The sequence below is a fragment of the Chenopodium album genome, chromosome 5 (assembly GCF_948465745.1).
Source record: "Chenopodium album chromosome 5, dcCheAlbu1.1, whole genome shotgun sequence".
In the NCBI taxonomy this organism is placed as follows: domain Eukaryota; kingdom Viridiplantae; phylum Streptophyta; class Magnoliopsida; order Caryophyllales; family Amaranthaceae; genus Chenopodium; species Chenopodium album.
In genome coordinates this window covers 5,451,181-5,587,556 of record NC_137838.1, presented here as the reverse complement: position 1 = coordinate 5,587,556, position 136,376 = coordinate 5,451,181, and the positions used below count along the sequence as shown (strand labels likewise).

Here is a 136,376-nt window from a genome sequence, read left to right as displayed (position 1 = left end):
TGTGGGATTTGAGTCTGAGTGACCTTGAGGGCTTGTTAGAATATGAACCCAATTCATGATTTGGTGTCACAAAGGTTAATTTCAAAATTATGTTAACTTGCTAAAGTTGCAATGGTCAACATTAACCATACATTAGTTTCTTCCTATCCCCTATTGGCCTATTTTCACTCTTATATTATTCCTCAAATATTTCACCATTAGTTCACTTAAAAAAAGAATCACAATTAAAAAAAAAAAAAAAAAAAAAAAAACTCTTTATTTTTCTTAAAACAACACATATTTATTAAAAATTTTAACTTTATTTAATCCTGAAGATTAAAAATCTCTTCCAAACTCTTTGATAAAGAAAAAAAAAACACTTTCAAATTAACCACCAATCATAAAAAGTATGAGAGATGTCAAAGAATCATTTTAGAGGGTTTTTATTATAGAGAGTGGGTGATAGATTAAGTGATTAAAGTCCCCCCCTCCCGGCCCGATTTAAGAACATTATGGAATCGACATTTGTTGGATATTTATGTTGTAAATATTTTAATTAGTATTAATGAAGAATTATGAAGAATAGTGTTGTATGACAAATTGTATGTTTGGATAATTGTAACTCTTCATTGGTAATTGTTAATATGGATAATTGCATTATTTCATTATTTACTATTCATTAATTATGATGGATAATTGTATCTTTTCATTACTTGCGTCTTTTCATCCATGTTTCTTTGTCTATAAATAGTTGTTGGTTGTTCTCATTTATTAATACAGAATATAAGTTTTATTTACTCTCTCAAGATATACATGCATATAGTTGCGGTTACTCTAATCTAGTTTGTTCGCTGGTTTCTTATAATTACAATACCATTTTATAAGAAACGAAACCCGTTCTATCCTGGGAGACAATTGCTTAATAACCTTGGGTATCGTAGAGGGAGCAAAATTGTCTTAAGGACACAACGCAATTTGTTGGGCTCGGGTTATAAAAGTTATATTTTGAATCAAGTATAAAGGTATGTGTAATGTTCATTTAATCTGTTTTATACACTAGATATATATTATTTGATTTTTTGATACTAGTTTTGTGTAGTAACTTTAACAATCTTAAGACAAGTTTTTTTTTTTTTTTTTTTTGTTCTTTTGCATTTCGTATTAAAGTGTCATGAGAGTTTAGAAGTAAAGTTCTAAACTTTGTTCCGATTATTATTCATGCAACTTGTTTGGGATTTGGATGTATTAAATTATTAAGAAGTAAAGTTTTTATGTTTATTTAATTTTTTCTTTTATTGTTTTATTATTGTCGGTCGTTGATGTTGCGTAAAATACTACAATCTAAATTCTTGGTTAGGTGGAGTTTATTTATATATTTTTTAATTAATTAACTCTTATCTAGTGTGGTGCATGTGATTATTTATTTAATCATATTTTCTATTTTTGTGATAGAAATGGCTACAAACACCAATTTGGTTACTCCTTTGCCTAGTGTCAACCACGGGGAAAAGCCAGAAAAGTTCAATGGAACTGATTTTAAGAGATGACAACAAAAAATGTTGTTTTATTTGACTACATTGAACTTGGCGAGGTTCCTCACAGAGGAAGCCCCTAAGTTGAAGGAAGGAGAGGCCGACAAAGATAAGGTCGCCGCCATAGATGCTTGGAAGCATTCCGACTTTTTGTGTCGGAATTATGTACTTAATGGTCTTGACAACACACTTTATAATGTGTATAGTCCGATTAAAACGGCAAAAGAATTGTGGGAAAGTCTAGACCATAAGTACAAGATAGAAGATGCCGGTTCAAAGAAATTCATTGTCGGAAAATTTTTGGAGTTCAAGATGGTGGATAGTAAGACTGTAATGAGTCAAGTCCAAGAACTCCAATTAATTATCCATGAAATACATGTTGAAAATATGACTTTGAGTGAGTCTTTCCAAGTGGCTGCTTGTATAGAAAAATTGCCACCGTCTTGGAAAGATTTTAAGAATTATCTTAAACATAAGAGAAAGGACATGTCACTTGAAGATCTTATTGTTCGGTTAAGCATCGAAGAGGATAATCGAAAAGCCGGTGGCAACACTATCATGTCTTCCAAGGCCAATGTGGTTGAAGGTTCTTCAAAAACCAAGAAAAGAAAGCGTACTAATGATGACTCCAACCAAAGCCACAAAAAGAAGTTTAAGGGTAAATGTTATGGGTGTGGTAAACTTGGTCACAAGGCCAAAGATTGCAGGAATCCCAATAAGAAAAAGAAGAATGCCCAAGCTAGTTTTGTGGAGGTTGATAAGATCTCTGAAGAACTTGATGATGTACATCTTTCAGCAGTGATATCGGAGTGCAACATGGTAGGGAATCCAAAAGAATGGTGGATTGATACAGGTGCAACCCGTCATGTTTGTGCAAACAAGTCAATGTTCTCATCCTATACCCCTGCATCGGAAGGAGAAAAATTGTACATGGGAAATTCTTCAACTTCTATAGTTGAAGGAGTTTGAAAAATAGCACTAAAGATGACTTCTGGCAAGACGGTGACGCTAAATAATGTGCTCCATGTGCCTGACCTTCGCAAGAATTTAGTGTCTGGATCATTACTTAGTAGGAATGGTTTTAAATTGGTCTTTGTATCTGATAAGTTTGTACTTTCTAAGAATGATATGTATGTAGGCAAAGGCTATCTTAGTGATGGCTTATTTAAATTAAATGTAATGACTATTGTAACTAAAGATGACAATGTTAATAAGACTGCTACTTCTGTTTATTTGCTTGAGTCTTCTTATTTATGGCACTCAAGATTAGGCCATGTTAATTATAATTCCTTACGGAAATTAATTAGCATGGAAATATTACCATATTTTGATTGTTCAAAAAGGAAATGTCAAGTGTGTGTTGAATCTAAATTTACTAGACAACCGTTTCATTCAATTGATGGAAGGAATATCGAACCTTTAGATTTAATACATACTGATTTATGTGACATGAAATCACTGCCATCTAGGGGAGGTAAAAATTATTTTGTAACCTTCATAGATGATTGCAGTAGATATTGTTATGTCTATCTTTTGAGTAGTAAAGATGAGGCTATCGGTGCCTTCAAAAACTACAAAAATGAAGTTGAAAATCAATTGGGTAAGAAGATTAAAATAATCAGAAGTGATAGGGGTGGTGAGTATGAATTTCCTTTTGAGGAAATTTGTTCAGAATTTGGTATTATACACCAAACCACTGCTCCTTATGCACCGCAGTCTAATGGAGTAGCGGAAAGAAAAAATAGGACATTAAAAGAAATGATGAGTGCTATGTCCAATAGTTCTGGTTTACCAAAAAATTTGTGGGGTGAGGCTATTCTAACTGCTAATTATATACTTAATAGAGTGCCTCATAAAAAGACACAAAAAACACCCTATGAATTATGGAAAGGAAAGAAGCCATCCTTGAAATATTTTCGAGTGTGGGGGTGTTTAGCTAAAGTTTCAGTTCCTAAGCCTAAAAAGGTGAAATTAGGACCGAAAACTATAGATTGTGTTTTTATTGGATATGCACTGAATAGTAGTGCATATCGGTTTTTGGTATACAAATCAGAAATAGAAGATATACATGTCAATACAATTATTGAGTCAAGGGACGCTGTGTTCTTTGAAGATATTTTTCCGTATAAATCTGAAAAGGGTGACAATAGTCATAAAGATGGGTCAAATAGGAAAAATAAAAGACCTCGAGATATAAAGAGTCTCGAAATAGAGGAGCCTAGACGTAGTAAACGACGAAGGACTTCTACGTCATTTGGTCCAGATTTTCTAACTTTCATGTTAGAAGACGAGCCAAAAACTTTTAAAGAGGCTATGTCGTCTCCAGAATCCTTTCATTGGAAAGAAGCTGTCAATAGTGAAATTGAATCCATAATGCATAATAATACTTGGGAATTAACAAATTTGCCATCTGGTGTTAAGCCCTTGAGTTGTAAATGGATTTTTACGAAAAAGAGAAAAGTTGATGGATCTATTGACAAATACAAGGCAAGACTGGTTGTAAGGGGTAATAACCAACGAGAGGGACTTGATTATTTCGATACATATTCTCCGGTTACCCGAATAACATCCATTAGAATGTTAATTGCTTTTGCAACATTAAATGGCCTTGAAATACATCAAATGGATGTTAAAACAACATTTTTAAATGGCGATCTAGAAGAAGAGATTTATATTCAACAACCGGAAGGGTTTGTTGTTGCCAGACAAGAAAATAAAGTTTGTCGACTTGTTAAATCTCTTTATGGTTTAAAACAAGCACCGAAACAATGGCATAAAAAGTTTGATGATGTAATGTTGTCAAATGGATTTAAAATCAATGAGTGTGATAAATGTGTTTATATTAAGACCACTCATAATGGATATGTTATTGTGTGCTTGTATGTTGATGACATGCTTATAATAGGTAGTGATATTAATCATATTAATGTCACTAAGTGCATGTTAACTAATAGATTTGAAATGAAAGATATGGGTGTTGCAGATGTGATTTTAGGGATTAAAATTCATAGGACATCTGATGGTTTAGCTCTTTCTCAATCTCATTACATTGAAAAAGTTTTGAGCAAGTTTAAGGATTTTGGCATAAATCCCATGAGAACACCCATAGATATTAATTTACACCTTGCCAAGAACAACGGCCAAAGTGTATCTCAGAAAGAATTTGCTCGTATTTTAGGCAGTTTAATGTACATCATGAATTGTACTAGGCCTGATATAGCTTTTGTTGTTAGCAAATTAAGCCGTTTTACGAGTAATCCAAATGGAGATCACTGGAAAGCGCTAAAACGTGTATTGGGTTATCTAAAGCAAACTCAAAATTTTGGCTTGCATTACACTAAATATCCTGTTGTACTTGAAGGTTATAGTGATGCAAATTGGATAACTGGCTCCAAGGATACGAAATCTACCAGTGGATATTTATTTACACTAGGTGGAGGAGCAGTATCTTGGAAGTCATCTAAGCAAACTTGTATTGCTCGATCTACCATGGAGTCTGAATTTATTGCTTTAGATAAAGCTGGTGAAGAAGCTGAGTGGCTTCGAAATTTTCTAGAAGATATTCCTAATTGGCCAAAACCTATTCCTGCTATTTGCATACATTGTGATAGTCAAGCAGCTATTGGAAGGGCAAGGAATGTCATGTATAATGGAAATTCTAGACATATACGTCGTAGACATGATACCATTAGACAACTACTCTCTAGTGGAATTATCACGTTGGACTTTGTAAGGTCAAAGGATAATATTGCGGATCCGTTAACAAAAGGCTTAACTAGAGAGCTAGTGGATAAGTCATCAAAGGGAATGGGGTTAAGACCTATCAATTAGTTATTATAGCGGCTACCCAACCTAGTTGAATGGAGATCCCAAGATCTAGGTTCAAAGGGACAACCAAGTTATGATAACTGTAAAAGCACAATAGAGTACAAAACTCTAATCCATTCCTATATGTGACAATGGTGCTTATACATGAAAGGTTAAGTTTAAGCTTAATATTAAGCTTAGATTTTTAATGATTTCTATTGGAAGGTATAGAAGTCACCTATGTGAGTGTGAGGACGGGCCGCCTCTATGAGAATTTAGAGGTCGAATTCTCTAACACACTTGCTGAACCAGGAGTGTCCATGGCCAAAACGGTCACGAACGTGAGAACAAACTGTTTTAGAGAAATATTTGTGTGATTTCTATTGTCTTAGCTTACATTTCAGAGTTGGCTGTTCAAAGTTGAAAAATACTACTGATCGACTGAGTAAGCTCGATGGACTTCACTAGGGGTGGTTCAAAGTCTTTGACTACTATTCCCAATGCACATATTTTTCGTTGAGTAACCGCAAATTGCATAACATACCTTGATGTTTCATTATGAGTCTTTCTCATTAATGTGGGGGATGATTGTTAGATTTCAGTTGTTTGTGAATGAGAAATTCTTCATTAATGTGGGGGATTGTTGGATATTTATGTTGTAAATATTTTAATTAGTATTAATGAAGAATTATGAAGAATAGTGTTGTATGACAAATTGTATGTTTGGATAATTGTAACTCTTCATTGGTAATTGTTAATATGGATAATTGCATTATTTCATTATTTACTATTCATTAATTATGATGGATAATTGTATCTTTTCATTACTTGCGTCTTTTCATCCATGTTTCTTTGTCTATAAATAGTTGTTGGTTGTTCTCATTTATTAATACAGAATATAAGTTTTATTTACTCTCTCAAGATATACATGCATATAGTTGCGGTTACTCTAATCTAGTTTGTTCGCTGGTTTCTTATAATTACAATACCATTTTATAAGAAACGAAACCCGTTCTATCCTGGGAGACAATTGCTTAATAACCTTGGGTATCGTAGAGGGAGCAAAATTGTCTTAAGGACACAACGCAATTTGTTGGGCTCGGGTTATAAAAGTTATATTTTGAATCAAGTATAAAGGTATGTGTAATGTTCATTTAATCTGTTTTATACACTAGATATATATTATTTGATTTTTTGATACTAGTTTTGTGTAGTAACTTTAACAACATTTAGTTCTCCGTCCAACAAAAGAATTATGACAACATTAAAAACCAGAAAAGCCATGTCTAGACCTGTCGATTCGGGTCATAGGTCGGATTCGGGTCAAATTTTGGGTTGTTTGGGTCATTTTCAAATGCTTTGAATTGCTTGGATCATTACAAATTATGATAAATGAGTCAATTTCGAGTCATTCAGGTCGGGTTCGGATTTTCTCTCAGTAGAACGAGTTTGGAATCAGATCGGAGTACCAATTCGGGTTAGGAATTGACAGGTCTAGCCTTGTCTAGTAGGTTACTACGTTCCAAATACGAGATGGTTTACATAAAGATTATTATCTTGGGTACTTAAAAATCTAGCCATCTTATTTTATGGATCCAAATCATAAACCATATTATTGGCAGTCCAATTTATATGACCCAACAAGCCCAATACAATGAACTACCATGTCCCAACACGAACAACATTAGTTTAATCGTCACCAACAATTTTTAGTTTCCAGAAGATTTCTCTCTCCTCTTCTTTTCTTTTCCTCCAAGAACCTCTTAAGCTTCTTCTATTTATCCTTCTCCCTCGAATCATCCCCAAAATCATTCAAATCCCATTTTTAATTTCTGGGTAACAATCTCCTGAATATAAATAAAATACAACAATAATTTAATCTGGGTTTTTGAGATTTTGGGGGAAATGGGAAGGAATACAGAAACAAAGTTAATACAAGAACTGGTGTTATATGCAGCAAGTGCAGCTCTTAGTTGTTTGGTATTATTTGTTGGGCTTAGACAATTAGACCCTAATCGTGAAGCGTCAAAGAAAGCCCTTGAACAGAAGAAAGAAATTGCTAAGCGTTTGGGTAGACCTCTTATTCAAACTAATCCTTACGAGGTAATCATACTTTTTTTCGGTTTTTATTCTAATTTCTCTTAGTTTTTATGATTTTATTATTGTTTTTCTATCTGGGAATCTTAATTTTGGGTTAATTTTGTTTTTGATTGTGAATTTGGAATTTTCGAGTTAGGGTTTTTGCTGGGGATGATTTTGAATCATGTGTAATATATTGTTTGTATGGTTTTTGTTGGGATAATGTAATTTCATGGTTTATAGGTTGAGAATGTTGTGTATAAATTTCCAATTTGTGTTCTTGTTCATGTCACTTTGTTATAACTTTGATTAAATTGTGCTTGATGTTTAGATGGGTTTTTGTTAATTTTTTTGGCTATTTTGACTTGTGCTCATTTGCTATGTTTGTCTTAAACAATTAGTATTGATGTTAAGGTATGATTATTTTGAATCTTCTGAAAAAGTCAGCATTGGATTTTAAGGGACTAGACTTTGAAAATTTCATTAGGTATCTTGAGCATTGCAGTAAATTTCTTGCCTTACTTAGGGTAATGGAAATCCCTGAGGTCATTGAATGCATCTAGATTCGGAACTTTGACCTAGTACAACGCCTTTACACTGTGAGATAAACTCTTACGTAGAATGTGAAACCATCATTCTTTGATTTTTTTTTTTTTGTAAAAGGATTGTTAGATTTAGTGTTCCCTAATTGGGGTAGGTTACAGATTTTCCTTGAAAAAGTAGGTTTTTTTCGTCATGTGTTAGTATAGGCTGGTTACTCAGGTGCAAGTGATTTAAGTTTCTGACACGTCAAGATTAGAAGCTTCATATATGGGTACAGTATTCTTAAATTGGACATGGGTGCGAGGATGATACGTGTGCAGGGATGATACGTGTGCGGATATACAACATAAATGGAACGTAATCTTGTTTTTAGAAGACTTTCTGCATGCATTGTAACGTATTATTGTTTTTTTGTTGAGATGTTAATGTGAAGCATATTTGTGAGTTGTGGGCATGTATACCACATATACTTCTTTTCCTTCATTCACTTCTTGCATTTTTTTTAGTGTTTGAATGAGCATTGAATTATCGGGTAAGGAAACATGATTGTTGGTGTGTTGAGTTTTGACACGGCTATGAAATGAAGTGTTGTAGTAACATATTGCATCATATAAAAAATTAGAGAGTGCTTAATGACTCATAATGTAGGCATATTTTGGCTTGTAGATTTCAGGGGTTAGCCTTTTTTGTCTCATTACATTTAAATTTTAATAGAATACCCAATGCAATTTCTGACTTTTTATTTTGTAAATTTTTGGTCGACTCTGCTGCAGGATGTTATCGCATGTGATGTTATAAATCCTGACCACATAGAAGTCAAGTTTGACTTAATTGGGGGTTTAGATAGCATCAAGCAAGCACTTTATGAGCTTGTCATTCTTCCATTACGGAGGCCTGAGCTGTTTACGTATGGGAAATTGCTTGGTCCTCAAAAAGGTGTTTTACTTTATGGTCCTCCGGGAACTGGAAAGACTATGTTAGCAAAAGCTATTGCTAAAGAGTCTGGAGCAGTTTTCATAAATGTGAGGATTTCAAATTTGATGAGCAAATGGTTTGGTGACGCACAAAAACTCGGTAAGTTTTAAGCTTGAATTTGCGTGCAGTTTATGGACTTGATGATGCTTGCATCCTTGTGGTGGTCAAGAAAACAACTTTACTTGGGTTAATATTCTTTTTTTGGTGGGAGGGAGGGGGCAATAGACTTGTTTGCATTGTGTGAAGGCATGGCAAGTGCTAATGCTATGTTCTTTGTAGATATCTTGAACATTTAATGCTTTTGGTTTGTTTTAGAAACCATGAGATGAATTTAAGTAATCACAAAGAAAAAAAGATTGAGAAGAAACTTTGAATGTGTCTGTTCACCATTAATTTTGGTAAATTATGACAATCTTAATGTACCATGTGCTTCACTGAAGAATTAAGTCCTTGATATTTTAGAAAAGAGTAATATATATGGGAAAACTAGATTTTGTCTGCTACAGTAAGTGCTTTGGCAGACTTTTTTTATTTTTTTATTTTTTATTATTGACATTTCTTATAGTTGCATAATATCTTTTTAAAATTTTTGCAGTTTCTGCTGTGTTTAGCCTGGCATACAAACTACAGCCTGCTATCATATTCATCGATGAGGTTGATAGCTTCTTGGGACAGCGTAGAAACTCTGATCATGAAGCATTGACAAACATGAAAACAGAGTTTATGGCTTTGTGGGATGGCTTCACAACTGATCGTAAGTTTATTGCATCTGATCTGTAATGATTAATTTTATACATTAAATCATATGCATCTTTACTGAGGACCTTAATTCTTCAATTCATTAGATATTGAATTCACCCTAAGTTGACCACTTGGCTTATGATGATTTTGTCTTGTTTGTATAGAGAATGCCAGAGTGATGGTTCTTGCTGCTACAAATCGTCCATCTGAACTTGATGAGGCTATTCTTCGCCGATTTTCTCAGGCATTTGAGATTGGAATGCCTGTTCGCAAGGAGAGGGCAGAGATATTGAGAGTAATCCTGAAGGATGAGAGGGTAGAGGAAAACATTGACTTTGATTATCTAGCCAGCTTATGTGACGGAAGTACCGGTTCTGATCTATTTGAGCTTTGTAAAAAGGCTGCATATCTTCCAATCAGGGAGCTTTTAGATGATGAGAAGAGTGGGAAACCACATCATGTAAGCAGCCTTTTATGTCGCCCTTTATTGTCATGTTGTTCCTTTCGTTTCTATACTGGACAGGTTTAATTTTATAATCAGTCTAGGATATATGAATCATATGATATGAATGGTGTTTATAATTGGAACTTTTTCATCGTAGTGGGTTAGGGCATGGCTTTTGAGTAATTGACAGAATAAACAAGTATATATTACCCTGTCACTATATATCATGTTTTAGGTCATGAAAAAATAATATGAGATAGATTAAGAGTCTCCCCATATCACCCTTCATGATGTTTAAATTTAGGATTACTGCAAATAAGGACTACTTTGATATGGTGGAGATATGAGGCTCTTAACCAAATAACAGGAATATGGAGAGTTTAATACAATTCCGAAAAAGTAGCCACTGATCAAATGTGGCCTATTTTTTAGGGACAGAGTAAGTCTCATAGTGCATACTTAGTTTCATATCCTCCCTCGGACTAGTTGGTTAGTTCTTGGTTGTTGATTTATAATGCTGGCAAAAAATATTGGAAGTGTAAAATATCCAGCAATTGCTCAAGGAAATGATTTTCCTTTCATGTTTGAATGCTTTTCACCCTTGATTCGGTAATCAAAATTTGATACTTGTAATTTATGATGAAAGGAAGTAGTTGCAGAAAATGGCATTTACTTGATTGTTAACTTGCTTTGCTGCTAAGAAGAGTTTTGAGTGTTGGTTGACTGGTGTTCTATACTTTTTCAGGCTCCAAGGCTGCTGACACAAGCTGATTTAGAGAAAGTCCTTACTACGTCAAAAAAGACCAATGTGGCTGCACATGAATACTCGAGGCTAATGTCGCAATCGTCTTCCTGGTCAACACAAGAGGATGGAGAGGGAGTACCAGTCCAAAACATGATCAATGAGCTCTCAAAGCTTGTTCTCGCCCAAATGTTGAATCTGCAGTCTGATAATCAAGAGAGCTAAGCTGCAATAATTACTGTCTTACTGAAGCTTAGTAGCTAATTTGAAATTAGTAGTCAGGTGGTTGGTTAGATTCTCCACTGATCCAAAGTTTTGTCGAATATCTCAGTCCTTCCTATATCACTATACTACACCATATGGGATGCGATTATATGTATAATTTCTTATTTAACTTGCTTCTTTGGGTGCCTCAAATTCATTTATTGCTGATACAGAATTTACTCCTGTCACTCTCAAAGATACCTTCTGTCAGCCTGTCGCTTGTTTTTGGGAGTGAAAGCTTCTTGAAATCATTGATGTATGGAAGGCTTGCAATATGCTACATATTGTGAGATATAGGGTTAACTTTAAAATTTCAGTGGTTTATATGGTATGTAGTTTTGTTTTTTCTTTCTTGTATTCAGGTAACATAATGTTCATCTAGTAAGCTGTACTCGTAATAATCACATGTAAATGTTCATAGTAAATTGACCTTCAATTCTTTACCACTCATTACCATTTTGGATCCCGACATTGGGTCGAGACAAAAATTTGAGTTCAATAACTTGTGCTTAAATAAGCTTTGTTTGATAACTATCAAATGGTATTTACGTAGTATATGTTTTCCCTGAGATCTCCCATATGGCATGTAATCTAACTATGTAAGCTCCAAGTGTTGAGCTATGCATATCAACCTTGGCCATACCCTTGTATAACATTAACCTGCAATCATCTGATCTTTCTAACTCATCTCATGAACTCGAATTCGCAATTAGTTGTATCTCACCAAGGAGGATGTCATTGTGGAAGAATAAGATACAAATTCAGATCACCTCAAAGTGTGACTGCTTGGAAATGCAATTGTTCAATGTGCTCAAAGAGGGGTAATATCTCTTTTAGTGTTCCTTCTCATGACTTTGAACTAATTTTAGGTGAATCAAACATTACTACATACACTTTTGGTTCTTGCACTGCTAAGCATACATTTTGTAACATCTGTGGCATCACCTCCTTCAACATCTCAAGGTCGAACCCTGATGCTGTTTCGGTTAACTTTGCTTGTGTTGATCCAGGGACTCTCAGGCATGCTGAAATTAAGAGTTTTGATGGCTGTAATTGGGAGCATTCCCATCTCTTGCAAACAGGGAATAGCTCCAATTAGTCACTGTTATTTATCTTTTATGTCTGTTTTTTGAAATGAGAAAGTAAAATCAATAAAACATAATGACATAATTCGAACAGTGTAGTTTAATTTTGTTGTCTTTCTACTCATAAATGACATGTTTCTTCTTGAAAAAAAAAACATGTATTAGACAGAAATATTTCATCATTATTGTTGGCTTGTGCTTGTTTAATTGTTACTGATTTGTTGTTTGCAATTGTTCTCCATATACTTTGATATTATCCTTGATAGGTTTAGTCAAATTAGGCGTCTTACTGATCAAGAGTGTTCAAGTTGTATAATGCTTCTTCCGTTTATTTTAATCATAACTTCCGTGGATGTCATTTATGATATCACATTAATCGTCTTTTGTGATCTCTACATATGGAATAAAAAGGATACCTATACGAATTTTGATTAGATTCGTCTTATCTTTTTATAATTATAACGTACAATTAATCTTACTTTTAGCAGCTGTCAAAAGTTGACCCGATCCGACCCGAAATTGCAACTCAAACCCGATTATAAACTGACCCATCTGAATCTGAAAAAATGGTGACCCAAACCTGACCTGAAACCAAGCCTAGACCCGAGTTGACCCAAGTATGTGAGACCCGAACCCGAACATAAACTGACCTGGAGATGACCCGACCCGAATATAACCCGTAAATTATTGACATGAACCGAGCCCAACTTGAACGGAAATGGACCCAAACCCGTTTTAACCCGTCAAAACCTGAATTTAACCCGACTCGTTACTAACCTGACCTGAATTCAACCCGATTCGTTCCTAACCCGACCCGAATTTAACCCAATTTGTTACACACCCGACCCGAAATCAACCCGACTTGTTATTGACCTGACCTAAATTCAACCCGACTTGGTATTGACCTGACTCGAATTTTACCAAAACAATTACTAACACGACCTAAATATTCAACTCGATCTGTTACTAACCCGACTCGAAATCAACACGACTTGTTATTGACCCGACCTAAATTTAACCCAAATTGTTCCTGACCCGATTTCGAATCACCTTAAATGCAATTTAGACCACCTTATTATTGTTGATCAAAGCATTTTGTCTAGGGAGACCAAGTAAGCCCAAGCCAACAAAAGAAAGGAGCATTATCCTCAAATTTAAGTGTTAAATATAGTATATATTTGTTGTATGGTCAAAGGAGATAATTATCTTCCTAAATTATTGACTATAGTTCCCTAGTATATTGTCATATATATATTATAGTAAAGGAAATAATTAGCTTGATAAAAATGATAATTATCTATTTATAGTTAGTTGAACCCAAATATCACCTAACTTGGAAATTACCCGACCTGATTGTAACCTGCAAATTATTGACTTGAACATAACCCGACTTGACTTCGAGAATGACCCAACTTGGAAATGACCCAACCTGATTATAACCCGCAAATTATTGACTTGAACCGAACCCGACTTGAACCCAAGAATGACCCGACTTGAAAATGATCCGACTAATTATAACCTGCAAATTATTGACTTGAACCGATCGAACCCGACTAAAACCCGAGAAAGACCCGACTTGATTCTAAATCGCAAATTATTTACTTGAATTGAACCCAACTCAAACTCGAGAATTACCCTAACCCGTTTTAACCCGTGAAAACCCGAATTAAACCCGACCTATTGTTCACCCGACCTGTTATTAACCCGACCTAAACCCGATAAAGAGTATGACCCGACATCACTCGACTCAAACATGACTCAACCCAAACCCGACCTGCATAGGTTATGGAATTAATCCGAATTAACCCGATCCGAGCTAACCCGACCCACTCTTACCGACCCAAACCCGATCCATTTACCCGGATTGATAGCTCTATCCGAAACCTCCAAAATGTCTCAAAAAGCGTGGATATTAGCCTTCAATTTTAGAATTTTTTGACTTTTTTCACTCGTAAATAAAAATTGTCGAAATGTTAACCATGGTCCCTAGCTCATACCCTCCAGGAGTCCAATTGGCAGGGTGGAACCATCCAATTTGCCTTTAAACGACTAATTTACCGGTTTACAACTTGTACCGATTTCATTAACTCAAGCTTACCACGAACATTTATGACAACAAATAATGAACAAATATGGTTCCAAACGACATTATATGACCCCAGATGTATCCCCTATAATTTCAAGACTTTTCGACACCGGGACCTGAAGACTCCAAAAAGTCTCAAAAAGCGTGGATATTAGCCTTCAATTTTTGAATTTTTTGACATTTTTTCACTCAGAAATAAAAATTGCCGAAATGTTTACCATGGTTTCTAATATCCTATGGGAGTCCAATTGGGTGGGTGGAACCATCCAATTTGCCTTTAAACGGGTAATTTACAACTTGTGCCGATTTCATTAACTCGAGCCTACCACAAACATTTATGACAACATATAATGATCATATATGGTTCCAAACGGAATTATATGACTCCGAGATGTATCCCCTAAAATCTAAAGACTTTCCGACACCAGGCCCCGAAACCTCCAAAATTTCTCAAAAAGCGTGGATATTAGCCTTCAATTTTGGAATTTTTTGACTTTTTTTCGCCCGTAAATAAAAATTTTCAAAATGATTTCCATGGTTCCTAATACCCTCCGGGAGTCCAATTGGGTGGGTGAAACCATCCAATTTGCCTTTAAACGACAAATTTACCGATTTTCAACTTGCACCGATTTCATAAACTCTAGCCTACCACAAACATTTGTGACAACATATAATGACCATATATGGTTCAAAACGGAATTATATGACTCCGAGATGTATCCCCTAAAATTTAAAGGCGTTCCGACACTGTAGACACCTAAAAATGTCTCTCCAAAACCAAACTCGATGATAAACAACCTTTCACCGCCATTATTGGTCGGGCTGAGTATTTAATCTTGGAGTGATTAAATCCATATTTACATTTCATAAACCATAACTTATTTTCCTCTTTTCGTGCCTTTAAACCCAAAATAGTTCATTTCGTATCCTTTAAAATCATTCATTTCGTGTCCTTTTTATAAAAACGTTTAATCCAGTTTATTTTGGTCCATAATCTGGGTTCAATGATTGAATAGTTGGATGGGGATTTAAAGAGCTTTCCAAAGATATATTATAAGCCCAAATCCGAGTTATTACGAATAAGTTATGGCCAAAATATTAATTTGAGCCCAAACCGAACCTAAGCCCACCTTACCTACGACCTAATGATCATGTGGAGGGTCCAAATTATTTTATCCCATTCCTAAACCAATTAGGATTAATTGGAATCTTCTATAAGTTTCTAAAAGATCTTAATTATCCTTTTTGAAAAGATAAGATTAAAGAGTTTGAAATTGAATAAATTTCCTCCTTTTGAAAGTCCTACTTCTATTTGAATTGAAAGACGTTCAAAGATAGACAGATATTATGTTCGTGCCTCATATTTTTATCCAAATCTTAGATGGTTGGATATCCCTTGAAATTATCTTTCCAATGATATATTATAATATCAATTCCGAGCTATAATGGAAAAGATATGAATAAAATATCAAACCCTATCCAAAACTGACACCGTCTCACTATTTCGGTCATATCTTTTATTATACAAAATATTTTAATTTTATTCTAATTGTTTTAGAACTTAGATTTCAAGAGCTTTCCAACGATATCTTATTTATCTTATTCCTATTTTTGGACAAAAGATATGATAAAAACAAAAACCGCAAAAAATGCAGTCTATCGCAAGAGTTTTATCCGATTCGAATTCTTATCTTTTCTTAATTATTCGACCCTATTTTTTTTTTTTTTTATCTATAAATAGAGGTCATATCACCCCTTTTCCAATCATCAATAAGATTTATCACTAAATAATTTTCTCTCCCTATTTAGCCTAAATTCTAGCCACCCTATTCTCTCATAATACTTCCCCTAAGCACTCCAAGGAGTTCATACAGTACCCAAAGTTATATACTTAAACCAAGGCGTGAAAAGTATAATTAACTGAGGGTTTGGACCAAATAAACTCTACTTTTTATCATTTTTAATTATTTCAATTTGATTTATATTTTTATTGAAGTTACTAACAGTTTATTCATGATGTAGCAATTCAAGGAAATGCGGAATGTGAGTAATTAATCACTTAATTACTCTTATTTTTATTCTTATTGCTAGTATCATGATTAGGGTTATTATTATTATTTGATTTGAATTACGCTATTTATTGTTAAATTGCTTCCAATATTAATGTTAATTCTATTTTATTTATTGATCACCATATTGCATGTTTAAAGGGAATATGTAATTGAAAATCACGCCTAATAAGATAATTTAGACAACCAGCTTAGGTTCCTTTTTAATCCTGTTGTTAATCTAGTGATCATAAATATTTTAGAATTATATGTTGCATTAATATTCAACCAATTTAGCTTAATAATAGTTTGGAGCAAATTGAATTTTTGTTTGTATGCCTTTGAGATCGCAGGAATCACTTTTCACTATAATTTAAGAATCGAGTAGAGGCCAATACGAGCGAATGTGACTCCATGACTCACTTCGTACCATCATCCCCGATCCTCATTTCATGGTTCCAAACCATATGGAGTTAGTAATCTCATGGATTATGAATGGGGTGTAACCTTCACGGGTCAATCGTTGTCCCTTTATCGTGGTTGCCTTTTATGATCCGTGAACGGTTTAAAAACTTGTTGGTGGCTCCCTACTTTCTTTGTCCCTAACCGTATATGTCAATTCCCACTTCCTATGAGTGTCAAGCCTATTCACACATGCTTTAACGTAGGCGCACTTCAAACGACGCCTACAGACACCAGGCCCCGAAACCTCCAAAATTTCTCAAAAAACGTGGATATTAGTCTTCAATTTTGGAATTTTTTGACTTTTTTCGCCCGTAAATAAAAATTGTCAAAATATTTACCATGGTCCCTTATACCCTCCGAGAGTCCAATTGGGTGAGTGGAACCATCCAATTTGCCTTTAAACGACCAATTTACCGGTTTACAACTTACACCGATTTCATTAATTCAAGCCTACCACGGAAATTTATGACAACAAATAATGAACATATATGGTTCCAAATGACATTATATAACCCCGAGATGTAACCCCTTAAATTTCAAGACTTTTCGACACCAAGACCCGAAAACTCCAAAAAGTCTCAAAAAGCGTGGATATTAGCCTTCAATTTTTGAATTTTTTGACATTTTTTCGCCCGGAAATAAAAATTGCTAAAATTTTTACCGTGGTCTCTAATATCCTATGGGAGTCCAATTGGGTGGGTGGAACCATCCAATTTGCCTTTAGACGGGCAATTTACCGATTTACAACTTGCGCCGATTTCATTAACTCAAGCCTACCACTAACATTTATGACAACATATAATGATCATATATGGTTCCAAACAGAATTATATGACTCCGAGATGTATCCCCTAAAATCTAAAGGCATTCCGACACCGGGCTCTGAAACCTCCAAAATTTCTCATTAAGCGTGGATATTAGCCTTCAATTTTGGAATTTTTTGAATTTTTTTCGCCCGTAAAGAAAAATTTTCAAAATATTTACCATGGTCCCTAATAACCTCCGGGAATCCAATTGGGTGGGTGGAACCATCCAATTTGCTTTTAAACGACAAATTTGTCGATTTCCAACTTGCACAGATTTCATTAACTCAAGTCAACCTCAAACGTTTATGACAACATATAATGATCATATATGGTTCCAAATGGAATTATATGACTTCGAGATGTATCCCCTAAAATTTAAAGGCTTTCCGACACCAGGCCCCGAAACCACCAAAATTTCTCAAAAAGCGTGGATATTAGCCTTCAATTTTGGATTTTTTTGACTTTTTTCGCCCGTAAAAAAATGTCGAAATGTTTACCATGGTCCCTTATACCCTCCGTGAGTCCAATTGGGTGGGTGGAACCATCTAATTTGCCTTTAAACGACAAATTTGCCGATTTCCAACTTGCACCGATTTCATTAACTCAAGCCTACCACGAACATTTATGACAACATATAATGATCATATATGGTTCCAAACGGAATTATATGACCCCGATATGTATCTCTTGAAATCTCAATGCTTTTCGATACCGGACCCCGAAACATTCGAAATTTCTCAAAAAGAGTGGATATTAGCCTTCAATTTTGGAATTTTTTTACATTTTTTCGCCCGGACATTAAAATTGCTGAAATGTTTACCATGGTCCCAAATACCCTCCGGGACTCCAATTGGGTGGGTTGAACCATCCAATTTGCCTTTAAACGACCAATTTACCGGTTTACAATTTACACCGATTTTATTAACTCTAGCCTACCACGAACATTTTTGACAACAAATAATGAACATATTGTAGGAGTTTATAGGTACGAATGCGGAAAACATGAATCATATTCATATAGCACCTAATCCCAAGATCATGCATAACACATAAAGAATTAGAATTAATACCTTTGAAGCGTGATTCCACGTGCGATCGAACAAGAACAAGGGAGATAAAGAACCTCAAGCGTGATTCTTCTACTTGGTCCACAGGCACAGATTAAGACCTCCACTAATGCTAGTTAGTCGCAATCGAACACTTCAATTAACCTTCTATGGAGAAGAACGAGAAACGAACAAATCACGAACCACCACGAATCACCACATGCGCCACTATGGTGGCCGGCCGTGAATCCAAGGGGGTAGGAGAGAGGCGTGGGACCGAGAGAAAGAGAGAGAAGGGTTTTGGGATTACTGGTTTATTGATGCACAATTAACTGTTAATTGTGTTGTGTCATACAACCCTAGGCATGGACCTTATTTATAGATCTCATCTCTAAATAAGAGTACATGACAAAGCCCAAATCCTAACTCTAATCTAACTATGCTAGCCCAATCCAATTCATGATTAGTCACTTGTTCATGATTCCCATAAATGGACCACTAACTTGCTTAACCCAAAACCTTTGTTGTGTGACCTCATAGGATCCATGCTAGTGGGCTTTGGACTATTTGACTAGACCAAAGATCAATGATCATAGTCTAGCAACAGATAATGACGACTAAAAAGAACGAACTTATTATCTCCATAATAGTGATCCTTGATATATCTAGTAATTTCACTTATCGAAGACATAACTCCTTTACATATATGTTTCCAAACGACATTATATGACCCCGAGATGTATCCCTTAAAATTTCAAGACTTTTCGACACCGGGACTTGAAGACTCCAAAAAGTCTCAAAAAGCGTAGATATAAGCCTTCAATTTATGAATTTTTTGACAATTTTTCCGTCGGAAATAAAAATTGCCAAAACCATGGTCTCTAATATCCTATGGGAGTCCGATTGGGTGGGTGGAACCATCCAATTTTCCTTTAAACGGGCAATTTACCGATTTAAAACTTGCGCCGATTTCATTAACTCAAGCCTACCACAAACATTTATGATAACATATAATGATCATATATGGTTTCAAACGTAATTATATGACTCTGAGATATATCCCCTAAAATCTAAAGGCTTTTCGACACCGGGCCCCGAAACCTCCAAAATTTCTCAAAATATTAGTCTTCAATTTTGGAATTTTTTACCATTTTTTCGCCCGTAAATAAAAATTGTCAAAATGTTTACCATGGTCCCTAGTATCCTCTGGGAGTCCAATTGGGTGGGTGGAACCATCCAATTTGCCTTTAAACGACAAATTTGCCGATTTCCAACTTGCGCCGATTTCATTAACTCAAACCTACCACGAACATTTATGACAACATATAATGATCATATATGGTTCCAAACGACATTATATGACTCCGAGAATTTGAGATGTATCAACTGAAATCTCAATGCTTTTCGACACTGGATCTCGAAACATTTGAAATTTTTCAAAAAGAGTGGATATTAGCCTTCAATTTTGGAATTTTTTTACATTTTTTTGCCCGGACATAAAAATTGCTGAAATATTTACCACGGTCCTAAATATCCTCCAAGAGTCCAATTGGGTGGGTGGAACCATCCAATTGGCCTTTAAAGGACTAATTTAGCGATTTACAACTTACACCGATTTCATTAATTCAAGCCTACAACGAACATTTATGACAACAAATAGTGAACATATATGGTTCCAAACGACATTATATGACCCCGAGATGAATTCCCTAGAATTTCAAGACTTTTTGACACCGGGACCCGAAGACTCCAAAAAGTCGCAAAAACGTGGATAATGCTTTCAAATTTTTTAATTTTTTGACATTATTTCGCTCGAAAATAAAAATTGTCGAAATGTTAACCATGGTATCTAATATCCTCTAGGAGTCCAATTCGGTGGGTGGAACCATCCAATTTTCCTTTAAACGAACAATTTACCGTTTTACAACTTGCGCCGATTTCATTAATTTCTCAAAACGACGCCTACAGACACCAGGCTCCGAAACCTCCAAAATTTCTCAAAAAACGTGGATATTAGCCTTCAATTTTGGAATTTTTTGACTTTTTTCGCCCGTAAATAAAAAATTTTAAAATATTTACCATGGTCCCTAATACCCTCTGGGAGTCCAATTGGGTGGGTGGAACCATCTAATTTGCTTTTAAACGACAAATTTGCCGATTTTCAACTTGCACCGATTTCATTAATTAACTCAAGCCTACCACAAACATTTATGACAACATATAATGATCATATATGGTTCCAAACGGATATATGACTCCGAGATGTATCCCCTAAAATCTAAAGGCTTTCCGACACCGGGCACCGAAAGCTCTAAAATTTCTCAAAAAAACTTGGATATTAGCCTTCAATTTTGGAATTTTTTGACTTTTTTCGCCCGTAAATAAAAATTGTCAAAACGTTTATCATGGTCCCTAATACCTTCCGGGAGTCCAATTGGGTGAGTGGAACCATCCAATTTGCCTTTAAACGACAAATTTGCCAATTTCCAACTTGCACCGATTCTATTAACTCAAACCTACCACGAACATTTATGACAACATATAATGATCATATATGGTTCCAAACAACATTATATTACCCCGAGATCTATCCCCTGAAATCTCAATGTTTTTCGACACCGGACCCCGAAATTTTCGAAATTTCTTAAAAAGAGTTGATATTAGCCTTCAATTTTGGAATTTTTTTTACATTTATTCGCCCGGATATAAAAATTGCTGAAATGTTTACCATGGTCTAAAATACCGCCCGAACGTCCAATTGGGTGGGTGGAACCACCCAATTTGCCTTTAAACGACCAATTTACCGGTTTACAACTTACACCGAATTCATTAATTCAAACCTACCACAAACATTTATGACAACAAATAATGTAACACCCCAATAATTCTCTCTTTAAACCTGTGAGGACCCTGAACAATATTCAAGAGAATTACTGGCGTGCTACCGCCACGTGTTCAAACGTTAAGGCTTTATCAGAAAATAGCAGCGGAAAAACTAAATCAGTTATAAATAAGTTTCAAAACCAACGAATGAAACCAAATTAAGTCATACAACTTGGAACCATTAAGACCCTTATTCAAAACCCAATAAAAGTAGTAAGTGATTAAATTCAGTGTTCAAATAAATTCAAACCCAAAAGAAATAGTGTCGAATAAAATCGAATTAAAATAAATTCAAACTTGCAAAAGAAATAAAATGCAAACAACCAACTCTCTACTCAAGATCCCACAACCCTGATGAATGCTGCATGTGTAAGAACCTGTGGTAATTCTGCTCCCCAATATTACAAGTGTAAAAATTGGATCGTCACAGGGTCATTGAAAGGCGAAGGCCATGACCAAAGAAAGACACACAAAACACGCAATCAGCAAAGCTGAGTACATACAAGCTGCAAAATAAATTAAGAAATCCATAACATGCTACTAATAATCAATCATCATGCATCATTAAATTATAGACTCAACACACGACTCAACTATTTATATTACTAAGACTCCATTAACTAATAATAGGTAAATCATTATTTTTATTCATTGGATTACGCAATAGACAAGGTTGTCCAACCCATGCTCCATTTGGAACATCAATAAAAGAAAAACCCCATGCCTCCTTTCGGAAACATCAATAAACACCAACGACCACGGGCGCGACTCCGTGACCGTAGTTAGTATGAGATCTCACCTAACTCCTAGTTTTGAAAAATATTTGAAATAAGAGACTCGTAGATCAGACGGCCTCGAGAAAAGTACACGGCTAATACCCCATGTACCCCAACCCCTGATTGTCATTACTCCAGAAGTGCACCAATTCAGAGTTTTATTGCTCATCCATATTTCACTTTACGTGATTTACAGGTTTAGACTTGGTGATGACTCGTATGCATAACAATACAATCAATCCAATATCAATTCAATAAAGTAAAACAACTTTTCAATTTCAATTATTGATTTATTAGTGGCAAGAAACATTTATTATTTATTCCTTTACTACCTCGGTGTATAAACACCTTGAGTGCATAAGACACCCCAAAACCTTAATATCGTCTTAGAAGACTTAAATTCTTCCTTTACTCATCCTGCTTGCATAATCATGAATGAGTAATAAATTAATCATTACACCAATCATATACCTTTTCCTCTAAGCGCACCTTGCATAATTAGAGCACAAATAATACTTGCAATATAAAATAGTGCACGTCATACGAAATTCACAGTGTATAACAAAACAATTTAACTCAGTCATCCCTATACATGATACTAAGTTCTCGATCCGTCGTCCTTAAACATGCACCTAAAAGAAAGGTTTCGTAACTTGTACGTACCCTGAGCAAACGAATTGGTATGCCACTTTACTAACTAGAAATCACCTTCAATAAACTCCTCTCCTAAGCCAAATAATAACATCTCAATCAATACCCAATCAATCAAATTTACAGCAATACTAACTTACTTTAAAACCTTCAAAATCCAAATCAAACAACACTTTAAAACCTTCCCTTTAGTTAAAATTAAAGGCTTATATATAGTTCTTTAAATTTTCTTCATAAAAACCTTAAAATACACTCTTATACATGAAATTACAGCAAGTTCAAAGTCTAATAAAAATCTGAAAATTATATAAAAACCCCTAAAAATCTCCCTTTTTAATGGGTGATTAAACCCTCTTTATAAAACATCAAAAGTAGTACTTAGAAACTATTTCCAACACTTAAAACTTCAATAAAAACATATATTTATGCTTAACTAACTTTAAACATAATTAATTTTATTAATCAAACTCAAGGATAATATTTTAAGTATAAAAAAACTTCGTTAAAATAAAAAACTGCCCGAAAATCATATTTAGAGGCTGAATTTGGCCACGAGAGGGTGGTGCTCACTACCATGGGTAGTGAGTCTTTCTTAAAACGTTGTTTCAACATGGAAAACACTACTTTTTCATCAAAATCGGATGAGTTCAGAATCGATCGGGATTAAAATGGGATTAATATTAACGAACGAAAATCTAAAAATTAAAACACGAATTTACATGTTCAAAATAATCTGGAATTAAGTTAAACTAATCATTAGTTATAATCACCAAAATTTCAAAACATCATTACTATAAAAGCCCTAAATCAATTGTTCATAAAAACCCTAAAATCATGATTTTTAATAATTAAAAACCCTAGGTTATAAAATTTACAAAATCTGAAAATTATGATACTTAAAAAATCTGAAATTATAAAGTTTAGTCATCAAATTAACACTTGATACTAATTAAATTACTTTCAAACAATAAAATCAAAATCCAAAGGAGAGAGAAAATAAGACTAACCTTTTTGTGTGGGAAATTTTTGGGGATTAATGGGGTATTTATAGGAGAGAATGTTGTAGGGTAAGTAAGAAGATTGGGCCTCATAAAATTATTGGGCCAATTAGGTAAATGAAATGGACTAGGCTTTGTTTGTATGATCATGAATTGTAGAACATAGGTTCATAAAATAGTTTGTGCTAAAATAATTTTTGAACAATATTAATAATTTGAAACTTTTGAAATTAAATTATGAAAAATAACAAATAAATATTATAAATAAAATAAATTTTCATTTATAAAATATTTAAAAATACGGGGGATTACAAATAATGAACATATATGGTTTCAAACGAAATTATATGACCCCGAAATGTATTCCCTAGAATTTCAAGACTTTTCGACACCGAGCCCCAAAGACTCCAAAAGGTCTCAAAAAGCGTGGATATTAGCCTTCGATTTTGAATTTTTTTGACATTTTTTCGCTCATAAATAAAAATTGCCGAAATGTTTACCATGGTCTCTAATATCCTCTGGGAGTCCAATTGGGTGGGTGGAACCATCCAATTTGCCTTTAAACGGGCAATTTACCGATTTACAACTTACACCGATTTCATTAATTCAAGCCTACCACGAACATTTATGACAACAAATAATGAACATATATGGTTCCAAACGACATTATATGACTCCGAGATGTATCATCTAGAATTTTAAAACTTTTCGACACCGGGACCCGAAGACTCCAAAAAGTTTAAAAAGCGTGGATATTAGCCTTCAATTTTTGAATTTTTTGACATTTTTTCGCTCTGAAATAAAAATTGTTGAAATGTTTAGCATGGTCTCTAATATCCTCTGGGAGTCCAATTGGGTGGGTGGAACCTTCCAATTTGCCTTTAAACGGGCAATTTACCGGTTTACAACTTGCACCGATTTCTTTAACTCAAGCCTACCACAAACATTTATGACAACATATAATGATCATATATGGTTCCAAACGGAATCATATGACTCCGAGATGTATCCCCTAAAATCTAAAGACTTTCTGACATCGGGCCCCAAAACCTCCAAAATTTCTAAAAAAGCGTGGACATTAGCCTTTAATTTTGGAATTTTTTGACTTTTTTTCGCCCGTAAATAAAAATTGTCAAAATTTTTACCATGGTCCTTAATACCCTCCGTGAGTCCAATTGGATGGGTGGAACCATCCAATTTGCCTTTAAACGACAAATTTGCCGATTTACAACTTGCACCGATTTCATTAATTTATGTCTACCACGAACATTTATGACAACATATATTAATCATATATGGTTCCAAACGGCATTATATGACACCAAGATCGATGTATTCCCTGGAATTTCAAGACTTTTCGACACCTAGTCCCGAAACTTTCAAAATTTCGCAAAACGCGTGGATTATTAGTTTTCAATTTTGGCATTTTTTGACTTTTTTTGTTCGGAAATAAAAATGGCCAAAATGTTTACCATGGTCCCTAATACCCTTCGAGAGTCCAATTGGCTGGGTGAAACCATCCAATTTGCCTTTAAACGGCCAATTTACCGGTTTACAACCTGTGCCTATTTCATTAACTCAAGCCTACCACGAACATTTATGACAACATATAATGATCATGTATGGTTCCAAACGACATTATATGACCCCGAGATATATCACCTAAAATCTCTAGGATTTTCGATACCAGGGCTCGATACCTCAAAAATTTCTTATAAAGCGTGGATTTTAGCCTTAAATTTAGGAATTTTTGAATTTTTTTCTCCCGAAAATAAAAATTGCCGAAATGTTAACCATGGTCCCTAATACCCTCTGGGGTAGGGATGGCAATGGAGCGTTTTGGATGCGAATGATGGTACCTCCATACCCATACCCGCCTAAAATTTTTATACTCATCCCTGCCACACCACCCGTGGGCCGTGGCAGGTACAATATCTACATCAATACACACCCCCACCGGGTACAAGAAAGGATCCGTCCCCGCTCTATCACCTTAGTTGGATATTCATACACACCTCATACCCGCCCCAAAATCGTCTCAAACCCTTTTCCATGATGCTCTATTGTATCACATTAATGACGATAATACCAAATTAGGTTAAGAAAATTGGGACTTTCACTATTCAATCTTATTGGGTTTTAGGGGATATCAAGTTTCATAAATTCTCAACTCTTCTAAATAAATATGGTGCGGGTATAAGATGGGTACGTGATGGGGCGGGTCTACTCTAAAATCCATACCCGCCCCATCACCCATGGCAGGTACACATTTTATACCCATCTCCGCCCTATCACCCGCCAAACCTCCCTCCATCCCCGCCCCACTTGGGTGGGGATGGGACGGGTCTCCCATTTAACCCGACCCACTGCCATCCCTACTCTGGGTCCAATTAGGTAGGTGGAACCATTCAATTTGCCGTTAAACGACTAATTTACCGATTTACAACTAGCACCGATTTCATTAACTCAATCCTACAACGAACATTTATGAAAACAAATTAAATAACGATACACATATGGTTCCAAACGACATTATATGACCCCGAGATGTATTCCATAGAATTCCGAGACTTTTAAACACGGGCCCCGAAGACTCTAAAATTTCTCAAAAAGCGTGGATATAAGCCTTCAATTTTTTAAGTTTTTGACTTTTTTCACTCGTAAATTAAAATTGATGAAATGTTTACCATGGTCCCCAATACGCTCCGGGAGTCCAATTGTGTGGGTGGAACAATCCAATTAGCCTTTAAACGGCCTATTTACCGATTTACAATTTGCACCGATTTCATTAACTCAAGCTTATTACCACGAACATTTATGACAACATATAATGATCATATATGGTTCCAAACGGCATTATATGACCCCAAGATGTAATCCTAAAATTTTAAGGCTTTTCAACACAGGGCCTCAAAATCTCCAAAATTTCTCAATAAGCATGGATCTTAGACTTTAAATTTTTGAATTTTTTGACTTTTTTTTTTTGCCCGGAAATAAAAATTTCCGAAATGTTAACCATGGTCCCTAATACCCTACGAGAGGCCATTTGGATGGGTGGAACCATCCAATTTGCCTTTAAACAACCAATTTTTAATTTTGAAATTTTCTTAAAAAGCGTGGATATTAGTTTTCAATTTTGAAATTTTTAACTTTTTTTTGCTCGGAAATAAAAATTACCGAAATATTTACCATGGTCCCTAATACCGTCCGATAGTCCCACTGGGTGGGTGGAACCATCCAATTTGCTTTGAATTGAACAATTTACCGGTTTACAACTTGCACCGATTTCATTAACTCAAGCCTACCACGAACAATTATGAGAACAAATAATGATCATATATGGTTCCAAACAGCATTATATGACCTCGAGGTGTATCCCCTAAAATTTCAAGAATTTTCGACCCAGGGTCCGAAACCTCCAAAATTTCTCAAAAAACGTGGATATTAGTCTTCAATTTTGGAATTTTTTGACTTTTTTTCGCCCGGAAATAAAAGATTTCCGAAATGTTTACCATGGTCCCCAATACCCTCTGGGAGTCCTATTAGATTGGTGGAATTATCAAATTTGCCTTTAAACGGCTAATTTAGTTACCGATTTAAAACTTGCACCTATTTCATAAATTCAAGCATACCACGAACATTTATGAAAATATATAATGATCATATATGGTTCCAAATGGCATTATATGACTCCGAGATGTATCTCCTAAAATCCCAAGCCTTCAATTTTGGAATTTTTTGACTTTTATTCGATCGGAAATAAAAATTTTGACTTTTACCAGGTTCCCTATTACCCTCTGGGAGTCCAATTGGGTGGATGGAACCATCCAATTTGCCTTTAAACGACCTATTTATCGATTTACAACTTGCACCGATTTTATTAATTCAAGCCTACCACAAATATTTATGACAACAATTAATGATCATATATGGTTCCAAACGACATCAAATGACCCCGAGATGTATCCCTTAGAATGTCAAGACTTTTCGACATCGGGCTCTGAATTCTCCAAAATTTCTCAAAAAACTTGGATATTAGCCTACAATTTTGGAATTTTTTGACTTTTTTCGCGTGGAAATAAAAATTGCCAAAAAAATTTCCATGGTCCCTAATATCCTCCGGGAGTCCAATTGGGTGTGTGGAACCATTCAATTTGCTTTTACGGCCAATTTACTGGTTTACAACTTGCACCGATTTACCGGTTTACGACCAATTTAATTAACTTGCACCGACCCCGACTTGAATCGAAATGGATCCGAACCTGTTTTAACTCGTCAAAACCCGAATTTAACCCGACTTGTTACTAACCTAACCTTAATTTAACTCAACCCGAATTTAACCCAACATGTTACAAATCTGACCCGAAATCAACCCGACTTGTTTATTGACCCGACCCGAATTTTACCATACCTATTATTTACTAACCAAAAAATTCAACCCGATCTGTTATTAACCTGATTCAAAATTAACCAACTTGTTATTGACACGACCTAAATTCAACCCAAATTGTTCCCGACTCGATTTTAATTCACCTTAAATGCAATTTAGACCACCTTATTATTGTTGATCAAAGCATTTTGTCTTGGGAGACCAAGTCAGTCCAGGTTAGCAAAAGAAAAGAGCATCATCCTCAAATTTAAGAGTTTAATATAATACGTAGTATATATTTGTTGTATGGTCAAAGGAGATAATTATCTTCCTAAATTACAAACTATAGTTCACTAGTATATTGCCATATACTATATTATAGTCTCAGGAAATAATTAGCTTGATAAAAATGATAATTATCTATTTATAGTTAGTTAAACCCGAATATGACCCGACCTGATTGTAACCTGCAAATTATTGACTTGAGCATAACCCGACTTGAATTCGAGAATGACCCGACTTGGAAATGACCCAACCTGATTATAACCCGCAAATTATTGACTTGAACCGAACCCAACTTGAAAATGACTCGACCTGATTATAATCCGCAAATTATTGACTTGAACCGAACCCGACTTAAACCCGAGAATGACCCGACCTGATTGTAAACCGCAAATTATTGACTTGAACCGAACCCGACTCGAACCTGAGAATTACCCTAACTCGTTTTAACCCGTGAAAACCCAAATAAAACCCAACCTATTGTTCACTCGACCCGAATGTAACCCGACCAGTTATTAACTAGACTTAAATCCGACCCAAACCCGATAAAAAGTATGACCCGACGTGACCCGACTCAAGCATAACCCAAACCCGACCTGCATAGGTTATGGAATTAATCTGAATTAACCCGACTCGAGTTGACCCGACCTGCTCTTACCCGACCCAAACCCGACCCGTTTACCTGAATTGACAGCTCTACTTACACTTTAGCAAACTTGAAAGTAAAAAATATTAGCAAAAGCATTATCCTAACCCCTCTCTTTAACTATAACAAACCAATCAACTTATTGATAATTAAAGAAATTAACGATTGAATTCATCTCTATTTGTTTCACTAGATTATTAAATTTCTTCCCTCCCTTTTGACAAAGCCTACTTTATGTAAGCTCGTGCAACGACCCACTAATAAAACACCCAAAATCATTAGAAATAGACCCTATATAAAAACGAGGAAATACAAGTTGATATCCTATATCAACATAACTTGTTGATATAAGGGCATCAGTGTCTTTTCAGTCATTAAATAAGGGGCAAAATCGTCGACACAAGGACTGCCCACACATCCCGTTGAACAATACCCCGTTTCGAGGACAGACGACGTTGGAGAGCTGTCAACTATTGCTCTCTGCAATTCACCATCTCTGAAATTGCTCCAGCTCACCCACCATCAATAACTCAGCAATTTCGCAGCCTTCAATCCTTTAATCACTCAGTAGTTTCACTTTGTTCAGCCCATTTCACCATCTTCAATTACGAACAACTTCAATTCAGCTCCGATACGTCGATTTCACGAACCCATACCACACAATAATAAGTTAAAGGAGGGATTCGGATACCGAGGTCGAACTTTGCAAACGGGCGACCAGAAAATCAAACCGGATCTATCGGAAAATCGCCATGAAAGTACCCCTCTATCTCTGTATATTTGTTTCTCTCTCTTCTTTTCTTTCAAGCAAAGGATTGGCCACAATAACACTTGACGGCGTTAACTTCATTTGACACATTTGACTCATATAAAAACATCGACCAATTTTTTTTTCCCAAATTCATTCATCATTCATTCATTTCCCTTTCTTTCTTTCTCCTCTGCTCAAATGAGCTCAAACCCAGAACCAACCTTAGTAACCCACAATGGAGGATGCCATTGCAAGAGAGTAAGATGGAAAGTAGAAGCACCCACCTCTTTAATTGCTTGGAAATGCAATTGTTCAACATGTTCAATGAGAGGTAACACCCATTTCGTTGTCCCAATGAATCATTTCAAATTAATTTCTGGAGAATCAAACATTACTACCTATACTTTTGGGATCCATATTGCTAAGCACACTTTCTGTAATGTTTGTGGAATCACCTCTTTCTACACTCCTCGATCGAATCCAGATGGTATTGGGGTTACTCTGGCTTGCCTTGATCCTGGGACTGTAACCCATGTTGAAATTCGGAGCTTTGATGGTATTAATTGGGAAGACTCTTACTCTCAATCTGGGATTTCTGCTTGTTCAAAGCTCAAATCTTGAGGTTTGTTTCAATTTTTGGTTGGAATCATAATAAAAAAGTCTGTTGGTGATTTGTTATTGGATTGTGTTTTTGAGAAATTTCGGGTTATAATTGAATTGGGTTTTTGTTAATGGGTTTGAATTTTCAGGAAATGTTATCAACAGGAGCAAATAAATGGAGTTGGAGATGTTTACTGTATACAGTTGAACCTCATACTGTGCACATGTGAGTTGTTTTACATCGGAGAAAATAAGTGTTACTGTATTATGATACCCGTATTATCTATTGTACTCCATATCTTATAAGTTAGAGGAGTTCTCGTCTTGGGTTTTATTGCCTTATGGCTTCTGCTTTGTATTACTATAGCAGCTTCAAAGACAGATATACAAAAGGTAGTGCTTATTTTATTGCCATGATTTGGGTGAAATTATTCTTGTAACTCGAAAAGCAGTTAGTCAATTTATTATATTTTCAAAATTGGAATAGCAATTTATTACTACTACTATTAGTTTGTTTTTTTTACCAACTGTTGATTGCAGATATTGCTGTTTGAAATCCATTAACAAATGTGCCTTAAGAATTGTATAAACTGATGAAACAGAGCAAGTACTAATATAGAATAACTTAGTGTATACCTAACAAGCCTTTTCCTTCAGATTTAAACCAATTATATGAGAAATTATAGACATAGCGTTCAGAACCCCAGGAGGCCGAGAAGAACTAATTTTCTAAATTTTAACTAGTTCCAAACGTTCCATACTTCCATCACCAAAATTGAAAATTAAAATTACAATACAATTTTCCACCATAAGATGGCAGTAGAACCAAAAATAATTGGTGCATATACAGAACCCATAAAAAACAAACCAAATTTAAGATCACAACAAAGGACCTGCCAGCAGAAAACTTGCAGCAACCAGGTACATATAACATCTCCTGCTAATTTAAGAGAAAAACAGTGACCGTCAAGCAATATCCCATTGGTCATCGTCGTAAAGCACATATTTGCTGAAGTGGCTGACCCTAAATTTCCACTCTCCTTTAATAGGGTCGTAGGACAAAAATTCAGCACCTTGATCCTCTGCTTTCTTCTTCAGCATTTCCTTGTATTTTTCAATTCTTGGTCCTTCTAAGATTTGATTACCAGTTTTTTTGTCAAAGCACTTGATGTTAAGAAGTGTTACCTCAGCAGACTTGTTAAGTCCTTGACCTACTGGGGGTTTCTTGCTATCATCCATATAGACAATTACCTCTCGATTGTTGAATTGGATAAGCGTTTCGAGATCAAGCCGCCTTACATCAGTTTCCCCCAGGAATCTAATGCTTCCATAGCCATGTCGTCCCACTACAAAATCCTTGACATGTCTGCAGAACCCTGGTTCAGCCCTTTCTTTAGCAGCCAGCTCTTGGATACGGGGCTCTGTGTAATAATCAGAGTGCCGAAGTTTAGGCATCATTGCCTCAATATCAGCCCCATGCTCATAAACTATAGCCGCCTCACCAGCTCTGTGACCTGAAAGTGTAATATAAGAATCTCCTTTATGGTTTGAAGCATCATCAGAGGTAGCACCGGGTTTCTGGCTGATTCTAACAGGATGACTTCGTTCATTAATCAATCCATTTCCATTGGGCACGCCTGAAAACATTCATATTTATGAGAATTGAAATAATAAAAACACAACGAAGAGATGATCTTAATTTTAACACACAAGGCGCAGCCCAGGACTAATCCAGCATCCAGCCATCCCTGGAAAGACATTCATTGGACACTAAGAGAGTTGTGGCGTCAACCATCTCATGCAAGGCAAAAGGCACAGTGATAGAGAGATCTAACTTATACACCTAAAAGGTCACAATTAAATTAAAACTCGACATCTTTAAAATCATGTAAGAGAAAAATGCCCACAGCCCTGCACTTAATTGCATAAAATAGCTTCAATTTGAACCCTAAATTAAGCTGAATTTTAAAAGAAGCCCAACTTGCAAGTCAACAAGACATAATGTCACATACTTGTCAGAATTCAAAACCATCCATCGACTGTATCCTTACAACCTATCCACCCTTTCTGTCCTTGGTTTATCTTTCCCCGCCCCCTCTTCATTTACAGTAGGTCCCTTTAAAATTTCAAATGGGTGTAGCTAAAATTATTGGAAAGAGTTCTGACTTAATGGGAGATTATATGTGGTTCAGAATGGTGGCAAAGAGGAGCAATCACCTAGTATGAATCGAAAGGCAGGACCACCGCTATCAGCTCTTCAAACTGTAGTGATGGTGATATGGTATGAATCAAATGACAGGACTGCTTAAGATAATGTTTCTAATAGAGCTTATTTATGAGAACAACTGTTTATAACTTTTAGTTGGATTCAAGTTTTCCCCAAAAAAAAAGGAAAAAAAAAGAGGTATTTATTGTTTAAGAACATTTTTCTTGAGAGCCAAAAGGTCCAAGGAAGACCAAAAAAAAAACCCTCCTCCATTCTCTTTTACTTTTAACACTGTCTCATAGTAAGCAAACAAATCAATCAAAATAATTTATACCATAAAAATTAACCCTTCCATACTCTTGCTGTTAATATTATATCGATAAATTTATTCGTTTTCTTTCTCTAATCACCTCCAAAAAGTGTGTTGCAAGTAAAAGAAAATAGAGGAAGTATATACAACTAGAAAACTGGCAAAAAAGGAGGTTGAGGGGAAGGGTACTGCTACTTAAAAAGAAACTGATGTGGGTGAATGCTTCAAAATTGTGGCCACTATCTTATCCCCTGTATTACCAGTTTACCACTAAACTACCTTAGGTTATAGTGGACTTAAACCAATACAACAGATGATATAGCATATTATATGTATCATGGGTGAGCAGTACATGGCCTAGATAGCCTGACACCCCCCCCCCCCCCCAATTATATGGATCATGGGCGAGCAGTACACTCTCTCAATCTGTCCTTGCACACACACTCATATGCAATATGATACAATATCAAATAAAAATTAATACTAGTAATAATAATAATAATAATAATAATAAACATAAATAAAGAGCAATCAACATATTCAAAGCATCATCATACTTTTTCTGAACAATAAAAAAAATTTATTAACAAAACCTCGAGCATAGTGTAAACTCCTAATGGTTCAAATCAGGAAAAAAGAAGTCACTTACTACCATTCCCTTCAGCAAGGGATCCATTCTGAAGATGCTCATTCTCATTTGGTGTATTACCTTTCAAAGTATAGAAAATAGAAGGGGGAGCGTTAGACAGAGCAATTAAAACATTAAACTCTAACCAAATCATTAAAACTGTGCAGATATGAATCATAGCCTACAAATTACATAAAATATGGCTTCCCAGTAAATATACCCCTTTCCATTCTGGTATGTTTCAATTTTTTTTATTTTATTTTTATTTTTTATTATTCATCTCTTTAACACATCTAGAATTTATACTGCTCCATTCGAAACAATTTCTACATTTTCTTTCCACTATTAAAATTACATCAAAGGGAAAAGGTAAAAACAATAAGAAATGGAGTCAGAAAGACGATATTTAGAAACAGGCATATACATACGCAAATATCTAAGTTCTGACTCTTTCTGAAAATCTAACTTCTCTTATTATTATCCCTTATCATCTCCCAAGGGCATCCTACTTCCACAACCTCATTGCAAAAGCAAAGTCAATAGAACAGTGATGTGAAGACAGCAGAAACAGCTGTCTAAAAAGGAATCACCAGATCAATGAACCAAAATACTTATTCTAACTCTTACAAGATGTAGAAATTCAATACCATTTTCATGCACTAAGACACACGCTTCCTTCATTGAAGATTTTGGCCATTGATCAATCGGCCGAATTATCAATGCTCTTGGGTTTTCCCTGGGAACAAATAGAGCATCTGCCTTAGGAGTGCTAGGCGCCTCATCATCATCACTGAAGAAAGGAACCTGCATGCAACAACTATTAGTTTATGGAAAAAGTTTGCAAGTGCATGAAATAGCAATGAGATACACTCATAAACACACCCTTGAACCATCATTCTTAGGATGATATTTCCTTGCGGGTAGCCTGATCCGCCTCTGAGACAAATGTCGTGACGTTAAAAAGGATGATATTCTGACAGGGGTAGGTTTATCAACAACCTGGAAAGAAGATAATAGCATCAAATACACAAACATCACTAAAAATTTGCAGCATAATTTTAAACAAATGAGCTGGATAGAAATGTTTACAGGCATGCTAGAGATCCCATATTGAATGGATGGTGAGGTTCCAGTATTTCCAATTGACATATGAGGCATAGCTGGAAGGGTCCCAAAAGGATTTGTGACTGCAACTGGTTGGGCAACTGCAGATATCTGGTTTGAAGATCTGTGGCATGATGCGAAAAGTGTACATTAGTAATCAACTTATATGTTTGCTGTTGTGACTTGTGAGTAATCGATTCTATATAAGCACTGGAAGTATTTCAAATTGAAGTGCTAAATTGCACATAATTATGCGCACAAATGAGTAACAAGATGTCCAAATACTTAAAAAAATAAAAATGGTATGACAAGCTAATCATATTTTCTTTTCTTTCTTTCTTAAAAGTTACAATAAAATCAGACTACCAGAGAATTCAAAATCCTTTGTAACCAACCACACAAACAAGTAAAAAAACCCATACTATTATATACCTTAATGAAAAGGGAAATATTTCGCATAGACAAAATTGATAATATAAGTACAAGGACAAAACTATGAGCTATATCAACAAAAAAAACAGATGTAGAATTTACAATTACAGCACTGGAGTCTGAAGAGCATGAAAATAAAAAATTGCATCTGACAACAATACATCTGTTTTGTTTAACATGATTCATACATTAAATTATATTTGTTAATATCTTACTTCAGCCTAATTTCGTAGAACATGGATGATGGATCACAACTTAAGTTCAGTCTACTATTGTTAAATTATCCCTCCTTATACCCTAAAAGTGCTATTTATTTGAAATTATGACTTTTTTTATCTTTCATTTAGATTCAAAACACCCTAATTGCTTCGCACAAGATAATACGAAGTATATGTATTGCAGAAAAGTCAAAGTCTAACAGAGTAACAGGAGAAGCTAAGGTATTCTGTGATTCTCATATGTAGGCACAGACGCACAGTTATCCTTCCATATTTATATTAACCTACTTTTCATCTTCACTGAATTCTCTCCAACAAAGGCAGAAGTGAAGCTCAGAGGCATAAAGACGTATTTTATCTTAACTTTCAGACAATCAAAGCTAAATCTGCCTGCATATCCTTCAACCTTATTCAGGGTGATGTAAGCCTGAAACACTTTGCTTCCCTATTAAGAAGGAAAAGGGCATAGATAATTGTTGCCTCCTCTCATCCCATCCCCATATGATGGAAAAATAAAATAAATCACATGCAATTGAGAACATTCATTTTTGCACAGATGTTTATCAGGCATGAGTCATACAAGCATCTATTCCATGTTAAATAAGCCAAAGACTCCAAAGCTTGTTGCCAAAATCAAATAAACAAAGCAGGTGCAACATAATTGAGAAGAAATAGCCAACAGAAGAAGAGCAAAGTAAACATACAGCTGTCCAGTATTCTGTGCAAACATGCCAGATCCACCAAAGCCACTGCCCACACCTAACACATGGAATACATAATAAGAAAATATGCATAGAAACCTAATATACAAAAGGAGAGATAAAAATTGACTAAAGTACCTGCTGGCGCCTGACCAAAGGTGCTCATGTTAAAAGTACTAGTTGTCTGTGTAGGAAGACTGGATTGAAAGGGAGATGAAAGAGAGGGCTGCAAATCAACCAAATAAAAAAAATAAGAATAGCATTCAGGCAGCACAAAAATTAACTCTCAAATATTTTCATCACGGAAATTTCATTAAACAATAGAATACAGACTGAATTGTCAGCTTTAAAAATCAATATTCTTTAACAAGGGGTGGAAGTCTGTTTAGTCCCTCGTCACTTTGTCAGTTATCCTCTCTATATAGTTAGGAAATTAGGATCTTCCCGCAAACCTAAATTCTAGCTAATAACATGTATTTCAAATAGCTTTCCTTCCCAGTTTACATTATCAAATTGACAACAGGAAAGGAAAGGAAAAAAAAAAAAAAAAAAAAAAAAAAAAACAATACTCAAGCACCAGCGTTGAATATCTTAAGAAGCAAAAAGGAAAATAGTCATAATTCCTTTAAAACATACTACCTCCGTTTTTAAATACTTGCTCCAATTTACTTTTGCGGCCGTTTTTAAATATTTGCTCTATTTCCTTTTATAATATTTAATTCATTTCTCTCAACTATTGGGACCCAATTTTATTACTTTTACATTCTCTCTCCTCCAATTTACCTTCCACTAACCCCACTATCTCTATATTTTGTTACTTTCTCCAATTTCTCCTAAAACACCGCGCATAGAGAAATGGAGCAAGTATTTAAAAACGGAGAGACTACAAGTCTACAGCATAAACATATACATACATTTTATGTCAGACTAGAAATGGCAACAGATAATTTTATGTAAAATTATATAAAATTTCATACATAGAAATTTAAAAACACAATAATTCAACATGGACTTACAGTGCTTTGAGAAAAATTAAACTGGTTGCTTGTGGTGCTTGAAAATACATTTGACCCAAAGGCAGATGATGAATTATTAAACATATTTTGTCCGAAGTTAGGACTCTGTCCAATGGAGGAACTAGTTTGCCCAAAAGTAGTTCCTGTTCCAAGTGAGGAAGATGGCTGAAACAGGGAAGATGGCTGAGAATTCCCAAAAGTGGAACCAAATGCTGCAGGAGCACCTTGAGTAGGTGCAGAATTAAATGTAGATGTAGATCCAATTGCGGAAGACATTCCACTAAACAGAGAAGGGGAAGTGCCTGAACCAAAGCCTGGAGTCGATGATCCAAACAAGGAAGGTGTTGATGCTGGAGTTGACCCAAAAACAGGCGTTGTGTTAGAGCCAAAAGGTGAGGAACCAAATGTTGAGGTAGTAGTTCCAAAACCAGAAGGTTTTGAAGCAAATGGATTTGCTTGTACAGATGTTGAAAAAGGATTTGATGATGTCTGTCCAAATGCTGGGGTTGAAAAGGGGCTTGACTGTGTTGGTGTTTGTGTCGGTGCTGGAGTAGACATGCCAAAGTTCATCCCTGGAGTAGATTGACCAGCAGGAGCAGGACCACCTAGAATAGACACCAATGGATGGTAATAGAACATTAACTTTTTTAATACAAACAGCTGAAAAAACGTAGAGATTACTATAATGTATTATGTTCAGTCAAAATCATGACAGTCAACCAACTTAGCAAACATCAACGGAGCATACTTGGAGTATGTAGCCAGCAGCCTTGCCCATAAAATTGAAAGTAAGCTTTATCTAATAAAAAGATGAACCAAGGACTTAATCATAGCAGAGTGAAAGACATGCACTGTAAAAAGATCGAAAGAGATATACAAAAAATAACACGGCTTTCTTTTTACAAGGAAAAAAATATCAAGATAAGATTTAGCCAACAGAGCATACACCGCTAATAAGATACCCTTAAAATAAAATTTTGTGCATAATCAGCCACAGATGCAAAATGAGAAAACAAATTATTCGCTTGGAAGTTTTAATTGAGTAGAATCACATGGACTTATTTCATCGTCTTTGAAAGAATTAGTGAATACACCACTCATTAACATCTACCATATTGGTATTCCCACAGAAAATAAACATTTTATTCAATATGTTCTTCACTTTTTCCTCCCTACATCAGAAATTGAGCTACACGCACCCCTAAACGCAAACATCTCTCCTAACCTTTATACAAAACTAAATGTTCCATTACTTGAGGATAGGAGTAAATAAACAGATGACCTCAATCCTTGTGATTCAACAACCAAAACCAAAGAAATGCCGTATTCCATTTCTCATTAAATCACTTGCAGTAAAACCCTTTTTTCAAAAAAGAAAAAAGAAAACAAAATGGAGAGCAATTAATTGATTTATGTGGAATGAAACAATTAGTCAATTACTTCCGACTCGCCACTCTCTTGGTTAATTTGGTATATGATGATACAGTATAACATTATTATTTAGCGGGCACGGCCTCTCATCAACTGACTCCAATTCCCATGTTGGATAAAAGTGCAACCCTATAGCTGCAGAACAAAAGAACTAAAACATCCTCAAAGTAATACTCTACCTCCTCCTATTAACATCAATGACAATTAAGTCATAATTTTGATATAGTGTTCCTCAACTCCAGTACATCTCATTATCTCAATCAAGTTCTTTTTTCCTTTCAATCAATCAAAGCCTTAATCCCATAAGTGGGAACCAAAATTGATTTTTCCAGATAGTCATCTACAAAAAACTTCCTCCTCCATCCCTTGCAATCCAATGCTTCATCCTCATGCAAATCCATATACTTCATGTCCTTCCTAACCATAGTATAAAAATGCGGTCTCAGTCGCGATCGCGGGAAGGTTGTGGTATCACGGTAACGGTATTGATGCATTGATCGCGGACCGGGTAGCGGTTGTAGCAGTAGAATTTTATTTAAAATTTATTAATCCAAATATTATAATTTAGGATTTTTAAATTTTTCTATATGGGTTTTGAATTAAATTATTATACTACCTCCGTTAACTATTATGTGCAACAAAGGGGTATTATTTATGAGACATAAAACATTCCTTTGTTGCACATAATAATTAACGGAGGAAGTACTTTATGGCCTTTAAACCAATACCATAAGTCCGTATTACTCCTAACATTGTTTGTTTTTTGTTTACCCATTGACAACAATTTAAAAAACAAATACCAAACATAAATGGCCACCTGACATAGCAAGTGACCATTGGCCCACTATTGTCCCACCAGTACCCACCAGCTTATATTACTCTATAATAAAATAAAATAAATAAATAAAGCCTACCAAACCCAATTCAACTTACACGTGATTACCTTGTTACAGCTGTCCCACTATTTACTTTATCTATCTTCCTTTGGTTCTGATATAAGAAACTCATCGGTTTTAATGGAGTTTCTCCATTTTTTTTCTTTTTTCCCTTTCTTTTTGCCTACAAACTAGGTAATTCTTCTGAAAATTAACCAAATTTTGAGTCAATAACGTTCGATGCGGGCGAGATTCATTTCGTATTGGCTGTATCGGCCAAAATCTCGGCCTTTTGAAAAAATTCCGTGCTAAAACGGTAAATATCGGATTGGTAAGTTCAAAATCCGTTACAAACCGGCCGGTTCGCGACGTAACGGCCGCATTTTTATACCATGCTCCTAACTCCTTCCAACCGAGGAGTTAAATCTTTTTTCCTTTAAATGAAAGGCTTAAATCTCACAACACATTTCTCAATCTCATTAGCTTAATTCCTAAAAGTAAAAAGCACCTGAACAAGCTACTCCTGTCAGCTACACTTAAGTTTTATTGAATATGGTGCTTGATATCAATTCATACTTCTGCCTACTCCAGAAGTTGTAAAAACAGAAAAAAGAAGACTTAGAAAATTAACAGTTTATATCTCCGTAGAAAGAATTAAGTTTGTGCATGAATAATGTTTTACAGAAAAAATTAAACCTTGTATCTTCTGTAATACTATCTCCGTTTTTATTTAGTGGACACCATACTATTATCAAGCTTGCCAACGCACTTTTTTAACCATTAATATCTCTAATTCTCGACATTGTAAAATTATAAAAAGTAAATACTAATAAGTAATAACATATACATTGAGACGATTCAAGCAAGATCCCACTTGACTATGTTTTATCGTAGCCATAACTCATAAAAGCTAGTCAAAAGTGTAATGTGTGAATAGTGTAAAAGTTAAAACGATATCAACTAAAAAAAACGGAGGAAGTAGTTTATATAATTATGAACAGTAACAAAATCGATAGTTACTGAATGATTCTGGAAAAAGCTCCAGCATCGTTTCAAATAATAGTCTTATAATAAAAAAAAATTCGAGCAATGTGAACAATAGAATAAGAGTACATTAAATAACCACATGTCTTTTTTAGTTGCAGTTTAGAGGGTGAAGGGAGCAACAGACAAACCTTTATCACCACGCTGGTAATCCTCCCATCTCAGCTCTTCATGGCTTTTGTCTTTGTAAACTGGCATGGCAGATATTGATTCCAACTTTCCAGCTTGGGTACCAGATGCATCAGCTTCTAAAGTTGGTGTGTAGGAAGCAACTCTACTTCCTCCCAAATTTGACTGCCCAAAGCCACCACCAAAAGTAGTGGAAGTTGACGCTCCTACAAACAAAAAAATCTAATCATCAATGCTGAAGCCATATAATTATACAATTAAAGCCACACCTGTTTAGTATAAAATAGTTATCAGACCAAAATTTACCAAATGGAGAAGAAGAAGGTGTAGACCCGAAACCGGAGCTTCCAAAAGTAGACGTAGTTTGACCAAAGGCAGGGCTGGAGCCAAAATTAAAAGATGGGGAACTGGAAGTTGCCGTGCCAAATGCTGGAGTGCTAGTGCTAGCCCCAAAAGCTGAAGAAGGAGCAGCACCAAAGGCTGAAGTGTTAGGAGTAGCCCCAAAGGTTGGAGTAGTAGCAGCACCAAATGCTTGGGTGGTAGTGCCACCAAATGCAGAGGTGCCGCCAGCGCCAAAGACAGGAGTGCTGGAAGACCCAAATGCTCCTCCTGACCCAAAAGCAGGCGAACTTGACACACCAAAGGCAGTTCCTGTGCTTCCAAAAGTTGGAGTAGGTGTTGAGCCAAAGGCAGGGGTGCTGGTAGCTCCAAAAGCAGGGGAACTTGTAGCGCCAAATGATGATGTAGTTGATCCAAAGGCAGGGGAGCTAGTACCACCAAATGCAGGTTGACTTTGTGCACCAAATGGTGATGAAGAAGCACCGAATACATTACTGCCAAATGAAGGCTGTGATTGTTGAAATGAGCTTCCAAATGGACTTGTTTGAGCACCAGCACCAAAACCTCCAAAAGCAGGCTTCTGCCCAAAAACAGATGACCCTGTAAAAAAAAATTGAACTTTTGTTAAACAAATGAGTAAAAAAAATCAATAAGTGGGTAAATCCACACATACAAGCTATTTAGTGAGAGAGCCTACAAAACAAAATTATATGGCTTATCAACTTTCTATGAACAAGGAATGGAAGGACACTATCATTAGCAAAATACATAAGCATTTAACAGCCTATGCTCACATAAGAAAACATTTCTGACCATAACAACTAGTGCATTCCCAGTAACCCTGAAAACTTATTCCATCCATAGACCCATGCAACCCAGACTAAGTGATAAATGTTACAGATGCAACATCAGTTAAGATGAAAGTACCACATAACTAAATAAAAAGACAGTCTGGAAAATATGGAGACATCAGTGAAGATGCAAGTACGTTTGAAGAATGGACTGTCATTCGAGACATTAAAAATCAGCCAGATAAACAGAGAGCATGATTTATAAGAAGCAACGTTTCTAGTAAATTATAACTGAACACTTCACAATCTTAGTCTAAAACCCTTAATTGACTTGGAATGTGTGTACCAAGAATTAGAAATGGTGCTGCAAAACAGGTGAATTAGGAAATTACGATTTCCACAGTTAATATTCCAGCCAACGAATAATCACAAAGCAAAACTGATAACCTTCATACTGTACCACACGTTCCACTCTAACATTTGAAAGAGGGGCATAGTAATGAATGTATAAAGAAATGACACATCAACAACATACCTCCAAAGGCTGATGATGAGGCTCCAAAAGCAGGATTGGAACTCCCAAATGCTGGTGATGAAGCTGCACCAAACGCTGGTGTTGAAGACAGTGGTGATGATGATTGACCGAAAACACCAGTTGAGGTGCTACCAAACATTGAAACTCCTGTCTGTGCACCGAAAGGATTAGCAGCACCAAAAGGATTAGCAGAAAAAGGATTACTGGTTGGATTGCTTTGCCCGAAAGGTGACTGGGATCCAAAGGATGCACTAGGTGACTGCCCAAAAGCTGATAGATCACAAAACAAACAACTTATTAAGAAAATATTTTACAAGACCCAGAGAGAGAGCATAATAAATTAATCTTTAAAAAAAAAAAAAAAAAAAAAAGAACTATGAAAGATTGAAAGTAATGAAACCCAGAATGTTCATCTACATCAGGAAAAGATGCCATAGTAGATGGTACGAGCAGCAAAGACACCAAGACCAAATTTGGCTCCAGCCATTTGTAAATAAAACCAATTGGCAAAAATCCACAAGAAAAATGAAGCAAACAGCCAGCTGCCCAGCCATTACTTATTATAATCAATATGATTACCATGGCCTGAAAACAAGGTAGAACTGTTTTATCTACTCTGTAAAGATTTTTTTTTTTAATTCTTGTTCTGTAACAGCTGTTCTAAAACCACATTGTGACTACCATTATAAGCAATTTTGTTAAAACATCAGCCATCACAATCTGTAATTACAGAAATAATGTGCTTCTGCACTTCATAAAGCCATACTATTAAAATTCACATACAACATAGCACTTATGTCATATTTGTAGATTTTAAGAGGTTGAAAACATGTTATCTTCGCCAAAGAAAGGGCTATAAAAGAATATTCTCCGGCATAACTTATTATCCAAAGATCTAAGATTACAACGATGAAGTGAAATTTTCCAATTTGTCAATTCACTCTATGATGGAAACAAAGCAAGACATCAATCACAAGGTGCTGCTTCCACATGAGTGCCATGGCCATTTATGCTATAGCAACCTCAACCAAACTTAACTTATGAAGATTAGAAGTTAAATCACATCCACAAATATGCAAGCACATCCTCCTAACATTCACAGGATCGACATAAAACAATTGAGGGCTTAGTTGAAGAAGATGCAAAGATGATCCATAGTCAGAAAAAGTAAATAGTTCACAGTCAAAGGATCCCACCATAGATGAAGGTCTTGGAAATCTATGAATCTAAAAGTATGCAGAGATGATCAATACCACACTAATAGTGCACAAGAAACGAAAATTTAGAGATAATGATTATGGATCAAGCTAAATAAAAGGTATCGCATGGATATTAAGTCTAACTAATAGATCTTTGCACAACCCAAATAAATAAGAAAAGAACAGTTGACCACAAATTAAAATTTGAATGAAGGATAAGCAGGCTTAAAGAAAAGACTTCTTGTTACCAGCTGGGATTTTTCATCTTAGCTAGTCAGCAAACATATTTTACAGGTGTAATAAATACCACTCAAAATAAAGTGAAAAGGTGGAAATATACTCTCAGTATCACACTATCAAGCTTCTAGAAGATAGATAATGCCCCTTTACTTCTTAAACAGTGAGCTTATAGAGCAAATTCAAGATATACTTGTAGTAGTCAAACCTAAAGCATAGCAAGGGGATGAGAGGACCACTCCTCCCTTGAAAAATATGAGAGGATGCACAATCCCCATAGGGACGACGAGATGTCATTTATTGCTGCAAAAGCATGAGTAGCCATGAGGAAGGGCAATATTGAGTAGGCAAAGAGGGTAGCAGTGGTGGTTGACTCCTAACAAGTGTGATACAGTACTAAAGAGATTTAAGTGATGAGAATCTCAAATTCAGGCAACGATACAAGATCAGCCAGTATTCTATGCAAGCTGGGTAATTTTTAATTCATGGCATGTGGACATGACTCCATGTAAACAATGATAAAATAAGTTTATCAACATATCTACTTAACCAAGAATATAATAAGTTAATCAGCATATCTACTTAAACAAGAATAAAATAAGTTGATCAACATATCTACTTAGTTCATGACATGTGAGACTCCCGTAAAATAGCATAACTTGTGTCACATGTCTAATTGTCTATCATAGTTCAGAAATCTATGACATTTGTCTTCAATGAGCACTCTATAGGATGTCTTAGGCAAGATGGTGCTCAAGATAGAATACTGGTGAAGAGATCATCGAACTTGAAGATATAAGCACTCCAAAGACATTATCAGATTCATCAGTATAGTTGTGGGATCACCCACTGTGTACAGCGGCCAAGTGAGGTTTTTTTTTTTTTTTGTCTATATCTGCTATAAGGGCCATCAAATTATGTGCAAGACATTATGCAAGAAAAAAATAATAACAGCAATAAGCAAAGAAAATATTGATTAAAGTGTGTTTGCTCAATGTAAATACTGTTCAAGAACAAATAACAAAATTCTGAGTAAAAAACTAATACTTCAGCCGGAACAAGCAATGTAAATATACTTACGGCTACTTGAACCAAACATGCTTCTTCACAAAGGTGTTTCCAGCAGATTAAGTAATGTAGAATCTCCACAACAACCTAGAGCAAAAACAGGCTAAGATAAAATTGAACAAATAACAAAAATACATATTGGTAGGATAATAGAACTTTAGGAATCGGTATTACATTAAAATCTATCCTACCAGTAGATTAGGAGACATATGCACAGTAAAGGAGATGCATAACGTAAGTGCATAGAATAAAATTGATGACAATCAGATGCCTAAAAAAAGCAGTCCTAACAGATATATATAATAACATTTCCTCACAAGACAACAAGCCAACCATTGGTTATATATATTATTGTTGGCTTATTCTCTTTCAAAAACAGGTTGAGAATTGAACAATTCAATACTACATACATTTCATTCCTATGACACGTTAATCTTTCATAAAATAGCCAAGTCCACACTTGTACTAATACTCTTGTTGCACATATACAACCAAACTAGTGCGCCCAATCTATGTCAGATTTGAGGGAAAAAATAGTATCCAAACTCCATCATTACAATCCTCCCATAAATTGAAGTGTTGAATGGTGTGCCATATAACTATTACATAGATCATATCACTTTAATCTTCCCTCTTCCTTCACACTTTAACATTGATTTTACAATTACTAATTCTTATAAATGATGTCAGTGATCTCTTAGCCACTAAGCAAAACTGATCAAGGCTGGAGTCGGAAAATCAAGTCCACAAAGGCACCCTCTTCTCGAATAGCCTCGAAAAATTGGGCTCTGCTCGGCTCGATATCATGGGATCGATTAGGCTTGAAAAATGCAGCACATTAGCAACCAATTTTAACTCAATTATCAAACTTTGCTCGAAAAATCACATTAATTTCTTCTCGTTTAAGAAAACGAACGTAGATTACACATAGCAAACTCCAGCAACAAAATCGCTCATTATAGGCCAACATAACTTCAGTAATTATAACAATAGTTCAATAATCCATCCAGGAAGAACCCTAAATTGACTATACAAGCAATTAAATTAGAAATAGTGTGAAATTAAACCCTAGATTGTGAAATTAAATATCTACAATCAGAAGAAATAAAGGAATAAACATGTTACCTGAGAAGCTGCTTCAATGGAGGAGAGAAACTTCTGAAGCCGCTTCAACGGAGAACTCAGAGTGCGCTTTAATGGAGGAGAGAGAGAGGGGGGAGGAGAGAGAAAGAGAGAGAGGGGTGCAGCGTGAAAGTGAAAAGCTTCAATCGGAAAAATATGGGAATATTGGAGGAATACTAATTAGACGCATAATATGTCAACCGTCAGATCTAAATTTTATATCATACGGTTAACATCCATTCTAATATTTCATCGATTCTTTAAAATAACAACACTTTGACTTTTACACGATTAAATTAATGTACAAGTACGGAGTAATAGATTGATGATATTCCGGAGAAAATATGAGTTTATCAAATGATAAAACTGAAACGAATATAGACCCATAATTATTTATATAATTACGAAAATTTCAAACTAGACACTTTTGTTAATTTACTGACGATTTTGTCACTTCATCTACGAATTTTGTTTTATCAAAGTGATTAATCAGGACTTTTTCGTCCGTATGAACTTTTCATCAAATAAACTGTACTCCATATAAGTTGTTTCCAAACCGACCTAGGTTAAATGGTTAATTGCCAAATACCTCTAAGAATGGGGGGTGGAATTGTGGAAGGGCAAATGTAATCTAAACTCACAAATTAAAGTTTCTCAATTATAGACCATAGTCTCAACAGCCATTGTGCAACCATAATAAGCTCTAGGCAAGGGCTACCTTTTGCCATCTTTTCACCATTAACATTCATTGATTGTCTACATTAATTTGCATACATTTATTAGACTTCATAACATTTTATTTAATATTGTGAAAATTTCAAACTCCATGAGTTCATAATTTTCTACAACTATGTCTTTTTGTCTTAAAGAAAAATCATAGTAATTCTATTCTTTTCAGCTCATTTCTTACTGTCACTTAGTTTTGTCAAAATTTATTCTTTTAATAATTACAGCAACATTAATAATATTAATAATAATTATTATCATCATAAATTAAATACAATTAATTTAAAATAATAATAATAATAATAATAATAATAAAACAAAATAGATATTTGTAATAAATATTTTTTTATTTTGCGGAAAAAGGCAAGACACATGCATACATTAATCAATTTAGCCTTAGAGAAAGTCTTGGTCAAATAGAATTTTCCTTAGAGTCAAACTAGAATTTATGTGAAGTGGCCCTAGGGTGTAGAAGTTATTAAATGTAGCCCCAAGGGTAGATATAGTAAATGTAATTTTACGCATTGTTTTTTTGAGCTCTTGGTGGATTGCTTTGCTGTATTAAAATCTTTTCCGCTTATGCTAACACCTACTCTGTTCTACTAAATATACTGCTAAAAAGTTTAAAAGAACAAAGATTTATGATGTGTTTGACAACAATCTTTGGAGTAGGTTTAGTATTTTAGTGATGAATAATAAATTTTAGCTCTTCAACTAGATCAATGTTCATAAGGAGTACTAAATTAAATTTTCTTTAGAATTTTCATTATTTAAAGTGTTCTACTATATCAACAATTAGTTAAATTTCACAACTAGATTAGCAATTACTCGGACTACTAAGTAGTAAGTTATTGGTAGCTAACATCTATTTTTACAACTAACATCTACTTTCACAACTACGGAGTAATATTTATCAATAGTTACCACCAATTACAAAATTGAAAGGGTTATCATCTCTTGTGTTTTTAATATATTTTGTCCAAAATTTTAATTCTAAATTATTTTCTCAATTACAACTAGCTATTGTTTTTAATTAACGCAATTGTAAAAAGTACGGAGTAGATAGAAACATATGATGATAATTAAAATTATGATTAATGATAAACCGAAAATGTAGTGAAAAATAATTAAGCGTGTTTATATATATATATATATATATATATATATATATATATATATATATATATATATATATATATATAGATGTTAATGAAAATTATTGGCCTAAGCATGAACACAAGTTATTGCATATTTGCATGTGGTAATATGGAAATAAAGTTTTCTTTTTTCCCTTTAAATTAATGCAATTGAATACAGGTTAGAAAAAAATCACAAATGCTTTGATAAATGTCATAAGTACTGTATAATATACCAATAATATGTCATAAATTTTAATGAAAAATTATTTGTTGTTTGTATAAGTTAAACACCAAGTTATAACCTACTCCGTAGTGTGTTAAGGTAATCAACAAAATTGTACGAGTATAGATTAATGGCAACTCAACTCTAACACGATAATTCACTCGTTTTGGGCATATTTGAGTTAAATTTACACCCTCTATTCAATTTTTCGTCGATAATTATGTTAATACAAAGTGAAATAACTAAATGAAACAACGGGATACCTCCGTTTCATATTATTTGCAATGATACCAACGATTAGACATTTTTCCTCTGCAAATAATATAAAACGGAGGTAGCTTATACATATACAAAATACAATATACTCCATACCACTTGTAAGCTACAAACACAGGCAATCTCCAATTCTAACATAAATGGCTATCATACCGTTACAAACTGTTGCAACCCCGCGAATTTCATGGGTGTTCCAGCTACCTGAGCGTAGCTCATATTCTCATTACCCGCCAATAATAGCCTTCTCAAAACTGAAATCAATTTGCAAACCAATCTGCAATTCTCTCTCCTTTGACCAATCCTTCACTAATCTTCCACTTGACTCCACCAATTATGCTTCAATTCTTGAATCTTGCACTACCCCATTTCTGGGTAAATCAGTTCATGCTCATGCCCTTAAATCTGGGTTTCATGGGCATGAATTTGTTGAGACTAAATTGCTTCAAATGTATGGTAGATGTGAATGTTTACATGATGCACGTATGTTGTTTGATAAAATGCCTAAGAGAAACTTGTACACTTGGTTAGCATTGATAAGTGTTTATGTAGATTATGAGTTGTTTGAGGACGGTTTTTTGCTGTTTTTGGATTTGTTGTTTGAGGATTTGAGGTTGGATTTCTTTGTTTTTCCTGTTGTTTTGAAGATTTGTAGTGGGCTTCAGGATATGGAGCTTGGGAGACAAATTCATGGGTTTGTGATAAAAGCTATGTTTGTTTTGAATGTTTATGTGGGTAATGGCTTGATAGATATGTATGGGAAATGTGGGCTTTTGGGTGATGCCAAGAAGCTTTTTAGTACGATGATCGAGAGAGATTCTGTCTCGTGGAATTGTCTGCTTTCAGCTTGTTCTGTGAATGGCATGGTTGATGAGGCATTGGAGAATTTGGATAAGATGTCGAGTTCAGGAGATTCTGTCCCAAATGTCATTTCTTGGAGTGGGGTTATTAGTGGTTTTGCGCAAAATGGGTATGTAAATGAAGCTATTGAGTTGTTATCTAGAATGAGAGCTCGAGGGGTGGAGCCAAATGCACAAACAATCGCTGGTGTGTTACCAGCTCTTGCTAAGCTAGAAACACCAAGGTTAGGTAAGGAGATTCATGCCTATATTACTAGGCACGGATTTATGACCAACCCCATTGTAGTGAATGGGCTGCTTGATGTGTACAGGAGGAGTGGTGATATGGAAAATGCTTGGAAACTGTTTTCAAAGTTTTCAGTGAAGAATGTAGTGTCCTTCAATACTATGATTGTTGGATTTTGTGACACTGGTGATGTTTCAAAAGCCAAGGACCTTCTTAACCAACTAGAAAAGAACGGTGTTAAGAGGGATCTTATCACTTGGAATGCGATGCTTTCAGGATATGTTGATAACCTCCTCTTTGAAGAAGGATTAAACTTGTTTAAGGAGATGCTAATAGAAGGGATTGAAGTGGACTCATATACTCTAGGAAGTGCTCTTTCTGCTTGTTCTGGCAAGGGTTCTCTAAGACAAGGAAAGGAGATACATTGTCAAGCCATCATTAAGGGTCTAAACTCTAATCCTTTTGTGGCAGAAGCGTTAATCGAAATGTACATTACATTCCAAGATCCTAAGGCTGCTCTGCAGGCATTTGAAGAAGTTAACGATAGTGATATAAGCACATGGAATATTCTAATCTCAGGCTATGCTCGGTGCAATCAGATGGATGCACTTCCAATTCTTTTAAAAAGAATGAGAGAGTATGGTTTTGATCCAAATGTATATACATGGAATGGAATAATTTCAGGCCATGTGGAAAACGGCCACTATGAAGTTGCTTTACAGTTGCTTAAGGAGATGCAGAGTACAAATTTAAGGCCTGATATCTATACAATAGGGATAATTTTACCTGCTTGTTCTAAATTGGCTACAATTGAACGAGGCAAGCAGGTTCATGGGTATTCCATCAGATGTGGGTATGATTCAAATGTCTATATTGGAGCGGCCCTTGTAGACATGTATTCAAAATGTGGGAGCATAAAGAATGCAATAAGGGCAAATAGCAGGATATTAAAACCTAATCTGATTTCCCAAAATGCGGTGCTTACTGCCTATGCAATGCATGGCCTTGGAGAGGAAGGTATATCTCTTTTCAATACCATCCTTGCCAATGGTTTTGTACCAGATGAGATTACCTTTTTATCAGTTCTCTCTGCTTGTGTTCATGCTGGGAAAATTGACATCGGCAATGAGATTTTCAATTCAATGGATCGTTATAACGTGAAAGCTTCACTGAAACACTACACGGCTTTGGTTGACCTGTTAAGTAGGTGTGGTAAAACCAATGAAGCTTACAAGCTGATTAGAAACATGCCAATGGAACCGGATTCTGTGACTTGGGGTGCTTTACTTGGAGGCTGTGTAGTTTCTGGTGATGTGAAGCTTGGTGAAATGGCAGCAGAAAAGCTTCTAGAATTGGAACCAAATAACTCAGGGAACTTCATTCTATTGGCAAATATGTATGCACTTTCTGGTAGATGGAATGATTTGTTAAGAATACGAAAGATTATAACAGAGAGAAGAATGCGAAAAAATGCTGGATGTAGTTGGATTGAAGATGGGAATGATGTTCATGTGTTCACCGCAAGTGATTCATCTCATATAAGAACAGAGGAGATATATTCTATGTTAGAGAATTTAACCATGCAGATGAAAACATGGGCGTATACTTCGCTTCCATACAGTGAGTGTACATATTGAAAGTTGGATTCAAGCATCAGTATATTATCAGATAGAGAAAATTATTTCCATACATCATATGTTATATGTATGCAGTATTATGTATGGTAATGTATCACCATACTATGATCCAATTAGTAAGATAGAGACATGTTTGTGATTAATTATGTGCACATAGATCATAAGCTACTCGGACTGTATGCACAGGGGCTTAGATAGTCCTAAGACTCCTAACCATGTACTTCGTATCGACTAACACGAGAAATATGCAATTCCTACAATGTCCCGGTTGTTTGCTACTGCGCTGACATTATATAAAGTATTTATTTTTTAATCTACGACTAATGTACCTTTGTTTAGAACTACTTGTATTTTGTTTAGTACGCCATAGTTGGCATCTATTATATATGTACTTAGTATAATTGAAGAATTATTTGGTTTATGTATGCCATGATTACCATTTATTTCCAACACATCCTATAATATTTGACAAAGGGCTCATTCCAAGTACTCAAAACGCCAAAACTGAAGGCAAGGACATACATAAAGAATTGGATTAGTTTATGAATTAACAGTACAATGGTACAAGAACTCTCTAATTAACAAAAAAAAAAAAGTATAATGGTACCAGCAATATATCTTTAAAATTATCCCTCTAAAAAATTGAAGTAAAGTTAAATTAATGTGAAACATCAAAAGGCACATTAATGATACAACATGAGAACAAAGCTTCATTGAGAAAAAAAAACCCTCACTCATCATCCATGCACACCAAACTTATTCAACGTTTCCTCGATTTGAAGCCACCTAATGGGGGGAAGTCGTCTGTTTGGAGGACGAACGAGTTCTTCACTGTTTCTCTTGAATTTGACAAGCCAATTGTTTCTTGTGCATCTGATTTATCTGCTTTGCCATTAACTTTACTACCTTGATGTTGATTTTGGACTGCTATGCCTACTTTGGGCAATGAAGATCGAACAAGAGGCTTTAAGTTCAGCAATTCAGGATCATCAGAGAATTGGTAAGGAATTTTGCTATCATCCATCCTTCTAAATGTGACAGAAATCCTAAATACAACAAGATATCAAACAATGTCAAAGAAGAGAACACAAGAAACAGAAAGAATAAGCATTTAAAGTTAGTAATGTTATATCAGATGTCTCTAGGACATAGAGTTATCAGACAAACCTTTTTGTCGGGACAGCAGGAACGCAGTGTTTAGCAACATCAGCTCCATTACCATTTAGAACAAGAACAGATCTGCAGCATAAAAAGAATATCAGCACCGTGATAAGTCAGAAGATTACAAAAAAAAAAATTAAAGGTGAAGAGCTGCCAACTGGACACCAAAATTATCCAATCTGAACATTATCTGATGAATGAAATTACTACTGAATAGATCAGTGTCTGCATTAAAACAAAAGTCTGCAGAAGAAAATTAACCCCTCCCTTAGTTTGGCTCACAAAAAAGTCGATCACAAGATTCACAACATATTTTATCTTCTACCAATCCTTTGTTAGTGCCACTTAGTGGTATATTGCCATAACTATAGACTTGCAGTGAATTATTTGGCGAGCATCATAATAAGGTTTTTTACTAAGTATCAGCTGTACCATATCCACTAACGATAAAGGGGATGACAGGTAGTTAAAGAAAAGAGAGATCTTGCCAAAAAGATGAGCTATACTTAGTAGTTAGTACTATGGAATACCCCCAAGAAGCTATATATGTTTCAAGAATTTCAACTAATACAGGACAGGAGTGCATATAACTATGCTACCTCTTCGATGGATGATCAAAGTACAAAAACATTTGAGATTTTCACAGCTACACTAACAGTTCAAGAAATCAACAAATTAAATCAAACAATTAAAGGACATACCCAACAGGAAGAGGAATGGAAACTGGACCAGTGAACTCTCCAGGGCTTAAGATTTTGAGATTTGAACCAAAGACGATATTACATTCTGTCAAGAAAGAGACGGTGCAAAATGGCCGAAGAAAGTCATGGTGATCGATGTGAGGAGGGATACAATCACCTTCATCATAAATATTCACTATGCAACTGTTAGGGACACATGTAGGAGGCAGGATATGCCACTTCACCATTCTTCTGATCATCTCTTTAAATAGAGGAGGCATGGGATCAACTTCCTCATCCCTAATTATACCAGGAGGATTTCCATCTTTGTCCTGAAAGTAAGTTAAGAAAATACAAAGTATAATGCATGAGATATTCTAAAATGATCACAAAACATAAAAGCAAAAGCTAGAATATAAAGGCATTTAAAAGAATTACCACTGCATAATTGTAACAACATCCAAATTGAATGGTCACACGTCCTTTTCCAGGCAACCACTTCTTTGGTTCAGAGTACGTACGTTCTGCAAAAATTCAAACCAAACGAAAGATTAAGACAAGCAACACCTTAATCACATACATATTACAGAGCTTGCTTGATATCATTTAGAATATTATGATTTGGGGTTTGTTTGAAAACTGAAACCGAATTTTTGAAAAACCATGTTTCGTTATTTGATCACAAACCTACTAACAAAGATTCAATGCATATTCTAAAGATACACTTGGACACTAAAAATAAGAAATTCAAACCCTTAAAATAGGCAAAGAGATGCACAAACTTACCCATAAGCTGCCCTTTCCGTCCCAATTTCTGAAAGTTGTAAACAGATTCGACAATTTTCTTCTGTTCTTCAGCATTAAAAACCCCAGTATGAAGTTCCAATCCTTGCACCACATTTACCTTCCTCCCATCTACCCTCTCATAATGCACAAAATCCTTTTTCCTCCTAACCTGTGAATATCTGCGCCACTCCTCCTCATCTGGCGATCCATTAGCACTAGTAGATGGAGAAACATGGTTTCCATTACTCGGAGATGAGTTAAGGTTACTGAAAAGATCACGCAGTTGTGGCTTCGGATTAGCTGGTGAAGGAGATTCATAATCAGTACTGGTTTCTTGTCTCATCGAATGCACAGATTCTGTGGTAAGAGGGGTTTTCTCCTGGTTGCTAAGTTGTTGGTTATTGTCAGAAGGCGAAGATGGTGTATTTGATTCAGAAGATACAGGAATTGATGAGCCTATTTCACTGGTTTCTTGGACAGCATGTTCTGCATATTACAAATCACAAACATATTGATTTAGGATAACATATTCATCTTCAATCAGTCAAAATTACAGTAAACAGAAATTGAACAAAATATCATCAGATTTATCAACAAATTAAATTTCCTATCACATTAAGAATAAATTAGAAGCAATCTCTTTGTAAATTACAAGGTAAGATTGCATATATCTTATCCTTCCATACGCCACTTGAATGTGTAAATCTCTTTAAACATGATTGTATTACAATAGTGTTGACATTGATTAAAATTATATGTGCACCCTTTATACTAAAACATGCATACATAACAATTAGCCTTGAAGTTGTAATTAACTGTCAAGTTGATAGTGTATAAGTGTATAACCTCGTATAAACTAGTAATGTGATAACTAAATTATATTCCAATGGAGGTAAAAATTCTAAAGATTCAATCTTTTCTAACAATCTGTTATCACAATCACTTGTAAACTCACTCAACTGTGTAAGTGTGTATATTAGCAGGGAAAGTTTATAAATTTACTACTTCTTCAACCCAAAAAACTTAAATTTTAAATCTTGCATAATCGCAACTTCACAATTATCGAATCACAAGAAGAAAAAAAATCCAATCGCAGTAAAAAAATCAATTAAGCAAATAAATTAGTAATTAAAAGAGCGAAAAAAAATTAAAATCAATTCTTTAAAAAAAAAAGAGAGAGAAGTTTGAAGTAATCTTACGATTAGAGAGAGAAAGAATTCGAGATTTAAGAAGAGTTTGACAATCTGAACAAACCCCATCAAAAACCTCAGCAATCTGGGTAATTTCCAAGTTCTTCAATAGATTAATCCAATCGTTTTCCGGCGATTTTCCGGCAGAATCTCCGGCCATGTTTAATGTTAAATTGGGTGAAAATTAAAACAGTTTAATTTTGAGTTGTTTATGCTTTTTTTGAGGGGTTTATAAAAAAGACAGAAGTGCTGACTTAATAAGAGTTGCGGAGTTGAAGACAGCAGTAGGTGTAGGTTTTGTGGAACACGTGGGAAATTGTTGGTGGATGTTGTTTATATGACTTCTTTAGTTGTAGCTTCTTCACTTGCCAATTACGTAACAGGTAACACCTATTTTTGGAAAGTTTGATACCAACTAGGAGTAGATTTGTTAGTTGTATTAACACGGTTTTGTTTTTCTAATGTGTTAAAAGTTACCATAAATCTGTCATAACAAGTCTCCCTAAATTGTCTATCCAACCTGTCCAAACATAATTAGAGTGCAATGTAATACTATCACCCTATTTCAAAGAAATTGACTTTTTAATAGACTGCAATGTAATACTATCACCCTATTTAACTTAACCTAAATCCAGCCCTATTTAACAAAAATTGGCTCTCATAATCACAATAAAGTGCATCATTTTATACTCCCTTTGTTTCGAAATAATCGTAACGATAGGGAGTGCACATAATTTAAGGAAATATAGAGTAGGCCTATAGGTTTTAATTTAAAAAGTATACGAAATAGTTAGTATGAGAGGGAAATAATAAATTTAAAAAAAAAAAAAAAAGGTATTGTAAGTGGAATTGGTAAAAAGGAAAAATACGATAATATTTAATTTGTGAAAGTGAGGTTAGTAAAAGAGATAATTAATAAAATCATAGTGGATTCTTACCAAATAAGAAAGTGTTGCAATGATTAGAAACGGACGTAAACATAAAGTGTTGCAATTAATACGACACGGAGAGAGTAAACTTTTTCCTTTTTTGGATAACAACCAATCATAGTATATTAGTATTACAACTCCTTGGTCTAGTAGAAAGATTGGTCCTTTATTAAAGCTTTTGATTTAACTTTGCCCTTTCTCTGCAAGGCCCGAGTATCACTTACTGTGCTATATTTTCATTTTTAAAAAATAATAATAAAAAAAAAATTAAAAAAAAGTACTAATATTAGGAACAGAGAAATTTGATAAGTTCTGATCTCTGAGAAAATATTCTCAAGCAAACTCAGGGAACAGAAAAATCTATTTATCAAATATAGTCTGGAAAAAAATCTTTTACTTTAATCAGGAATAAAGCATCAAAGTTAATGCCGATTGTCAACAGAAACTATCATTTACAGTAAAGTCAACCAATAATGTACGGTCATCTATACATCGACACATGTTTAATAAACCATGGTCCATGACTCCTGGGAGATGAACAAGCTCTATACAGCAACCCAAAGTAATTGACATACAAAAAGTTACTGTGTAGCATTTCCAGGCAAGAGTTAAAAACCAGTCTTGTAGAGAAATGGTAAGAACACCAACAGAGGATGGCAACAAAGGCAGCAACTCGGCTCACCTACACTCCTCTAAGCTTAGACATAATAGAAAGTCAAAAGTGTTGGAACCAATCTTCTGCATATGGATTGTCCAAACAAAATCAGTAAATCATGTACTCTTACCCTTCCAAAATCACTAACTGTCTGCTACACTCCAAAGAGATCAAGCGATTCCAGGACTCTACGAGCTTGGATGTGCAAAGCTGTCATCCTCTCCTCTGGATCAAGAGTTGAGCCAAATTGACTAGCAGCCCATATCAATGATGCAGATTTTTCCCCTAGAAGTCGACGTATGTCCTCATGCACTGTTGCCATTGGCTGCATATCTCTCCCATCCACGTGCCCAATGAGTAATAACAAAAATTCTCCACATTTCATCCTATTTATAGCAAAGTGAGTGTCAGCATAAGGATTGCAGCAGAAGAGTCTAATGTGGATAAATTTATGATCTCCATTCAAATTTGGCTGTCACATTACTGGTTATTTTGAACAATGTTACAGTTAATTCTAGATACCGGAAGTAATAGATAAGAATTACATGTTTGAATTAATAGGCTTGCAGGCAGGAGAAAGTCAAACAGCTAGATCACTATCATAATGATATTGACAGCAAATTTACTCCATAACATTCTGAGTAGGATAGTTCTGCCTAGTGTGATACTACAAAGTGTACCAAGGCTCTGGGATTTAAGTTATTAAGCGAGATGTGATAACATATAAAGTACACAAATAACCAAGGTTATCTAACATCTTCCCGGAGAATCACAACAAAGGCAAGGTATGGAATATGGATCATGGATGACTGAATGGATATTTCTATAAATATGTTTCTAGCATGTCAAGCATTTAAATGCATATCTACCACGAGCTTACTATCAAAGGTCCCAATTATAAAAAAAGAAATGAGATAAAGCTCTTGATAAATATTGGATACAGGAATTGAAAATACCTGAGATTTTCATCAACTTGTTTGTCTCTAATAATTGCAGCAACTTCCTCAATACCATTACAGGTTTCAAAATCCTAGAGAAAAACAATATATTACAAGAATTAAAATTAAACACATACTTGTGTAATAGATGATAGATTTTATACTGAAATTAATTGACATGTTATACCATTTGATTAGCTGTCGAATCTAACATCAAAGCAATCAAAGCATCAACGCTGGCACCTTGCTCAAGAGCTCCTCTACTCGATAATATATTCATTAGCACCTGCATATGATTAAATATTCATAACTTGTAACAGGAAACTAATCCTTCTCAAGTTTCTTATGTAGACTTAAATACAAAAATATTCCTCCCTACCCAATAGTTAGAATCCTTCAATTTTCATAAACAATCATACATCTTCCTTAGTAGCTTTCAGCCATTACAACTTTCAATATATCTTTCGAAAAGTTATCATTTAAACTTCAACAGAAAAGTAGAAAAGTAGCATGTGAAACTTAAGGTAAGAGCTAATCAGCTACAAACCCTCCAGAGAAGGCGACACCAACACACCAGTTTCCATGACTCTACACTTTTTTATTATTGATCCCAATCAAGCATCCTCTAAGACTACCTCAGACCTGAACAACGCCAGCCACGGGCTTCTTTCTTTTACCTTTCTCACATAAATTTCCTCACTTCATCCCTAAACCCTAAGATGATGGTAGGAATGCAATAAAACATTTACATAATCATGTTAGAGACTAATGAAAACCAGGTTTTTACAATAGCAAAAAGAGCATGTCATACCGGAATTGCCTTGTGCTGGTGGGCCAAAATTGTACTTTGCCTATGAATCAGGCAGCATCCTTCCAAAACACGAAGTGCAAGTGCAACTTCAGTATCAGTTGAAGGGTTTGTTAACTTCATAGGTTCAACAGTGAATATATGATCCAAACTGGTCACCCTATCTTCTTCCGAATCTTTTAGTGAATGTTGAAAAAGTACAGGAATCACTGCTCATACATAACCAACAGTCAATATCACCCAAAACCATCAAATTAAGAAGGCATATCACTTAAACCTTTATAAACCTTCAAGATTCCCAAAAGACATATTTTAGTCTAAATCATCTCAAAGAATGAAACAGACTAAGATATGAGGACTAAGAGCAATCACAAGTGAATAGCTTTGTATAATCATGCAACAACAATCAATCTTATGCTATTTGATGCTCCTTGCATTCACAAATACTAGTATGTGCAATTTTTTACTTTCAGAAGTCAAATCGATCAACAAATTTACTCGAAAATATTGGTTTAATTATGAAAGTAATTAAACTTTCCAATACATTGAAGCTGAGGGCAGTTCCAATATAATTAAAATTACAAATTAAGGTGTCCTGTGGTCCAATAAGATACAACATTTCAATAAAATGTCTTGAAACTACATAAATTGACAGCAAAAAAAATGAACTTATTCCGTCTTCTACCATTTCAATCTTCCTCGAAAACTCAATTTCCAATTGCAGTTTCTATTATACAAAATCACAACTTTCTCCAATGTCATATCTTAATGAAAAAAACCTCTGAATTCTGCTTCATAGCATCAATCACCAATTCAACCCATAAACACCACTAATCAAACCTAATATCTCACCAGAATTACCTACATCAATTCAATTACATCATCCAAAATTTCACAATCAACAATCAATCAATCAACAACATAAAAACAAAAATCAATTCAATTCCACATTTGCAACCAAAAATCAAACCTTAAAACACAAGAAGAAAAAATAAACCTTGAAGATCAGGGAGAGATTGAGTAAGGCAAAAGAGACGAATAACCGAGTCAGACTCAGCAACAGAACGCAGGAACTTGAGAAGACAACGAAGGCCGCGAACTCGGAGGAAGGAGAACTCAGCTCGCGCGTCTCGGAGACCGGATCGGAGAGCGAGTGTAACCTCTCGGTACATTTTCCGTTGGTTGAGCGACTCTACTAGCTCCTCCACCGCCGCCATTGCCGCCGCCGCCGACGGAGATGGTGACTGTGAGTCCGGTTGACCCGTCGGAGAATTCGCCGGTGGTGTTTGGGAGTTTGGTTTTTTCAAATTCATGGTTACGTCTCTTTCTTTGGGTTTGTTTGGTTCAACCATTTTTATGGAGGAGTATTTAAACGCTGCGTATTTATCAAAATCAATCGGATATATAGTTTTTTTTTGTTTTTTTTTTTTTTTTTTTTTTTTTTTTGGTGGATGAGGGTAGATGAAATGGATTTATGGATAATTAAGCTTTTTTTAGGTAAAAGAAAATTATATTCAGTAAAAAATTACAAGTAATATTCAATATTTTATGCACAAATAACCATTGATATTTCTAATTATTACTCCGTAATTTTTTTGGAAGAAAATTTCTAATAATCATTTAGAAAATTATAAAAAGTTGATATATTGAAATTGTTCATCAAAACGAATTTATCAGATCTCATATATAATTGTATTTCTAATCGAAAGATAGAGTGAGGGGTTAAAAATGAAAGATAAAGGAAAAAAAAATTGCCTAGTAGAAGACATGACATTTTTTTTTCTCCTTCATTTGGCTTCTTGGAGTCTAGTAGAAGACATGAGGGATGACAATATAGAATAAATAATTATTTTCTTTTCTTTAGAAAATGGCCAAACCTATTCTTTTATTTTTACTTTTGTTTATTTTAACCATTCAAACACACTTCATTTTTTTTTTATTACAAGTTAAAGCGTATATATTAACACATGACAGTTGTAATGAAGAAAATGTACATATGGCCAATAAAAGTTAGAATACCAAAGAACTCTATGAAATTAAACATGTACATTTCATTAATAATCATTAAATCCAACTTCTAGAGTTCTAGTAATTATAATTCCCTGTAGTCCATATACTTCCCTTCATTTGGCTTCTTGGAGCCTTGTAAATCATATCACTAACCCCCTTTGGAGAAATCTATTTACACTTTAAAAAAAAAATCTAATAAAAAAAAACGCACAACAATATCTTTGGAAAGAATCTAAGAATTAAATACGAAGTAGATAGAATAACTTGAATGCCTAAAAGACGGGGCAACCATCCACTACAATCCCTTTAGCCGTAGGGCATTGAGCCAACGGGCATATCATATCATCAGAATGGTTCCCCCACCAGTCAAGGCTAATATTGCTAACATATTGCAAGCTAAAGAAGAGAAGAATCGTCATAAAAGCTGTTCCTGCATCAAGACCTCCTGAAAGGATGTAATTGTAGCGTTCCCACATCTTTGGGCGATACCTGAAAACAACATACCCTGAAAGGAAGCCAACAATGATCCAGCTAGTGAAGTTAACCGCGCTAGCAGGTGGCATCATCATGGTCGCACCCAAAATAACAGGCATATTAATGAGTCCTATCCACTTTTGCTTGGGGAATGCCTTCAGAGCAAGCCAAACTAGGCAAGGTGCCAAGGCTCCTGCTAGGAAGAACCAATTCATGTGCGAGTAGTACCCAAGGTCTCCAAAGATCCTGCGAGGACCCACCAGCCCCCAGATCACCGAAGCAGAAAAGAAGGTCCTGTCAAAGGAGCAGGTCCATGGACTGTTAGGTGGCAACTGTGACGGGTCACAGATGTGAGGGATTGACTCCATCATCCACCAAGCTGTTCCGGTGTAGACTGCTACTGATACTAATCCTCCCACAATCTGAAACAATAATAGGCGCCTATTAGCATTAATCCAAGGACCAGAATTCATTATTCTGCTCAATATTACTACCCAAATTGTTTAATTTTTCATTACAAGCACCTATTGCTTTATCATTTTGACTATATATAAATTTAGTACTTAAATATAGAGTAGTAAAAACTGACAATTAGCTCGAGTTAAACAAAATGAAAGTTTAACATAGGATTAAGGTAAATAAAGGGAACAAACCTGTGCCATAAACATAGCTTTAGGTGGAATCTTCATGTAATGACCGAGCTTGAAGTCCCCAATAAAGAAAAGGGCTTGACTCATACTAATGTAGCCATACACCTTGAACAACATATTAGCAACAGGTCTCCCTGGATACAAGTATCCAATAATGTATTCCGTGATGATATTCAAACCTGGTTGCTGTTATGATAAAAGAACAACAGAGAACGTTAAGGCTTTAGAGCAAATAGTCGCGATGATCATGCTACATTGTTGAAGCACAATGGTTTTGATGATGAGGAACTTGAACTAAAAGCAAACTCAACTAATAAAGATTCTCTAGTGTGTGATTAGTCTAGGTGAAGATTGATCTTGGAAATTGAAGAACCATCTGAAACTAAGAAGACATGAAGAAGATCTTTATTGAAGAAGTTAAACAAATCAGAGGAAGAGTTCTCTAACAAGAACTAAGTTCCCTAACAGGAACTTGAAGACAAGCAGTTTAAGTTCTTTGGTGGAACTTGATATGCTTGGAGCCCAAGTAATCTACCTGATCAAAGTGCGGCGCAACAATAATAGTTAAGGTTTTATCTTAGAAATTATTGTTAATATGTTAAGTAGGTTAGTGCACGAAATGTATTAGAAACGTGATAAGTTAGCTTGGTAAATAAAATAAATATGGAAAATAATAAAAGATAGATTTTAGGAAAAGATTTTCTAAAAAGATTATTTTCTCTAAAGTCGGTTTGTTAAAAAGATAAGTCTTCTTAATAAATATCTTTTTAAACTTATTTTCGGAAAAGATTTTATTCCACTTGATTTGCTAAAACCGCGTTTAGAAGATAAGTTAAGTTAACATATTTATCTTTTAGAAAACCTACTTTCTATACGAGTGTTACTTGCAAAATTACCAGGTTTGGCGTGTTATTGAAGTTGGTGATTTTGAAATAACCGTAACCAATGAAAAGAAAGAGGTAGTTCTACCTCTTTCTGATTATGATAAAGAAGATTATCAGAAACTTGAACTGAATGCTTTAGCAATAAAGTATTTGCACTGTGGACTTGGACCTCATGAACATAATCGTATCATGGGATGCAAGTCTGCTAAACAGATTTGGGATCTACTAGAAGTAACTCATGAAGGTACAAATGAGGTAAAGCGTTCTAAGATTGATTTGTTGATGTCTAGATATGAAAGGTTTGAAATGCAATCAAAGGAAACTATAGAGGAAATGTTTACTAGGTTCAATGATATTATTAATGAACTGAATTCCCTTGGCAGACACATTCCTATTGATGAACAGGGTAGCTAGGAAGATCTTGAGGAGCCTACCACAAGATGAACGATGGAGATCAAAGGTTACTGTCATGCAAGAAGCTAAGGACTTCACAAAGTTCAACATGGAACAACTAGCTGGATCATTGATGACTCATGAACTACATCTGAGTTCCAACTCTGAAAGTTCCAAAAACAAGAGTCTTGCTCTTAAGGCCCAAGACTTAGTGGAACAGAAGTTGATGAGGAAGAAATGGCAATGCTAGTCAGAAAGTTCAAAAAGATGATGAACTACAAGAAGTTTGATAGGAACAAGAAATATGCAAGTTCCAGAAACACAACGTGTTTCAAGTGTGGCTCGAAAGATCACTTCATTAAAGATTGTCCATTACCAGATGGTGAGAAAGGAAAGACAAAGGGCAAGGAGCAATCCAAAGAGTCAAGAGTCTATAAACCCTACTTCACCAAGGACAACGTAAAGAAAGCCATGTTGGCTGCTTGGGGAGATTCAGATTCAGAGGAAGAAGAAGAAAAACCACCAGAGGAAACTGCCCATCTATGTTTGATGGCTAAAATTGATGAAAAGGCAAAGCTGAAGGAGCTGGAATCTGAGGTATGGTTTTCTCAAAAAGAACTTAGGCATTTCTCTAAAGAAAACTTAATATTAGCTGTTTTAGATATTCAAGAAGAACTGAAAGAATTGCATAAAGCTAAATAGAAAAGTGATGAAGCTTTGGTTACTTTTAAAGAAAACAGTGAGTGGGTTGATAATTTGAAATTTGATATTCAATATAGATTCTTTAGTCTGTTCAATGATAATAATCATTTAAAAGAAACTATAGACAGGTTGAAACATGATAACATAATGTTAAATGTGGAATTATCCTTGATGAAACTCTGTCTTAATGCTCCTGATTCTGAAGTTCCTCCACTTACTCAATATATGAATTTTGAAAAACTAAAATCTGATTTGGAAGATATAAAAGCGGATAAGGCAAGACTAGAGGGGGAACTTGAGAAAGCTAGGAAAGGCAAACAACCTATAGATTACAGAGTTCCAGATTGGATCACCAAGGCTCAAACCAAAAGAACAGAAGGTTTGGGTTTCAAAAAGAAGTTCCAAAAGGAAAAGAAGTATGTTGACCTGCCCAGTAGTATAGTTTGTTATTTCTGTGGAAATACTGGACACAAACAGGTTAAGTGTCCTAAGAAAGAAAAGAGTACACAGAAAAATGAAAAACATGTAGAACAGATTTGGATTGAAAAGAATAAACCTACTGTTGTTACACAGGAACCCAAGGAAACCTGGGTTCCTGAACCTAATGTTTGATTTCTCATGCAGGTTCTAGTGAGGGGGAACAACACTTGGTACCTCGACAGTGGTTGTTCTAAGCACATGACTGGAGACAAATCTAGATTTCTCTCACTGGATGCCTACTATGGGGGAACTGTGACCTTTGGTGATAACATGACAGGAGATATAGTTGTTATTGGCAAGGTAGGAAGGTCAAGTTCCCATGCAATTGATAATGTATTTTTCGTCGAGGGTCTCAAACACAACTTGTTGAGTATTTCACAATTTTGTGACAAAGGTAACTCCGTAAGCTTTACGTCTAATAAGTGCAGAATCATTCACAATGACACTGGGAACATCATCTTAGAAGGAACTCGTAAAGGAAACATATGTGTTGTTGATCTTAACGAAGTTCCCAATAGCAGTTTAACATGTCTTAGTGTTATTGAGAATGATCCTTTACTGTGGCACAAGAGATTTGGACATGCAAGCTTCACTTTACTTGATAAATTGAGATATAAGGAATTAGTGGAAGGACTTCCATGTATTAAGTTCCTGTATGACAAAGTGTATGATGCTTGTGTCAAAGGAAAACAGACTCGAGTTTCTTTTAAGTCCAAGAAAATGGTAAGTGCCAAGAGACCTTTGGAACTTGTTCATATTGATCTATGTGGTCCTATGAGAATTCAAAGTAGAAGTGGTAAGAGATATGTTATGGTTATTGTTGATGACTGTTCAAGGTTTACTTGGGTTTTCTTTCTTGTTAGTAAAGATGAAACGTTTGATGAATTTGTAGCTTTTGTAAAGAAAGAACAGAGAAGAACAGACAATCCATTGATACACCTCAGATCAGATCATGGTATTGAATTTGAAAATTCAAAATTTGATGAATTTTGCACTGAGCATGGAATGGATCACAACTTCTCTGCCCCAAGGACCCCTCAACAAAATGGAGTGGTGGAACGCAAGAACAGAAGCTTTGAAGACATGGCTAGAACAATGCAGATCTCAAGTGGCTTGCCTAGGAACTTCTGGGAAGAAGCAGTGAATACAGCATGCTATATTCTTAACAGAGTATCAGTTAGAGCCATCACCAACAAAACTCCTTATGAGTTGATCAAAGGGAGAAAACCTAATATTTCTTAATTTAGATCCTTTGGTTGTAAATGTTTTGTTCATAACAATGGTAAAAGGAACTTGGAAAAGTTTGATGAACGTAGTGATGAGGCTGTATTCTTAGGATATGCCTCTAATAGTAAAGCATATAGAGTCTATAATAAAAGGACAATGTGTGTTGAGGAATCTGTACATATTATATTTGATGAAACTGAACAGTCTCTAAATGATGTACAGGAGTGTGATAATGATTTCGAAATTGGACTTGTCCGCAAGACAAATCCAGATGAAAAATCAACATCATTGCAGAAGCAGCAAGTTGAAATTGCTGAGCAAACGAATCAGGAAGCAAATGAAGAACCAGAAACGGAGAATGCAACAGGAACTCCTTCTCAAGAACAGAATCAAAATCAGATTGAGGTAAATCCCGATGAAGTTCCAACTGAGGCTCAAGAACAAGTTCCTACAGAAGAACCAGTCAACAATGATCAGGAAAGATTGTATCCAGTGAAGGACTTTACACCTAAACGATGGAAACATCAGAAGTCACACCCCGTAGATGCAATCATGAGTGATATTACAAAAGGAACTCAGACCTGATCTTAGCTTAGAAACTTCTGTGCATTCTATGCATTCCTTTCTTTTATGGAACCTAAGAATTATGTTGAAGCTTTAACTGACGCAGACTGGATTAATGCTATGCAAGCTAAACTAAATGAGTTTGAAAGAAATAAAGTATGGCATCTGGAACCTAGACCCAAAGATAAGAAGACAATAGGCTTAAAGTGGGTGTTTAGGAACAAGCTGGATGAGCATGGTATTATTGTCAGAAATAAAGCAAGACTGGTTGTACAAGGTTTCAATCAACAAGAAGGAATAGACTATGAAGAAACATTTGCTCCAGTAGCCAGGTTAGAGGTTATTCGTTTACTTATTTCTTTTGCTGCTTATATGGGATTCACGTTGTTCCAGATGGATGTAAAATGTGCATTTTTAAATGGTTTTCTGAACGAAGAAGTCTATGTGGAACAACCTCCTGGATTTGAAAATCCAGAGTTCCCAAACCATGTCTACAAGCTTGACAAAGCTCTCTATGGGCTAAAGCAAGCTCCTAGAGCATGGTATGAAAGGTTGTCAAAGTTCCTATTACAAAATGATTTTAAACGTGGCAAAATAGATAAAACCTTGTTTTTAAAATAAAATGAAACTGACATATTAGTTATACAAATTTAAGTTGATGACATTTTGTTTGGTGCAACTAATAAATCTTTGTGCAAGTATTTTGTTGACCTTATGAGTGGAGAATTTGAAATGAGCATGATGGGAGAATTAAACTTCTTCCTCGGACTGCAAATAAAGCAATCTGAGAAAGGAATCATGATCCATCAACAAAAGTATGTCAAAGGAACTGATCAAGAAATACAAACTTGAAAATGTTAAGATAAATGATACTCCAATGGGTATTGCAACCAGATTGGATGATGATCCATCTGGAACTTGTGTTGATCAACCTATGTACAGAGGTATGATAGGATCTTTACTTTACTTAACAGCTAGTATCTTTCAGTGTAGGTTTGTGTGCCAGGTTCCAAGCAAATCCGCAAATCCAAAGGAGTCTCACCCTGAAAGCAGTAAAGAGAATCCTTAGATACTTGAAAGGAACTGATGACTTGTGTCTCTTCTATCCTAGAAGTGACTCATTTGATTTACATGGCTTTACTGATGCTGACTATGCAGGCGATTTGGTGAATAGAAAAAGCACTTCAGATATGGTACAAGTTTTAGGACCTTGTTTAGTTTCTTGGGGTTCCAAGAAGCAAAACACAGTTGCATTATCTACAGCCGAAGCTGAATACGTGGCAGCAGTAGCATGCTGTTCACAAGTACTCTGGATAAAGCAACAGGTTAGAGACTTTAGTCTTATTTTTGAATGTGTACCTATCTACTGTGATAAAATAAGTGTTATATGTATTTCTAAAGATCTAGTTCAGCACTCTAAGGTAAAACACATCCACATTAGGCATCAATTTCTAAAAGATAATGTGGAGCAAGGGAATATTAAATTGGAATTTTGTAATACGGAATATCAACTTGCAAATATTTTGACCAAACCCTTGAACAGAGAAAGATTTGAGAAATTGAGACTGAAACTTGGAATGATCAAGCTGAATTGATTGCTTCTGAAGTTCCTAGATATGGCAAAGTCAAAAATAATGGAAATAGAGCGAAAAGAGCATTTAACACAATTTTGGTGTGCTAAGCATAGCTGAAGTGTCACCGTTGTTAACTACCAAAGGTAAGTTCATTAAATTGCTTAACTGTGTAAGTTATTAAATATATACATTGCACATATGTAAAAAGCGTGTTACAATTGTGTATTTATAGAAACTTTCTTTTAAATTAAATGAATTTGAAAAGAAATTTTTTTTTTTTGGGAAAATTCATCTAGTAATTTCAAAATTGAAAAAATTAATTGAATTTGTTCAATTAATGACTGAACAGTGAAATCTCTTAAAATCCTTCACACCGATTCATTAATTATAAAAGGCTGATTTCACCCACCTCTTTCACCTCACTGTCAAATCAATTAACCCCTTCTCAGTAAAAACCCTCTTGAACTTTAAAACCTTCCCTAAAACAACAATGGTGATCATTGCTGAAATTGTCTCATCAGAAAACTCTCAGAAAACACTCCGAAAACACCATTCAAGAAGAAACATCTCCTTTAGCCATGGTGAATTACAAATCATCTTCAACCTCAAACAAAACTCCTGAAAACCCTAAAAACCCTTCTCCGAAACCCAAAGAAGTAGACAGTAAGAGTGATCAAGGAGAATCTTCTGTCTCAAGTATTCTTCAACGGCTAAAAGAGTGGAAAGAGAAGAAACAAAGTGAGAAGTCTCTTGAAGAGCAAATCGAAGAAGTTGACGAGTTTGCTCAAGGAAAAAGAGATGAATGAGGGAGAAGAAGATAAAGAAGTCTCCAGAAGAGACAAAAGAGGAGGACGAAGAAGAAGAAGAGATGAATGAGGGAGAAGAAGATAAAGAAGATCAGAACAATTCAGAAAAGGAAGAATCTGAAAAGGAAGATGAAGAAGAGGAGGTAACTGATCAAGCGGAACTTGAATCACAGGCAGGGAGGTATGTTGTAGGACATCGCATTGATTTAGTTTGGTGTAGGAAAGCAAGATTTTTAGAATTTCTTGATTTGATTAAGTTTCAAGGCTGGGAATTCTTGCTGTCAAGAGTCTCTGCAAACTATCTGTATCCTGTTGCTATGACAGAATTCTTGCTATGACAGAATTCTGTCAAAATTTTCAAGCAAAATTAGGGGTAATTTCTAGTGTAGTTGATGGTGTCAAAATCGAATTAAATATTGAAACCCTAGGTAAAATTTTGAAAACACGTACTGAGGGGTATGAAACTTACATCAAGGGAAAAGTTATCTTCAAGGTAGGGAACTACTTGACAGGTGACATTGTTGAAGCCCTAGGTGGTCAAAGGGGGAAGAAGGTCATGAGTCACAATGATCTGAGTCCCATGAACAAATTGTTGTTTAACCTTGTTAAGAAAACCATTCTGCCTAGAACTGCTAAGAAAGGGGAAGCATGTCCGATGGATATGGCTGTGATTTTCTGTATTTCTAAGAAAATTAAGGTTAATTTTCCTTCTTTAATGTACCAGCATCTAGCACACTGTGTTCCAAGTAGGACAAAAGTAGGATATGGAGCTATTTTGTCCATTGTGTTTGAAAATGCTGGAGTGGTTCTGAAAGGTAAATATGGGGCTCTGGATGAGAAGCCAGAAAATGTGATCAATGAGGAAACTCTAGCTGGACTGAGTTTGGAGGTAGTGAAAGGAAAAATTCAAAAAATAGAGAAGGGAGAGAAAAAGAAAGAAAAAGTGACAGGGAAAAGAAAGGAAAAAGAGGTGTCTGAGCAACCTATAAGGAAGAGCAGAAGGATTTCTGCCAGTACTGTTCCTCAAACAAGCATGGAACAACCACTGGAGTTGGATGTTGAGGAAAGTATCCTCAATGGGCAAGTTGCAGAATTGGTGGACAGGATGGAAAGGGTTGAGAATCAGGTGAAAAATTCAGCTGGAAAACTTCAGATGCTGACCCTGAAAAAGCTGGTGCAGGAGCAGGGGAAGGAGTTAAAGGAACTCAAGAAGCTGATGCTGAAACAGGACAAGGAACTTCAAGAGCAAAAGAAGATTTAGCAAGACCTGAACAAGGCTCTACAGGAACAAAAGGAGGAGTTCCTGGTGAAACTCAAGAGTCTTGAAGAGAATCTAGAAGCTTCTGCACAACAGACAAAGGAGGACTACAAGAAAATTCTGGAGTTTCTTGAAACCTAGCCTATCCTATTCCTTTTCGATCTATATTCAGCCTAGCCTATTTTCTCTGTCTCAGTCATGAACAACTTTAATTTCTGTTTTAGTGTTTGAACAATTAATTTTGATTGTAAATTTTCTAAAATTGTTCAATTGGATGATAAATCTTTTGGTTTTTAATGACTAGTTGGAACTTTGCTTATACTTGTGTGTTTATGTATGTACTGAACTCTTATGCAGTAAAGTAGAACTTGCTTGAGGTAGCTCAGCAGCGCTGCCTTCAGTTTCCCACACTCGATGAATTGCTTGTGGGGCTGTGGCTAGATGCTTAATAACTTGAAAAACAGGACTTTTTGATAATGCCAAAAGGGGGAAAAGAATAAGCAAACTTGGAGGCTAAAGTTGTTCTGGGTTCTAGTTAATAAAGTATCAGAAATTTCTCTGATATGATGCTGAAGTAGTTTAGTCTGTTTTGTTTAGTCTGTTTTTGCTTATTTAGTCTGTTTTTGCTTATTTCTGTTTTGTTTTGTGAGTGTTTAATTTTCTTTTTCAATAAAAAAATATCAAAAATACGACCTTCTATTTTGTTTAACTTGTTTTAGAGTTTGCTTAAATTTGGCATCATCAAAAAGGGGGAAATTGTTGAAGCATAATGGTTTTGATGATGAGGAACTTAAACTAAAAGCAAATTCAACTAATAAAGATTCTCTAGTGTGTGATTAGTCTAGGTGAAGATTGATCTTGGAGATTGATGAACCATCATAAACTAAGAAGACATGAAGAAGATCTTTATTGAAGAAGTTAAACAAATCAGAGGAAGAGTTCTCTAACAAGAACTAAGTTCCCTAACAGGAACTTGAAGACAAGCAGTTTAAGTTCTTTGGTGGAACTTGATATGCTTGGAGCCCAAGTAATCTACTTGATCAAAGTGCGGCGCAACAATAATAGTTAAGGTTTTATCTTAGAAATTATTGTTAATATGTTAAGTAGGTTAGTGCACGAAATTTATTAGAAACGTGATAAGTTTGCTTGGTAAATAAAATAAATATGGAAAATAATAAAAGATAGATTTTAGGAAAAGATTTTCTAAAAAGATTATTTTCTCTAAAGTCGGTTTGTTAAAAAGATAAGTCTTCTTAATAAATATCTTTTTAAACTTATTTTCGGAAAAGATTTTATTCCACTTGATTTGCTAAAACCGTGTTTAGAAGATAAGTTAAGTTAACATATTTATCTTTTAGAAAACCTACTTTCTATACGAGTGTTACTTGTATAAATAGTAGAGAGCAAAATGAGTTTAGGTTTTTGTGAGTTTATGCGTGGAGAAATCACAGTGCTATAATTGAGTAAGTTTACCAAGCTTCTAACTTGTCATATTAGTTTCGGATTTCGTGCATTGCTTACCTATCATACTAGGTGTCTTATATTTGTATTGGTTGGGTTATTTGGTTGAATTTATAGTTTGTATTATATACAGTTTTATGTTGGCTTCTAGGTGAGGCTGTGTGTTTTGTACTGGGGTGGTACGAGTAGTTGTACTTTGGTAGTACGTGTAGTACTTTGGTGGTACGAGTGAATCTAAGTGTGGTGCTTAGATTGGGTAGGATAGGTTCCTATCAAGTAGCAAGTCCAGTGAGGAACTTGTGAAATAAAGGTCCGTGTCTAATAGGTTGTAACTTGGTGTTTACCCTATTATAGTGAAGTGATTTGTGTTTGAAATTCCTAAGGTAGGGTCGAGGTTTTACTTCCAGTTGGGCCCTGGAAGGTTTCCTCGTAAAATCTGTGTGTTTTATTAAGTTCCTATACGCATTGTTTATTTATCCGCAAAAAGTAATCATTAGGAACTCTATACAATTCACCCCCCCCCTCTTGTATTAATTGTCTCAACTAACATACATTTTTGAAGGTAAAGAAAGAGTTTACAAGTCAATGTACCTGATTTGTTGTGGCTTGAATGATGCCTACAGGAAGGGTGAAGAAGAAAGCAAGCGCAGAAGCAAGCAAGACACCCCACCATGGCAATTGGAGTGACTCCTTGTAGTATTCGCAAGTAAACAGGGTCAAAGCAAGATTAAGCACTAAAAGGACATGAAACCACCAATTTGGTACTTGTCCATAGACCTTCATCAACTTCGTGTGTATGTCCACTTTCTTTGATGCTCCGAAAGCTCCCTTGACTTGTCCCCATATCTCTCTGTATGATCAGCAAGAGTTAACCCAAAAACAGTACTAAAATCACTAATGAAAAGCGTTAGTACAACATAATTCAATCATATATACCTTCCATTGAAGATTAGGACATGGACAATGGTTGCAGAAAGTGCGGCAAACCCAAGGCCATACGTCACAGCAAAGAAAGTGCTAAGATATAGAGGACCATTTGTGGCATACGCAGCCTTATCCAATGTAAAATGTGGGGAAACGATGCTTTTGATATCATACTTGGTTCCATTAACCATGAAAAGACTTTGAGAAAATATAGGGAAGTTCTTTGCCTTGAGCACGTCAAACCAATAACAAAATGGTATTATCGCATACATCATGATAATAAATCCTGCAGCTACATTGGCAGTAGCAAACCAAGGGCTAGCCAGAGGACTCCCTAGGTACGAGGAAATCGTAGTCCAATCTACAGCAAATGAGCCAATTCCAAGGGCCTGAGTTCCCGAACCCAACTGATTTACCAGAACAGATTTAGGAGCAATCCAACAGAGCCAAGAAAAACTAGTGGTCATAATGAACAGGTAAGTGGGTAGCACACAATAAGCAGCAGCACAACATAGAATAATGAGGAAGGCCTGTGTTCGGGACATGCCTCCTTTCGCCCTTGTTTCCTTCTCATGTAGAGCCCTGCAATCACAATCGAAAATTTCCCACAATTCATTAGATGCCTCAATGAAGAAAATACATTTGTATCGACTGAATCACATCTTTTTCAAATTCTACAAACTAGCTAGTATCAGAAGTTTCACCTGAATATTGAGACTTGAACCAGATTGCTAGGCCACCACATCTCTGCTGGCTCGACGAGATACTTCCGGAATAGACCAGCCCATCCAAAACCCAATAGCTACACATTGCATCAAATTACATCACTTTATTGTTTGCTAACTTCAGTATTTAATACATAATCATCTTATTTCCTGTTGTTAGAAAATCAAGTCTAGTTAAAAGTATATATAAAACAACTGCACCATAAACAAAAAAAAAAATAAAAAAAAATAAAAAAAAATAAAAAAAAATAAAAAAATCTTGAAATTACAATGAGGGTATTGATCATATCATTTTAAAAATAAATGCATAAAATCTGAGCCTTAATTAAGATTAGTAAAAAAATAAAAACCTCGCAAATTAAAAACAATCAAATAAAATAACACGAACTAAAACTTAGGAGATTATTAACCTGAGTGGTGAGCATAACAAGAACAGCAGGAAGAAGGGTGAGCTTCCTCTTATAAAAAAGCTTAACAGCACTCAAGATATGGGTGGCGTAAACACTTCCGGCACCGGAATTAGCGAAAATAGTGATCAAAACATGTTCTTTAACATTAAAAGGACCAGGGTTTAACGTAAACTGCAACCTAGTACCTTGAAAGAACACCCTCTTTGTAATTGTCTTAGCCATAAGATGTCCTAGAGGAACAACAGCAATCTGGGCCGAAATCGACGTAATAATCATGGGATTTTGTCTATACCACATGAACTGATTAACAAATGACAACAAAATACATGCACCTAAACCAAGAACCCACATTCTAAACGTTAAAACAGGCATGTTTGGATCGTCTGTTTTAGGCACGGTTAAATTAACTTGTGGTATTGAACATTCTTCATCCATATCGCCTTTTTTCATTGTTGAATCCATTGATTCTGGAACAATTTCTTCCCCTAAACCACCCATATTATTATTATGAAATAATATGGATGTAAACTCTAAATTTTGTGTAACAAAGTTACAAAAATATTTGATGCACGGCACAAAAACAATGAAGATTCTGATTAATTTATCGGATTATAAAGATGAGATTCCTAGTTTTGGTGGGATTAACGAGAGATTCTTCGAATCAGAAATCGATACTAATTGAATCAAGATAAAATTACGTATGTAATATTATCGTTATATTAAAAATATTTTTTTTTGAAGAAATTATTGGAAGGATATTGGAGGTGGGTAGTTGGAGGTTTATAATACAACCTAATTCTCACGAAATTCTTGGAGATATGTTTAAATAATAGCTGTAAAAAATAAATAAAAATCTTTTTTGATGGGATTTATTTTATTTTATTTTATTTTATTTCTGTTGTTAATTATATTTATGGGGCTTTGGATAGGGTTGAGGTAAGAAATCATAAAAATTGTATGGTTACTTGGTTAGAAGTAGGATGGAAAAAAATCATGGATATATTAAACCATTTTTAGAAGATTTCCTACCATAATTGTTGCACTAGTAATAGTATAGCTGTAATACTTTAACCAACCAATAGCAAAATAGCTCATATTTACAGGCTGTAACACTTTAACACGATTTTTTTTAATTAGGAAAAAATAAAAAATAAATAAAAAGTCTCCAATTATGAAGATTCATAAAATATTTTGAATACAAGGTTCACTCATTACTACAGTGTCATTTTTGTAAATAAAAAAAATTAGTATAACAGATAAAAAAATTATACAAGGTTCACTCATTAGTATAACAGATAAAAAAAAATTATACAGTTCTGTAACATTTTTTTTTAATTAAATGTGGACACTACAAATAGTAATTCATTTACGAAAACAATAAATAAATTTTTAAACAAATATAAAAAAAAAAAGTTTTAATTTTAAAAAATAATTATTTTATTAAAAAAAAAATTAAATTAATCTCAACAAAAGTAAGGTAAAGAGAGCGGAACCTTAGAAAAAATTGTGTAAGGCTTTGTCTCTGTTTCTTATTTTTGCTAAACTTAAATTAATTATACTAATCTGAAATTATTTTTACAAAAGAATAATGTGAAAATGTCAAAAGTTTGGAGGTGGAAAAGGTCTACCACAAAAACATGGCAATTTGGGGCAAAGCCAAAGAATAATGTGAAAATGTAGTATGATGTCTAAAAGCTTGCAATAAATATACGACTGTACGCGTAAGTGTAACCCATGGCCACTACTACAAGAGTACGAGTACAATAAGGCAATCCGTGACCAGCCTCTTAACCATGTGAACCGTCAATAGGCATCGTTTTATGAGCATATGTGCTTTGAAATGCGAGCATTCCTCAACTTTCAACTGGAAACAAGTTGGACTATTCTGTCTATTGCGAGTTTGCGACTTGCCCTCTATTAGGGTTCTGTTATGTATAACTAGACCCTATTCTGGTTACTGAATTGAGCTGAGTTGAGCTGAGCTTGACTGAACTGATTGCACTTTAACTGAACTGAACTGAATAGAGCTGAAATGAATTGTTTATGAGAGAAGGAAATTAAGAGTTGAACTGAATTGAATTGATTAAAACTAAACTGAACTGATTGAAGCCGAAATGAGCTAAACTGAAATTAAGACAAAGAGAACAACCCTAAAAGATATGTATAATGTCAAAAAGACATCATGCATGTGCACATCGACTAAAAGTTACGTAATAGATTAAAAAAAATCAAATTTACGGTACACTATGATGGCCTCTAGGTATCTAGAGGCATTGAGTTAGAGCAATTATCAATTAAATCTCATACATGAATACATAATATATCATTTGATTAAGACAAATAACAATAGAGACGGTTCAATTCAACTACTACCTCCGTTAAATATTACTCTGTATAATGGAAGAAAAAAGATTGAACAAAATTTTTTACATACCATTATCCACAGCAAACATGCGAGCATATAAAAAATAGAGACAGTTCAACTACTACCTCCGTTAAATATTACTCCGTATGTACAAGTTTGGAGTATTATTTTGTGAGATATAAAATATTCCAAAGTTGCACATAATATTTAACGAATGTAGTATATATTTTTAAAAACATAATCCTAAAGCCCCTAATGATCATAAACAAGAAGCTGATAACAAAAACAATCATATAATAACACCATATCACGTGAAACGTTGTCATACTCCGTATGTACAAAATAATTTAATACGGAGTATATACATCGTAGTTCATACAACTCTATGTAATTATATACGAAGTACTTTATTTTTAAATACTTTAACTCGTACTTATCCATTCCCCGTCCTTTTACACCCATATCATCCAAAAAAAACCCAAACCCCTATAATCCTTACTTAAAAACTACTGTATAGTGCAAGCTGGCTACTAGCAATATACGTCCAAAGAAGAATGCATTAATTGGATTAAATGCCATCAATATCATATTCTGATAAGTTTGTACAATAATGCAATGTATAACTGCATGATTTTTTGTCAAAAAAAAAAAAAAAAACTGCATGATTTTTGTTTTATTTTCTAAATGTTATCGATGTCAGGCATTCGTTTTTCACTTTAAATTTGTTCTTTAATGAAGGCATTCAATTCTTGGTTGGCACAGTAACAATCAAATACGATTAATTGCTTTAATTCATATGTCATCGATTAGTAATACTTCGTACGTATATAAAAACACGAAAAACTTTAGAAATAATTAGAGCAGCAAATGGTACAAAGCTATTGCAAATTTGCAATATCTAGCAATTGCAAACTGTCTGAACGTTTATACCGGAGTAACCTGCATTGTTACATGTGATAGAGATGAAGTTTTCCCATTTATAAACAAATTATATCGAGCAGTCTTGTTCGTAAAAGAAACGCCTATTTTTAGCCTATACCTTACTGGGTGGCAAGCGGAGCAGCATACCAAGAATAAGAAAAACAAGAAACAGCCAATCCGCTTGGAATCATACATGGCATGTTCGTCTCTGATCAAGAAGATTAAGGTTCCGTAAGACTGCTTAAGGGTAGCACTCTCCGTATCATATAAGACTGTCATCTTCTACAACTCCATATATGTTCTTAATTAAAACGAAATTTAGATAGATTGCCATTTTTATTCTATTTTCACAAAGATTTAAGTTGTTGCACTCTCAAAATGAATGAGACGAGGGTACAAATTACCCATTTCCATGTTACTTAACCTAACATAACAAAACATTACGAAAATTAAAGAGACGATGATACGAATTACCCATTTCCCAGTCCATTAACCTAACACAACAAAACATTACATAGTTGAAAACCTAATCATATATCATTACTCTTGTGAAGATATACATGCTCATTTACAATAGCATAGTAAATAAGTATTTATGCGTACATGAATTGTGGATACTGTAAATTTTGCGGAGTATGTGAAACCCCAAGATACCTTGCATACTCAAAATAAAAATTAATACATATAGCCATATAGGCCATGAATTTTAGGCAGTACTAAAAAACTTTTGAGCTGTTATGTCAATAGTTGAGCAGAGGTTAGCTAGAGAAATGCTGCATCAGTTCGATTATTTTAGCTCAATTTAATATGCTAACATTTAAAGGAGACAAGTAAACTTTGCAAGGTAAAGCCATACCGGAAGGCGGTAGCACACCAGTCAAGGGCGAGTGAAAGAGCACAAATGTCCCTGCTGAGCCATAACTGCTTACAGCACAACCTAACAATTCTAGATTATAATTATCAGATCAAAGAATTCCCTACCCATTTCATAAGATGGTGTATATCCATCGAAGCAAACTATTGTGAGCTTAACCACAACTCTATGTTTAGGTCACTACCCCCGATACTTGTCCAGAGAGTCAAGTCCAACAGAATGCAACAGAAACTGACAAAAACTAGTATTCACTTGAGTCACTTTCTGCGTTCTGACTACACAAACTTTGAGCGGACACCAATGCTATTATAGCAAAATATCCTCAGAAATTACAGAATTTGAAACAAACTAATCAGGCAAATAAATCACAAGCTCATACAGCTTAATGCAAGTCCTAGACTCCTGGTCACACTATTAAAGACACTCAACACGACTGCATTCCGTTCTTAGTCATAAAGAGGAGCACCTGTATATGAAGTTGCTTTCCAAAAAAAAAAAAAAGCCAAAGGCTCAACTCACTAAATGGTGGATTTGTAATGTACTGAACCACTGGTGTGTACACAGTGTACAGAGATCTCTAAAACAGAGGTCGCCTGACTAATTCGAACATTATGACATTCCAAGTACTAATCATAAACCATGGTAATAGGTTAATAGCCTTGCTGTCGCACTAACTAAACTTAACAAATGACAAAAGTTCAGAACTAATCTACATAAATTCTAAACTAAGTACCTAATGAAGAGCTCATATTCACTTGCACCATCAGTGATTACTAAATATGAGAAGCAACAAAGATCTTAACTCAGTTTATGGATGAATGCCTCCTCCAACCCAACTAGGCCTTGGTCAAAAGAAATGAAGAAATTGCATCCAAAGTTCCTCAAGAAACATACTACAATTCACTGCGAAAGAGTTTTCCAGAGGCTGACAGACAACCACAAGATGGATCGAGATGTAGTGAATACAATCATACCACCATATGCTCATGGCTGAAGTAATCAACGCCCCAAGTACAGCCTTAAAAATGGACAGTGTAGGTAATAGGGGACTGGAATACTCCATACTAGGTCAAAAAAAAAATTGTGATTGACATTCCTGAGAACATACAGGCATACAGCTGATATAAGAAATAACAGCAGCGGAGCAGGCAACAAAGTTCCAGTTGGCCAAGTCTTGTAGCTCCAATAGCAAAATAGTAATAATTACTCATCTTCCCATTCTATTGAAAACAAAAGGCACAATCTTTTCTTATCAGGATAAATTTATAAGAATTCTCGACTCCAAATATGAAAAGCTTTGAAATAGGACTTTTGTTGAGGAATTTGAAGTGTTGACAGGTCATGAAAATCTGAAATTTCAGCAGCAATTTAAAAAATCTGAAATTTCAGCAGCGATTTAAAAAATATATAACAGATGATGTAAATCCAAAGTCATGCCTGAGAAACATCGTTTTCTTTTTTCAAAAACCCAGTAAAAAGAAAGCATCCTGCTGAAAAAGAAGGAAAAGAAATGCTAGTATCTTGCAATAAAGTAGAAATAGGTACAGAAACAGTATCAAGTCTATCAACCGCCCAAACCCAAAACACCAAAAATAAAGAGCGCCAAGAAAGAAATAAACAAGGTATATAATTGAAACACAGCTGGCTGGCTTTTACATTGGGTGATCACAAGAACTGAACAGATGAAGAGAGGTTGTAACATTGAGTCACTCCTCATCAAACCATTGCAGGTGTAGATATTGATCCCTAGCAGTGCAGAAATTGCTATAAGCAAGGAAAACCAACTTCAAGACCAGGTAATGTCGAAGGTGTATTTCAGTCAGATACATAATTAGCAAGTTTCCAAGTATCTAAAACTAAAAGCGAATACAGTCTGGCACTCTGGCATTTCATAGCTTTCTAATAAAAGGGTACAAGCTCCAAACTAGCTACAATCCCCCAAATCCCACGAGTTGGTACTATATAAAAAGCCGTAGAATGAAATTGGTGCATGGATCTCAATTGTAAGGTGATCATATCAACCTCAATATCGCAGACGCCAACCTCCCATTTTGAGCGGATTCCTACATACAAACTCCCTTCGGTAATTTACAGCAAAAAATTGTTCGAGTTTCAGCTATAGCCTACAGAGCGAATAGTGCCTAAGCCTGATCAAATGGAAGACTTTTGTCACCTGCAAAATCATACCGTTCAACGCTTGCCGCGATGGCCACCACCTGACCTTGCACCTGGATAACGAGCGAATTGCAGCCTTAAAATAGAAGTGTCACGGTCATTCTCATCGAACTTATAACCTGCAAAATCGAACTTTACTCACGCCGCGAAATATACTATGGCCCAGGTTTACACGTATATTGGGGGGCCATCACAAACTACAAACGCACCACCGCTTAGCGTACTTGTTCAAGGCCAAAACAAAATTACATATATAGCCAATTAAAATTGGAGGATCATAAAATTAAGTCTTGATAGCTAGACTAAGGGACAAATTGACCCTATTCACCCCAACAATCTCTTTCAACTTAAGAAGATTAGCATGGGAAAGAAAAGAGTGTGTCAAATTGTTCAAGGTTCATGCTGGTCACCCCATTCAAAACCCAGATGGCCACATTAGTCCAAAAACGAGTCGAAGATGTCCCTTAGAAAGTTCAGAATTTAAAATACTTCTCAAACCCAGTGACCCTTTGACAGTTCAATTAACTATGTAGGAGGAGTTGCATAAATCCTCCTTCAAGAGCTTTCGTGTTCTACTATTACTAGCAAGCTAAAGAATTTCTTCAGTTCCATGATGGACAAGATATTTTGCTAACAGAATCAAAGCATTATGTACTGCTCTATAAATACTTTCACAAACGGTATGCCTTCAGAGAATCATCACAATTACAGATAATACAGTTAGGAAACTTAGGCATTTCTTTGACAATTAAAATGACAAACACACACACACACACACACACACAACAACAACAACAACAACAACAACAACAACACCTAAGTTTCAACCAGAAGATTATTATAGAGTCGTAAGTTGATTGATTCGTCGCAGGATATTAGTGAAAAGAACACTCAAAAATCTAGTTAGCCTGAATTTTTTCAGTTGGTTACAGTTACAACTGCATCCCCATTCTAAAAAAAAAAAATTTTAAATCAGATGCTAAGGCTATGATGGTTGGATGAAGATAAGTTAGCTTCGCAAAACAAAGTAAAAAAAAAGTCCCAAGGGTTTGGTATGGGTTCAAAACATGTCGTCAATGGAAGCAAAAAAATTCACAAATTGTTTGCCCAGATGTCGCACCTCAAATCTCCAAATCAACCTTAAGGACCCACCAGATTATACCACACTTTTTTTTGCATATAAATTATCCATTTAAAGCATATACAATCAAGGGAGGTAAACAGATCTGCTCATACAATCCATTAGACAACTGTAGATTCAGGTTAAGAAAAATCCTAGATCCCAAAAGCCTCGTTGCATTTCTGTTTAAGGACTTTAATCTCCTTGAAGTATGCAAATGGATCTACAATTTGCAAATACTCCACTTTTTTAGACTAATATCTTGACTTCAGAAAAACTCTTTTGACTTTTGAGTAGTTCAATCACAGGGATTTATTTTTTTTATAAAAAAAAAAAAAACATAAAAAAAGGAACCTCGCCTCCAATGATAAAAAAAATAACAGAACTAACGTGAGGGAATTGTAAACTCAAGTATTATGTTACTACTGTGCATAGACAACGAGGCTTAGATTCATAAACATCAAGGATTTCTTAAGCCCATTTCCAACATTTTTATCTGTCACAAACACCCATAGAACTAGCAGAAGGCCAGAAGAGAGAATTTGTCGCGCAATAAACAAATGCAAAAGCACTCAGTTATGATCATTGACCTTTTGAAGCTCATATATTGCATTTCCATACTAGGTTCAGAAAAGTAATAAACACATAATAGATCACATAGATAAAAGAGTATGTTGATGTACAAAGTTGTTACACAGGGAAAAAGAAAACCCCCAACAAACTCACCTTGTAAGGCATCCAACGCTGTTGCAGCATGTGCAGGACTCAAAAAGTCAACAAAACACAGCACAATTGGATCTCCCCCAGACTACAAGAAAAACTACAGGTGAGTGCTGAACTGCAGATCCATGAAAAAAAGGCTAAAAAAAGGGAGAAGTAGATAATAGACATACATGTCTTGCTTCCTTGGTCACAAGCCTGACCTCCTTGTAGCCCACAAAGGGACGAAAGATGTCTGACAAAAGAAGTGAAGGAAACAAGAAGTTTCGAGAGGGGAGGGAATGAAAACCGGAAATAAATGGCGAGTATGAAAATGGCAGTAATTAATTATTTTAAAAAATAAAATTTTGCAATGATAAAGGATACGAGCCACTTCCCTGCGCGTACAGTTTGCAGGCAAGCCCTCTACATAGAGAGTACTACTAGCATCAGGTGGAAGGGAAACCTCCAACCTTCCAGATCCAAGGTTGGAGCCCCGCCCTTTGACGGACATCCCAGGGTCCATAATTCCAATACCTGTCATTCGAGGGTCGCTACTGATTCGTGGATCAGTTACCATACGTGGATCGCTTAACATACGTGGGTCACCAGACATGCGAGGATCGTTTCCAATTCGAGGATCATTTCCAAGTCGAGGATCGTTTCCAAGTCGAGGATCATCAACAGCATGACTAGATATTCCAGAGCCAGATAATCTTCCTGAATCTGCCCCAGGGTAAAGTTGCTGGACAATATGATGTGTGTTAATGTCAAAACAGACCAAATTACAGATCAAGGCCAAAACACATACGGAGTAAGATTCAGAAATATTACCGTGCTACGTAGGTAACGATCATAAGATTGGTTTATGGACTCGGTATCTCTAATTGCACGTTGAGCTTGCCTGTCATCATCACGAGAGTAATAACCAGCTACATCCCGTCCAGATGGAACATCTACAAAAATGCTAAAGTTTCAGCATATTATACATTATACATTACCAAAGAAAGCAATCAACCAAAGAAATCAATCAATCAATCAAAGCCTTAATCCCATAAATGGGGTCGGCTACATGAACCAAAAGTGATTATTCTGTGTATCATCGACAAAAATCTTCCTCATCCATCCATTACAATCAAATATCTCACCCTCATGCAAATCCATATACTTCAAATCCTTCCTCACTCCTTCCAACCAAGTCATTTTCGGTCTCCCTCTCCATCATTAAACCCCTTCACGGTCCTACTCTTCCACTCTTTGTACCGGTGCACCCTCAAGTCTCCGTCTTAAAAAAAAAAAAAAAAAAAAAAAAAAAAAAAAAAAAAAAAAAAAAAAAAATTGGGGTTGGGATAAGAAGTTATCAAAACGCATGCATGTGTGTTAACACTGGAGTAGCATAACATGAGCGCTTATCCAAAGTAATCAGTATATGCAAAGCTAAATAGTGACCAGTTAGCAGGAATCTATATATTCTTTAAATATAAAGGTGAAGTATACAACTTTCAACAATTAAGCACAAAGTTGTATAGCAAATTAACAATGACCATATTATTAGTAGACCACAACTTTTTATTATGTTCAATTTTCAATGAATACTGAATCGCAATTAAGGATTTAAAATATGACAGGTTAGCAATGATTGAACAGAAAAATTAGCGCGAATTCTTGAATTTCCTCCACACCCAGTCACAAGCCATCCAACAACCCTTTACTTGCATGTTGAAGGCATATAGCTGAAGTTTTTTACAACCCAAACAATTTATTCAATAAGCCATACAACGAATCCATTACAAGCTGGAAACGATTATAAGTTTTGTAGCGTTTACAGAATCATCTATAATTCACTCAATCGGGAAACTATTAATTTGTATGTATAAAGAAAACTTTATCATTCCATTATGTATCTTTTCTTGAAAACTCGTCGGCTTCAACGATCAAAGATTTTACAACTTGGCAGCAAATGTAGACACTTTAAGCCAATGTTGACATTATCAGTCTTAATTAAATTTCTATGTAGCTCTAAACTAAATTCACTACCAATCAATTTGAACAACAAAAACCACTTCTTTAAAGACTAAATCAAAGAATCCTAAAAACATAGCCAGAAAAACTGCATATACCCAAATAATATGTATCAATTTGAGAAAAATTAAAACCTAATAGAAACACCAAATCGTGTAAAATAACAAAATAATAAAACAAAAGGAAAATAAAGAACACAACTTTATCAAGCATCAAGAAAAATAAGCTCGAAGAATCAGGGAAGTGAGATAACTGGAAATTTCGTTTTTTTTTAAAGAAAAATTGTAAATACAGAAAACCCTAGAATTAAAAATGGAAAATGGAAAAAACAAAAAAAGAACAGAAAGAAAGGGTACCATAATCGGAGCGAGGGCGCTTAGCGGGGAGTGAAGAAACGGCGGGCGGTTGCCTTGAATCGTTGTACCTCCAGTATTGGTCCGACATTTTTTACCAAAACTAACAACACAGAAGAGAAGAGTTTGTTGAGGCAGATGTTGGCTTCAACCGCTTTAGTGCTAATTTTGCTTTGTTTGTGTTATTTTTCTTTTTCCTTTACATTTAATCATTTAATGATTTATTACCTGTACAAAATGCACGGGATATATATTTTATAGGAAAATATTGAAAAAATTAATAACAAAAATGATATTTTAAATACGGAAAGTTGATTTTGATGTGAAAATTAATTTTTATAACACCATGTGGTATAAAAATTATTTTGTTCTTTTGTAAGCAGCCACACCGGTGCCTTGTCATACGGAAACGTGTTGTGTATTTTTATTTTTTCTTTTGTGGATGATTATTGAATTAATGATAAGGTAATTATTGAACGTTTAATTTTTAAAATATTAGTCAATGTTATAAAGGTTACTTTATTTGTTCATTTGTAAGTAGTCAGACAGTGTGGCTAGTCCATATTATAAATTCCTCATTTGAATGAATTAAAAAAAAAAAAGGGATAATGCATTATGTAGCTCTAAAGGCTAAAGGATAAACATTTAATATAGGAGTATTCTAATTTGAAACTCCATATTAATTTAGAGATGTATGCCAAAATTACACGTAAATCAATGTAAATAATGTTATATTTTCATCGGATTTTTCTCTTTTTAGCATTTTCCTTAAAAAAATAGGTTAAACTAATTTGGTGCGATCACTATTCCACCGGATCCCTTTAATGACCACATAGTTAGGATTATTTAAACCTTAGTTGAAATTATTAGAAATAAATTGTCCATGGTTGGAATATTAGAGTATATTTGTTCAAAATAAATTGAATTCAATAATAAATCATTTGTTTTATAAAGAAAAAACCTTTTGATAATCCATTATGACTTGTACATGAGTGACAAGTATTACGTATTTATGTATGACCTTTTGTGATTTGTTTTGATGTACACTTTCAATATATTAAAATTTTGTAATGGTATGTAAAGTGTAAAATCATGAATATATATACATATACCAAGGCCGTAGTCAATTAGTTTCTCTTAGAGTAGTCATAGGCCATATTAATTATTAAAGCAAGATTAGCCCTAACTCTTACTACTTGGCATGACAGCATCATAAAGTAGTTCCCACTAGTATAAGATTTCATATATTTTTTGCATTGATGTTGTTTTGTCTTAACAAAAGTTTGAAATGGAATCTTGATTTTTCAAAACCAAAGTTAAGGGTCTGTTCTGTTCCGTTGAAATTCAGTTCAGTTCAGTTCAGCTCAGCTCTTAATTTAAGTCTAATGATATTGCTAATGATATAAAGCCAAATTTCATTCTTTTAAGCTCTTATTACAACGACAACAACAACAACAAAAAAAAAATAATAATAATAATAATAATATTAACAATAATAATAATAATAATAATAACAACAATAATAATTGAAATAATAATACTAATAATAATAATCAATAAATAATAATAATAATAATCATCAATAAATAATAATAATAATAATAATAATAATAATAATAATAATAACAATAACAATAATAATAATACTAATAATAATAATCAATAAATAATAATAATAATCATCAATAATTAATAATAATAATAACAATAATAATATTGATACAATTCATTGTTCAAATGGTTCTATTTTTTTGATACATATTTCTAATGTTAATCTCATTGAGAAAATTAGAGTACTACACAACTTAAACTAATTTTCATAGTCAGTTAATTCTTTGTCTTCTTCTTGTCCACCAAACTCCTCCATTACCTCGGCATTCTTCTGAACTGACTCCCATATCTGATCAGCTATTTCTTGTCGTACAATATCCATAGCTGCTTTTCTGTTAGGATTGTACATACATAGTATGATCTTCTCTTCGCTCCATGACTTCAACTTGGTGCGTGATTAATTAAAGGAAAAGAGAGTGGGTTAGGGTGTTGGGCCGTAGCAAATTTTAGCTTTTCTTGTTGGTTTTTTTTTTTTAAAAAAATTTGTTTAAATGGGTTAGATACATGTAAGTGTTTTGTGTTCTTTTGTCCTAATACTATTTTATTTTTAAATTAAATAGTATATGTGTTTAAAATGTTTAAAGGTTTCAAGTTTTTAATATATTTTCCATACATTTTATAATATATTTTCCATACATTTTATAATTATAATTATATAGTATATTTTTCGTAAATATTTTAATATGTACATTTGTATATACACATATGTATAGTAATAAATAATCAATAAATAATCAAAGATCACTAATCCGTAGTTTAAAATCACTAATTAATCAGTTCAGTTCAGTTCAGTTCAGTTCAGTTCAGTTCAGCTGAGTTCAGTCAATCGGAACAGGCCCTAAGACTTGAAAAAGAAACATTATTGGTGATGTAACACATACTCTATCCGTCATACTTCCTCTGTTCTTTTATACTTGTAACATACCTTTTATTACGCTTATCAATGAGGTGATTAAACTAGGTAAACGAATGAATTAAGCTATGAAATTTAAACCATAGCAAGTATAGGTGTTAAAATTTTGTAAATTAATTTATCTATTAACTTAGTCTAATATCTTCCGTAACATGCGTGTCAAGGGGTGTGTTGCAACTAAATCAGAACGGAGGAAGTATAATATAGGTCCGTTTTCCTATTTCGGAGATCCAGAATATTGTCCCTATTTCTATATTTGGATAGTATGTAAAGACCATTATACCCTCACTCAAATTTTGTTCATTGTATTTCCTAAATTACCTTAAATTTTGCACATGACTTGTACTTTTTTCCACCTTCTCTCTAACTTTTGTCTATAATTGTACTTTTTACTTTTATTGATGTACTTCATCCACTTTTTCCTACTATTTCTTAAGTACCGTGAAAAAACACAAATAAGACATATATTATGGGATAGAGGGAGTATAATATTGTTGATGTTGACTAATTAGATATAACTGTAGTGGTTTTTAGACATCTAATGTCTTAAATGAGTTAAGAGATTAAAAAACTTTTAAAAAAGGAGTATAATATTGTTGATGTTGACTAATTAGATATAACTGTAGTGGTTTTTAGACATCTAACGTCTTAAATGAGTTAAGAGATTAAAAAACTTTAAAAAAAGGTTGAATCTAAATAGATTTTAAATTTTAACAATTATATAAAATAAATAATATAAAAATAAAAATATGAAAAAGTCTTAAGATAAAACAATACTAAGGTTTTGTTCACTTTACCTTATTTTTGTTGAAGTGAAATTATTTTTACTGAAACAAAATTATATTTGCTGAACTTAAATTATTTTTACTGAATTTAAATTAATTTAATTGAAATGAAATTATTTATACTGATATTCTATTATCATTTTCTTTTATAAAAACTGAATTTTATTGAACTGAACTTATTTTACTGAATTGAAATTAATTTTAGTGAACTGAACTTATTTTTAGTGAAGTGAAATTAATTTTACTTAATATTTTTTTTTAAGGTGAAGTAACCAGGCTTAATCTCGATTTTATTAATTAAAAAACAGGGGAAAAAACGAAAAGAAAAGTCGTGTCTAAGAAAAGTCGTTGGATTATTACATCATTCTTATCCTCACTATGCCATAAAGATTAAAAAATAACACCCCTTTTATTTTGCATATCAATGATCTATCAGCTCTTGGATCAGTATTTGATAATCTGTAATCTGGTTTAATTGATGGCTAATTCAAATAATAACCGATTTTATAGTTGCAATAATTGTTGGAACCCTGTTGCCTTAAAAGAGGACCTCCTTTCTAAGGCTTTTGTGGTAAGTTGCTTTATTTTCTTCATTTTATTTTTATTTTGGTAATATATAAAGTTAACATTTTATTGATTAATATAGTTTGATAAACAGGCCTGCCATTTTGCTTAACTTAATCATATTATTGTTAGTATGTTATTTTTTCAATCTAGTAGTCTAAATTTATATGTGAATTATTGCGACGAAGTATTGAATTTGAGTCCATTTATGTTTTACCTTTTATTTACAGCATATATAATCTTTTTTTTTTTTTTTTTTTTTTTTTTTGAAGGAAACAGCATATATAATCTGATATAGCTTGGTTTGCTTTTCTATTAATTTTAAGAAATTTATTTTAATAAAATCTGAAGATGAAATTAAAATATTGGTCTTCAAAGTATTTTCACGTTACTATGGTTGAGTTGTGATTATCGTAAATTGGAATTTATTTGGTAAAGATAAAAGTAGGTTAAACCAATGTATTAGTTAAATTATCATTTGTCTAATGGTACATATTGAATCTTTATCAATCTATTTGAGTAGTTGACAATTCAATTTTAGGAGAATAAAACATTCATCGCAATATAATGAGACATGTGATATACAAAAATACCTCATTCTCCGTATCAATTAACTCTTTTTTCGCTCAACTGTACGTGTTCAGGCTTCATCTGGACAAGCCTTCATGTTTCGTAATGCAATGAATTTGAAGGTGGGAGAAAAAATTGAGAAGCAACTCATTACTGGCAAGTTCACAATAGCTGATATATATTGCGTCAAATGTGGCCAAGTTTTGGGTTGGAAATATTTTCGAGCCCATGATCCAAAGCAAGCATACAAGGAAGGCAATTACATTATAGAGCGTGCTAAGCTATTCAAAGGAAATTAATCCAGATTAAAGTTAACAAATACCCTGTTTGATTATCACTTTTGAAATAATGGTTTGGTGATGATGTTACAAAATTGTCTTGTTGTATCTAAAATGACTTTGTGAATGAAGAATAATATGTGAAAACTTACCACTCATTATTATGTGCAATTTAATTTGTCATATGGTTCAATTTCTCAACATAATTAATTATTCCGTATAACAAGGTGTTTGATAAAATTATAGGTGATAATATTGGACAGTTGGACCACTTAATTCTTGAATATGTAAGTTATTTCGCTTCTAAGCTATGAGTTACGGAGTACATTTGATTTATGGTCATGAATCTCATGATATACAGTATTTTGCTATAAGAGAATAATTACTTCATTGATTAAAATTCATTTGACATATGCAAAAAAAGTCAAATAACAAAGACATATACTACGTTAATCAGAGCTAAAAATATGTTCGTTGTTTTTAAATTTGGCGTTTCTGCATACCGTATCCCATATTAGTATATTACTATTTGGGACAATCTTTTATGAGAGGGTTATCCAACTAATTGTAGTAAGAGAAATGATAACATATGTTGCTATTGTATATTGCACAAATCCCTATCAATGAACTAGTTTGAAGTAGAAAATGAAATAAATGTCCCTCAAACTCTCACAAGATAAATAAAAACACAACTTATGACTAATCACACCGTGCGACCACTTGTAAAAGAGTAAAGTAACCTATATAACACTGATAAAATCATATAAACGAGGTTTATATAGATAGCATTAAAGACAAATTGAGGCACTTAAATACACATAAAGACAAGAGTGTTAATCATGTGTTTTAATTTCGTCAAGTACAAGTATTTCTTTTTTGAGTGCAATGAATCTTTTGATTATCTAAACAAAAGTTTACACTTTGCACGCCAACAATCTTTCGAGTTTCTTGTTCATTGTTTGCGCTTTTGCTTCGTCACTGTCATCAATTCTTCATCTTCATTTCCAGGTAAAATCCCCAAAATTTACCTAATTGCTTTTATTATGTATTTGAGATCCAAAAGCTTCCATTTTTCTGCACAATCTATAATCTTTACTGCTGTAAAACTGGATTTGATCATTTTTTAAATTATCGTTTGTGCCCTCTTGTTATAATTCATGATTTTTCAACTGGGGTTTGCTTATTAATTTTTTTAATTAATGGGTTTTTTGTGGGGTTTGCTCAAATTGTTAGGCTTGGAAGTGTGAATTGTTTTGAAGGCTTGGAATTTAATTAGGGGTGAAGTAATTGGATGGCTCAATTGGGCGGACCAAGAGTGTATAGCTGCTATAATTGTCGAAATCAAGTTTGTCTTCATGATGATATTATCTCCAAGGCTTTCCAGGTAAATTATCCTCATATTTCAATCATTAATTTTAATTGTATTGCCAATTCAGTGTTAGCTTGTTTGGATTATCATGTTGTACAATTCTTTATTACTGTTACTAATTGTTGTTTTTGATTAATTAATTGATTAGATTGCTTTAGTTGGTTAATAAACCTTTGTTTGTTTAGTAAAAAGTTCTTGTATTTGACTGTTAATCAGCGAATAAGCTTATTATTTAATTTGAGGGGTTTGTGAGATTTTGTGTTTTGATGAATATTGTGATAATGAGATATAATGTGGTAGTGATTATTGTGTAAAGTTTGAGACTTTCATGGGAATTTGAGGTGAGAGTGTGTCCAACTAGTGTGATTCTGTTGCTAGGGAAGAAATGGTCGAGCATTTTTGTTTTCCCATGCTATGAATGTTGAGGTTGGGCCTAAGGAAGATAGACAGCTTATGACTGGCCTTCACACGGTTGCTGATATCAATTGTGCTGATTGTCGACTAGTATTGGGGTGGAAGTACTTGCGTGCTTATGAACCGTCGCAAAGGTATAAGGAAGGGAAGTTTATTTTCGAGAAGTCCAAAATTGTCAAGGAGGATTGGTAGCCTGGTAACCAGGTTTTCCTTGTTCCATCCTATTCTCTCATTGTTCTTTTGGAAGTGTGAAAATGTCTTTCTGTTTATCCTGTATAGAAGTTGTTCTGATCAAGTGTTCATTCCTGACACACTATGTGCACTTCAGTGTGCCATCAAGTGTTGCCTTCATCTATTGTGAATAAAATTGGATTGTTCTTTTGAATAACGTTGTTGGATTGTTTGCCAATTGCTTTTATATGAATTGAACTATTTCATAATATATTATACTTGTTTGCTAATTACTCAACACTTGTCATCTTTACTCTTTCTTTTTTTAACCATAAATTATACAAAGCACCATTTATTCTCTTAGCTTCTGATTAGGCATCTGTTATATGGTGCTTGAGAAATGAGAATACACCCTTCTGCATATTCAATGTTTGTATCAGTCTAGTCATTACCCTGAGTTATGAACGATATGGTAAACATGATCTTTCTTAATCAAGTTAGTTTTAGTATTCAAGGGAGGAGAAGTCTCTCTCTGATGAGAGTGATGACACCCTAGGATCCACATCCACATGTACAATCTACGTCTTTCCCCACAACAAACCAGTCCAATGTTTTAAGGTCCTTCATTATCCCCAAGCCCTTTGGCATATAAGTCGTTTTGACATGATAAGCTCGCCAGTCACTTCATGCATTTCAAAACATTCAATGCTGCAAAACTCATCTTCCTTGGCTCTTTGGAAGAAGCCTTATATGACCAACTAAAGCACATTTTCTTTCCCATCATCCTCTAAGGCTCCAAGCTTTAATTTTGTGCCTTAAAAGATCCCAAAGCGGTCCAAAGACGGATCATATCATATGCGTCAAATAGCATCCCCTTTGGAATTAAGGAGCAGTAAGCACACAAAGCTTACTTCTCTATCTAGGTGATCATAGCTTAAATGTCTGCATGATCATGTCACTCCCCTCAAAGAATCAGTTATTAAGGCCTAACTGATTGTGGGACTATGTGCCGTCTTACGACCCATAAGACACTTTTCTTAGTTTTCTACATACTGAGGTAAGTAGTTTCCCCCTGTCACCTCCTCGTATTGCCTCCATCCTTGTATTCTTGTTTCTAATTATTTTTTTTAAAACTTAATTCATTTTAATAACAGTAGCAATTATTGTTAATTTTTTTCCAGTCCCCCCCCCCCCCCCTTTTTTTTATTACGAAGTGTTTATTAATTTTTAGCTCAATTTTATTTTTGGTATTACCCGTATTACCATATGACCCCTATAATACCACTATATTTACACCTTTTAGTACTCTTTTTGTTTCTTTTATTTACTTTTTTCCCTTAATTACTAAAATAATTTTTTTACATTCTCACTTTGTCTTTATATCTACTCACATATTTCAATATTTTCTTAAATTGTGTATCTGTAAAATATAAAAGAATATAATAATAATAATGTACAAAATGTACATAATATCAAAATAACTAAGATACCTAGAAAAGAAAGCTTTAATTATACAGAGGACACACGTACATACAGTAATTTCTAGGCTGGGAAGAAGGAAGCTGGAGGCAACTCAGTCCACGATTTTAGCATTTTCTCTACTCAGTGGTAGAGTTGTCCTCCATTTACTCCACTTCATCTAATTCTTCAAGTTGTAGAAATTTCGGATGAGGAAGCCTTCCTAAAGAGCATAGGGATTTGCATGCTTTACAATGTGTAATATAAACTCCAATCAAATTAGGAAGGTGTCTCTCTAACTGATCCTGATCCACCATCCAACCTGGTAACCTCTCCCCTCCATAGCCACTTATTTTGAGGACCTTTAGATTGCAAGGGGGCCGGAGACATTCTAACACCCTCTCATCCTCTTTTGTGCCATTCTTGAAATATATAAACAACTTTAAGAGGTTCTTTTTCATCTCCAAGTTTACTGCACTGATCTCAGATGACATTATATACTTTGACTCCCTACGCACCTCAATATACAAATCTCCTCTTAGATTGTTCAGCTGATTAAGATCTGCCAATCTGCCCATAATATTAACCTTTGAGTCAGTCAGTTCACCCACTATAAACACATCCAAAGTTCTAAGATTTGTCAAATTCCCTAAACCCATGGGCATATGCGTCAACTTCTCACACCCTTTCAACTTAAGGTGTCTTAGATTCACCAACTTGCTCATGTCCCTTGGCAACTCCTCAAGGAAAGAACAATAATTCAAGTAGAGTGATTGTAAATTCACTAGACGTGTGATTGTATTTGGGAGTTTCAGTATTTCAGTTGCAGACAAATTTAGAAACCGCAAGCAGATTAATTCACCTACAGATGTTGGCAATTCTTTTATCCCCATCCCATATAGGTCCAATACTCTTAAAGGATGAAATCTTGAAATTAATTTCTCATACATAGACAAATTCCTCACCTTTAGCTTTTCACTACCTATTGAATTACCTCTGACTAATGATTTTAGGCGTTTGATTTTGGATACTGAAGAAGGCAGTTCCCAATATTCTTTCTTGTAGCCTGTTGCAGCTTTCCAGAAAGACAGATGACGAACCCTTTCATCAATATCATCTGTGTTTGAATCTACCACCTTGTGTTTGAACCCTGCTAGTCTGAGTACGAGCTCATACATCAAATCCTGCATCGTAAATATTGTATCATTAAAATCAGATAGTTGGAGAAACCCACAATTATGCAAGTTGATCATATATTCTTCCCCTGCCTCCTCCAAGCTTTGATTCTCATATTTTGGCTTTATATAATCCAAAGCAATCCAACGATGGATCATTTCATCTTTAAGAAATGAACCCCCTTTTTGGAATAAGGCACAGTAAGAAACACAGAGCTTCTGTGTTGCATCCAATTGATCGAAGCTTAATTTAAGCTTATGCAAAACGTCACGCCCATAGGATGCAAAATTATTAGCAAGCTGTTCATCTCTAAAGGCATGCCATTCCTGAATAGTACGTTTCCCTGCTAAGAGGCCTCCTATACTTCGTGTAACAAGGGGCATTTTTGGACACATTTTAGCAATTTCCTTCCCAATTGCTTCCACACCCGGCTCCTGCCACTGTGTAAAAGCAATCTTTTGGAAGAGAAGCCAAGAGTCATTTTCTGTTAAATTTCCAAGCATGTAGGGATTGACAGTACTCATGATTTCGGCAACTTTATGATTATGTGTCGTAATGAGAACCTGACTCCCACCAGCTGCATGTGCTGATAACAGGTCTCTCAGATCAATCCACTTCTGCCTCAGACTGTCATGATCCCAAATGTCATCGACAACTAGCAAAAATTTCTTCCCTCCAATTGCTTGTCGAAAGTGATGATACAGTTGATTGTCACATAGGTTGGGAGGCAGTTCCCCTGCACCACATGCTATTATCTTCTCCAACATCTTCTTGACATCAAAATCCCGAGTGGCTGAAACCCAGAATTGAACATCAAAATAACGCTTCATCCTCTCATCATTATATACATACCAAGCCAATGCTGTTTTCCCTATTCCACTTATCCCAACAATGGAGGAAATAGAGAGGGTCTTTGAAGCCACTGCCACGGAGTCCTCAGACATCATGCTTACAATGTGGTCCCTGTCTTTGTCCCTCCCAACAACAAAATCGGTAAGAACATGAGACGAATCGGCTCTTTGAATGCTCCTTGTCTGTGTTGGCAAGCAGCAAATGCGACCAATCATAGCATGGTCTATTACAATGGAATTAAGTTTCTTCTTAATATCCTCAACTTTCCGAGCATCTTTAAATCGTGCAACAAGCTGATTTGATGCAGAGAAAAAGGACCGTAACTCTTTTATGTAATTACTTCCACCCATGACTTGTTTCTGCAATACTTTAGAAGCTCTTACATCCAACAAGTCAAGTAACCTGTCAAGCTGACAACTGAGCTTCTCCAGGGTGTCTTGTTGAGAATTGGTGTACTGCTCTGACATTGATTCTGCATCAAGGAGTGCAGCTTCAATGAGAGTCTTTGTATACTGAAGCTTTTTCAGCTCGGAGTCGAGGTCCATTACAAAGCTGATTACTCCATGACCTTCGGTAACCAATTTCTTCACAGCTATATCAGCTATAATTTCTGCCATTTTTATATTTTGGATTTGTGTTAAGGGTTGGTTATTGGAGAAGCTTAATGGAAACAAAAATCAAGCTACGAGAATGTTTGGTTCACTTAAAGGGAAGGGAAAAGAGATAAGAAAGGGCAATGATTAGTATTGATTTGTGGTTTGTGAATGAAAAGCTTGAAGCCTTGAAGGACTGGTTGAAGGATCTTAAAAGGGATTTTGATAAATAATTTGGAATAAATTATAAAGGGATTTGTGATGTGTTGTCCCAGAATAATTGACACAAGCGAACTTTGCACAGATGTCGATGGACTACTTTATATTAAAACTTTACTTTGAATGTATCTTACAAACCTACAATGTTGTCAACTTAGTTGACTTGAAGTTTTCTGCCACTGGAAAATATTTGCTCAAATTATCTAGTAACGAAGTTTCTGAGAAATAGCATCTGTTTCAAGTCGTTTTACTTTGTATTCAAGTGGACAAGGACTTGGTCAAGATGTGGTATAGGTATACCATGATGATCAACTTGAAAAGGCTTAATAAACATGTTCACTTGGACCTACTGTAGGTCCAAGTGAACATGTTTTCTAATGAAGAGCTTTATTATCAAAGGATTAAAGATTGGTTTTCGAGTGTGTTTTATATGCCTGGCCTATTGTGTGATATATGTGAAATCTTTTCGATCAAATAATTAGAAATGCGATACTGTGTTGATCTGAGCTCTTAAGCATAGTATGCGACAAATTATTACTCCTTTTTTTAACAAAAATCTTTGTATCTTTGTTAGGTGAATATAAATAGTGCATTGAGACTTGAGTGAGTGAGGAGAAGCATATATGGGTATAGGCTGTGTAACTATTATTTCTGATGATATATGCTAACAGAAAGTAATATTAGCTTCCTTCTGCTAGCCCCTCTTCGTTGCAATAGTAATGAATTTGAATTAAATTGTTCCATTTTTGTCGTTTGTAAATCGCGGTTAACAGACTTCTAATCTAAATCTAAACACTAGAAAAGTCTCAAAGATGTGAATTCGCATTTAAGCATGGCATGGCCCAACATGTCTCTAAAAGTCTGATTTTTAAAGCCACATTACACATTAGTCTTCCTTGTTGAAATTAGCCTCACAATGAAGTGACACTACTGGTTGAATTTATTTACTCACTATACTTTTCAAACTTTTTTTTTTTTTTGAGAATATTTTTTGAAGCACTGCTTTAATTCCAACTAACCAAAATTAGTTGGATTTTGTTGTCAGATTTAATTTCTTAAGATGACTACTTGCTTGACCAAAACCATAGACTACTAGTGTTATTTTTTATTTATTTATAAGGAGAAGTTCGGTTGAGAAGTCCAAAATTTTCAAGAATGATTGGTAATAACTGGTAACAAGATTATCCTTGTTCCTGGACCAGAGTTCACTTTAAAAATTGTGTCAAAGTATAATTTCTGTTCAAGAATTGCATTATTGAAAGCTTGTTTTCCTCAATAGGTTGTTACATTTTTCTTCTGGAATAACAGTATTTCCATAAATAATTTGAGTATACTAATTTGACCTACACGATGGTATCAACTATCAAGTTGCTAGTGTTTGTAGATTTGAAGTTCCTATCTTGTACTCAGTATTACTTTAAAACTCCTTAAGACTGTTCAGCTTAATTGATTCTTGTATTTGAAATCTGTTGCATTGTTAGCATTATGCTGCTCGTATGGAGTATGATTATTTTGGACTAGATAAAATACATGATGTACAAAATGACTTTACATTTATTTATCAATTATAAGAGTGAAAACTAGTAAAAACATATACTACCTCCGTTAACTATTATTTGCAACAAAGGAATATTTTGTATCTCACAAATAATACCCCTTTATATTTAACAGAGGTAGTATTATTCTTAATAGTACAAAATGAAAAAGGCTAAAATATCCATTATACAGCTATGCTCTCTCATATCCTTAAAAATGGATGCCCTGTGATGGTTTTATTAGTAAATTTACCCACTTACAACCTCACTTATTCTTTCAACCTCTCTTTTCATACATACTTGTGCTCAGCCTCACTCATGTGTACAAATTGTACTTTTTATTTGTTAAAAATGCAAATGTGAGATATGGAGCAATATTTAGGAGTACAGAGTATGAAATATACATTGCAATAATGCAATTGCTAATTTTTTTTCGTGATACAAATAAGGAAATTTTAAAAATTGAAGCTGAGCTGGAAAAGTAGTACAATGAAAGCTATGATTGTTTCTGAGTCTCTCAATACTAGTATATTAATAGATGAATATGTTAGGGGCCAGTGTTCTCCATTTGGACTCTGGCACTTCTCTCTAAGTATGGGGCATCTATTAATTTCAAGTGATTTCAAGTTTGGGAGGTTTGCTATTTGTTGTGGCAATGTTTCCAATCTTGGGCAATTTACCAATTTAAGTGTTTTGAGGGAGGTGAGAGTGTCAATCCACTCTGGTATTGCCTTAAGTTTTTCACAATGAAAAAATTGCAAATATTTCAGGGAAGATAATCCTTTAAGACTTTCTGGAACTACCTCAAACTCGCCCGAACCCCGTAGAGACAGATTCTCCAAGTTGGGAAAGAATAGGCCAAGTGCTTGTTGCTGCTGACGAGGTTGCTTACCATAGAAAATATCAAGATTTATAAGCGAAGTGAAGACAATTGAGTACTGCCTTGCAGTTGTAATAGCCAATTCCACATTGTCCACTTCTAGGAATATTAATTCGGGGAATGGAGGCTTCCAATCAACAAGATGTTGATGCTGTTGTTGAACTCGGAGATCCCCTGTTGAATATTGCTCATTACTGGATAGCATCCTCCACCATCCCTTCAATTTTGGCATTCCTTTTAGTGCTAAGTGATAAAGGTCGGGAAATAAGGAAGCTGGGGGCAACTCATCCACGATGATGTTAGCACCTCCGCTACTAGTGCTAATGTTGTCCTCCAGATACTCCACTTCATCTAAGTTTTTAAGATGTAGAATTCTCAGACAAGGGAGCCTTCCTAAGGAGCACAGGTTCTTACATGCTTTAAAATTCATAAATTTAAGTTGTACCAAATTAAGAAGGTGAGGATCCACCATCCAACCTGGTAACCTCTCCCCTCCATACCCACTTATTTGGAGTAGTTCTAGATTACAAGGGGGCTGGAGACATTCTAACACCCTCTCATCCTCTTTTGTACCATTCTTGAAATGTATATATAGACATAGGAGGTTCTCTTTCATCTTCAAATTTACAGCACTAATCTCATATGACATTATATACTTTGACTCCCTACGCACCTCAATATGCAATCGTCCTCTTAGATTGTTCAGCTGATTTAGATCTGATAATCTACCCATTATATTACACTCCGATTCTGTCTGTTCACCCACTATAAACACATCCAAACTTGTAAGATCTGTCAAATTCCCCAATCCAATGGGCATATACCTTAAATTCTCACTCCCAAATAACAAAAGGTGTCTCAGATTCACCAACTTGCTCATATCCCTGGGCAACTTCTCAAGGAAATAACAATATTTCAAGTAGAGTGATTGTAAATTCACCAGACGTGTGATTGAATTTGGGAGTTGCACTATATCGGTATAAGACAAATTTAGGTACCGCAGGCAGATTAATTCACCTATGGATTCTGGCAATTTCTCTATTCCCGTACCATGTAGGTCTAATACTTTTAAACTTTCAAATGTTGATATTAATTTATCAATTATGGTCAAATTCCTCACCTTTAGCCTAGAAGAATACATAAAACTTCCTATGATGAATGATTGCAGGTGTTTGATTTTGGGTAATGAAGAAGGCATTTCCCAATATGAGTTCTCCTCCCGTTTCCAAAAACACAGATGACGAACCCTTTCGTCAAAATTATACGTGTTTGAATCTACCACCTTGTATCTATACCCAGATAGTGAGAGAACAAGATCGTGCATTACGTTGTGCATGATTACTCCTGTAGGCATCGATGGATTTCGTGCATACCTCATATTACACCTGAAAAATCCACAATTAATCAAGTTGGTTACATATTCTTGCCCTGCTTCCTCCAAGCTTTGATTACTATACTGTGGCTTGATATATCCCAAAGCTATCCGACGATGGACCAGATTTTCACAACGAAAGGTCTCTTTCTTTGGGAACAAGGTACAGTAAGTAACACAAAGCTTCAATCTAGCATCCAATTGGTCGTAGCTAAATTTAAGTGTATGCATAACGTCACGCCCATAGGAAGCAAAATTAACAAGCTGATCATCTCTAAAAGCATGCCATTCCTTAACAGTAGGTTTCCCTGCTAAGAGGCCTCCTATACAACAAGGGGCACATTTGGACACATTTTAGCGATCTCCATCCCAATTACTTCCACACCTGGTTCATGCCACGGTGTAAAAGCAATCTTCTGAAAGAGAAGCCAACAGTCATCTTCTATTAAACCCCAAAGCATATGTGGATCGACGGTACCCATGATTCTGGCAACTTTTTGATTACGTGTAGTGATGAGAACGTGACACCCACCTCCTGCATGTGCTGATAACAGGTCTTTCAGATCAACCCACTTCTGCCTCAGACTAACATGATCCCAAATGTTATCGAGAACAAGCAGAAATTTCTTCCCACTGATTGCTCGTCGAAAGTCATGATACAATTGATCCATGTTGCACAGATTATTGGGAGGCAATTCCGTTGCACCACATGCTGTTATCATCTCCAGCAGCACCTTTTTGATATCAAAATCCTGAGTTACTGAAACCCAGAATTGAACATCAAAACAGTGCTTAATCCTCTCATCATTATAGACATACCAAGCCAATGTTGTTTTCCCAATTCCACCAATACCGACAATGGAGGCAACAGAGAGTGTCTCTGAAGCCATCGTCACGGAGTCCTCAGACAGCATGCTTATAATCTGGTCCCTGTCTTTGTCCCTCCCAACAACCAAATTTGTAAGAACATCAGACGACTCAGCTCTTAGAATGCTCCTCGCCTGTGTTGGCAAGCTGCAAATGCGACCAATCATAGCATGGTCTATTGCTATGGAATTCAGTTTCTTCTTAATATCATCAACTTTTCGAGCATCTTTTAATCGTGCAACAAACTGATTTTATGCAGAAAAAAAGGAGCGTAACTCTTTTGTGAAGTTACCTCCACTCATGACTTGTTTCTGTAATTTTCTAGAATTTCTTACATCCAACAAATCAACCAACCTATCAAGCTGACAGCTGAGTTTCTCCAGCGTGTCTTTTTCAGTATGACTGTATTGCTCCGACATTGAATCTGCATCAAGGAGTGCAGCTTCAATGAGAGTCCTTGTATCCTCAAGCTATTTTAGCTCGGACTCGAGGTCCATTACATAATTGATTGCTCCATAACCTTTGTTAATCAATTTTTTCACAGCAAGATCAACTATTGCAGTCTGTACTGCTTCAGCCATCTCAACTGATGTATATTGTCTTAAAAGGGGTGAATTTCTGTGTGTTAATGGAGTGGAAGAAAAGAGAAAAGGGATTAAGAAGTAATATGAATTGTGGTTTGTGAATGGAAATTTGGAGGGCTGGTTAAGGGATTATATACAAATATAAAGTAAAAGTAGAGTTACACTTGATGTAATATGCTTTCTAGAACTTGCTAGGCAACTTACAAATCACAACTGCTTTAATTTTCTCTTAATACAGAGTTAGTCCTCTAATATTCCAAATTAACTGATGAGGGCATTGCATGATAGGAGACAAATACGAACCTACTCCCATAATCCTTTCTTGAATTTTGCCTCCACTTTGTAAAAATTACTCTTATTTATTATGGAGTATTAAGACAAAGTGAGGATTGATCTTTTTTTTTTTTTTTTTTGTAAGGATTGATCTTCCATATCCACTTTTTGTATTCTTTTATTTTATATGTATTTTTTATTATTATAATACGGACTTGACTTAGCTTGTTGACTTTGTAAGTCATGGTTTTTCCAATACTTAGAGCAAGTTTAGCCCCAAATCTTAAGACTTAAATGTGACATCATTTTTTGTGGTCCCCATTGAAAACTATACTTGGAATTCAAGTTACGCAAACCAAGGGAGAAATTTTCTTTAATCAAGAAAAATATACTGTGGATCTCCTAAAGAAATTTCATATGGAAAATTGCAAACCAGTGAATACTCCTATGGTATTGAATGAAAAATTAAGTCAAGATGATGGAGCTAGTAAGGTCGATGGTAATGTGTACAGAAGTTTGGTAGGTTCTTTACTATACTTAACTCATACAAGACCTGACATAGCTCAGGTATCAAGATTTATGAATAATCCTAGCAAATTACATTTTGCTGCCGCAAATATCTTCAAGGTACTAAGAAAGTAGGTCTAAGATACCAGAGTGAAGTTGATAAAGAATTGATTGGTTATACTGACAGTGATTGGGCTGGTTCCATTGATGATCGTAAGAGTACATCAGCCTACATTTTCTGTTTAGGCATTAAGATAATATCATGGAATTCAAAGAAACAACAAACAGTAGCACTTTCTTCTGCAGAAGCAGAATACATGTCTGCTACTGAAGCAGCATGTGAAGCAGTTTGGATACGAAGAATTTTAAAAGACTTGGGTCTTCAGCAAGAAAGCCCCACGATGATATTTTGTGACAATATGTCTGCTATCGCTATGACAAAGAATCCAGTGTTTCATGCTAGAAGTAAACACATTGAGATTCGACATCATCTTATACGTGAATTAGTCAATGAAGAAGAAATATAGCTCGAGTTCATCAACACTAATGATCAGCCAGCAAATATGCTTACCAAAGCTATAACAACGGAAAAGTTCGAGAAATTTAAAACATTATTAAACATTGCAAATTAAGAGGGGGAATTTGTGAGATAAAAGTTAATTGTGCAATGTATAAACTATATTAAGATAAGTAAAATTAAGAAAAACTAATAATAAAATAGTAAAACCTAAATAAAATGTAAAGCATATAATGCTCCTAAATTTTCTATCACTATTTATTTAGGATGAGTTTTTCCTATATAAACTGTAATTGATATCATTTTCAATATAAGAGAATATAATAAAAGAAAACATATTCTTCGGTATTATTTCATTTTCAAGAATAAATATAAGTAGGTGCGGCAGCTCTACTCGTTTCTCATATAGTTTATAAATATTACTTATTAATCTGATCCAATCACCCATTATACTTCCGCTATCTCCAACAGTTGCTTTCCAATTGCTTCATACTATTATCATACCTGTTGATTTAGGCATCTGTTATTGGGTGCTTGGCCCGGAGAATGCACCTTTGTGCATATTCTATGTCTGTATTAGTCCAGTCATTACCCTGAGTTATGAACTATATTATATGGTAAACATGAATTGTATGTTAACTAATAGTGGTCTATGATTATAGACAGCACCGCAGATTTCTCATGCTTATGTCTTTCTCGATCAAGTTAGTTTTAGACAATCTTTAATCCTCGAGCAGTAGGAGAAGTCTCTAGAATTATTGCTATATCACTGTAGCTTGTGAGTCCATAAATTATTGCAAAACTGAAATGTAAGAATGGCGATTTTAAAATGTGTTCATCTACTCTGTTAAGCAAGTGTTACGAAATCACAATTTACAACCAAAGTTTTCCAAATCAAAGGGAAAGAACACGCCTGGCTAAACAAGCCTGTATTATCATCTATCTGACATCTTTTTGTGAATTTGTGAAGTCCGCTTCATATGAGATTTTGTTTTACTGTATATAATTTAATATCAGCCTAAATTAATAAACATATGCCGAAAATGAGTGCAAAAGTCCAAGTAGTGCAACCTTTTAAAAAATAGAGGGACTACTCTAACACAAGTACTCTTGTGGCTACTGCCAATTTTGTATTAACTTGTTTGGATTATCAATTTTTTTTTTTAAAATAAATATTATTGTTATAATTGTTTTTTTTGATTGATGAATTGATTGAATTGCTTTAGTTGGTTGATAAACCATTGTTTGTTAGTACAAAATCTTGTATAAGATGGTTAGTAAGCGAAAAAAGGGGGGCAATATGCCAATTTTGGTATTGGGTTTTTGTTAAATTAGTGTATTTCTTAATTTGAGGGGTTTGTGATATTTTGTGTGTTGATGAATATATTGATTTTGAGATATAATGTGGTAGTGATTGTTGTGTAAAAGTTTGAGGATTTCATGGAACTTGAGGTAAGAGTGTGTCCAACCCAACTAGTGTGAATTCTGTTGTTAGGGAAGAAATGGTCGAGCATTTTTGTTTTCCCATGCTATGAATGTTGAGGTTGGGCCTAAGGAAGATAGGCAGCTTATGACTGGCCTTCACACGGTTGCTGATATCAATTGTGCTGATTGTCGACTAGTATTAGGGTGGAAGTACTTGCGTGCTTATGAACCGTCGCAAAGGTATAAGGAAGGGAAGTTCATTTTCGAGAAGTCCAAAATTGTCAAGGAGGATTGGTAGCCTGGTAACCATGTTTTCCATGTTCCATCCTATTCTTTCATTGTTCTTTTGGAAGAGTGAAAATGTCTTTCTGTTTATCTTGTATAGAAGTTGTTCTGATCAAGTGTTCATTCCTGACACACTATGTGCACTTCAGTGTGCCATCAAGTGTTGCCTTCATCTATTGTGAATAAGGATTGTTCTCTGAATGGCCTTGTTGAATTGTTTGCCAATTGCTTTTATATTTAATTGAACCATTTCATAATACTAGTATATTATACTTGTTTGCTAATTACTTACCACTTGCATCTTTACTCTTTTTTTTTTTTTTTTTTTTTTTAGCTTGAATTGCACAAAGCGCTATTTCTTCTCTTATCTCCTAATTAGGCATCTGTTTTATGGTGCTTGAAAATACACCCTTCTGCAATCTGCATATTCTATGTCTGTATCAGTCTAGTCATTACCCTGAGTTATGAACAATATGGCAAACATGATCTTTCTTACAAGTTAGTCTCTCTGTGACATTTCCATAGGGTCTACATCCACATGTACATTACTGTCTTTCCCCACGACAAACCAATCCAATGTTTAAAGGTCCTTCAATATCTTGATATCATAAGATCGTCGGTCACATCATGCATTTCAAAACATGCAATGCTGCAAAACTCAACATGAAAAAAAACATTGCAATTACTTTCTGATTTTATTTTATGTGGTACTGTAACAAGATTTCCTAATTGAAAAACATAGTGAGTAAAGGGTTTGGGGTCAAAAAAAGGAAATTTACAAATACTTCGTGATTGAAAGCTGAGTTAGGAAAGTAATACTCCGTACAATGAAAACTATCGATTATTTATCAGCCTCTAAGGCCGGGTAGATGAGGAATATGTTGAATATAGTGCCAGTATTCTCCATTCGGACTCTGGCACCTCTCCCAAAGTATGGGGCATCCTTCAATTCGAAGTGTCTTCAAGTTTGGGAGATTTTTTATCTGACGTGGCAGTGTTTCCAATCTTAAGCAAAATGTGAATTGAAGTGTTTCTAGGGAGGTGAGGGTGTCAATCAATCAATCAATCAATCAATCAATCAAAGCCTTAATCCCAAAAGTGGGGTCGGCTAACATGAACCAAATTTGATTATTCCGTGTAGTCATCAACATAAATCTTTCTCCTCCATCCCTTACGATCCAAAACTTCATCCTCACGTAAATCCATGCACTTCATATCCTTCCTCACTCCTTCCAACCAAGTCATCTTTGGTCTCCCTCTTCCTCGTTTAATCCCTCCATGGTCCCACTCTTCCACTCTTCGCACCGGTGCACCCTCGGGTCTCCGTCTTACATGTCCAAACCAACGCAGACGATTTTCCCTTAATTTATCTACAATGCCCGCCACACCTACTTTCTTGCGAATAACCTCATTTCTGATTCTATCTCTTAAAGTGTTTCCACACATCCACCTTAACATGCGCATTTCCGTAACCTCCATCTTTTTAATATGCTCTTTCTTAGAAGCCCAACATTCTGTACCATAGAGCAACACTGGTCTTATGGCAGTCCTGTAGAATTTTCCCTTCAACTTTAAGGGAATGCTGCGGTCGCATAACACTCCCGTGGCCGCTCTCCATTTAAGCCACCCTGACTTAATCCTGTGGGTCACGTCTTGATCAATGTCACCATTCTTCTGGATGATCGACCCTAGGTACTTAAAACATTCACTCATGGTCAGATCCTTTCCATCCAAACTCACCACTTCATTGCTTGTCCCCCTCTGAGTGCCAAAACGACATACCAAATATTCAGTCTTACTCCGACTTAGCTTAAACCCTCTAGATTCCAACCTTTGCCTCCATTGCTCCAACTTGACATTAACCCCATCCTTAGTCTCATCCACCAAAACGATATCATCTGCGAACAGCATACACCATGGAACCTCATCTTGAATTGGTCTAGTTAATTCATCTAGAACCGTTGCAAAAAGAAAAGGGCTTAATGCAGACCCTTGATGCAATCCGATTGTAATAGGGAAATCTTTTGTCAACCCTCCGCATGTCCTCACATTTGTTGACACATCCCGATACATATCCTTAACTAGGTCTACATACCTTCGTGGGATACCTTTCTTCAACATTGCCCACCAAAGTATCTCTCTTGGCACCTTGTCATATGCCTTCTCTAAATCAATAAAGACCATATGAAGATCTTTCTTCTTTACCCTATAAAACTCCATCATTTGTCTTATCAAATGGATTGCCTCCATAGTAGATCTCCCAGGCATAAAACCAAATTGGTTATCTGAAATGCTTGTGCATGCCCTCAACCTTTGTTCAATCACCCTTTCCCACAACTTCATAGTATGGCTCATAAGCTTAATTCCTCGATAGTTAGAACAATCTTGAGCGTCTCCTTTGTTTTTATAAACCGGGACCAAGGTGCTCTTCCTCCAATCTTGTGGGATCCTTGTAGCCGTCCATATCTTGTTGAAAAGGTTTGTTAACCAATCAATACCAATCTTACCCAAACACCTCCACACCTCTATCGGTACCCCATCAGGGCCAACCGCCTTCTTAGGTTTCATCTTCCTCAGTGCAATCTCCACCTCTACTCTCCTAATCCTTCGCACATACTCCATGTTGATTTCTTCATCACTCATAGAGGTATCTCCTATCACAACTCCATTACTTCCATTAAATAATTCATCGAAGTACCCCTTCCACCTGTCCTTGATGCCCTCCTCTTGCACTAGGACCATTTGGTTCTTATCTTTGACACACTTCACCATGCCAATATCCTTCCTTGCCTCTTGTCTTCTCTTTGCCATCTTATAAATGATCCTTTCTCCCTCCTTGGAATCAAGCTTTTCATAAACCTCCTGATATGCCTTTTCTTTTGCTTGGCGAACAGCTGCCTTTGCCTTACTCTTAGCCTCCTTATACGCTGCAAAGGTTTCATCACTCCTACATTTTCCTAAGGCTTGATAGCATTCCCTTTTTTGCTTAATTACTGCTTTCACCTCTTCATTCCACCACGAAGTATCTCTCTGTACCGAAGTTATTCCCCTTACTTCCCCTAAGACCTCTTTGGCCACTCTTAGGAAACAGTTCTTCATTCGTAACCAGGTCATGTCCGGATCCACCTCTCCATCCCAATCCGCTTCTTCAATTACCTTTTCTGTAAAAACCTTAGCTTTTGCATCCCTTAGGGTCCACCATCTTATCCTTGGTTCTTCTTGTCTAACTTTTTTCTTCGCCTTCTCTTTCAGACGAATAGTCATTACCAATAGCCGGTGTTGGGTGACCACACTCTCCCCTGGGATAACCTTACAGTTTATGCAACTTTGTCTATCTATGCTCCTTGTGAGCAGGAAGTCTATTTGAGTTGCATTTGCTCCATTCCGAAAAGTTATCAAGTGTGAATCCCTCTTCTTAAACCAAGTATTAGCCAAAATTAAATCATATGATTGGGCAAAATCCATAATAGCTTCACCACCGGCGTCCCTCTGCCCATACCCAAAGCCTCCATGGACACTCTCATAGCCATCTCGGCTCGCCCCAACGTGCCCATTTAGATCCCCTCCAATATATAACTTCTCTGAGTGGTGGACACCCTGCACCACCTCGTCTAGGTCCTCCCAAAATTGTCGTTTCTCTTCTGCATCTAAACCCACTTGGGGAGCATAAGCACTGATAACATTCACAATCTCCTTGCCACATAGCAACTTCAGCCTTATCAACCTATCGTTCTTCCGATAGACCTCGATCACCTCTTTTGCCAACCTCTCATCGAGAACCACACCAACTCCGTTCCTAGCTCCACCATTCCTTGTTCTGTGGCTCGTTTCTTGCCCAACATACCATACCTTATACCCCAAAACCAAGCCTCGAGCTCCTTCTCCTGTCCATCTTGTCTCTTGGAGGCACATGATGTTCACGCGTCGTCTTTTCATTACTTCTACCAATAGCTAGGAGGGTGTCAATCCATCTTGGTATTTCCTTGATCTTTCTACAATAGCTTATATGTAGTAATTCCAGGGAAGGTAATTGTCGAAAACTTTCTGGAAGACCCTCACACTCGTCCAAATTATATAGAGACAGTTTCTTCAAGTTGGGAAAGAATACAGAGTGATTTTGGAAGGTAAGCGCTTCTTGTTGCTGACGAGGTTGCCCATAATTGGCAATTTCGAGAACTTGAAGAAAGGTGAACCCCCCTAAGTGCTGCCTTGTAATTGTAATCACCAATTCCACATTGTCCACGAATAGAGTAAGTAGTTTGGGGAATGGAGGCTTCCACTTAACAAGATGTTGATGCTTGGCATGCTGTTGTTGAACTTGGAGATCCTCTCTTGAACATTGTTCATCACTTGAGAACATCCTCCACCATCCCTTAAATTTTGGCATACCGATCATTATGAGTGTTTCAAGGCTGGGGAATAAACAAACTGGGGGCAAATCGTCTATGATATTGTTAGCATTCCCGGTACTAGTGGTGGTGATATCCTCCATGTACTCCACTCCATCCAATCCCTTAAGTTGTAGAAGTTTCAGATGAGGGAGCCTTCCTAAGGAGCACAAGTGTTTGCATGCTTTACAATACGTAATATAAATTCCAACCAAATTAGGAAGGTGTCTCTCTAACTGATCCTGATCCTGATCCATCATCCAACTTGGTAATCTCTCCCCTCCATAACCACTTATATTGAGGACCTTTAGATTACAAGGGGGCTGGAGACATTCTAACACCCTCTCATCCTCTGTCGTGCCATTGTTGAAACTTATTTCTAGATCTAGGAGGTTCTCTTTCATCTTCAAGTTTACTGCACTAATCTCAGATGACATTACATACTTTGACTCCCTGCGCACCTCGATATGCAATTCTCCTCTTAGATTGTTCAGCTGATTTAGGTCTGATAATTTGCCAGCAATATTATCCTCTAAATCAGTGTGTTCACCCACTATAAACACATCCAAAGTGGTAAGATTCGTCAAATTCCCCAATCCTAAGGGCATATGCCTCAACTTGCCACTCCCGTGTAACAAAAGGTGTCTCAGATTCACCAACTTGCTCATGTCCCTCGGCAACCCCTCAAGGAAAAAACAATAATTCAACTGGAGTGATTGTAAATTCACTAGCCGCGTGATTGAATTCGGAAGTTTGACTATTCCACTTCCAGACAAATTTAGATACCGCAAGCAGATTAATTCACCTACAAATGCTGGCAATTTCTCTATCCTTGTCCCAGACAGGTCCAATACCTTTAAACATTCAAATGTTGATAATAATTCATTAAAAAAGGACATATTATTCAACGTTAGCATACTAGTTATCGAATGGCCGCCTCCAATGAATGATTGTAGGCGTTTGATTTTGGATATTGAGGAAAGCATTTCCCAGTATGAACTGTTCATCTCTTTCATGAAAGACAGATGGCGAACCCTTGTGTCAATTTCATACGTGTTTGAATCTACCACCTTGTATTTGAACCCAGCTATTGAGAGAATAAGCTCGTACATTACATCGTGCATGCTTATATTTTGTGCCAAATTCAATTGATCAAACTTAATATGCTTGAAAAAACCACAATTAATCAAGTTGATTATATATTCTTCCCCTGCTTCCTCTAAACTTTGATTATTATACTGTGGCGTGACATATCCCAATGCAATCCAATAACTGATCAGTGCAATGAAGTTACTCTCCTGTCCTTTCGGGAACAAGATGCAGTAAGTAACACAAAGCTTCAGTCTTGCATCCAATTGGTCGTAGCTAAATTTAAGCGTATGCATAATGTCACGCCCATAGGAAGCAAAATTAGCTAGCTGATCATCTCTAAAAGCACGCCATTCTTGAATAGTAGGTTTCCCCGCTAAGAGGCCTCCAATACTTCGTATGACAAGGGGCACTTTTGGACACATTTCAGCGATCTCCTTCCCAATTGCTTCTACACCTGGCTCATGCCAATGTGTAAAAGCAATCTTTTGAAACAGAAGCCAACAGTCATCTTCTGTTAAATCCCCAAGCATGTAAGGGCTAACGGTCCCCATCTTTCCGGCAACTTTTTTATCACGTGTAGTGATAAGAACCTGACTCCCACCAGCCGAATGCGCTGATAACAGGTCTCTCAGGTCAACCCATTTCTGCCTCAATCTAACATGATCCCAAATGTTATCGAGAACAAGCAGAAATTTCTTCCCACCAATTGCTCGACGAAAGTGATGATACAATGGCTCCATGTTGAACAGATTGTGAGGCAATTCCCTTGCACCACATGCTGTTATCATCTCCACCAGCACCTTTTTAATGTCAAAATCCTGAGTTACTGTCACCCAGAATTTAACATCAAAACAGCGCTTCATTCTCTCATCATTATACGCATACCAAGCCAATGTTGTTTTCCCTATTCCACCAATCCCGTAAATGGAGGCAACAGAGAGTGTCTCTGCAGCTACCACTACGGAGTCCTCACACAGCATGCTTACAATCGTGTCCCTTTCTCTGTCTCTCCCAACAACCAAATTGGTAACAACATGAGATGACTCGGCTCTTTGTACGCTTCTTGCCTGCGCTGGCAAGCTGCAAATGCGACCAATCATAGCATGGTCTATTGCAATGGAATTCAGTTTCCTCTTAATATTCTCAACTTCACGAGCATCTTTGAATCGTGCAACAAGTTGATTTGATGCAGAAAAAAAAGAGCGTAACTCTTTTGTGAAGTTACCTCCACTCATGACTTGTTTTTGTAATTTTCTAGAATTTCTTACATCTAACAAGTCAACCAACCTATCTAGCTGACAACTGAGCTTCTCCAGCGTGTCTTGTTCAGTATGACTGTATTGCTCCGACATTGAATCTGCATCGAGGAGTGCAGCTTCAATGAGAGTCCTTGTATTCTCAAGCCTTTTCACCTCGGATTCGAGGTCCATTACATAGTTGATTGCTCCATAACCTTTGCTAACCAATTTCTTTACAGCAAGATCAACTATTGCAGTCTCTACTGCTTTAGCCATTTTTTTTTTTTTTTTTTTTTGGGAGGAGTGGGGAAGAGGGTTCTAAGAAAAGGGTGATTTTGTGGGTGTTCAGAGAGTTGAAGAAAAGAAAAAAAGGGAGTAAGATAGAATTAATATGATTTTTGGTTTGTGAATGGAAATTTGAAGGGCTGGTTGAGGGATTATATACAAATTTTAAGTAAAAGTAGATGCTTCCTCGAATTAACTAGGCAAGTCACAAATCACGACTGCTTTTAGAGGTAATTTGGAAATGAACTTCCGTCATCACCGTTAAAAGTAGATTATTGATTCTAATTTTTCAAAGAAGACTGATATACTTTTAAAGCATAAAGTGTAAATTGGTATGATTAATGTTTCTTAATACCCGTCTTATCTTTCTTAATTTCTTATACATGAGAAAAAGTACAAGTATTTACTATTTAGTAGCACTGTCAAAACGGTTTCACAGTTCGGTTTGAAATCGGTTCGGTATTTAATCGGGTCGGTTTGGAATCGGTTTAATTGTCTCACGGGTCGGTTTTGGTTCGGTTTAAATAGTTATCGGTTCGATTCGGTTTCGGTTTATTCTTAAGCGGTTTTAATTCGGTTCGGGTAGTAAACGGTTCGGTGCAGACGGGTTGCGGTTTGTTAACGGTGCGGTGTAAACGGTTTTTATCCCGGTTCAAACAATTTCGGGTTGGAAAGGTTTCGGGTTAGAAACAGTTCGATTCTTTTTTGGTTCAGTTTATAACTGGTTCGGTTCTTTTTCGGTTCAGTTTTTAACTGGTTCGGTTCTTTTTCGGTTCAGTTTATAACTGGTTCGGTTCTTCGATTGTTTAACCACTTTAACGTTATTCATATCGGTTCCATTTCAAGTTTACTAAATTATAGTTGAATTTGAATTAAAACATAGTCTAATAGTATATTCATGTCACTAGCACACTCCCATCTTTATTTCATTATTACTCACAGAATCAATGTAATCATATGCTTAATAGTCTCCGTGAATTAATTTTATTTATTACGTCTTCAGCCAAGCCTTGGTACTTAATATTACAAGCTTTTTGTTCATTTGGTTTCATCACCTCAAATGTATACATGACTAGAGGCAGTAGTGTTGCTAATAGTTTGAGGCAGGGCCTGGGCCTGCTTGTTTTGCTCTTGTTTGTGAACACTGATTATCCTTAAGACCTTAATGAATGATTTGCCTTGCTATTTTAAAAAAAATATTCTAAGATTTCTAATATTTAATCCATTTAATTATATCCCCGTCAAAAAAAAAAAATGCATTTAATTATATAAAAAAGTTTGTAAACGGTTCGATTTAGAAGCGGTTTGGTTCATAAACGGTTCGGTTTATAACCAGTTCGATTTTTAAATGGTTCGGTGCAAGCGGTTTTTTTGCCAGTTTAAACGGTTTCGGGTTGGAACCGGTTTCGGGTTAGATACGGTTCGGTTCTTTTTCGGTTCGGTTTTCTTTCAGTTCGGTTTATATTCGGTTCGGTTTGTTAACGGGTTCGGTTCTTATACGGTTTAACATTATTCGGGTCGATTCGGTTTCGGGTTTACTAAAATACGGTTCGGGTCGGTTTTCGGTTTCAAAAAAATCGGTTTTTAATCGGTTCGGTTTTCATTTGGGTCGGTCGGTTTCGGGCAGTTAAACGGTTTCGGTTTGAAATTTGACAGCACTACTATTTAGTGATTAGTGAGAAGTTTCCTGTAGAATGGAGGGATTATAATTAGCGCCATGGATATGTTATTCTGAGGTTGGATTGTTTAATCTCTTCAATAAATATAGTATTCTGCTTACTTGCTTAGTGAAGTTAACTGATTTGATTTATACTACATTATGCATAATTGCATACACACACACACAAAAAAAAAAAAAAAAAAAAAAAAAAAAAAAAAAAAGCACTTTTCCCACTAATCAACACAAATTAACATAGAAAGTAAAGTAGTGCTATTAATTCAAAATTGATAGCTAGATTTGATTATTATTATTCTTAAAGATAAGGCGTCATATGTCTCTATGGACCGAAACTTTTCAATATCTACTTTTAAAACTTTATTTGATTTTTATTATTATTATGTGGACTTGGCTTTTTGACTGTTTAAAGAAGAAATTTAAGAAGTTTCCTACATTCTAATTTAATATAATTACTGATATTACATTTTCCTTGTTATATAAGTTGATCCAAGGAAGGAATTTTCTGATGCAGCTTCTACTAAGAAGTTTCATTATCATAACTTCATAATTGTATCCTGTTATCAAGTATATTGCATAAAAAACACAATCACTTGAACTTATGTTTGAGCCCTTGACCAAATCTGAACCCCCTAAAAGATCCCATCTTCTCATTGGTAGTCGTCAGCTTCAAACCTTAGACTCTGTGATCATAATGACCAAGATTTCTAACCAAATTTGATTCACTAGTAGAATAAATGTGATGGGAAGCTATTATTGGCAAGCGGTTTTAATAATCCGCTTCCCATTACTTAATTTTTTTTTTTTAAAAAAAAAAAAAAAAAAAAAAACCAATGAAATGGCAAGCGGTTTTGGCGTGAACCGCTTGGAATTTAACTAATGGCAAGCGGTTTAAGGTTGAACCGCTTACCATTATTAAATTGGCAAGCGGTTCAACCCCAAACCGCTTGCCATTTTAAAAAAAACCCTAAAACCGTGCCCACCCCTCCCTTTATTTCTCTCTCTCCTCTTTCTTTACTCAGCTCTCTCTCTCTCCTCTTCCATTTTCGGTGCTCTGATCTATCTCTCTCCTCTTTCTTTCTCCCGTTTCCCCCCTCTCTCCTCTTCTCTTTCCTTCAATCCTTTCTTCTTTCACTTTCTTTTTTTCTTTGTTCTTTCTCATCTCCAAAAAATCGAACCAAAACCAAAAAAATTCGACCAAATTCAACCAAAACATCAAGTTTTCGAGCAAATTTCGAGTATAATTTCAAGCAAATTCGTGCATGCGTTTGGGTGTTCAAGTTTTTTAGGTCAAATTCGACCATGAAAACTCTAGATATAGAGTTTTTATGGTCGAATTTGACCTTTAAAACCTTAATTTCAAGTCCAAATTGGCATTTTCATGGGGGTGGGTGGAGGTCGTGGTGGGCTAGATGGTTTTTTTTAAAAGGTGGGTCAAATTTTTTTTTTTTTTAAATTTCGATTTTAGATTTATTTTTGGTGGGGGTACGGTCGTGGTGGGTGGTGCGTCGTGGTTTGGGTGGGGTCTGGTTGTGTGGGTGGCGGTTGTGGTTTGGGTTAGGGTTTTGGTGGGTTTCGGTGAGGGTTTTGGTGGGTGGGGGTTAGTTGGTGGTTCTGGTGGGTGAGGGGTGGTGGGGGGTTGTGGTGGGTTTTGGTGGGTTTCGGTGAGGGTCAGTTGGGGTTCTGATGGTGGTGGCTGCTCGTGGGGGTCGTGGTGGGTGGTGGTGCTGGACGGTGGTGTTGGTGGTCGTGGCTGGAAGTCTGGTCTGGAACATGAATGTTTTTTTTTTTTTTTTTATTATTTGTATTAATTTTTTTTTGAGGAATATTATTTGTATTAATTTTATTAGTTGAATCAATTTTTTTTAATGTAAATGTAATATTACAACAAATAATTAATAAAAGTATTAATGTTTTTACATATGTTTGGTTTATATTTCAATTTTTGTGGAAAAAACCCAAAAAAATTGTTTTTTTTTTATTATTTTTTATACCCATAATGGGCAGCGGTTTGGCGCCAAAACCGCTGCCCTTTCTCTAGTAATGGCAAGCGGTTCTGAACCGCTTGCCATTTAAATGGCTAATGGCAAGCCCCCTAATCCCATGCGGTTCAAAACCGCTTGCCATTAAGGGGTTTGAACCGCTTGCCATTACGTTTATTCTACTAGTGATTTTCGCTTTATTGTTTTGTGGTTGTGAAAATGTAGGCTAAATAAATAAGTTTATTAATTAACAAGTAAACAATTAAGGAATGTGCATGACATCATCTGACAGTGTGCCATCAACTGTTTGTTAGGATTAGTGTGGAGATGCATCAATATATGGAGGCATAAGGAAGAATCAATGGTAAGCATGATAGAGGAAGTTCGACCGAACCCTCCATTGGCATTACCGAGGTTCGGTCGAACCTCAAGATAGAAACTTTTGCGTTTTTAGCAAAAGTGGAGGAGTGGTCAAACCACTGCATTTTCGGCCGAACCACCCTGAGTTCGACCGAACCCTGGGTTGGTTCGGTCGAACCTCTTTGCGACCCTGTTTTGCGGTGCGATTTTAGTCCGTATTGCTTGATTAATTGCTAGCCCTTGGATTGTCGTGTTTTACCTAGACTATATATAGTTTTGTTATACTTCTTCTCCAAGCATTCACAAACTTTAAACACTAAGAGAGGGTTTATGAGAGGTTTTGTGAGGAGCATTGGAATTATATACACTTCATGCTTGTAATCTTGATTCATTCATCATCAATACTACTCCATAGTGCAAGGTGGTTTTTTCTCCCGGTTCTCGGGTTTTCCCACGGTAACTTTGTCTCCCTTTTATTTGCTTTAATTTCTTCATTTCTTAGTTGTTGTGCTTGCATGTTCTTCATTGTTGTGGGTTGATTGCAATAAGTTTGAGCCCTTAATCCTTTCACTGTTGCCTTCATCTATCCATTGTGAATATATTGGTTGGATTGTTCTTTTGATTAAACTTAGCTTGCTGCTTGCTATTGCTTACATATTGAATTCAACTAGCTATTAAGCTAATTCATAACATAAACGGAGTATATTATAATGGTTTGCTAATTAATTGCTCAACAATTGTCATCTTCACTCTCTTTTCGTACCATAAATTATTACGCGAACCACTTTTTCTTATTCTAACTCCTGATTAGGGTTTTTTTTTTTACCAAAACGGCTAATTTGACAAAAGTATTTACCAAAACGGCTAATTATAAAATTTAATTCCCAAACTAGCTAATTTATTAAATTTTTTTTGAAAGATCCCTAAATTTATTAACTTGGAAGGAATTTATCTACTTCTTATTTTTTTTGAACCGGTTTGGTTCACTTTATTATTATTATTATTATTATTATTATTATTATTATTATTATTATTATTATTATTATTATTATTATTATTATTATTATTATTATTATTATTATTATTATTATTATTATTATTATTATTATTATTATTATTATTATTATTATTATTATTTTTATTTTTTTTTTTTTTAATTTTGTTTTTTGGTTTTGTTTTTATTTCCTTATAGATTTTTTTAAGTTGGAAAATTTAAGGAATAACATATACGCAAGGGTTTAGAAGAGGTAGGGAACTAGTTCTTTTTCTGCATTCAGTGTAATGCATCAAATATGTGTGTTAAAACGTTGATCGACATTGCTCTTGGCAGGGTACTGTGAAATAAATATTTATGTTTGCTGGTTTAAAAAAAAAAACTTCGTATTTATATTTCAAAGTCTCAAAAACTACGAAGAACGTAAACAGCTGTAGACTCGTAGAACCCTAATTTCGATAAAAATAAATAAATAATTAATTAAAAGTCCTAATTTTTCATCTTGATTATACCAATCACAAAAATTTGGAATTTCAAGTTATATTGTTCTATCAAGACTACCGCAAATTTATACGACGATAAGGGATTTTAAGGTATTGTTCATCTTTTTCATGTCTATTAATTGTATACTCTTTGTTAATGTCGGCTAATATGAATATTTTTAGTGGTTGTTTATTTTGTGCAATTTTTAAAAAAAATGAGAATAATTGCTGCATACGTATTATGTTGATTGTTATTGTTCAAATTAATGAGATATTTTAAAGTATGGCATTAAAATTTAAATAAAACCAAAAAAAAAATAATTCTTTTTAAATAAAAAAAAAATAAAGTGACCGGTTTAAAGGAAAATAAAAAATTATGATATCCTTTCAAATCAATAAATTTAGCTAGTTTGGGAATTAAATTATATAATTAGCCATTTTGGTAAATACTTTTGTCAAATTAGCCATTTTGGTAAAAGATCCCTCCTGATTAGGCATCTGTTATTGGGCACTTGGCCTGGAGAATGCACACCCTAGTGCATATTCTATGTCTGTATTAGTCCAGCCATTACCCTGAGTTGTGAAATTTTTTTTTTTTGGGAAAGAAAGCATGAATTTGTTCATTGATAGTGGTCTTTGATTATAGACAGCGCACAAATTTTTTTTCCCCACTTACACAGATTTTACAAAAAAAAAAAAAAAACAAAAAAAAACCAAAAAAAAAAAATCCCATGCATTTTAATAGTGAATGTAGAGTTTGGATTTTCCACTCTATTAATTTTCAAATTTTTTTTATAATGAATCAAATACAAATGCTAACATATTTAAAATTGTTATGATATAGATGTATAAGTGGATGACTATTATCCATGTACTATCTAGAATACTCTAGAGACGGGTATTTGATCTTATCCGATGAATCCTTAGATAATTTACATGTATATATATATATATATATATATATATATATATATATATATATATATATATATATATATATATATATATATATATATATATATATATATATATATATCCCGTAACAGATGGAAAATATACACACTGAATAAAATTCACAAATATATTCCTCTATATTTAAAACGTTATCAGCACCATAGCAGTACGAAGCAGAATAGACGTGATACAAAGGGAGTAGATGTACGAAGTAAATAGCAACCTTACGATTTTATGCTGGAAAAGGTACGTTTGTACTCTATTCTATACACAATTAATCAACTATTAATTAATTTTCTGCCGAAAAAAGGTATGTATATATGTAATTGCGATAATTCATGAGAACCAAACGACACTTGTATGAATGTTTTTGATGCAATATGTTATAATCTTCCAAACTTGTATTGATTATTTATGAGTGAATATATTGATACAAGTTGCCTAATTTCATATGAATACTTAGGAGATATGTTTAATCCATGTCAATTATTCTCTCTAATCTTCTACTTGTATAGTACTTGATCGTCACAATTTGACTTGGTGATACAATTAAAGAGGGTAACTGCAACACCTCAAGATAAAGCTAAGACTGTTTGATTCCTTCGCCATCACCTCCACGAAGTACTTAAAAATGAATATTTGACTGTTAAAGACCAACAAGTTCTTTAGAGTAATCTAAAGGAGAGGTATGACCACCAGAAAACTATGATATTACCAAAAGCTCGTTATGATTGACTACATTTAAGATTACAAGACTTTAAGTCTGTGAGTGAATATAACTCAGCTATGTTTGTGAAATTATGTGGGGAGAAAGTCACGGATGCAGAAATGTTGGAGAAAACATACTCTACTTTTCATGCAAACAATGTTGTCCTGCATACACAATACCGTGAAAACGTTTTCAAGAAATATTCTAAATTGATATCTTATCTCCTCGTGGCTAAGCAAAATAATGAGTTATTAATGAAAAATCATGAATCACGTCCTACTAACTATACTCCATTCTCTGAAGCGAATGCGACATCCCATAATGGGAAAGAGTATAAAAACAAACACCATTCTAGCAGTAATGGTCGAGGTCGCAGTCGTAGTCAATTGCGTGGCCGAGGTCGTGGACGTGGATCTAGTGGATATGGTAGAGGTCGTGGAGGTAATTCAAATTCCCACCCGAAGTGGAAACGTAAAGATAATATTGATGAAAAGGAAAAAAATAATAAAAAATGAGACCAATATGTGTTATCGTTGTGGAGCAAAAGGTAATTGGTCTTGAGTGTGTCGTACACCAAAACATCTTGTAGACCTTTATCAACAATCAATTAATCAGAAAGGAAAGAAAGTGGAAACTAATTTGGTGTACGAGGATGGTGAAGGTGATTTCGATTATGGTGATGCAACCCACTTAGAAACTACTAATTTTGTTACCTCTAGGCGAATAAACTTGATTAGTTTGCATTTATTTTTATGTTCCCTTATTTAAGCTAATAGTAGTATTATGATTTTTGCGTTATAAGATTTTCGTTTTGGGACATTTTATATTTTTGATGTAGCACTAATTTCTTGACTTACATTATACGGTAATTTTCTATTTTTCATGTTAAGCATAGAACTTGTAAATATGTGGGTGATGAATAGGTCGGATTATTGTGCATATGTCAAGGATGACCTTGAAATTTCTAATGAGTTTCTAAAGTATGTCATTACTTAAATAATCTATCATTCGCAATAATGATGTGATTCTATAAATATAATGTCATGAGAGAATAATATAGTTCCCATTTAGAAAATTACTAACATAAGAATTAAGAAAGGAAGGGAGGCCATTATGGAAGAAAATTATTATTAAGTATGTTTCCATGATGTATTCTTAATTTATGATTTTATATCATATACTTGATTGAGAAATAATGCTTATAAGTTTAAGAAGTTGAACATGCGTGCATGACATTGTGAGAAACTTGATTTATGTATATATTGTGCCTATATATATACGAGATTCAATTCCAAAGATTAATTTAATTGGGCAAGAGAAATAAGTCGAAGCTTTATAAGAATAAGTTTACTCTGCTTGATACATGCATTGCTAAAAGAATTAATGGCTTAAAATGTGCAAGAAATTAAAAAGTCGTTGGATTAATTTTATACCCCATATGCAAGGATTAGGGGGAGATGACATTTATTCTATTGTTTCATTTAATCCTTGCACATTATGAATATAAAAATATATTGATGTATGGTCAGTTGCGTACATATATCAATAACCCATATAAAAGTTCAAGAGGGAATCACTGTAGCTTAGTAACAGTAACTCCTTATGAATAGTGCAAACTGGCGTTATTACTACCTTGCCCTTGGTATTAATGCATTGCCAAATCTGCCCTTGCTTGCTTTGACTGGATTTACTTGCATAGATGGATTTCCTTTTTTGCTTGCAGAGGTGGATTTCTAGAACACTGTTGTACTTACTGCCAGCTAAGATGTTAATTTGGTTTGATGGTTTATAATTCACATCATGATTATTTATTCAGCGATAAAAAAGGATGACATGAAAGGAATGGTGCATTTCCTGCCGTGTATTATTTATCAATTAGTGTTAAAGCTTTGTTGAATCTGATTTTGAAATTAATTTCTGTTATAATTTGGTTACGCTAATGTAATTTGGAAATGGGAGTGGGTGATTGAGGTTTGAGTTGTTGGACCGTACAGTACTTGATACTGTTTCTTTGCTTAGGTCGGTGTTCATGAACCTAAAAAATTTGCTCATTCCTAAGACAGTATATATATATATATATATATATATATATATATATATATATATATATATATATATATATATATATATATATATATATATAGAGAGAGAGAGAGAGAGAGAGAGAGAGAGACATACACATCCATTCATGTGGGGTGTGTGCGATCTTCTTTTTGTAAGTGTATTTTCGTTATGTTGTTCTTAGTGTTGTTGGTTTCTTTACTATTCTTGGTTTATTTGTTGATCCTTCTTTTAAGAAAAAAGAAACATCAGTGTTTTGTTTAGTGTAGTGTAGTTCTTTTTGTTATTGATGCTGTATGAAACTCTACTGTTCTGCTGTGTTTATATAGAAATTTTGTATCAAACTGCTTCATTGTCGACTGTTTTCCGTTGTTTTTTGAGCTGTATGGTGTTTAGGGATACCATTGTTTCTTTTCAAGTGTGAATTTGCATGAACACCCATTGTTTAAGTTTTAATTGGTCAATCTAATTGGAAATAATTTGTGTCATTTTTGGTTGTGTATTGTATTTTAATATACAATTGAAACGGTTTAAATTTTTGGGGTATCAGCCAGCTTAATTGTTAGCCTTTTCTTTGTTGTTGTTTGGCTTGTATGGTGCTTAGAGATACAATTGTTTCTTTTAAATATGTGGTTTTGGATGGACGTCTACTATGTATTTCTGTATTAGTCAATTTAGTTGTTTTACATTTGTGTTTTGTTGGGTTGTGTATCATACATTTTATATACAATTGAGACTTGTTTTATGGGGATGTAATCATTATTTATGTGTCGATTTCAGAAAACTTTCAAGTGTCGAGGTGCTTGTTGATATTCTTGGTTTGTTGCTGCTTTGCAAGGGTATTGCTTTTTCAATGGTACGTAACTTTGAAATACTTTCTTATGTGGCTTGCTTTGGGTATGCATGTTTTACATATGTTTTGTTTTTTCGGGTTGTTTGCTTATTTGTTGAGGGTGTGGTGTTTAGTAATTATGGGTGTCATTAGGCAGGTTATACTTTTTCCTCATCCTTCTGTTTGGTTTATTGTGTTGTTTTTTGGGATTTTAGTGCTGGGGTTTTGGGTTGTCTGGGTATTAGTTAACAGTCTTAAAGTAGATGAGTGTGGGCCTTGGTATTGGTGAGATGAGGGGATATGAGGTTTAAGATTGATCAAACAAAGATGTTGAAGGTGTAGTTACTGGTAGCCTGCCCTTAAATAGTTCATACTATCTGACATGGCTTGTGAATAAGGGAGTTGAGTTGTTTAGTAGGCTGATTCTGCTTGAGACTTGTAATTTGGCTATAGTGCCTGTTATGGTTTCAGTAGTTGTGCAGCTTATGTTAGGGGAGTGTCCATTTTTGCCTTTGTGTACGGGATTTCAATCTAAATGTGGTTACTGCCATTACAGGTTATGGATGCTCGGCCTAACAAGGTTTACATTCCCTTTGAACCTCTGTTGAAAAAGATCACTGATTGGCTACAGTTTCCAGCACCAGTTTATGGATTCATAGATAGTGCTAGGAATAATGTCTGGGTGCAAGTCGTGCGATCAAACAATGGAGCACGCTTAACATTCTTTGGTGGTGATGCAAGTACAGTTCAAGAATCTCGTGAGAGGGCAGCTCAGAAGGCTGTGAAAAAAATGATTCATCTGTTTGGCATTAAGGTGTATGATTTCACATATGATCAGATTAGACTCCATGAATTGTGTTTGAAGCTATTTAGGAATAAATGTGCTGAGGTATTGCAAGAGAAGGGCAAATCCTTTGGGCAAGGTGCAGGGGAAAGTTCAGGACATACCCTGTTTGGTAGTGGTTTTCATATTTCCATTGACTATGCAGAAGTATTAGTGATTGTTGTGCGAAAGACTGGTGCATCTGTGATAGTTATAGAAACTACTTGGGTGGAAGGTCATGGCTTCGTTTCGTGGGTTATGGTTAATTGTCCACGTAGTAGTAATGGGATGGAGTGCATTTTTAGTGAGTTCAGTCCTTTGACAAGTGTTGCTGAACAAAAGGTTGCAAAGAAGGTTGTCTTTTACTTGGCTTGTAGATACAATCTGGAGATAGTTGATGCTAATTATGGGGCTACAGCAAAGTTGAGTAGAGAGTGTTACTTGCTGAGGGAGAAGTATTTAATTTTAAAGGGGCATCTTGAACGGTTGGAGCAGACATCTCAGCTTCCTGTTGCCACATACTATGTGGTTCAGGAGGAGAATGTGTCTCAAATTTGTAAGGAGTTACCGGTTCCTGTCAGCAACACTACGTCTGCTACTCCTGCTAAGCGAAAGAAGCTACTGCAGATAGCTCATGAAGAGGAAGTGGGGGTAGGTACTTCAGATCAGGCAGCGTCTGGTTTGTTGGAATTAGGTCGGCTGTTTGGTAATGTTGAGACTGATTAGTTAGTGCTTAGCAGTTGTAAGGGGCTGACATGCTCTATTTTGTGGAAATATGTAGAACAGCAATCAAAAGATGTTGATTTTGTTTCTGTTTAAATTTTGAAAAAAGGAAAGGCCTACTAGGCTATGGAACCTGGTTATTTGGGTTGTAATGTCAGTGTAACTAGAGTGGCATTTATAAGCTTGCCACCGCTTTTGTTGTAATGGTGTTTCCAATGTAAATATCTATGGAATAGTACTTTATTTACATGTGTTTGTTGCAATTTTAATGCCATTATTAATGCTTGCAGTTATTAGCTTAAGGTTTGCATTCCTTCCTGCGTTGTGGTATAAAATAGTAATTCAAATCTTCTTCCCAGTATAAAATAGTAACTGATACATATTGTGTAATGTTTAGCCTATACATGCCAATATATATTGCTAATGTTAGGATGCAGATTTATAGCGCATACATTAAAGTCCAGTATTTTAGTGGTTTTGTTTTAGTATGTGGTTCTTTGCAAAAAAAAATAAGGAATTACTGGTTTGATCTGTGTGTATTATTATTGCTTTCTAATTTACAGAATGGTTGCATCTGTATTCTGTCATGCAAAATCTAGCAAAAAATCCAAAACAGCATGGTTGATTGCCAGTATGGTATTCCTTATTTATCAAGTAAGAGTTGCAACAGAGCTAATCGAGCTCAGCAACGATCATCCCAAATAGCAGTACAAGGGTAAATGCTTACACATAGTTGTTATATGTTACTTAGCTTTCTGCTTCCAAGGAGTGCCCTAATTTAATTATTGGATTTTAATAATTGCCTATTAATAGCCAACAACAAGATGACCAGTCTTCTTGTATACGAGTTTCAAAAAGGAATCGACTGCTGAATGGATTGCCAGGGGTGCACTCAGATAGGTAAACGACTGTGCACTGGGGTGATTTTTGGGATGACGTTTATTGGTTATAGATTATAGTAATGTGCATGACCACATGTGCAGATCTCAGTTAGTTTGTGTTTCTCCTACGAATTGTATTGATGGCCATCAAGAATCTTTAAGGTAATCATTAGTGAATCTAGAAGTATATGCAATTGTAACATGGTATGTGGGAATGTAGTTGCTTTGTATGGTTGTTGTTGACACAATTTGATTGTATTCAGTAATCAGCATGGAGTTAGACATTTACCTCGAGAACGTGTAACTAAGAAAAAACGCAGCATCGATGATATGGCTCGGTCACAATCGAAAAGGTACAAGTATTAGAAATTAGTGTTAGAGGTTATCTAAGATAAACATATAGTGCTAATTATGTTTTTCATATGTAGTGGTTCAGTACTGAAGAAGAGGAAATCTACTTCTAAGCCAAAGTCGCACTGTATGTTGCTGAGCAACTTTTCTTAATATGGCTGGTAGTTCTATGATACTGAATTTGTGCATTATGTGAAATTAATTGGATTAATTGAATTTGTATCAATGCCAGATATTCCTGCTGCTATGTCTGGGCAGCCACTGTCAATGGAGCCTCTGAAATTATCGTCCCCTACACAATGTGTACATTGCGCTGCAAAAAAATTTGCTTTTGAGACTTTGAAATTTTGTTGTGGTGGGGGAGAGGTTAAGATAGTGACAAATGAATACCCTTCTGAACTGCAGCGTTTGTTTACGTCAAAAGATGAAGATGCAGTTCACTTCAGAACTTATGCTAGGTTATACAATAATTTGTTTGCCTTTAGTTCTATAGGCGGGAATTTTGATGCAAGCACTTACAAGGGTATATATGTATTTAAAATGCACGAGCAAATGTATCATTTTGTTCCAGATTTACTGCCCGATAAAGGCACTCCAAAGTATTTGCAGCTCTATTTTTACGATGGACAAAATGAAGCTAATAATAGGCTTAGGTGCTTTCCAGAGGTCCGTCAAGATGTGATTGAAATTCTGATGCGAGTTTCAGAGCAGAATCCATATGCAGTGTTCTTTCGATCTCTCAGAGATAGACATGTAACTGCTGATACCAAAATTGTCCTTAATCAAAGTACAGTGCTAGACCAACGTGTTTACAATGCACCTGCTGTAGATGATGTTGTGGTCATATGGCCAGAAAATGCTTCTTCTAGCCAAACTTTGAGTCCTCATATCTTACTGTCTGGTAAATCTGCTATATCTCATAGAATTTACCATAACTATGGTTGTTATGACCCATTGCAGTATCCTTTGTTATTCCCTCGTGGGGAATGTGGTTGGACTCAAGGCTTAAAAAAACAGTCTCACAGTGGATCGAGGAACACAATTCCATTGCCAGATCCAATTATGTCATGTGCTGTGCACAGTGCTGAGGATTTGTTGAATGAAGAAGACAGAAGTACATTCTCCAGACACATTTACACTAAAATTACTTATATGTACTACTGTTTGTTTTCTATCTTCCAAATTATGAATAATTGTTTATGCTGTTGTTATGCAGGAGCGTGTAAAAAGAATACTAGAGCTGATAAGTTCATTTCTGCAAGAGAGTATTATGCCTACAAGTTGCAAATTCGGCCTGAGAACATGTTGTTGCGAGCTGGGAGGTGTTTCCAGCAGTATATAGTTGACATGTATGTCAAAATTGAAAACACTAGGCTTGATTACTTTCGAAATAACCAACAAAGTATACGGGCTGATCTATATCAAGGTATTCTGGATTCATTGGACTATGGGGAAACTGTTGCTAAAAATGTAGGGCGTAGAGTAATATTACCTCCAACATTTATTGGAGGACCTCGTGACATGAAGAAACGTTACCTAAATGCCATGGCCTTGGTTCAGAGATATGGGAAACCAGATCTATTTGTCACTATTACTTGCAATGCTAACTGGCCTGAAATAAAAGCTGAGTTAAGCCCAGGTGAAACAGCACAAGATCGGCCTGATTTAATAGCTAGGATATTCAGAGCCAAATTACTGTTGCTGAAGAAAGAAATATTGGTGAAACATATTTTTGGTGAAGTCGCTGCAATGGTGTATGTTGTTGAGTTCCAAAAACGAGGATTACCACATGCTCATTTCTTGATCATCTTGAAATCAGATTGGTAGCTGAAATGTCCTGCTGATTATGATAAATATGTGTGTGCTGAAATACCTCCTGTTAGCAATAGTAACTTGCGACGGACAGTGCTTGCACATATGATGCATGGCCCCTGTGGTGTGTTAAATCCACAATGTCTCTGCATGCGTAACAAGGGTGGTATGTTGTCCTGTAAAAATAAATATCCTAAACAGTTTTCAAACGACACAACTAATAACAAAGATGGCTATCCCATCTATCAACGACGTGATACTGGGGAACAAGTAAAGATCCGTAACACATACCTTGATAATCAGTGGATTATCTCGTACAATCCTTATCTTTCTTCATTGTTTGATTGCCACTTGAATGTTGAGGTTTGTTCCACAATTAAAGCAGTGAAATACCTATACAAATATGTATACAAGGGGCATGATAAGTATTCATTCAATATAGTACTTGGTGAGTCCGACTGTGTTGATGAAATAAAACAGTTCCAGTCAGGTAGATGGGTTTCCCCTTGTGAAGCAGCGTGGAGAATATTTAGTTTTGATCTGTTTGAAATGCATCCTCCCGTTCTTCCTCTACAGGTTCATTTGCCTAATGAACAAACTGTCCATTTACATCCTCATGAAAGACTACGTGCTGTTGTTGCTAATTCTAAACGTTCTCATACTCAATTGACTGAATTTTTTGCAGTCAATGCAGCTGTTGAAGGTGGTACAGGCTACTTATATGGTGAATTTTGTGAGCATTATAGATGGGACGCAGGTACTAAGCAATGGAAAGAAAGAGTGTTAGATCTATTTTCTGTTGGGCGTTTGGCATTTGTGTATCCTGCAGAAGGGGAACACTTTTTCTTACGACTGCTATTTCTTAATGTCAGAAGTCCAACTTCATTTGAAGGGCTTCGAACTGTTAATGGTCATGTGTATCCAACTTTTTATGATGCGGCATTGAAGTTGGGACTAATAGAAAATGATAATGTTGCGGACTTAACATTGTGTGAAGCTTCAGAGGTCCAGATGCCTGATGCTTTACGCCGTTTATTTGCAACAGTACTTATTTTCTGTCAAACGGCTGATCCGCCTGTCTTGTGGAAGAAATTCTACCCTTTTTTGTCTGAGGATTTCAGGTATAAATACGCGAACAATGACTTTAGGATTCAGCATTTGACTATTCGTTCTGTTGAGGGGTACCTTGAAGCTATGGGGAAATCGTTGTCAGCTTTTGGATTAGATCATTTAATTGCTCATGTTGATGCTGAGATCAGAAGAACAAAGGATATTGTGGATGCTCTTGATGCTCCTATTCCACCAGAAATTCTTACATGTCGTTCTAGATTGAACCATGAACAAAATGCTGCCTTCTCATGTATCATGCAATATGTAATGGATGGGAAACCAGGTGCTTTTTTCATAGATGGCCCGGGAGGAACTAGGAAAACATTTTTATACAATGCATTGTATGCAGAGCTTAGACTAATGAACAAGATTGTGTTGTCGACAGCAACATCAGGTATTGCTGCATCGAACATACCTTCGGGACGTACAGCTCATTCAAGGTTTAAAATCCCACTTGATAGTGATGCTTCTCTGGCATGTGCTGTTCCTAAACAGGGTAGTTTAGCAGCATTACTTAGGGAAACATCACTGATAATATGGGACGAGGCTTCAATGGCTAAGAAACAGAATATTGAGTCTTTGGATTTACTATTGCAGGATGTGTGTGATAATAAACTCATGTTTGGAGGTAAGACTGTTGTGTTTGGAGGTGATTTTAGGTAAGTTCTGCCAGTAGTTCCTCATAGATCAATGAAAGAAGCAGTTGAAACCAGTATTGTTACATCATATTTATGGCCTAAATTCATAAGGTTCAGGTTGATAGAAAATATTAGAGCTCGGGAAGATTTAACATACTCTGAGTTCTTGCTTGCCTTGGGTAATGGTGAGCTACAGAATTAAGAAACAGCGTATGTACAGATTCCAGACCAAGTAGCTCAATTTTGTGAATCCGGAAACAATTTCATATCTGATCTCATAGAAGCAACGTTCCCTGAAATGATGCAAGGTAACCTTGGTACTGATAGATTTATTAATCGAGCAATCCTAACACCATTAAACGATGAAGTGGATTCGATTAATGCATTCATGATAGAAAAATTTGAAGGCAGAGCTGTTATATACAAGAGTTTTGATATCATGTTGAATGATACATGTAATATATATCCTACGAAATTCATGAATAGCTTGTGCCCAGGAGGAATGAGCCCTCATGAGCTTGTGCTGAAGGAGAACTGTCCGGTAATTCTTTTAAGGAATCTTTTACCTTCGTCTGGTTTGTGCAATGGCACCCGTCTTACTTGTAAGAGGTTTTTCCCAAACGTTATCCAATGTGTAATTGCTACAGGACAGTACAAAGGAGATCATGTTTTCATCCACAGAATCAATTTAAGACCATCTGGTTCTATGAATTATCCTTTCCAATTTGAAAGGAAACAGTTTCCCATCAAGTTAAGCTTTGCAATGACAATAACCAAATCTCAGGGGCAGACTCTTAATCAGGTGTCTATACATCTTCCACGCCCATGTTTTTCTCATGGTCAGCTATATGTTGCTTTGTCAAGGGCTAAAAAGGCAGCAGATGTTGCTGTCTTTTATGCTAAGCCTCCAGATCAACACCCTCAAAACACTGTACAAAATGTAGTGGCTTTTGAAGTGTTGAGGTTGGCAGGTGTATTGCATCATAATATAGAAGAAGAAACATAAATATCTGTTTTTAATCAGAGCATTAAAGTAGGACTTCAAAGTATGTTCCCTTTTGTTTCTTTGAAATTAAAAAAGTTTTTATATATTTAAGAAGACAGCTGATAGTTCATAGTTATATATTGACAGGGTGAAGGAATCCTAAGGCAAAAAACAAGGAAAATCCACCATTAATCATGGTGTTCACGTGATGCGGTTCATGTATTCATTTGATTCTTCTACTCTTCTTGATAATACATTGTAGAATTTGATTTTTATAAATTGTTATGGAGTAATGCTGAATCCTGTGAAAGTACATTATTTTTTGCATGCTGACTGCTGTGCTTCTGCTGTCATTCTGCAGTTATAACTTAGAAGATATGGAGGAATATATTCTGCACCTTCTGGTATTGTAGCTTTATCCTCCATTGAAGAGCAGGTTTGGGGTATTGAGTCTAATTATCAGTTATTTTTAATAACCGAATATGAATTTCATGATCAAGGTTTATTTTTCGTATTGAACAAAAAATTGTTTCTAACTTGCTTCTTGTTACTTCTGCTTTCAATATTGTGCACCAATGTACTAGGTTTGTTATGACAAAGATTGTTTAGTTTTGCTATTTGGTTCATTTAAAGAGTTGTTTACAGAATTGTATACATATATCAGGAGAATTAATATAGTTTATAGCATTTTTCTTGCTAAGATTCTTCAGACTTTAATTCTTTTTAAAATGTTCAAGCTGTGGTTATATGAAGGTGAATAGATCCGGTTAATTACAATTTGACTTAAGTATATAACTAATATTGAAAGCTTGTATTTGCAGTAATGACTAGCATATACACAGAATGTTTGAACCACCAAAATATAGGCTTGTTCTGAAAAGGTATGCCTGGTGTCACTGTTCAATGACATGTTAGTTGCTGTGAACCCACACTATTTTATATGTTACATTGAACATATCATCAGATTATCTAATTAGATTGCTGGTAGATGTAATAGCTGAGCACCTAGAGTATGCTATCTTATTTACTCAGTGCTTTCATCAATGAACATTAGTATAGGGTGCATTCGAATTTATATGCAGGTGGCTACATGATAGACCTGTAATAGAAAATAAACATGTTATTGGTTGTTGGATGTAGCTAGGACCTGAGCTAGATAAAGATTTGCTTAATAGTTAATTTGACATGAGAAAGATTCCAATTCCTACTAGATAGATAGATTGGCTTAAGAAAGAAATATCATAAATGCTTATAAAAGTATTTGGCTTGACTGGGACAGAGCAAGCAGTAAGTAGTTGTTATAGCCTCTAAAACATATGACATACCCAGGACAGTAGTTAGTATCTAATTGTTACCCAATTGAGTCTTTTCATCTAAATAATTATCTTGTGAAAAACGAGTTAAAACAATCACAATCTCCTTCCCTTTCAGGAAACTATTACATCTTATAGTAAACTGAACCTGAAGGCAGTTTAAATAGAGGAAGTCCTATACTTTATAAAAGCAGAAAAGTGCTTCCTTCTTTTTTTGGGTTTTTTTTGTTTTTGTTTTTTTTTTTCCCCGGTTACCTCTTCTCAATCTACCATGCTTATTGTTATGCCTTTAAAATTTAAGCTTTTGGGAACATGTTATATCAAACATGGTGGTTTAAATGCCTAGACGTTCTTTGTGTGCTCTTCCTTTATCTAGAATCTCATTTCAACATGCTCCAGGTTATTCAATGAAACTAGAAACATTACTAAATCTTTAAAGCCCATTAGACATATACATTCCATGATATTAATACAATAAACCTGCTCTTATTGCTAATGCTGGAATCAAATGTACATGCCAAGCAGTTTTCTACACTTACTATTAATCTTATTCAAAACAGTACATTAAAGAGTCTTTTAACTGAGCTGAACTATAAATCCTAACATACCTGCAGCTTAATGGACAACTATTTCTAACACAATAGGATCGCTATTCTGTAGGAAAACAGCCCCAATTTTTCCATAGCATACACCTCCACTGGAATACACTTGTGACATTCTCTCTTTAATTCTGCTACAGATAGTAGCTTATCAAAGCAACTGTCTTCAACATTGTATTCGATACAACCTCTTATGCGGGTTACTGGGAGGCTACAAACTATGTAACTTTTATAGGAATGTCAAAGTATTGTTTTAATGCCAATGATTATACTTAAGCAGTACATTAATGTTTGCTGACCACATTTGACGATGTTTATTCACAATTTTTACCTTACATGTTTAGCCAGTCAAATGTTTACAATGACTGAAACTTACATACTTGACTGTTATGACCCTGTCATGTTAAGCAGTTTTGAAATGACACAAACCAGTAATTACAGCAAATAAAACACAAGGTTATTAACTACCTAATAATTTTGAGCTTATCCTATGCAATCTATCATAATGACAAAGTTATAATTACTCTTCTTGTTGAGCATTGTTATGAATTTGTAAGCTTGCAGCTCGAAAATTTAATTCCGTTATATTATACATGTTAGATTTCTGTAATCTTTCTATTATTACACACTGGCTTTTTTCAAAGGCATTACCCTGCATGATTTAATACTGCAGTCTTACTTAACACATAAATATTAATTTTGCATAACATGCCTATTATACAGATGCAATACATAATTGCCTTTCTTACATAAGTATTAAACATTAACTAACTGATTTTCCACATCTTGTAGTGAATACTTAACGCCTTTATTATTACACACCCATACTACTTCAGATAATACATATTGATGCTAATATATTAGTCAAACATGTGAACTAGAAAGCAGTTCTATGTGGAAAGCTATGCTGGCCCAAGCATCACCTCAAATACTAGAGGAAAACCTGTTTGATAAATCACTAGAGCACCTAAACCAACTACGGCAAACACGTGTTCGTAGAACGCATTCACACCATTGCATAGTACACATGATATAATGCTACCTTCTTCTCGAACTACTCTTAAGTCCACACACCATTATTTCCTTTTGTGCCGAAGAAGAACAATTGTGCATGGATCTGCTGTCCAGAAATGCATTGTAGAAAATGGTACTGGAACAACCTTTTCACATCAGAATTTAGAAACAACCAGTAGTTAAAAATTTGCTAATACTAATATGATACACAAGTGTGTATAGAAGATATACAGATCTACAGCTTACAGACAATGAAACTTACAATAATTCCTTGGAAAATAACCAGAGGGTTAACCACATATGTAAATGATGGATAAGGACATTGTTGTTGCATTAACCTTAAGTGATTTTCCATTTCTGCAAAAGACAATGGAAGCCTCCTTCGAGTAACCCTGGTTTGGGTAACTGGTGTACCAAGATTGGTTTTATCATGGCCATCATATGAAAAAATTTTAGTATGGAATATTTTTCTACCTTTATAGTACATCATCAAGGTATCTCCAACTTCGATATCATTATCTGAGATGAACTCTTTCCAGCCTCCCTCGACATACATTCCAGTGATCATATTTCCAGATTTGGTTCTTCTAATAACAATATCCCATGCTGGTCCATCACTACCGCGGAACATCTTGGCTGCTCCACATTGATTGTATAAGATATGATAAAAAAAAACAGGTATCTCCTAAATCACAGCAAAAACACAGTTAGTTGGTGGGAGCAACATATATATGTATATATATGTATATATGTATATATGCATATATATATATGAATTATTTCTCATAAAAGTTGAAATGTATACATACTGCCATATCTTTGTGTTCTTCTTCAATTATGAGTATCCATCTCATGATAGCATTGTTTTCAGCCTAACAACATAAGAAGTTGAGAAATTAGCTAAAGGCATGGAAAAACTTATCTAAAACACAAATACAAATAATAGACTTAACAAGGTCATCACAGACCATCTTTACCATGGGTAGACACTTTAAACAAATACTAGAACTTGAGTTCTCACAATAGCTTGGATAGTACCTTTATATAATAAATGATACCTTTCAAAAGAATCTAATTATTAACTGTAGCCATGTGAAGTGCACCATATCCAAATATCTACATAATATATTGTGTAAGTCATATGTCATTGATCAATCAACACGGAAAAAGACTATCTTATACGTGTTGAACCATTCATTACACTTTATATACCAACAATGAGGATTAGGTAACAACATTTTTAAAAACAAATGGCAATGGACAACTAAATTAGATTATTTATATGAAATCAAATGTTTGAATCGTGGTTGGTGTAAAGGAAATAATAAACTTGGTTGTTTAGTGCACCTTAAGAAACCAATACTGTATTAAAGTATTATTATTGATAAAATGAACAATAAAAAATGTTTGAAACTCAGAGTTCATTATATTTGGTTTTTTGTTTTTCCCCTTGATCTAGGGTTATTTCAAGTCTCTTGAACTTGCATTTTTCATATAATCTACAAGCTCAATACTTTTAAGGATTGTTAATAGACATAGCCATACTTTTATGATATCACAATCTTTTAAGTAGGCATTCACTAAGTAAAACTTTGCATAATAAGAAAATAGTTCAACAACACAGTGTCACAGACCCCCCCTCCCCAACAAAAAAGGGTAAATAATTCCTTAATTATTGTAGATAGGATAATAGTCTCAAGTCACGTGTGGGTTAACTTAATCAATTTTAAGAAAACTCTTTTTTTTAAATGACAAATTTAAAAAGTCTAGATTTAACCCTTGACATAGTTTGTTACTCCATACTATACAGTTTTTTCATATCTAATCAGTTCACATATGTTGGGTTTATATAAAATAGGGTTTAATAAGAGGTACCTAAGTACGAAGTACAAATAAATTTAGAAAATTGTTTTCCAGCGACCTAATTAAACAACCAAAACCCTAACGACTATGGAACTCTAAAAATTGTGAATATGGAATAGAGAGAGTATTGTTACAAAAAGTAGAAAGCTAGATAACCCAAGGAATATAATTTATAAACTTATCGACATTAAGAGTAGATATATAGTTATACACACATAGCTAAGGTCATGATGAGCTATTAAGAACTAGAACTAATTAGTGACTCAGTGTGGCTTGGATTTCTCTATCTCTTCCATAGTTAATAATCCCATAAGAAACCATTCTGATTTCCTACTTACTGCATACAAAATTATAGTAATACATATGGTTATTTTTAAGTCTACCTTGCATCTAAATCACGTTCCAAAATCCAAAGTAGCAAAATATAATATTGAGCTCAATACTATACATGCATTACTATCGTCCTTGACTAAGAATTTACATTACTTACTTGACACCATATATTAGGCCATGAACCTACATTTTTGGTTGGCTATTAAAACTTCGAATTGTAAATGCATTTGTAAAACAAGTCGTATACTAATGGTTTTGTCAATTTAAGTAGAACGCAAAGCGTTACCGCATTCTGTAATGAATTGTGGTTAATTCAATTATAACTAACAACACCTTTGAACTAAAGGTTATTCTACACAGTTTGTACATATTACACTTTGGAAACAAATATATACAATTTACTTACTATAGAAGCAAGCACTTCACATAGTCACATGCACAAAAGAAAGTTACTTAAAGGACATCATAAATTGTACTTGATAGATGAAATACCACATAAAATCTTTTATTATTTAAAAATTGAATGGTATCTTACATAAGAAGTCTTCACAACCACTTAAAATCTTTACTCACATAACTTTACAGCTATTTGTGTTATTATATTATTTATATGTTGTACTATCCCCTCAAATTAAGAAGACTAAATCTTTGCAACCCATGCTTGTAACTGTTTGAACTTGACATTACTTAGGGAAGTAGATGACTATCAACTACTGTTTGTGATTTTTAAAAGGCAACAACAAACAGAAATAGAAAAGACAAGCACAAAATAGATTAATTATCAAACATAGAAACTTATAAACAAGTAAGATAACGCATAGCATTTCTGGAAATAATAATTAGAAAAACAAAGAATTCTAAGTGGCAAAAAAAAAAAAAAACAAAACTGTACTGGATAACTGTTCTAATCACTTATAAGTATGGGCTGATTACTATTCGAACCTTTAATCCGTGTCAAAGTTGTTCAACTGATTACTCAGCTACTACTTCCTATTCTTGACTATAAATAGCAACCTCACTTCTTCCCAAAAAACGCCTTTACAACCCTTAGAATTTCACTTTTTCCTCTTAAGGTACTCTTATCTCTAAAGCCTTGAAATATAGAAATGTATGTATCTTTTAACACCATTGTTGTACTGCATATTCAATTCAAGTGTTTACTCACTTATATTGTCATTATAGCCATAAAAGTTATACATCTGTAAAATAGCTTAACACAAATACATGCTATATTAGGAAACTGGTCAACTACCTATTGTAGTTTCTGTTCTGTAATAAATACAAGTGCATGATTGTTTGTTGCTTTTATGTATAATTTCTTGATACATATTGCATGGAATCTTTTCTGCATAGTGTAAATTTCGTTAAATAAATTCCACTTATTAAATACCGCAGATTGAATTGTTGAAAGTTTTTTCCCATTAATATTTATTACTATGTCGAATATATAAAGAATATTCCAAGCTTAAGAATCTTTTGCATGGAAAAATACATACCAGACTGTATAGAACTATTGATTATATTTTTACAACGGATGATAGCACTTGTGTCAAAATATATTCGGCCTTCTGCACTTGAAAACTTCCTGCATCAGAACTTGTAAATCTGCTATCAAGAAGTATTTTTCTGGGATTTATAGAAGATGATTTCATGAATCTGTAAAACATGTATTGTTACTTTGCATACAATGAATTTCACAAGTTACATATTGATTGGATCATATACCTTAATAGTGTTTGTAATGCCACAATATATGAGCTTTTAAAAATCTCTGTGTTAAATCCATTTGTATACTTATATCAATATTAACTGTGGGATTTTACAGACTGCAATTAGAATACAATATGAAGCTTGAACCGGTTTATTTGGATGAACTTAACACTCAGAGCAAAGATTACAAGGTCAGAGTTACGGTTGCTGAAAAGGGTCGTCCTCGAGAATCACCTAAAAAGCCAGGATTAGTCTTCCAAACTCTCATCATGGAAGATGAGAAGGTGAATATGCTTGAACTTGATACTTTATTTTTAACTTCTTTTTTATATATATTTGTTCATGAAAAATCTTTGTTTTGGAGCACTGTTTCATAAGCCATAATATGCTAAAAAGTATTGGAATGAGAAATCTGCAACATTAACTTATTAAGTAGCTATATTCAATCCATATTATACTGTCTATGTCTAATAAGGAGTGGAAAACCGTATAGAATCTGCACAAACTTTTTTTTGATCAAAAATTCTGTAGCTGTAATCATATGGATGCCTTAATAAAGTTGTCCTTATGTGTTCAATTCAAACCAGGAATTACATACTTGAAATTGCTTGTGTTTAGTTTAAACCATTTGTTGTTTTAAAAAGATTTACATATGTTGTTTCACTTTTGTTTTACTCATAGAAAAACAAGATGCGTTGCGCTCTTTTCGGAGAGCAAATAAAGGCTTATGAGGATATCTTAAAACCCACAGGAAAGTATGAGATATCTAGGGCTCCTATAGGTGTTGTGGATGATCAGTTCAAATTCAACCTTGAAGAACTTCCGTATCAAATGACTATTGGACAGCAAATTGTTGTGCAGAGGTTGAACCCTGAAGCTGGACCTATTATTCCCATGTATCAGCCTCTGTCGACTATTCCTAGGACAGCTGATCCAGACAGCAAATTTGGTATAAAATTGACTACAGTAATTGTAATTTTTTTTAACAATAAATCAAGTAGCTTTTGTTCTACCTTAATGCTGTTTATATTCCTTGGCTTCAGATGTTGTTGTAGTAGTTCTCTTTGTTGAAGAACAGCCACGCATGATTACTAATTCGCGTGGACGTGAGAGCCCAGTTCGTGAGATAGTTGTCACTGATACAAGGTTACATGAGCTTTGAATAGTTATTCCTTTAGCTTTTACAAGACTTATCATTTATCACTGAGCTGTTGTGCTGACATATATTTCAAAATCCATGAAACAGCCATGATCAATCTATCACTATTTCAGCATGGAATGATCTTGCTATCAATGATTGTAATACACTCAACAACTGGGCTGACAGGTTCAATGTTGTTGGCTTCACTTCTCTTAGGGCTCAGAACACATCCAGAGGTTAATTACTTCCATATTTTTGCAATTCTATTATACAACAACAAATACACACAATGAAGTCTAACATTACCGGTTAATGATGCAGGATTCATTTTGAGCACCACTATGTCAACTCAATTCATTCATGAACCTCAAGGAGATAGAGCAAACGTGCTTCGCGAATGGTACATTTCTTAGTAGTCCATTTGTCATGATCTAATCACTTTTTATCCTACATTTGACCATGATTGCACCTTCATTACAGGGCAAAAGTGTATCCACAAGTCCTGCTTGATAGGCAGGCTAGAGTACTTACTATCAGATACCCCAGTAAAGAGAAAAAAATCTACACAATTGCAGGATTAAGAAACAAAAAGGTTAAGATTTCACTTCCAGTACTAGAAACTCTATTCATTAAGTAGTAATTATATATCTTTTGACAGCAGTTGATAATGTGTTCTTGCAAAAAAAAAAAAAAAAAAATACAGCCATCCAATACTATGCAAGAAGAGGTAGCATGGATAAGAGTCACCATACCTAATGCTGAACTTAACAAGATTCATGCCTATGCTGGTTGTCATGAATGCTATAAACGCACAAATCTTCCTGTGGGATCTCGCTATCGTTGCACTGTCTGCAGGAAAACGGATACGATCTCTGCTCACAAGTAAATTATTCCTATGCTCTTCCAATCTGTACAATATATATACTTACAACTGCTTCTAATTTAATTCCGTTCATGTTCAATAGAGTTACATTTAAATTTGAAGCAATGGATAACATTGGAGCTATGTCATTCACCACTTTCAATGATGACACAGAGAAACTCTTCAGAATGTCAGCAGCTGAGATTTCTAGCATGAAAAATACTGTAAGCATCCCTTTCATTAAAAAGTGTCTATGTTCTATTCTTTCATCTATTCACAAATATGTTCTCCATGTTTTATTAGTACTTTGTTAAAAGTAGTGTACACTCTTGGGATTGAACTTCATTCTGCATTCTTAATATTAATCACAACCAAATATATTGCAGCTCTATTCAAATATAACCTGTAACTTGTTTGCTCCTTGTGTTTTAAAATTCCATGGATTCCCTATACTATACTTCAATAGATACTTGAATAGGCAATGACTATACACCCTTTACACATTCCAGGAGAACTTAGAAGCTTTTGCAGCTATCCAAGAGATCCTTTCCACCAAACCATTCTTAATCAAGGTGGGGCCCACAAAGGAGTTGTCAATGAATAGTGTGCTCATTTGGACACTCAAATCTGTTGAAATAGAGGATGAAGCAGAACAACCTAAA

At 35.0% G+C, this 136,376-nt stretch overlaps 12 protein-coding genes and 1 pseudogene across 16 annotated transcripts; 5 read left to right on the top strand and 8 right to left on the bottom strand.

The window, feature by feature from the left end:
* Nucleotides 1–7,030: 7,030 nt before the first annotated feature.
* Nucleotides 7,031–11,282, top strand: LOC145631650 (uncharacterized). Its single transcript, XM_081683776.1, has 5 exons — nt 7,031–7,421; nt 8,714–9,014; nt 9,511–9,669; nt 9,821–10,116; nt 10,847–11,282. Exons 1-5 carry the CDS (start codon nt 7,224–7,226, stop codon nt 11,066–11,068), a joined length of 1,176 nt encoding a protein of 391 aa, XP_081539902.1. The 5' UTR covers nt 7,031–7,223; the 3' UTR covers nt 11,069–11,282.
* Nucleotides 11,283–11,798: 516 nt separating this feature from the next.
* Nucleotides 11,799–12,206, top strand: LOC145631367 (uncharacterized; annotated as a pseudogene).
* A 19,115-nt stretch (nt 12,207–31,321) lies between these two features.
* On the bottom strand, nt 31,322–46,120 carry LOC145631649 (nuclear pore complex protein NUP98A-like). Its single transcript, XM_081683775.1, has 13 exons — nt 45,988–46,120; nt 44,875–44,949; nt 42,359–42,628; nt 41,000–41,632; nt 40,696–40,899; nt 37,215–37,819; nt 36,337–36,424; nt 36,202–36,256; nt 34,833–34,971; nt 34,626–34,742; nt 34,391–34,547; nt 33,765–33,824; nt 31,322–32,236 (listed from the first exon to the last, which is right to left on the bottom strand). Exons 2-13 carry the CDS (start codon nt 44,891–44,893, stop codon nt 31,566–31,568), a joined length of 3,018 nt encoding a protein of 1,005 aa, XP_081539901.1. The 5' UTR covers nt 44,894–44,949; nt 45,988–46,120; the 3' UTR covers nt 31,322–31,565.
* A 2,332-nt stretch (nt 46,121–48,452) lies between these two features.
* LOC145631647 (pentatricopeptide repeat-containing protein At3g16610-like) lies at nt 48,453–51,373 on the top strand. Its single transcript, XM_081683772.1, has one exon. The coding sequence runs from the start codon at nt 48,489–48,491 to the stop codon at nt 51,066–51,068; it is 2,580 nt and encodes an 859-aa protein (XP_081539898.1). The 5' UTR covers nt 48,453–48,488; the 3' UTR covers nt 51,069–51,373.
* A 47-nt stretch (nt 51,374–51,420) lies between these two features.
* LOC145631648 (RNA demethylase ALKBH9B-like) lies at nt 51,421–55,152 on the bottom strand. 2 transcript variants are annotated; one of them, XM_081683774.1, is made up of 6 exons: nt 54,895–55,152; nt 53,696–53,995; nt 53,348–53,433; nt 52,931–53,241; nt 52,236–52,307; nt 51,421–52,114 (listed from the first exon to the last, which is right to left on the bottom strand). In XM_081683774.1, exons 1-6 carry the CDS (start codon nt 55,043–55,045, stop codon nt 51,829–51,831), a joined length of 1,206 nt encoding a protein of 401 aa, XP_081539900.1. In that variant the 5' UTR covers nt 55,046–55,152; the 3' UTR covers nt 51,421–51,828. The 2 variants fall into 2 exon arrangements, with proteins under 2 accessions (XP_081539900.1, XP_081539899.1); XM_081683773.1 differs by having other exon boundaries at nt 51,423–52,114; nt 53,696–54,181.
* Nucleotides 55,153–56,193: 1,041 nt separating this feature from the next.
* Nucleotides 56,194–59,535, bottom strand: LOC145631646 (uncharacterized). 2 transcript variants are annotated; one of them, XM_081683771.1, is made up of 6 exons: nt 59,213–59,535; nt 58,219–58,424; nt 57,595–57,693; nt 57,426–57,499; nt 56,600–56,855; nt 56,194–56,506 (listed from the first exon to the last, which is right to left on the bottom strand). In XM_081683771.1, exons 1-5 carry the CDS (start codon nt 59,526–59,528, stop codon nt 56,624–56,626), a joined length of 927 nt encoding a protein of 308 aa, XP_081539897.1. In that variant the 5' UTR covers nt 59,529–59,535; the 3' UTR covers nt 56,194–56,506; nt 56,600–56,623. The 2 variants fall into 2 exon arrangements, with proteins under 2 accessions (XP_081539897.1, XP_081539896.1); XM_081683770.1 differs by having other exon boundaries at nt 56,194–56,855.
* A 589-nt stretch (nt 59,536–60,124) lies between these two features.
* LOC145631645 (oligopeptide transporter 6-like) lies at nt 60,125–73,607 on the bottom strand. Its single transcript, XM_081683769.1, has 6 exons — nt 72,758–73,607; nt 72,327–72,424; nt 71,635–72,204; nt 71,290–71,548; nt 61,353–61,535; nt 60,125–61,121 (listed from the first exon to the last, which is right to left on the bottom strand). Exons 1-6 carry the CDS (start codon nt 73,253–73,255, stop codon nt 60,498–60,500), a joined length of 2,232 nt encoding a protein of 743 aa, XP_081539895.1. The 5' UTR covers nt 73,256–73,607; the 3' UTR covers nt 60,125–60,497.
* A 5,099-nt stretch (nt 73,608–78,706) lies between these two features.
* LOC145631644 (nuclear speckle RNA-binding protein A-like) lies at nt 78,707–83,477 on the bottom strand. Of its 3 annotated transcripts, none has more exons than XM_081683767.1 (7): nt 83,290–83,477; nt 81,746–81,867; nt 81,299–81,656; nt 81,106–81,167; nt 80,939–81,020; nt 79,091–79,211; nt 78,707–78,980 (listed from the first exon to the last, which is right to left on the bottom strand). In XM_081683767.1, exons 1-6 carry the CDS (start codon nt 83,375–83,377, stop codon nt 79,108–79,110), a joined length of 816 nt encoding a protein of 271 aa, XP_081539893.1. In that variant the 5' UTR covers nt 83,378–83,477; the 3' UTR covers nt 78,707–78,980; nt 79,091–79,107. The 3 variants fall into 3 exon arrangements, with proteins under 3 accessions (XP_081539893.1, XP_081539894.1, XP_081539892.1); XM_081683768.1 differs by having other exon boundaries at nt 79,105–79,211; XM_081683766.1 differs by having other exon boundaries at nt 78,707–79,211.
* A 5,384-nt stretch (nt 83,478–88,861) lies between these two features.
* LOC145630185 (protein yippee-like At4g27745) lies at nt 88,862–90,178 on the top strand. Its single transcript, XM_081682437.1, has 3 exons — nt 88,862–89,015; nt 89,241–89,391; nt 89,755–90,178. Exons 2-3 carry the CDS (start codon nt 89,299–89,301, stop codon nt 89,980–89,982), a joined length of 321 nt encoding a protein of 106 aa, XP_081538563.1. The 5' UTR covers nt 88,862–89,015; nt 89,241–89,298; the 3' UTR covers nt 89,983–90,178.
* Nucleotides 90,179–91,586: 1,408 nt separating this feature from the next.
* LOC145631366 (disease resistance protein RGA2-like) lies at nt 91,587–94,064 on the bottom strand. Its single transcript, XM_081683437.1, has one exon. It carries the CDS (start codon nt 94,062–94,064, stop codon nt 91,587–91,589), a length of 2,478 nt encoding a protein of 825 aa, XP_081539563.1.
* A 2,185-nt stretch (nt 94,065–96,249) lies between these two features.
* Nucleotides 96,250–99,494, bottom strand: LOC145631365 (disease resistance protein RGA2-like). The gene is made up of 4 exons (XM_081683436.1): nt 99,434–99,494; nt 99,249–99,337; nt 98,432–99,158; nt 96,250–98,369 (listed from the first exon to the last, which is right to left on the bottom strand). Exons 1-4 carry the CDS (start codon nt 99,492–99,494, stop codon nt 96,250–96,252), a joined length of 2,997 nt encoding a protein of 998 aa, XP_081539562.1.
* A 3,630-nt stretch (nt 99,495–103,124) lies between these two features.
* On the bottom strand, nt 103,125–109,803 carry LOC145631364 (disease resistance protein RGA2-like). Its single transcript, XM_081683435.1, has 2 exons — nt 106,444–109,803; nt 103,125–103,153 (listed from the first exon to the last, which is right to left on the bottom strand). The coding sequence occupies exons 1-2, from the start codon at nt 109,496–109,498 to the stop codon at nt 103,125–103,127; spliced, it is 3,084 nt and encodes a 1,027-aa protein (XP_081539561.1). The 5' UTR covers nt 109,499–109,803.
* Nucleotides 109,804–124,251: 14,448 nt separating this feature from the next.
* On the top strand, nt 124,252–135,489 carry LOC145631363 (uncharacterized). Its single transcript, XM_081683434.1, has 9 exons — nt 124,252–125,915; nt 126,012–126,079; nt 126,176–126,857; nt 133,827–133,995; nt 134,393–134,660; nt 134,755–134,857; nt 134,958–135,088; nt 135,174–135,252; nt 135,333–135,489. The coding sequence occupies exons 1-9, from the start codon at nt 124,252–124,254 to the stop codon at nt 135,487–135,489; spliced, it is 3,321 nt and encodes a 1,106-aa protein (XP_081539560.1).
* The last annotated feature ends 887 nt before the right edge of the window (nt 135,490–136,376 follow it).

What these genes read in the sequence shown, in the direction of transcription:
- LOC145631650 (XM_081683776.1), top strand. Translation starts at nt 7,224, where the DNA reads ATGGGAAGGAATACAGAAACAAAGTTAATACAAGAACTGGTGTTATAT. An exon ending in TGGTGACGCACAAAAACTCG is followed by an intron (nt 9,015 to 9,510) that starts GTAAGTTTTAAG and finishes AAATTTTTGCAG; the next exon opens with TTTCTGCTGTGTTTAGCCTG. An exon ending in AGAGTGGGAAACCACATCAT is followed by an intron (nt 10,117 to 10,846) that starts GTAAGCAGCCTT and finishes ATACTTTTTCAG; the next exon opens with GCTCCAAGGCTGCTGACACA.
- LOC145631649 (XM_081683775.1), bottom strand. An exon ending in GCACAGAATACTGGACAGCT is followed by an intron (nt 34,972 to 36,201) that starts GTATGTTTACTT and finishes ATCATGCCACAG; the next exon opens with ATCTTCAAACCAGATATCTG. An exon ending in CCTTGCTGAAGGGAATGGTA is followed by an intron (nt 32,237 to 33,764) that starts GTAAGTGACTTC and finishes GAATGTTTTCAG; the next exon opens with GCGTGCCCAATGGAAATGGA.
- LOC145631647 (XM_081683772.1), top strand. Translation starts at nt 48,489, where the DNA reads ATGGCTATCATACCGTTACAAACTGTTGCAACCCCGCGAATTTCATGG.
- LOC145631648 (XM_081683773.1), bottom strand. Translation starts at nt 55,045, where the DNA reads ATGGCCGGAGATTCTGCCGGAAAATCGCCGGAAAACGATTGGATTAAT. An exon ending in AATTCTTTCTCTCTCTAATC is followed by an intron (nt 54,182 to 54,894) that starts GTAAGATTACTT and finishes TGTAATATGCAG; the next exon opens with AACATGCTGTCCAAGAAACC. An exon ending in TCCATTCCTCTTCCTGTTGG is followed by an intron (nt 52,308 to 52,930) that starts GTATGTCCTTTA and finishes TTTATGCTGCAG; the next exon opens with ATCTGTTCTTGTTCTAAATG.
- LOC145631646 (XM_081683770.1), bottom strand. Translation starts at nt 59,528, where the DNA reads ATGAATTTGAAAAAACCAAACTCCCAAACACCACCGGCGAATTCTCCG. An exon ending in ATCTCTCCCTGATCTTCAAG is followed by an intron (nt 58,425 to 59,212) that starts GTTTATTTTTTC and finishes ATGTATGAGCAG; the next exon opens with TGATTCCTGTACTTTTTCAA. An exon ending in ATTCGACAGCTAATCAAATG is followed by an intron (nt 57,500 to 57,594) that starts GTATAACATGTC and finishes GTTTTTCTCTAG; the next exon opens with GATTTTGAAACCTGTAATGG.
- LOC145631645 (XM_081683769.1), bottom strand. Translation starts at nt 73,255, where the DNA reads ATGGGTGGTTTAGGGGAAGAAATTGTTCCAGAATCAATGGATTCAACA. An exon ending in GTCCTAATCTTCAATGGAAG is followed by an intron (nt 71,549 to 71,634) that starts GTATATATGATT and finishes CTGATCATACAG; the next exon opens with AGAGATATGGGGACAAGTCA. An exon ending in TTCAAGCCACAACAAATCAG is followed by an intron (nt 61,536 to 71,289) that starts GTACATTGACTT and finishes TTATCATAACAG; the next exon opens with CAACCAGGTTTGAATATCAT.
- LOC145631644 (XM_081683766.1), bottom strand. Translation starts at nt 83,377, where the DNA reads ATGTCGGACCAATACTGGAGGTACAACGATTCAAGGCAACCGCCCGCC. An exon ending in GCGCCCTCGCTCCGATTATG is followed by an intron (nt 81,868 to 83,289) that starts GTACCCTTTCTT and finishes GCATTTTTGTAG; the next exon opens with ATGTTCCATCTGGACGGGAT. An exon ending in ATCGTTACCTACGTAGCACG is followed by an intron (nt 81,657 to 81,745) that starts GTAATATTTCTG and finishes CATATTGTCCAG; the next exon opens with CAACTTTACCCTGGGGCAGA.
- LOC145630185 (XM_081682437.1), top strand. Translation starts at nt 89,299, where the DNA reads ATGGCTCAATTGGGCGGACCAAGAGTGTATAGCTGCTATAATTGTCGA. An exon ending in TTATCTCCAAGGCTTTCCAG is followed by an intron (nt 89,392 to 89,754) that starts GTAAATTATCCT and finishes TTCTGTTGCTAG; the next exon opens with GGAAGAAATGGTCGAGCATT.
- LOC145631366 (XM_081683437.1), bottom strand. Translation starts at nt 94,064, where the DNA reads ATGGCAGAAATTATAGCTGATATAGCTGTGAAGAAATTGGTTACCGAA.
- LOC145631365 (XM_081683436.1), bottom strand. Translation starts at nt 99,494, where the DNA reads ATGGCTGAAGCAGTACAGACTGCAATAGTTGATCTTGCTGTGAAAAAA. An exon ending in GGTTGGTTGATTTGTTGGAT is followed by an intron (nt 99,159 to 99,248) that starts GTAAGAAATTCT and finishes GCATAAAATCAG; the next exon opens with TTTGTTGCACGATTAAAAGA. An exon ending in TACACCGTGGCATGAACCAG is followed by an intron (nt 98,370 to 98,431) that starts GTGTGGAAGTAA and finishes CTTGTTGTATAG; the next exon opens with GAGGCCTCTTAGCAGGGAAA.
- LOC145631364 (XM_081683435.1), bottom strand. Translation starts at nt 109,498, where the DNA reads ATGGCTAAAGCAGTAGAGACTGCAATAGTTGATCTTGCTGTAAAGAAA. An exon ending in CCTCCTAGCTATTGGTAGAA is followed by an intron (nt 103,154 to 106,443) that starts GTAATGAAAAGA and finishes TGAGTTTTGCAG; the next exon opens with CATTGCATGTTTTGAAATGC.
- LOC145631363 (XM_081683434.1), top strand. Translation starts at nt 124,252, where the DNA reads ATGATGCATGGCCCCTGTGGTGTGTTAAATCCACAATGTCTCTGCATG. An exon ending in GTGGCTTTTGAAGTGTTGAG is followed by an intron (nt 126,858 to 133,826) that starts GTTGGCAGGTGT and finishes GGGATTTTACAG; the next exon opens with ACTGCAATTAGAATACAATA. An exon ending in ATAGTTGTCACTGATACAAG is followed by an intron (nt 134,858 to 134,957) that starts GTTACATGAGCT and finishes TCCATGAAACAG; the next exon opens with CCATGATCAATCTATCACTA.